Below are 144,179 nucleotides of genomic sequence, written 5' to 3' on the forward strand. Positions count from 1 at the left end.
GCGCTGCATCCTTTCCGCCTTGTGTTGATTTGGTAACAGGTCTGCCACTTTGTGCCTGTACCGAGGGTCTAGTGCCGTGGCCACCCAGTACAGGTCATTCCCCTTGAGTTTTTTGATACGGGGGTCCCTCAACAGGCTGGACAACATGAAAGAGGCCATCTGCACAAAGTCGGATCCAGACGTACTCTCCATCTCCTCTTGCTATTCCACAGTGAGGTCACGCAACTCCTCTTCCCACCCCCAGCCACGAACAATACCACGGGAACGTGGAGCAGCAGAAGCCCCCTGTGATGGCTGCTGCGGTTGTTCTTCTGCCGCTGCCGCCTCTTCTTCCTCCACAGAAACACCTTCCTCATAATCATCCGAGTCTGACTCCTCTCCTTCCCCACATGACTCCTCTTCTTCCTCCTCCTCCCCCCTCTGTGGTGCTGCAGGTGTTGAGGAAACCTGTGGTTCGGCTGAAAATTGGTCCCATGACTCCTCCTGCCGTAGCTGTTCCTGTTCCCGCTCCTCCACAGCTTCATCCACCACTCTACGCACGGCACGCTCCAGGAAGTAAGCGTAGGGAATCAAGTCGCTGATGGTGCCTTCAGCGCGACTCACCAGGTTGGTCACCTCCTCAAACGGCCGCATGGTCCTGCATGCATTTTGCATCAGTGTCCAGCTGTTGGGCCACAACATCCCCATCTTCCCAGATTGTGTCCTTCTACTGTAGTTGTACAGGTACTGGGTGATGGCTTTCTCCTGGTCTAGCAGGCGAGAGAACATGAGCAGGGTGGAATTCCAGCGAGTCGGGCTATCGCATATCAAGCGTCTCACCAGCAAGTTGTTTTTTTGCTGAATGTCCGCAAAGCGTGCCATGGCCGTATAAGACCGCCTGAAATGCCCACACAACTTCCTGGTCTGCTTCAGGACGTCCTGCGTCTCACCAGCAAGTTGTTTTTTTGCTGAATGTCCGCAAAGCGTGCCATGGCCGTATAAGACCGCCTGAAATGCCCACACAACTTCCTGGTCTGCTTCAGGACGTCCTCTAATCCTGGGTACTTTGAGACAAATCTTTGCACGACCAGATTCAGCACATGTGCCATGCAGGATACATGTGTCAGCTTTCCCAAATTCAAAGCGTGAAGGAGATTGCTGCCGTTGTCACACACCACGTTGCCGATCTCCAGCTGGTGCAGGGTCAGCCATTGCTCCACCTGTTTGTTAAGAGCAGCCAGGAGAGCTGCTCCAGTGTAACTCTCCGCTTTGAGGCAAGACATGTCAAGAATTGCGTGACACCGTCGTACCTGGCATGCAACGTAGGCTTTGGGGAGATGGGGCTGTGTAGCTGGAGAGGAAGAGGAGATGGCAGCACCGCTAGAGTTCAACTGACACTCAGCTGAGGAGGAGGAGGTTGACAGCGAAGAGGATGTAGCTGGAGGAGAAGGAGAGGAGGTGGCAGCAGGCCTGCCTGCAAGCCGTGGTGGTGTGACAAGTCGGTCCGCTGAACAGCCACGTACTCCCTGCTTGCTGCCATCGGTAACCAGGTTGAACCAATGGGCTGTGTACGTAATGTAGCGGCCCTGCCCATGCTTGGCAGACCAGGCATCCGTGGTCAGGTGGACCCTTGACCCAACGCTCTTCGCAATAGATTACACCACTTGCCTCTGAACTGCACGGTACAGTTTGGGTATGGCCTTTCGTGAAAAATAAGTGCGGCCTGGTATCTTCCTCTGCGGTGTCCCAATGGCCACAAATTTACGGAAAGCCTCTGACTCCACCAGCTTGCATGGTAATAGCTGGCGAGCTAATAGTTCCGCCACACCAGCTGTCAGACGCCGGGCAAGAGGGTGACTGGCCGAAATTGGCTTCTTCCGCTCAAAGACTTCCTTAACGGACACCTGGCTACTGCTGTGGGCAGAGGAGCAGGAACCGCTCAAGGGCAGAGGCGGTGTGAAGGAGGGTGGCTGTGAAGGTTCAAGGGAGAAAGCAGATGAAGACGATGCACCTGAAGGAGGAAGAGGAGAAGGAGGGTGGCTTGTCTTTTGAGGGGTGCTGCTTTTCCTCAGGTGTTCTTCCCATAGCTGTTTGTGCCTTCTCTCCAGGTGCCTTCGTAAGGCACTTGTCCCTACATGAGAGTTGGCCTTTCCACGGCTCAATTTTTGCTGGCAGAGACAACAGATGGCTTTGCTCCGATCGGAGACACACACGTTAAAAAATTTCCAAACCGCTGAGCCCCCCTGGGGTGATGCCGCTACGGTGGCATCAGCAGCTGACGTTGAAGGGCATGTTGACTGGCTTGCCATAGCTGGCGATACATGGCGCCGGACACTGCCCCCAGCTGTTTCTGAGGACGAGCTCCCTTTGCTTCTATCATGGAGTTGTCTCCTCCTACTCCTCTCTGGCTCCCCCTCTGAACTGTCCCCCTGGTCATCTCCTCTATTGGGAACATACGTGGCATCCATATAATCGTCATCATAATCCTCCTCCCCAGCTTTGCTTTCCTCAGACAACTCCACAACTGCACCAACTTCAGGTGGTTCATCATGCCCCTCCTCACACATTACGTCCATACTATCGCCACCTAACTCAGACGTATGAGGTGGTGTACCTGCGCCTTCTTCTTGTTGTTGCAGTAGTGGCTGTGAATCAGTGATTTCACCACCACCAAATAACTCCTGCAAAGTGTCAAATGCAGCGGATGTGGTGCTTGTACTAGCGCTGGTAGCACTGGCTGCGGGAGATGAGGTCTTCTGTGTTAAATACTCAAGCACGTCCTCACAATTTTGGGAAGTGATGGCACGTGCCTTCTTCTGAGCACTGTACTTTGGTCCAGGTCCGCACGAAATCACAGCAACACCACCTCGCACAGACCTGCCAGTGCCAGGTGGCCTTCCTCTGGGTCTTCCTCTACCTCTTCCTCTACCTGGTTTGTCCATTTTGTCCATCTCGGGGGGAAGCTAGGTATATGCAGTGAGGTGAGTTCACTCAACAGAAAAGGTAGATATGCAGTGAGGTGAGTTCACTCAACCCAAAGATAGCTATATATGCAGTGAGGTGAGTTCACTCAACCCAAAGGTAGCTATATATGCAGTGAGGTGAGTTCACTGAACACAACAGGTAGTTAGATGCAGTCAGCTGCGTTCACTCAACACAAAGGTAGTTATATGCAGTGAGGCGAGTTCACTCAACAGAAAAGGTAGATATGCAGTGAGGTGAGTTCACTCAACCCAAAGGTAGTTATATATGCAGTGAGGTGAGTTCACTCAACCCAAAGGTAGTTATATATGCAGGTTAACTAAACACAACAGGTACTAGTAGTAGGTAAATGCAGTACTGGGTAGGTAGTACAATGTGCAGCTCCCTGTCACACACACAGATGTCACTGAATGTGCTACTGAATGCTGGTGGGCTGCTGGCAGTGGGACACACACATTATGAATTAGCAATGCTGTCTAAGCAACACAAGTGTCTCACACACACAGGTAGCAGTCACTGAATGTGCTGCTGCTGCTGGCAGTGGGACACACAGTATGAATTAGCAATGCTGTCTAAAAAACACAAGTGTCTCACACACACAGGTAGTCACTGAATGTGCTGCTGCTGGCAGTGGGACACACAGTATGAATTAGCAATGCTGTCTAAAAAACACAAGTGTCAGTTTCAAACACAGAAAAAAAAAATTGATCATACGAGCAGGATGAGCTCTGAAGAGAGCTTTTCTGGGGCGCTATTATAGCAATAAGATTCAGCTAAGCAAGCTAAGAAGGCAAGAGCCTGACTAATCTGTCCCTAGGAGAACAAGTCTGCAGCAGCTGTCCCTATTCTGTCTCTAGCAGGCACACGAGTGAGGCTAATGGCTGCCGGAGCCTGCCTTGTATAAGGGGGGGTGGGGCTCCAGGGCTTAGTATAGCCGGATTGGCTACAATGCGCCTGCTGACTGTGATGCAGAGGGTCAAAGTTGACCCTTTTAGAGCATTATGGGGCGAATCGAACTTACGGGAAAGTTCGCCTTCGCCGGCGAAGGCGAACCACCCGAAGTTCGCCAGGAACCGTTCGCCGGCGAACCGTTCGGCCCATCTCTAGTGAGAGACCCAGCAGTGATCCGTCAAAGCAGAGATAGCAGAAACCTGCACTTTGAGAGTGCGAGCCAATTGTTTTTCTAGGCCAATCTGGAGGAAGCTAAGAATATGTTGTGCTGGTGGAGCCATTGGATCAAAATTATTTACCAGAGCAATTGTGAAAAAAATATTTTCCAGTTTGTGGTAGTTTTCCCTGCTTTTAGCAGTGTGTTTATCAATGATTCTGAGTTTACAAGGTCTCTAAGCTTCCTCCCACAATCCTTAAACCATTAAATTAAGGGATTGAGGAGACAGATGATAAATTGAGTCCTGGGACAGGGGGTTTGGTCTGACTGGAAGTGGAATAGGAGGTTCCAACTTCAGGCTCCAAATTCGAGGGACTCATGGCTGGCATGGCCAAAATGGACCCACCTCCAGGAGTACCACTTGTTCTAGGAGGAGTCTCCTCAGAATTTTGAAGGTAGGTGGAGTTGGAGGAAAAAAACAGAGACCATTCAGAAATTTCAGGTGTTGCCAGAGCACCCTGAGCCCTTGAATGTGGGGGCGAATCTCCTCGAGCTGGCATTTAGTTGATGTAGGTTGCCATCAGGACCACCTACCCAATGGTCACAGATCACTCTGGATATATTTTATTGAGTGGCCACAAGCTATTGCCTCAGTCCCCTTGATTGAGAAAATCTGCCGCAGAGTTCTGAGGCCCTATGAGATAAGACTGCCATGATGCTGCAGAGATTGCTCTCTGCACTGGAGATAATATTGCTGACCTCTAACATGAGGAACAGACTCCTTGTGTCCCTCTGCTACCTGATATCAAAGACGTCTCATCCCAGTGATGGCTGAAGGTCTGAAGCACCATGTAAGCCACCCTGAGTTTGAGTATATTTGCAGTGATCGATCAGCTTTGTTTTGACTATTTTACCTAGGCTAATACGACCTGTAGACATGTCAAACCATGCTTGCATATTTACGAGTTATGGGTGAACGATTGGTTAATAGTTGTTGAGCTTGTGTTTAGCCACCACCACAGACAGTCTCATCGTGGGATTGAGAAGGATGGTCTGAGAGTAACTCTGGTGGTTTCATTGATGGATAAACCCTAGTTGGAATGTGCCAGTGAACCCATTTGACCATCTGGATTGTAGATGACGAAGTGTCCAGGAGGTGTATACAACACCTTGATTAATGAATATAGTATGATAATCAGCACTCGCGAACTTTTGCCAGCAATTTTCTCATCTGGTTACTGCATTGGATATAGATTGGAATCTTGCTCCCGGAAAGATTAGGTCCTCAGAAGGAGTGAGGTGGCTTTCCTCCTTGTTTGTTAACCAGCCAAAGACAGACAGTGTTTGAAGAAGAATCTGTTGCTAACACTGTAGAGCCTTGGGATCTGAGGCTAGCAACAAAAGATTGTGTAAATAGTGATAAAGTCCTAACTTTGCTTTCTCAACTGAGCCACCAGACACACTAGTACCAAAAAAGGTTGTCATGGCTGTGATAATGTCGAGAAGGAGGATGGTTACTGGAGAAGAATGTTACCAACTGCATGGTGGAAAGAAGTTTGAAATAATGAATGTATCTGCCAAGTCTATTGAATATATTCAGTTCTGTAAGGGAATGGCTGGTCCATTCATTTGTTGTAACTCCATCTTGAATGTTTTCAGAAAGATGAAAATTTAGGAATTTCAGATCCAGTACTGAACGCAGATCACCTAACTTCTTTACAATGAAGAGAGGAGAGTAGACTTCCTGAAAGCGCTCCTCTTCTGGAACCAACATAACAGCCGTTTTCTGCAATGAGTCATGAATGTAAAAGAGCAGGTCTCTGTAGAGACAAAGTGACTGAGTGGTGGAGTGAACTCCTGTCTATAGCTGCTCGGTGATCTTATTCCCTGCCATCAGGATTGTGCGATATGCGTTTGCTATGCCATACGTAGTTTCTGTCATACTGTTTGCTCCTGCCATGTATTGCCTACAGGATATATAGAAAGTGCTTATACAGTGGCCTGATGAAGGGCATTTTACGCCCGAAACGAGCGGGTCGTTGCCAATTGATTTTTTACTGAAAGCCTTTTTCATTACAAAATATTGAAATTCCTGTGATTATTCTTGCAAATAAGGATCATCCTGCAGAGACCTCCTTTTTTTAAGAATTTTGTATTTGTGTCAATAAAGATTTTTGATATTTTTGTACCACAAGATTTGCAAGACTTTATACTTTATGTTCATTACACTATAGTCCTTTTTACTAATGTGGCGGAGTGAAATTGCACATCCAAGAAAAACCGAACCACTCTGTATCTGTTGCCCACTTGTCCTTTATTGTTTTTGTCCAGATAATATGGAACTGCTGAAGTCTTGCAGCTACTATCTGGACTTCAGAATTGTCAATAGGACTCTGCACTGACTGCTTTGTGAGCTTATGGAGATTAGCATGTGAAGTTTTCCAATTCCTCTGGTCTGGTCTTTCCTTCCGCAATGTCTTCTCTCCTTTGGTATAATACCAGCCTTGGTGACTGTTGGTTGCCAGATCCAACTTGTTACTAAAAAGATTTCTTCCATCAAACAGAATTTTAAACACATTTTGTTGGAAGCTGGGATCAGCAGACTAGATTTTTTTTTTTTAACAGGCCAATTCACTGTCATGCAAAAAGCCTGGCATATTAAGTGGACTGGACAAAATCTATAGCCGCTTCCCTAATAAACTTAGAGACAATATGAAAGTTCTCTAAGCTGCCAGGATAGAATCAGAATCCTTGTCCACTTCCGTGGCAACTGAAGATAGAGCCAGGGCTGGTTTACATGCCCCTCCAGTAGTGGTATACACCATCGTTAAATCTATATCAAGTTAATGGTCTAGGACATCTTAAAAAGTAATCAAGACTTAACCTTACATGGCATGCAAGACACATGACTGACATGTCCACCATGGAAGCGAACGCTAGGACTGGAGAATTTTCTTGAAGAAAAAGGATGATGTTTGGAAAGTCTGCTTTTTCAGGAAGGACTTTCTCCTTACCTTTTCCCATTCATCTTTATTTGATCTCTTCCAAGACAGGAAAGGAGAATGATAATTATTTCAGACGTTTCTTAGCCTGGAGAAGGGTTTCCTCTTCCCAGTGAATGGCTTCACAGATGGTTTGGATAAAGGAGAAATAGAAACCAGATATCTGTATGCTCACTCTCATTGGATTCCTGCTAAACCATAGATGATTGAGGATCTTCAGTATCTTCATTGATTTGCTGGGAGGATGCTTGGGGACCAAAGAGCCTACATAGGAGTCCATTGATTCCTGGACAGCCTGCTTTATCATTTTGGATGTCTGCATCTGGTGGAACTCTGGCTCTTTTCCCATCTGGTCGAAACAGATCTACTTTACTGATTTCCCTGGCATGGTTCTGTCACCACAAGCCCAGCAATCTGGGGGGCTATGGTGCCTTTAACTGGGACCTGATCCTCCAGTTCCCAGGCAGATTATTTACCTGCTCCTTGAGCAGGATCCTGAGCGATGATATAAAGATCTAAAGCAGGATCTCAAATGATGACAAAGAACTAATGTCCTAGAACTGTGGTGGGAACTTGCCCTCCTTTGTTCTCTTCTTCCTGGGCTTGTATATAAAAAAGTACAGCCCATTTATGGAAGGTGTGCTCTCTTTTTTTGTAGAAAAGCGGGGTCACTTACCTGTATGACTCTTACCTATTGACCTTAGAATTATCTGTTTCTGACACAGTGTGATCCAGAATGCAGTCCAACGGACCGCAAGAGATGAAATAAGTAAGATAAGATGTACATGAAACGTAGTAGAAAAATAAGAAATCAGATAATACTTTCATGCAAGGAATGCTATGTCATTTATATTGCACATAGTACACAATACTGTTCATATAACTGTTTATAATGAGAATGGCAGATGATAAAATATAGTACATAGTGCTACCAAGATACTTGGAATAACTTACCTCCTCCTGCAGCTTGAGAAGCATTACATCAGAGGGACAGCAAATAATAGTGCCTTTACCTTTAAGCCAGACATAGAGGGAGGTAGTGTTGCAGCCAGCACAGTCCTGTGTGTATCCAGCCTGGTGAGAGGAGGGGAGGAGAGCTCAGCTGTGAGGAGATCTCTGCTGTGTCCAGAGCAGGGATTGGAGAGCAGTTACTGCAAACACTTCCTGGTCTGATGGCTGTGCGTTCCAAGCTGGAATGCACTCTAAGCCATGTGCTTCAGAGCCTTTCACTGTGAGACAGGGGATGCAGGGAGATGCTGCAGGACCTGGAGAGGCTGAAGTATGCCTCACATCATGGAGCCTGAGCAGTCAGCAGACAGAGCAAGAGATACAGGTGAGAGGGATCACACTGAACACTCAGCAGCACCAAACACCCAGCAGGAGAAGCTGAACTATGCACCACTAACCTGTGCAACTGCAGACAGCAGAAAGGAAGAAAAAAAGGTGAGAAGGATCACACTGTGCTCTGCAATCGTATTTAAGTCATGCAAAGCAGCCATAAAGGGGGGGCAAAGATCATTTAGATCACGCTCCCACCATCACCCCAGATATAAGGTCCCTGAATAATTTGACATTTAGTCATGACAACAGGGCTGCGACCAGGAGAGGCTGAACCTGGCCGGAACGCCGCAGGAATGTCGGCGAGGTAAGAGTAAAATAAAAATAAATAGCGATGAAACACTAAGGAACCTGTTCGGAGGTGAGGACAAAAATGAGAATGCTGCTCGCTAGGGGTCACTTTCTTTTATAGCTAAGGTCCTGTTAATTGGTAGGGGTGGGGCTTAACCCATATGTATGCTGCCATGGAGGCATATGGAAAAAAAGAAAGGCTAGGTTCACAGTGATCAATTGCACAATGCATGTGTTATGAGTGTGAACTGCAATGTAGACTGGGCATAGACTTTAATACAAAGCCTGCAGTGAGTTAGAATAACATGACCAGTTACAACGCAGTACTGGGCAGTGAGTTGGTATGCAGAATTATTTTGCAATGTAACTGATTACTGTATATGGCCTAAGGGAGCAAATGACATCAGGATTGGCTTCGTCAGAGGTAATAATGATGGAAAATGCCTAAAACAATTTTCTCTTTATTTACTATAAAAAATTCGCTGAAATCAAAACATGGACAGTATAATAGATATAAGTATAACAAGTATTTGCATATATATCTGTTTTATTTTTCCCTGGGATAGCATGGGACAGGGACAGCCCTACTGCTTTAACCTCCTGAGCGTTACGCCGCTCAGGAGGTTTTGCAGCTTTAGAGTCCCCAGGATTAATCCAACAGATTGCACGGCTGCAAAAGGCTTAGCTAGCACTAGGCGAGCTAGTATAGGTGGCCAGCACCCCCTGATTGCCCTGATCCACCCGCTTATACATTACCCAGCCTGGCTACAGTGATCGGCGCTGCCTCCCTGCACAGCTCCGTGATTCTCTATGGGGAGGATCGTATATGACGTCTCCGCCGTCATGCACAGACCCGATACTTCCCATAGAGAGACCGGAGCTGTGCGTGGAGGCTGCGCCAATCGCTGTAACCAGGCTGGGTAATGTATAAGCGGGTGGATCAGGGCGATCGGGGGGGTGCTGGCCACCTATACTAGCTAGCCTAGTGCTAGCTAAGCCTTTTGCAGCCATGCAGTCTGTTGGATTAATCCTGGGGGATTCCTGAGGCGAGCGAGTGGTATGCCCGACACAATGTTGGGCATACTGCACAGGAGGTTAACCAAACTTAGGATATAGCTGTAGAGTAGCTGTTAAGTAGAAATCAAAACTATGGTAAGAGTATATGTAGAGGGTGTAGACCGGAACAAAGAACATCAATAGGGCCCTAGACAATCTAGCTGTGGGTACATCTAAAGCCTCATCTACACGGTACAATTTTCTGTAAGCTCAGATCTATTAGATAATTTCCAACCGGTCAAATCGGATTACGTTACATTTGGGGTACTTATCAAAGCAAAATGTAATGCAAAATTGACCTGAAACAATTTGGACGTCTACACACGATGCACTTCCTCATTAGATCTATCTAATAGATCCGTCTATCTGATGGAAAATTGTACTGTGTAGATGAGGCTTTAGAGTGATGTGCAGGTACTCTGTAGAGGAATGAGGGGATTCTTCTTCTGTTTCGTATTCTTCATGCATTAACTAAACAAGGTTTATGGGTGATAGACAACACCTATGGGTTCAAGCTCAACAATCTAAGTGGATTCGCAACAGCTCTGCAGTCGGGGGGGGATTGCATAGTATAGTATGTATAGTATAGTACCGCTGTGTAACTTGATTTGGGCTGTGGAGTGTCTTACAAAAAAAACACAGGAGACCGGTGCTAGCCTTCAAAAGGGCTGTTTGGGGTGTTTTCACAGCAAGTGAGGAACAAGAACATGGGCCTAGCTAATGCTTTCCCTACCTATCTGCATCAGGTCTGACCCTGCTCTCACCAACAGTCAGCAGAGAATGATTCCAATATCGCCACTGCAACTGCTTTTTGATAGGGGGGTGAGGGGTCCAGGAGGGGGTGTTAGCTGATTGGCTGCCATGTGTTGGCTGACTGTGAGGTAAGGGGTCAAAGTTTAGCTCGATGATGTATAGAGATGTCGCAAACCGCCGATTTTTGGTTCGCGAACCGGGTTTGCGAACTTCCGCGGAAGGTTCGGTTCGTGGAAAAGTTCGCGAACCGCAATAGACTTCAATGGGGAGGCGAACTTTGAAAAATAGAAAAAATTATGCTGGCCCCAAAAGTGATGGAAAAGATGTTTCAAGGGGTCTAACACCTGGAGGGGGGCATGGCGGAGTGGGATACATGCCAAAAGTCCCGGGGAAAAATCTGGATGTGACGCAAAGCAGCGTTTTAAGGGCAGAAATCACATTGAATGCTAAATTGCAGGCCTAACGTGCTTTAAAACATCTTGCATGTGTATACATCAATCAGGGAGTGTAATTAGAGTACTGCTTCACACTGACACACCAAACTCACTGTGTAACGCACCGCAAACAGCTGTTTGTGTAGTGATGGCCATGCTGGACTACTGCGCAACATGGTGAGATTGCTCTTCCTCACTCAGTGATGTCAGGTAATGTGTGACTTACTTCTCAACTTTCCATGGCATTGTTAAAAAGCTTACGTTTTGTTGCTGTGTACTTGTTCAGTACCGCTACAATGAGAATCCTATGGAGGCGGGCAAGTCTGGCATTGTGACCCCGGGTAATGGCCGGGGAATGAAGGTTGGATTCCGGCCCGAAGTGGGAGCCTGCTGAGACCTTCGAGGCCCTGCTGTGTATTTGAAATGAATGTACTTTAAATCCTTTAACGGGAATCCGTTATGGCGGGCAAAGATGACACCATATTCCTTTCACGAGAATCATATGGAGGCGGGCAAGTCTGCCATTTGTGACCCCGGGTAATGGCCGAGGAATGAGGGGTTTGAATCCGGTGTGGAGCCTGAGCAACGGCTACCACTGCATATCCAGGCAAGGAGGGCAGCAGGCAGGCATGCACGCCCGCCCTGAGGTAGTGACCAAAAATAACAATACAGGACTCAGGAGGACCTTTTGCGGCCCTAATTGTCATGAATCAACTTTAAATCCTTTAACGGGAATCCGTTATGGTGGGCAAAGATGACACCACATTCCTTTCACGAGAATCATATGGAGGCGGGCAAGTCTGCCATTTGTGAGTGACCCCGGGTAATGGCCCGGGGAATGAGGGGTTTGAATCCGGTGTGGAGCCTGAGCAACGGCTACCACTGCACATCCAAGGAGGGCAGCAGGCAAGCAGACAGGCCCTAACTGTAATGAATCAACTTTAAATCCTTTTAACGGGAATCCGTTATGGAGGGCAAGTCTGCCACTGTCACCGCGGGGAATGAAGGTTAATTTCCGGCCCGAAGTGGGAGCCTGCTGAGACCCATGCTGTAGCTGCCCTGACCGTGCTTTGCAGACCAGGCATCTGTGGTCAGATGGACCCTTGACCCAGCGGAAGACAAACCAAGTCGAAAGCATTTGCCAAGAATGTTTTACGGAGGGCAAGTTTTTTTGCCCTTTTTTTAAATTGTTTGAAAATGATAGATGGTTGTATTTTTAAATTGTTTGAAACTTTCGATGGTTGTATTTTTAAATTGTTTGAAAGTTTAGATGGTTGTATTTTTAAATTGTTTAAAAGTGTATCCATTCAAGTGCAAGTTATGCACTGACTGCCAGGTATAATGTGCAGTCACAGATGCAGTGAAAGGTATGCAGTGACTGCAAACAGCCGTTTGTGCAGTGACGGCCGTGCTGGACTGGTGCGCACCATGACGAAAGTGCAGGTGATGGTGGCTTTTCAGCCCATATGCTCGCCCGGCTGATGTAGCTGAATGACAGAACAGTGACTGTCCAGCTGATCAAATTTGGTCTGACCACAATGAAGCAACGACCTTATTATCTTTTGTGTGCCACCGCCACCCGAGACACTCAAATAGCCGGATGTCATTGCTTCATTGTGATGCGCAAGCCCCTTCACCGCGGCAAGGTAATGATCACGAAGGGGGATGGGCACATGTACACGCACCAGAAAAATTAGTGTAGAGGCTGCTGCTAGCAGCGGCCTTAAAAATTCAGGAATCCGCCTAGAGTCCTGGACCTAGAGATGAGCCGAAATTTTCGAAATTTCGAACTGCTTTTATTACGAATGCGAAATTTAACATTACGACCCAAATTCGTAATTTCGTAATTAATTTTCAAATCGTAATTTACAATTTCGTAATCGAAATTTCACTCCCGTAATGACGAATTTCGTGTCTCCAACCGAAATTTTACTTTTTCAGGTTTGTAAGGGTTTCTATCCCTCTAGATGCCTAAAATGAATAGCACAGCCAGCCAGCCAGCCCTCCTTCTCTCTCTCTCTCTCTCTCTCTCTCTCTCTCTCTCTCTCTCTCTCTCGAGATCTGTAGTATTTCAAAACCATACTCACATTCATGACATGTCCAGGGATCAAACCCAGGCCAACCACATGGAAGACAGCTATGCTCACCACCATACCACCAAACACACACTAAATAGACTGCTAACCTAAATCTTACTTGTAGACAGTCATATGAGACACATGCTGGGTGCAGGGCTTTGTGATTGGACCATGGACCATGCGATAGAGTGAGGTGCAAAAATGAAATCATGCCTAGCAGAGGATGGTTTCACAATGCTAAATGCTAGGCTGGCTGTGGTGCAATTGGTTAGTGCGTCTGGCTGGTAACAGCAAGGTTACAGGTTCGATTCCATATAGGCATGTCTTTTCCTTTTGCGTTCAACAGTTGTCCAAACAGAGCCAACAGAGCCCCAGATAGCCATGTAGAGTTAGGTCACAGCTAGCCTGGCTGTGGTGCAATTGGTTAGTGTGTCTGGCTGGTAACAGCAAGGTTACAGGTTCGATTCCATCCAGGCATGTCTTTTCCTTTTGCGTTCAACAGTTGTCCAAACACCGAGCACAAAGTTTTGCATGCGTAAAGTTTTACGCACGCAAAATACCCCATGGGGTTCAATGGCGCAGCGCGCGCACGCAAAAGGAAAAGACATGCCTGGATGGAATCAAACCTGTAACCTTGCTGTTACCAGCCAGACACACTAACCAATTGCACCACAGCCAGGCTAGCTGTGACCTAACTCTACATGGCTATCTGGGGCTCTGTTGGCTCTGTTTGGACAACTGTTGAACGCAAAAGGAAAAGACATGCCTGGATGGAATCGAACCTGTAACCTTGCTGTTACCAGCCAGACACACTAACCAATTGCACCACAGCCAGGCTAGCTGTGACCTAACTCTACGTGGCTATCTGGGGCTCTGTTGGCTCTGTTTGGACAACTGTTGAACGCAAAAGGAAAAGACATGCCTGGATGGAATCGAACCTGTAACCTTGCTGTTACCAGCCAGACACACTAACCAATTGCACCACAGCCAGGCTAGCTGTGACCTAACTCTACATGGCTATCTGGGGCTCTGTTGGCTCTGTTTGGACAACTGTTGAACGCAAAAGGAAAAGACATGCCTGGATGGAATCGAACCTGTAACCTTGCTGTTACCAGCCAGACGCACTAACCAATTGCACCACAGCCAGCCTAGCATTTAGCACTGTGAAACCATCCTCTGCTAGGCATGATTTCATTTTTGCACCTCACTCTATCGCATGGTCCAATCACAAAGCCCTGCACCCAGCATGTGTCTCATATGACTGTCTACAAGTAAGATTTAGGTTAGCAGTCTATTTAGTGTGTGTTTGGTGGTATGGTGGTGAGCATAGCTGTCTTCCATGTGGTTGGCCTGGGTTTGATCCCTGGACATGTCATGAATGTGAGTATGGTTTTGAAATACTACAGATCACACACAGAGAGAGAGAGAGAGAGCGGGAGAGGAGGAGGAGGAGGTTGGTTATTCATTTTAGGCATCTAGAGGGATAGAAACCTTTGCAAACTTTAAAATACTAAATTTCGTAATTACGAAAATTTGCGTAATTAGCGAAAATTACGAAATTTCGATTACTGCTAAAATCGTAATTGTAGTAATTTCGCGAAATTTCGAAAATTCGTAATTAGGTCATTACGCTCATCCCTACTGGACCCTGTTGGTGGTGGCGGAGAAGGCAGTCAAGCGGCCTGCAGGCAGAGATGCTGTGTGTGGGGACTGACTTAGTCTTCGATCGTGCAGTAGCCCTCCGTGATCCATTCCTCATTCATTTTGATAAAGGTCAGGTACTGAACACTGTCGTGACTTAGGCGACTTCTCTTCTCAGTAACTATGCCTCCAGCTGCACTGAAGGTCCTTTCTGACAGGACGCTTGCGGCAGGGCAAGAGAGAAGTTGTATGGCAAATTGGGACAGCTCTGGCTACAGGTCAAGCCTGCGCAACCAGTAGTCCAAGGGTTCATCGTCGCTTTTCACAGAGTCTACATCCACACTCAAGGCCAGGTAGTCGGCTACCTGCCGGTCCAGGCGTTGGTGGAGGGTGGATCCGGAAGGATTATGGCGAGGAGTTGGACTAAAGAACGTCCGCATGTCCGACATCACCCTGAGATTGCTGGAGCGTCCTGTCCTTGCCTGCGTGGACTTGGGAGGAGGAGGGTTACTGCCAGTGGTACCTTGATTGCGTTGTGCAGCCACATCACCCTTAAATGCATTGTAAAGCATCATCGACAGCTTGTTCTGCAAGTGCTGCATCCTTTCCGCCTTTTGTTGAGTTGGTAAGAGGTCCACCACTTTGTGCCTGTACCGAGGGTCTAGTAGCGTGGCCACCCAGTACAGTTCATTCGTCTTGAGTTTTTTGATACGGGGGTCCCTCAACAGGCTGCACAACATGAAAGAGGACATCTGCACAAAGCTGGATGCAGACGTACTCTCCATCTCCTCTTGCTCTTCCTCAGTGACGGGACGCATCTCCTCTTCCTCCCCCCAGCCACTAACAATACCACGGGAACGTGGAGCAGCAGAAGCCCCCTGTGATGGCTGCCGCGGTTGTTCTCTTTCTGCCGCCTCTTCCTCCTCCACAGAAACACCTTCCTCATCATCACCATCATCAGAGTCTGACTCCTCTCCTTCCCCACACGACTCCTCTTTCACTCAACACAACAGGTAGTAGGTATATGCAGTGAGCTGGGTTTACTCAACACAACAGGTAGTTATGTGCAGTGATGAGGTGGGTTAAGTAAAAACAACAGGTAGTAGGTATATGCAGTGAGCTGGGTTCACTGAACACAACAGGTAGTAGGTATATGCAGTGAGCTGGGTTCACTCAACACAACAGGTAGTAGGTATATGCAGTGAGCTGGGTTCACTCAACACAACAGGTAGTTATGTGCAGTGATGAGGTGGGTTAAGTAAACACAACAGGTAGTAGGATGCAGTGAGCTGGGTTCACTGAACAGTAAAGGTACTAGGATGCAGTGAGCTGGGTTCACTGAACAGTAAAGGTACTAGGATGCAGTGAGGTGGGTTCACTCAACACAACAGGTAGTAGGATGCAGTGAGCTGGGTTCACTAACAGTAAAGGTACTTGGATGCAGTGAGGTGGGTTCACTCAACACAACAGGTAGTAGGATGCAGTGAGCTGGGTTCACTGAACAGTAAAGGTACTAGGATGCAGTGAGGTGGGTTCACTCAACACAACAGGTAGTAGGATGCAGTGAGCTGGGTTCACTGAACAGTAAAGGTACTAGGATGCAGTGAGCTGGGTTCACTGAACAGTAAAGGTACTAGGATGCAGTGAGGTGGGTTCACTCAACACAACAGGTAGTAGGATGCAGTTAGAGTTGAGCCGAAATTTTCGTAATTTCGCATTACTATAATTACGCATGCGAAATTTGCGATTACGATGCGAAATTACGGTAGCGTAATTGCCATTAAAATCGTAATTGAAAATACCATAAGCGTAATTTTCAACGCGTAATTTCGCATTTCGTTCATGCCGTAATTTCGCATTAAACGCTACCGTAATTTCGCGTTAAACCGTAACGCTCCGTATAATATAAAAAAGCCGCCGACTTTAAGGGTTAATAGCCAAGCCCCCTTAAATGCTAAGAGCCTCAAATTTGGAGAATATATTAAGGAGATCAGGAGGAATAAGAGGAAAAAAATTTTTTCAAAAAGACCTTAAAGTTTTTGAGAAAATCGATGTTAAAATTTCAAAGTAAAAATGTATACATTTAAAAACCCGCCGACTTTAACGGTTAATAGCAAAGCCTGCTTAAAGTTTAGGAACACCAAATTCCTAGGGTATATTAAGGGGATCAGTGGGAATAAGAGGAAAAATTTTTTTTTCAAAAAGACCTTATAGTTTTTGAGAAAATCGATTTTTACGTTTCAACGGCAAAAATGTCTTTTAAATGCGGAAAATGTCAGTTTTTTTTGCACAGATAACAATAGTGTATTATTTTCATAGATTCCCCCAAGTGGGAAGAGTTTTACTTACTTCGTTCTGAGTGTGGGAAATATAAAAAAAAAACGACATGGGGTCCCCCCTCGCAGACCCCTTTAACCCCTTGTCCCCCATGCAGGCTGGGATAGCCAGAATGCGGAGCACCGGCCGCGTGGGGCTCCGCACCCTGACAATACCAGCCCGCATGGTCCATGGATTGGGGGGGTCTCGGAAGGGGAGGGGCAGCCAAGCTTTCCCCTCCCCCTCCGATCCCTTGTCCAATCCAAGGACAAGGGGCTCTTCTCCACCTCCGATGGGCGGTGGAGGTGGAGGCCGCGATTTCCTGGTTAGGGGGGGGGTTCATGGTGGAATCTGGGAGTCCCCTTTAAAAAGGGGTCCCCCAGATGCCCACCCCCCCTCCCAGGAGAAATGAGTATAGAGGTACTTGTACCCCTTACCCATTTCCTTTAAGAGTTAAAAGTAAATAAACACACAAACACTTAGAAAAAGTATTTTAATTGAACAAAAAACATAACCACGAAAAAAGTCCTTTAATATTCTTAATTAATTATTAATACTTACCTGTCCCTTTAAATAAATGATCCCTCGCAATATCCTCGGAAATGTTCTATCAGTTACAATGTAACAAAGTTATTACAATGTAACAACTTTGTTACATTGTAACTACGCCGCACCCGACGCCACTCGCCGCTCAGCCGCCGCATACGCGTCCGTGCTGCACGGACCCGACAGAGCTCTGAGCTATATAGCTCAGAGCTCTCTAAGCATCTTTGTATTTGGGCTCTAAGGAGCCCCATTGGTCCTTAGCAGACCAATGGGGTTCCTTCTGATTTGAAGGAACCCCATTGGTCTGCTAAGGACCAATGGGGCTCCTTGGAGCCCAAATACAAAGATGCTTAGAGAGCTCTGAGCTATATAGCTCAGAGCTCTGTCGGGTCCGGACTCCGTGCAGGACACTAAGTTCCGCCGGCTCCGCTGCCCTCCCCGCCTCTCCCACATGTCACCCACATGTCACTCACATGTGGGTGACATGTGGGTGACAGATGTGGGCGGGGTGGACAGCGGGGGCCGGCGGGGACTTAGCGTCCTGCACGGACGCGTAATGCTGCGGCGGCTGAGCGGCGAGTGACGTCGGGTGCGGCGTAGTTACAATGTAACAAAGTTGTTACATTGTAATAACTTTGTTACATTGTAACTGATAGAACATTTCCGAGAATATTGCGAGGGATCATTTATTTAAAGGGACAGGTAAGTATTATTGGTTAATTAAGAATATTAAAGGACTTTTTTCATGGTTATGTTTTTTGTTCAATTAAAATACTTTTTCTAAGTGTTTGTGTGTTTATTTACTTTTAACTCTTAAAAGAAATGGGTAAGGGGTACAAGTACCTCTATACTCATTTCTCCTGGGAAGGGGGGTTGGGCATCTGGGGGACCCCTTTTTAAAGGGGACTTCCAGATTCCACCATGAACCCCCCCCCCCCCCCCCCAGGAAATCGCGGCCTCCACCTCCACCGCCCATCGGAGGTGGAGAAGAGCCCCTTGTCCTTGGATTGGACAAGGGCTCGGAGGGGGAGGGGAAAGCTTGGCTGCCCCTCCCCTTCCGAGACCCCCCAATCCATGGACCATGCGGGCTGGTATAGTCAGGGTGCGGAGCCCCACGCGGCCGGTGCTCCGCATTCTGGCTATCCCAGCCTGCATGGGGGACAAGGGGTTAAAGAGGTCTGGGAGGGGGGACTCCACGTCGTTTTTTTTTTATATTTCCTACACTCAGAACGAAGTAAGTAAAACTCTTCCCACTTGGGGGAATCTATGAAAATAATACACTATTGTTACCTGTGCAAAAAAAACTGACATTTTCCGCATTTAAAAGACATTTTTGCCCTTGAAACTTAAAAATCGATTTTCTCAAAAACTATAAGGTCTTTTTGAAAAAAAATGTTTTCCTCTTATTCCCACTGATCCCCTTAATATACCCTAGGAATTTGGTGTTCCTAAACTTTAAGCAGGCTTTGCTATTAACCGTTAAAGTTGGCGGGTTTTTAACTGTATACATTTTTACTTTGAAACTTTAACATCGATTTTCTCAAAAACTATAAGGTCTTTTGAAAATTTTTTTTTCCTCTTATTCCTTCTGATCTCCTTAATATATTCTCCAAATTTGAGGCTCTTAGCATTTAACTTTGCTATTAACCCTTAAAGTCGGCGGCTACCTAACATTGATCCATGATCCGTCAACTTTTCCGCTTGGGAGCATGACCATACGTATTAATTTCGTAATACCCACAGTAATGCGAAAATTACGCGAAAAATTACGCTAACGCGAAATTTCACGAAATCCTTCTTCATTACGATTATGTACTTACGGCCATAATCGTAATTACACTAATTACGCGAAATTTCGCGAAATCGTAATTACGTCATTACGCTCATCTCTAGATGCAGTGAGCTGGGTTCACTGAACAGTAAAGCTACTTGGATGCAGTGAGGTGGGTTCACTCAACATAACAGGTAGTAGGATGCAGTGAGCCGGGTTCACTCAACACAACAGGTAGTAGGTATATGCAGTGAGCTGGGTTCACTCAACACAAAGCTAGGTATATGCAGTGATGACGAGGTGGGTAAAGTCAACACAACAGGTAGTAGGTATATGCAGTGAGCTGGGTTCACTCAACACAACAGGTAGTAGGTATATGCAGTGAGCTGGGTTTACTCAACACAACAGGTAGTTATGTGCAGTGATGAGGTGGGTTAAGTAAACACAACAGGTAGTAGGTATATGCAGTGAGCTGGGTTTACTCAACACAACAGGTAGTTATGTGCAGTGATGAGGTGGGTTAAGTAAACACAACAGGTAGTAGGTATATGCAGTGAGCTGGGTTTACTCAACACAACAGGTAGTTATGTGCAGTGATGAGGTGGGTTAAGTAAACACAACAGGTAGTAGGTATATGCAGTGAGCTGGGTTCACTCAACACAACAGGTAGCAGGTATATGCAGTGAGCTGGGTTTACTCAACACAACAGGTAGTTATGTGCAGTGATGAGGTGGGTTATGTAAAAACAACAGGTAGTAGGTATATGCAGTGAGCTGGGTTCACTCAACACAACAGGTAGTAGGTATATGCAGTGAGCTGGGTTCACTCAACACAACAGGTAGTAGGTATATGCAGTGAGCTGGGTTTACTCAACACAACAGGTAGTTATGTGCAGTGATGAGGTGGGTTAAGTAAACACAACAGGTAGTAGGTATATGCAGTGAGCTGGGTTCACTCAACACAACAGGTAGTAGGTATATGCAGTGAGCTGGGTTCACTTAACACAACAGGTAGTTATGTGCAGTGATGAGGTGGGTTAAGTAAACACAACAGGTAGTAGGTATATGCAGTGAGCTGGGTTCACTCAACACAACAGGTAGTAGGTATATGCAGTGAGCTGGGTTCACTCAACACAACAGGTAGTTATGTGCAGTGAGGAGGTGGGTTAAGTAAACACAACAGGTAGTAGGTATATGCAGTGAGCTGGGTTCACTCAACACTACAGGTAGTTATGTGCAGTGATGAGGTGGGTTAAGTAAACACAACAGGTAGTAGTAGGATGCAGTGAGCTGGGTTCACTCAACACAAAGCTAGGTATATGCAGTGATGAGGTGGGTTAAGTAAACACAACAGGTACTGGGTATATGCAGTACTGGGTAGTACAATGTGCAGCTCCCTGTCACACACACAGGTAGTCAGTCACTGAATGTGCTGGGCTGCTGGCAGTGGCACACACACACTATCAATTAGCAAGGCTGTGCATGCAACAAAAGTGTCAGTTTGACACACAGTAAAAAAATAAAGTACAGGATGAGCTCTGAAAAGAGCTAGGTTGCTATAAAAGCAATAACAATCAGCCAGGAGCAAACTAAGCAGCCAAGAACCTAACTAATCTGTCCCTAGAAGAACAAGTCTGCAGCAGCTTGCCCTAGTCTGTCTAATAGCAGGCACACGAGTGAGTGTAATGGCCGCCGGACCCTGCCTTATATAAGGGGGGTGGGGCTCCAGGGCTTACTGTAGCCTGAATGGCTACAATGTGCCTGCTGACTGTGATGCAGAGGGTCAAAGTTGACCCTCATAGTGCATTATGGGGCGAATCGAACTTCCGCAAAGGTTCGCCTGGCGCAGGCGAACGCAAACTCCCAATGTTCGCCTGGAACCGTTCGCCGTGAACCGTTTGCTACATCTCTAATGATGTATAGGGGGCGGGTCAAACACACCAAATGTTCGCCATGAAAGCGAACATTGGAAGTTTGCAGAATACTGTCTGCCGGCGAACAGTTTGAGCCATCTCTACATGGGGAGCTGGTGGGGTCTCTATGTCCTCCCACTTTTCAGCGGGCGAGGGGCAGGAACAGCGCTATTTTGTGTGCCCTTGCTCTGCCCCACAATACATGCACTCCAACAAAATATGTACAAAAAATAGCAGAAATTGTGGGTCCTAATCCCAGCCTTACAGTAAGGTCCATATATATTTGGGCACTTTGGACAATTTACATAATTTTATTTGTTTATCACCACAATGGAATTGAAACAACATTAATTTAATGAGTTGAACAATCATTCTAGAAAAAAATTGATACACAATATACTGTATAAAGGTTCAAATGTCAATAAGACATATTTTCATAACTTGAAAATAACATTTTCATTTTAAAGGGGCACTGTGAAGGATTGCGGAATGGCCACCGCATGCTCTGGCGGCATGGCGGCCGTTTGCGCGTCTGCTCCGGCGGTTTACACGCGGCGACATGTGTCTGATGCTTTGCAGCCTTCCTGTGCACATAGGCTGCGGAATACACGCGCGCACGCGGCAAGACAGAAGCTTTATGGGAAGCAGAGAGGGATCAGCTGACCCCGCCGGTCAGCTGATCCAAGGATGGATGCGGATTGGCTGGAAGGGACTGGGCGGCGCTGGCCAGCGCTGCACTACATAACCACTTGTCCCTCAGTCTCACATTGTCTGCCGTTGCAAATGCTTAACGTGTTAGCACACAGACCTCAGTCAGATCCTACAGTGTGGTTGAACCAGGACGGACCTGGGAATCCACACTGAGCTAGATTACCTTCCCATGTATGTTGTTCCATGTTATGCTTTAGACCAGTTCCAGGGTGTTGTGACTACGGACCTCACACCCAAGACTAGGATACTGTGTCAGTTCTATGTTATGCTTTAGACCAGTTCCAGGGTGTTGTGACTACGGACCTCACACCCAAGACTAGGATACTGTGTCAGTTCTATGTTATGCTTTAGACTAGTTCCGGGGTGCTGTAACTACGGACCACACACCCAAGACTAGCACTGTATACCTGTACTTCCTTGGTTTGCCACTAGGCTGTAGTGAGATAGGATCTCACAACCAGATAGGGCAAATCTGTTCATACTAGCAGCAGGGCTTCCTGCAACCAGGCCTAGGTCCCTCTCCTAGGGAGCCTTTGGCCTAAGGGAATTCACCCACGTCTAGGGGTGAATTTCCTTCTCCTCACTGCCTCCAGTCTTCCTGGCAGTTCCCTCTCAAAGTGTTACTGTGATACTGTACACTCACGTCTCAGGTGTCCAGAGGTTAGACATACCTGGATTATTGGTGATTCTGCAGATCATTCATAATCCGGTGTATATCTGGATTATTGGTGAGTCTGCAGCCCACCAATAATCAGATTCTCTCTGCGTGTTGACACCGATCGTTACAGAACGGCAGACCAAAGCAATATGGACACACTTGACAGTCGTCTGCTTGCACTCACCACCTGGGTGGAGAATTGCATTAGCGTGCTGGATAGTCATCAGACCCAGATTAATGCTTTGTCTGGGTCTATACAAGCTCTTCAGACGACTGTTAACTCAGTGCGATCCCCTCTTGTTACAGACTTACATATGCCTGTGCCTGAGAGGTTTTCTGGTCATAGATCTGACTTTCGAAACTTTAAAAATCGAGTGTTTTCTTACTTTGAGTTAAGACCTAATGCTTCAGGTACTGTGTCCCAGAGAATTACCTTTATTAAGACACTGTTGACTGGGGATTCCCAGACCTGGGCATATGGTCTTCCGCCAGGTGATGGGGCTCTGACCTCTGTGGAGGAATTTGTCAAAGCTACGGCCATAATTTACGATGATCCGGACTCTGCCTCGACCGCTGAGCGGAAGCTCAAGATGTTGCGGCAAGGCAGAGATTCGGTATGCAGCGGAGTTCAGGAAGTGGGCAGTGTCAGCTAGGTGGGGCTCATTTGCATTGTTGGATTGTTTTTTGTCAGGATTATCAGATGCAGTGTCTAATCTGATGTTAGGATATCCTGAACCTAAAACCATTGATGAAGCCATTTCACTAGCAATCAGAGTAGACCGTCGCTTACGGTATCAGAGACAAAGTCGGGGTAGGAGTAGTGTGAGATATGTTTCCTACACTTCCTCGCCACCTACCTCGCCTTCCCCTGAACCCATGCAGATTGGACGTTCAAAATTGTCCTGAGTCGAGCAGACTCGTAGAAAGAAGGAACAGCTCTGCTTGTACTGTGCAGAGGAGGGTCATAAAGCAGAGAACTGTCCCAAAAAGTCGGGAAACGCTGTCGCTTAGGAGTGGTCAGAGGTAACACCCTAAGCGCACAGAATTGACCTCTTAAAGACGATCGACTGCTCCTCCCATGCACCATCTCATGGGGAGACCAGACAGTTTCCACTGAAGCCTTTCTCGACTCCGGCTCGGCTGCCAATTTTATTGACTATGATTTTTCTAAAAGATTGGGAATTCCTATTGTCCCATTGAACCAAAAGGTGTTAGTTACTGCGGTGGATGACTCTCCTTTGCAGAGTAAATACCCTCTGTCTCAATCCCCAGAGTTGGGGGTCACCATAGGGGTTTTACATAGAGAGAGTCTGCAGTTTTTTGTGTTACGAATGGCAACTTCCACCATCATCCTTGGTCTGCCATGGTTGCGACTTCACGCTCCTCAGATTGATTGGGCCTCTGGTCAGCTAACGAGCTGGTCTACCCGCTGTTATCATCATTGTTTGGCAAAGGTAACCATGGATAACACCAGTATTCAGGTGGAAGGATTGCCAGAGCAGTATAAAGATTATGCTGATGTCTTTTGTCCAAAATCAGCAGACAGATTACCCCCTCACCGTCCCTTTGATTATCCAATTGACTTAAGATCTGGTTGTATGCCTCCTAGGGGTCACCTTTATAACCTGTCCGGGCCAGAGAAGTTGGCAATGCAGGAGTACATCAAAGAAAATTTAGCTAAGGGATTTATCCACCCCTCCTGGTCACCTGCGGGCGCTAGGTTCTTTTTTGTTAAAAAAAAGATGGAGGCCTCCGCCCCTGCATTGACTATCGGGGTCTAAATAAGATCACTGTGAAAAATCGTTACCCACTACCTCTGATTGACGATTTATTCTCCCAGATCACCAATGCTAAAATTTTCTCGAAATTGGACTTAAGGGGTGCATACAACCTGGTGCACATCAGGGACGGTGACGAGTGGAAGACGGCCTTTAATACACCCAATGGGCATTACGAGTACTTAGTGATGCCCTTCGGGTTGTGCAACGCCCCGGCCATCTTCCAAGAGCTAATTAACGAGGTTTTCAGACCAATTTTGGGTAAATTTGCATTGGTATATCTTGATGATATACTAGTCTTTGCAGCCACTCTTGCCGAACATCGGAGACATGTCAAGAATGTGCTGGAAAGACTAAGACAGAATCAATTGTACGCCAAACTGGAAAAGTGCATTTTTGAGGTGACCTCTGTAGCTTTTTTAGGGTATGTAATATCTACCTCGGGCCTCTCTATGGACCCTGGGAAAGTCTCTGCTGTACTGGACTCGCCACAGCCTGTGGGTCTGAAGGCCCTCCAGAGATTCCTGGGTTTTGCGAATTACTACAGGAGATTTATTAAGGGGTACTCTACAGTGGTTGCGCCCCTCACTAGTCTCACTAATAAAGGGGCTGATACTCACCACTGGTCTGAGGAAGCTCTCACGGCTTTTAGTACCCTAAAGAAACTGTTCTGTTCTGCTCCCATCCTGAGACACGTAGATGTCACCTTCCCGTTCATAATAGAAGTTGATGCCTCTGAGGTGGGGGTGGGGGCTGTGCTGTCTCAGCGTTCCGGTTTGCAGGGTAAACTTCACCTATGCGCCTACTTCTCCCGCAGGTTCTCCCCAGCGGAGAGAAACTACGATATAGGCAACCGAGAACTCCTGGCCATCAAGTTAGCCTTTGAGGAATGGCGACATTGGTTAGAAGGAGCAGAACATGTTATTACAGTTTACACAGATCACAAAAACTTGGAGTACATTGAAAACGCTAAGAGACTCAGTCCCCGACAGGCCCGATGGTCACTGTTCTTTTCCAGATTCTCTTTTGTAATTACGTATACCCCTGGTAGTAAAAACGTTAAGGCTGATGCCTTGTCCAGGTGTTTTGAACCCGAAACGGCACAGCCTTCGGCACCCGAGACTATTCTGCCTCGAAGGGTGGATTTGGCAGCCACAGAAACCTGGACGGTTTGGGCTGCCACCTTGGCCCCATATCTGCAGGATGTCCCAGAAGGGAAGCCCGAGGGAGTGTTATTTGTGCCTTTGCCCTTCCGCCTGCAGCTTCTGCAGCTGTTTCACTCCCATAAGAATGCTGGTCATCCAGGGGCCACCAGGACACAGGATCTCCTTGCCAGGTGTGCGTGGTGGCCATCTCTAGCTACGGACTGTAAGGAGTTTGTGAGGGAGTGTGCTGTGTGTGTTAGGAGCAAACCTTCCCGACAGGCTCCGGTGAGGACCTTGCAGCCCCTGCCAGTTCCAAGTGAACCGTGGACGCACCTGTCCATGGATTTTGTGGGTGAACTCCCCAGATCTGAAGGCATGACTGTCATCTGGGTGGTGGTAGATAGATTCAGCAAGATGGCCCATTTTATCCCTCTGAAGGGACTCTCCTCCGCTCAATAGCTGGCTAACCTCTTCATCCTGCACATTTTCCGGCTGCATGCATTCCGCAAAATGTAGTGTCAGATAGGGGAGTCCAATTCGTATCTAAGTTCTGGAGGGCATTTTGTCAGTCTATGGGCATGGATCTTTCATTTTCATCAGGCTACCACCCACAGACGAATGGCCAGACTGAGAGGGTCAACCAATCCATGGAACAGTTTCTCAGATGCTACGTGGCTGATGCACAAACTGACTGGGTAAAATTTTTACCTTTCGCAGAGTTTGCGCACAATAACCTGAAAAGTTCTTCCTCTGGGTTCTCCCCTTTTCAGGTGGTCTCGGGGAGGTCTCCTAAGTTTGCTCCTTTGCCAGTGGCATCTACTCCGTTCCCAGCATTGGAGGATTGGCAGCTGGCGTTGAAACAAATTTGGGCCTTGGTGAAAACAAATTTGGGAAAGGCTTTCAAGTCTCAGAAAAAGCAGGCCGACAAGAGACGCACTGCTGAATGGGACTTTTCACCAGGGGATTTGGTCTGGGTGTCTACGCGGCATCTGGCATTGAAACAACTGTCACCCAAATTAGGGCCTAAATTTGTGGGACCGTTTCCAGTCACCAAAAGAATTAATGCTGTCACCTATGCCGTTGATCTTCCTACCAGTATGCGTGGTGTAAGATCATTCCACGTGTCATTGCTCAAGCCAGCAGTGCAGGTGGATTCCACTCCCCCCCCCCCCCCTCCCGTATTGATTGATGATCAACCTGAGTATGAGGTTGAGAAGATTCTGGACTCCCGGCTGGTGCAAAATTCTGTGCAATATTTGGTACACTGGAAAGGTTATGGTGTGGAGGATAGAACTTGGGTACCAGAGTGCCGCATGCACGCAGAAGTTTCATGACTCACATCCTGGGAAGCCTGGTGGATAGTGTCCGGAGTCCACTCCTCGGGGGGGGGGGTTTACTGTGAAGGATTGCGGAATGGCCGCCACGTGCACTGGCGGCATGACGGCCGTTTCCGCATCTGCTCTGGCGGTTTGCACGCGGCGACATGTGTCTGATGCTATGCAGCCTTCCTGTGCACATAGGCTGCGGAATACACGCGCGCACGCGGCAAGACAGAAGCTTTATGGGAAGCAGGGAGGGATGAGCTGACCCCGCCGGTCAGCTGATCCGAGGATGGATGCGTATTGGCTGGAAGGGACTGGGCGGCGCTGCCCAAGGCTGCACTATATAACCACTTGTCCCTCAGTCTCACATCGTCTGCCGTTCAAATGCTTAACGTGTTAGCACACAGACCTCAGTCAGATCCTACAGTGTGCGGAGAAAAAGAAAATCGAGGCACTGTGATAGCAAAAATGAGGTACCTTTAATCCACGGTGTAACAGACAGCGGGGTACACAGTGGGGGTGAGGGGATGCTAGGCATCCCCTCACCCCCACTGTATACCCCGCTGTCTGTTACACCGTGGATTAAAGTTACCTAATTTTTGCTATCACAGTGCCTCGATTTTCTTTTTCTCCGCATGCAATGTATGTTTCTGAGAGCACGTTTTAGCATACTGTACAGGATCCGGTGCACCCAATGATTCTTGCCCACATCTAGTGCCAGTCTCCTCCTCTTCATATTAGATCCTACAGTGTGGTTGAACCAGGACGGACCTGGGAATCCACACTGAGCTAGATTACCTTCCCATGTATGTTGTTCCATGTTATGCTTTAGACCAGTTCCAGGGTGTTGTGACTACGGCCTCACACCCAAGACTAGGATACTATGTCAGTTCTATGTTATGCTTTAGACCAGTTCCAGGGTGTTGTGACTACGAACCTCACACCCAAGACTAGGATACTGTGTCAGTTCTATGTTATGCTTTAGACCAGTTCCAGGGTGTTGTGACTACGGACCTCACACCCAAGACTAGGATACTGTGTCAGTTCTATGTTATGCTTTAGACTAGTTCCAGGGTGCTGTAACTACGGACCACACATCCAAGACTAGCACTGTATACCTGTACTTCCTTGGTTCGCCACTAGGCTGTAGTGAGATAGGATCTCACAACCAGATAGGGCAAATCTGTTCATACTAGCAGCAGGGCTTCCTGCAACCAGGCCTGGGTCCCTCTCCTAGGGAGCCTTTGGCCTAAGGGAATTCACCCACGTCTAGGGGTGAATTTCCTTCTCCTCACTGCCTCCAGTCTTCCTGGCAGTTCCCTCTCAAAGTGTTACTGTGATACTGTACACTCACGTCTCAGGTGTCCAGAGGTTAGACATACCTGGATTATTGGTGATTCTGCAGATCATTCATAATCCGGTGTATATCTGGATTATTGGTGAGTCTGCAGCCCACCAATAATCAGATTCTCTCTGCGTGTTGACACCGATCGTTACAGGCACTACAGCGAAAAAGTGTAACATTCAAAATATGTGTAAACATATACAAATAAAAGCAAGAAGTTTTAAATCAGGATGATACCATTTATTGGCTAACTAAAAATGAATAAAAATAAGCAAGCTTTCGGCCTCGCAGCCTTCGTTGGGCTTATATCCTGTTAGTTTGCAAACTGGTGGTACAGACAGCTTTACATCAAAAGGGAAAACAGATATTTTTTTCAAGCATAAATACGGTACATGTCATTAAGATGCCTTAATTCAAACAGAACATCTAAATGGGGTTAGAGGTTGTTAGCTGAGATAAGGATCCTTGTTTACTCCATGCTCACAGACCTGGGATTAGGATTGACCCAGAGGTATCGTAAATTCTGAGTTCACAAGTTCAGCTATATAGGCTGAGAAAGTTCAAATATCATCAGCCTCAGAAGTACATTTTTTCCAGAGTAAAATGAGCCAAAAATTACTTTTCTCCTATGTTGCTGTCACTTACAGTAGGTTGTAGAAATCCTACAGAAGTGACAGGCTTTGGACTAGTCCATCTCTTTATTGGGGATTCTCAGGGATATATTTATTTTCAAAAGCACTTAGTGAATGGCAGTTGCTCTGTCCAACTGCCAAAAAACTGTGTAGGGAGCAGGAAAGCTGGCCAGCATCATTGTTTAAATCCTTTTAGGGAATATCTTTATAAAGAATAAAAGCCTTGCTGAGAATCCCCTATGAAGAGATGGACTAGTCCAAAACCTATCACTTCTGTCAGATTTCTACTGCCTACTGTAAGTGACAGCATTATAGGAGAAAAGTAATTTATGGCTCATTTTATTTTGGAAAAAACATACTTCTTATTTGTTTGTCTGCACATATTTTAAATTGTAACATTTTTCGCCATAGTGCCCCTTTAAGTAGTTAATGCAAAATGGACGTTTTAAACCGTCCTGCTTTTGCGCTTTTAGGTGCAAAACAGAGGTTTTAAAATTACTGTTTTGTATTAACTGACAATCGGAGTACACCCACAGCTGTGCGCGCCCACATTACGCTGCCAGTGGGCTGGAGTTAATTAGTTACTACTTTCGTTGAAAATCCTTTTCATGCAATAGCTGCCTGAGGTCTTCAACCAATGGGCATCACCAGACATTAGGTATCCTCCTCTGTAATGTTTTTCCAGGCCTTTACTGTAGAAGTTTTCAGCTGTTTGCAGGGCTTTCTGTCCAAAATTTGATCTTCATAAAGTGAACTGGGTGCCGCATTGGGTTAAGAGCAGGTGATTGACTAGGCCAGTGGAGAATATTCCATATCTGTGCTTTAATAAAATCTTGGATTGTTTTTGCTGTATGTTTTGGGTCAACGTCCAGTTGTGTTGAGAAGCACCACCCAAAGAATTTGAAATTGACCAGACTGTGGGCCCAGGCTGTGCAGTTCTCAAACTTGCTAGTAATAAGCGCTGGTGAGTTCTAAAACTAGGCGAGCAACACCTAATTCAATTCAATTTAGCTCAGAGCAGGTGAAAAGTCCTATTGCCTATGTACCGCTGGCAAAAAAGATCCCAGATGCAGAGGCGTATCTGGGTAATATGGCGCCTATGGCAAACACTGAAAGTGCGCCCCCCCCCCACCACACACACACACACACACACACACACACACACTGCTTTTTCCCATTAAGGTATGGCTAGGTTAGGATGCAGGGTGGGTGGCTATATGAAGGGTCCGACTAAAGGGTGGGTGCAGGGTGGCTGGGTCTGTGTGACTGGGTCCGGCTGCAGGGTGGGTCTGGGTGCAGGGTGGCTTGAGCAGGTTAAAGGGTGGCTGGGTCAGGGTGAGTCAGGGGGCAGGGTGAGTCAGGGGGCAGGGTGGCTGGGTCAGGGTGAGTCAGGGGGCAGGGTGGCTGGGTCAGGGTAAGTCAGGGGGCAGGGTGGCTGGGTCAGGGGGCAGGGTGGCTGAGTCAGGGTGCTGGGTGTCTGGGTCAGGGTGAGTCGGGGGGCAGGGTGGCTGGGTCGGGGGGCAGGGTGGCTGGGTCAGGGTGAATCTGAGAGCAGGGTGGCTGGGTCAGGGTGAGTCAGGGGGCTGGGTGGCTGGGTCTGGGGGCAGGGTGGCTGGGTCAGGGGGCAGGGTGGCTGGGTCAGAGTGGCTGGGTCAGGGTGAGGGAGGCTGGGTCAGGGTGAGTCTGGGTGCAGGGTGGCTGGGTCAGGGGGAGTCAGGGGGCAGGGTCAGGGTGAGTCTGGGTGCATGGTGGCTGGGTCAGGGTGGCTAGGTCAGGGTGAGTCAGGGGGCAGGGTGGCTGGGTCAGGGTGAGTCAGGGTGCAGGGTGGCTGGGTCAGGATGGCTAGGTCAGGGTGAGTCAGGGGGCAGGGTGGCTGGGTCAGGGTGAGTCAGGGGGCAGTGTGGCTGGGTCAGGGTAAGTCAGGGGGCAGGGTGGCTGGGTCAGGGTGATTCAGGGTGCAGGGTGGCTTGGGCAGGTTGAAGGGTGGCTGGGTTAGGGTGCAGGGTGGGCAGGTTGAAGGGTGGCTGGGTTAGGGTGCAGGGTGGGTAGATGAAGGGTGGCTAGGTTAGGGTGCAGGGTGGGCAGGTTGAAGGGTGGCTAGGTTAGGGTGCAGGATGGGTAGATGAATGGTGGCTGGGTTAGGGTGCAGGGTGGGTAGATTAAGGGTGGCTGGGTTAGGGTGTAGGGTGGGTAGATGGGTTAGGGTGTAGGGTGGGTAGATGAAGGGTGGCTGGGTTAGGGTGCAGGGTGGGTAGATGAAGGGTGGCTGGGTTAGGGTGCAGGGTGGGTAGATGAAGGGTGGCTGGGTTAGGGTGCAGGGTGGGTAGATGAAGGGTGGCTGGGTTAGGGTGCAGGGTGGGTAGATGAAGGGTGGCTGGGTTAGGGTGCAGGGTGGGTAGATGAAGGGTGGCTGGGTTAGGGTGCAGGGTGGGTAGATGAAGGGTTGCTTGGTTAGGGTGCAGGGTGGGTAGATGAAGGGTGGCTGGGTTAGGGTGCAGGGTGGGTAGATAAAGAAGGGTGGCTGGGTTAGGGTGTAGGGTGGGTAGATGAAGGGTGGCTGGGTTAGGGTGCAGGGTGGGTAGATGAAGGGTGGCTTGGTTAGGGTGCAGGGTGGGTAGATGAAGGGTGGCTGGGTTAGGGTGCAGGGTGGGTAGATGAAGGGTGGCTGGGTTAGGGTGCAGGGTGGGTAGATGAAGGGTGGCTGGGTTAGGGTGCAGGGTGGGTAGATGAAGGGTGGCTTGGTTATGGTGCAGGGTGGGTAGATGAAGGGTGGCTGGGTTAGGGTGCAGGGTGGGTAGATGAAGGGTGGCTGGGTTAGGGTGCAGGGTGGGTAGATGAAGGGTGGCTGGGTTAGGGTGCAGGGTGGGTAGATGAAGGGTGGCTGGGTTAGGGTGCAGGGTGGGTAGATGAAGGGTGGCTGGGTTAGGGTGCAGGGTGGGTAGATGAAGGGTGGCTTGGTTATGGTGCAGGGTGGATAGATGCAGGGTGGCTGGGTTAGGGTGCAGGGTGGGTAGATGAAGGGTGGCTGGGTTAGGGTGCAGGGTGGGTAGATGAAGGGTGGCTGGGTTAGGGTGCAGGGTAGGTAGATAAAGAAGGGTGGCTGGGTTAGGGTGTAGGGTGGGTAGATGAAGGGTGGCTGGGTTAGGGTGCAGGGTGGGTAGATGAAGGGTGCCTGGGTCTTCTAGGTTAAGGGTGGCTGCCTGGGGTGCAGAGCAGGATGGCTGGGCAGGGTGAATGGTGGCTGCGTGCAGGCTGTGTACTGTACCTGTATCCATGCTGTTCCCCCACCGCTGCCGTTGCTGCGTCCCTGCTGGCGCCATGGTAACAGACCACATGGTGAGATGAGATCAGCGTGACAGAGAGGATGCACGCGCTACCTGCTACCCGCCGCCCGCTGTGATCTAAATGCAGAAAGTGATGTCACTTCCGCATTTGTCGGCGGGTAGCTGGAGTGCCCTCTCTGTCGCGCTGATTTTATCTCACCATGTGTTCTGTTACCATGGCGCCAGCGGGGACGCCAGTGGAGACGCGGCAGGGGGGCGCAGCCAGGAGACGAAGCCGACAGTGCTGGAGCGGTGGCTGAGCCGCTGAGGGCAGCGGCAGGTGGGTTGGGGGGGCACAACCCAGCAGGGGAGGCAACAAAGTGGAGGAGAAGTGGCATGGGGCAGGCATGGCGCCCATCGTGCAGTAGCGCCCATGGCACTAGCCATGCCTGCACCCCTCTAGATCCGCCTCTGCCCAGATGCCTGTGATTTAAATAGGTAAAGGGAATCATTTCTTATTCCTTACCTATTTAACAGTTGTTGTTGTTTTTTTTTTAAATGTACACGTCCTGGTGGCAGGAATGGTTAATTAAACAGCGTGCAGGTATACAGGTACCCCCTTCCCTTCAGTTGTGTGTTGGATTGTTCAGCAATCAGTGCTGGTTCCTGGGCTGCATTATATAGCTAAATCTTATACTTAAATATATCAAATTTTATATTAGGACCCTCATATATTTTTGTCATATAAAGGCAGTACAGAGTAGAGGTTAGCACTCTCACTTTTCAGCACTAGGGTTCCTCGTTCAAATCTGCATGGAGTTTGTATGTTCTCATTGTATTTGCATGATTTTTTCCAGGTACTCCAGTTCCCTCCCACATCCTGAAAACATACAGATGGGTTAATTGGCTTCCCCTAGAATTGGCATAAGACTACAATAGGAACATAAGACAATGGGTTTGATTCATGATTACTAACATCCTGACACAGCACTAGTAATCTCATTTTCCGCATGCTAATAAGGTACAGACTAAACAGCAAGCTCATGGTGACCCAGAACTCATTGGAGTGTTTAAGGGACTACAATGGTCCTAAAAGCCCCCTTACTGAGATGTTAAGAAAAACAAAAGTTTCTTTCCTAAAACAGAAAGAATTTGCGATAATTCAGGTTGGAGTGAGCTTGAGATGTCTCCCAGAGCAACACTGATGAATATATGCAAATTAACCATTGTACCCTTTGAAGCTAAACACACCTCCAGAACCGCTGGAATGCAATGATGTGTCAGCTTGTTAATCTGTACAGAGCCATAATAATCCAACATGCATACAGACTGTTTCGGATTGTTTGATCCTCATCAGTGCATGGCATGGATTAATTTGGCTCTATGGATTAGGGCTTGTAAATCCAAGAGGTACAGACTAACCAGCAAGCTCATGGTGACCCAGAACTCATTGGAGTGTGTAAGGGACTACAATGGTCCTAAAAGCCCCCTTAATAAGATGTTAAGAAAAACAATGTTTGCTTTCCTAAAACAGAAAGAATTTGCGATAATTCAGGTTGGAGTGAGCTTGAGATGTCTCCCAGAGCAACACTGCTGAATATATGCAAATTAACCATTGTACCCTTAGAAGCTAAACACACCTCCAGAACCGCTGGAATGCAATGATGTGTCAGCTTGTTAATTTGTACAGAGCCATAATAATCTAACATTGTGAGAGAATGCGGAAAAGCCGCCGCGGGTGCTGATAGCAAGGCGGCTGATTCCGCGTCCAATGCGGCGGTTTGCACGCGGAAGCGTGCATCTGATAACATGGCAGAACGCGGAAAAGCCGCCGCATGTATTGACAGCAAGGCGGCTGGTTCCACGTCCAGCGCGGCGGTTTGCACGCAGCAGCGTGTGTCTGGTGTGGCTAAGTCTGTTAGTTCACACAGGTTTAGGAATACGCGCGCGCGCGCTGAGAGGCAGAACTTTTATGATGGGCAAGGGGGGATCAGCTGACCGAGCCGATCAGCTGACCCCAGAGCTGGTAACTATTGGTTGATCACTTAGGGGAGGCGCCAGAGAGCACTACTCCATATATAGTTACTGCTGCCCAGTCACAAGTTGTCTGCCGTTGCGAACACTACGTGGAAGCACTCAGACCTTAATCAGATCCAACAGTGTGTTTGAACCAGGAGGACCTGGGAATTCACACTGAGCCAGTTTACTTGTATTATTGCTCTGTTATATGTTAGACTAGTTCCAGGGTGTAGAGACCACGGACCTCACACCCAGACTAGGGAATTTGTGTTATCATTCTGGTATATGTTAGACTAGTTCCAGGGTGTAGAGACCACGGACCTCACACCCAGACTAGGGAACTTGTGTTATCATTCTGTTATACATCAGACTAGTTCCAGGGTGTAGAGACCATGGACCTCACACCAAGACTAGGGAACTTGTGTTATCATTCTGTTATACATCAGACTAGTTCCAGGGTGTAGAGACCACGGACCTCACACCCAGACTAGGGAACTTGTGTTATCATTCTGTTATACATCAGACTAGTTCCAGGGTGTAGAGACCACGGACCTCACACCCAGATTAGGGAACTTGTTATACATCAGACTAGTTCCAGGGTGTAGAGACCACGGACCTCACACCCAGACTAGGCATTGTTTGATATCTGTTATGACTTATTGCTTTCCTGACTATTCCTCTGATCACTGATTCGGTACCTTGCATATCTGATATTCCGTTGCCAAACCCTGCTTGCCTTGGATACCGAATCAGCTTTCTGTCTTTGTACTTTGTCTGTCCATGGGTTGCCGACCTGGCTTGCCCGACTTCGAGAGCTATCTCTCCCCTTAAGAGATAGTCTCCGGATCAGATAGTGACATCCACCTTCTGGTGTCACTCACCCTCTGGTCCTTCCTACCTCCAGCCTGACTCCACCCCTTGGAGAGTCTCAGGCTGCTGGAAGGTTCCTGTACTCTCTAAAGCAGTATTGCCTATACTGCCTAAGATCACCTGCTCATCAGGTGTGTTTCTCAAAGTATTACTGTTACACCAAATACTCTTATATACTTAGGTGTCCAGAGGTTAGTAATATACAGTGGTGTGAAAAACCATTTGCCCCCTTCCTGATTTCTTATTCTTTTGCATGTTTGTCACACTTAAATGTTTCTGTTCATCAAAAACCGTTAACTATTAGTCAAAGATAACATAATTGAACACAAAATGCAGTTTTAAATGGTTTTTATTATTTAGTGAGAAAAAAACTCCAAATCTACATGGCCCTGTGTGAAAAAGTGATTGCCCCCCTTGTTAAAAAATAACTTAACTGTGGTTTATCACACCTGAGTTCAATTTCTGTAGTCACCCCCAGGCCTGATTACTGCCACACCTGTTTCAATCAAGAAATCACTTAAATAGGAGCTATCTGACACAGAGAAGTAGACCAAAAGCACCTCAAAAGCTAGACATCATGCCAAGATCCAAAAAAATTCAGGAACAAATGAGAACAAAAGTACTGTAATTGAGATCTATCAGTCTGGTAAAGGTTATAAAGCCATTTCTAAAGCTTTGGGACTCCAGCAAACCACAGTGAGAGCCATTATCCACAAATGGCAAAAACATGGAACATTGATGAACCTTCCCAGGAGTGGCCGGCCGACCAAAATTACCCCAAGAGCGCAGAGAAAACTCATCCGAGAACCCACAAAAGACCCCAGGACAACATCTAAAGAACTGCAGACCTCACTTGCCTCAATTAAGGTCAATGTTCACGACTCCACCATAGGAAAGAGACTGGGCAAAAACGGCCTGCATGGCAGATATCCAAGGAGCAAACCACTTTTAAGCAAAAAGAACATTAAGGCTCGTTTCAATTTTGCTAAAAAACATCTCAATGATTGCCAAGACTTTTGGGAAAATACCTTGTGGACCGACGAGACAAAAGTTGAAATTTTTGGAAGGTGCGTGTCCCGTTACATCTGGCGTAGAAGTAACACAGCATTTCAGCAAAAGAACATCATGCCAACAGTAAAATATGGTGGTGGTAGTGTGATGGTCTGGGGTTGTTTTGCTGCTTCAGGACCTGGAAGGCTTGCTGTGATAAATGGAACCATGAATCCTACTGTCTTCCAAAAAATCCTGAAGGAGAATGTCCGGCCATCTGTTCGTCAACTCAAGCTGAAGCGATCTTGGGTGCTGCAGCAGGACAATGACCCAAAACACACCAGCAAATCAACCTCTGAATGGCGGAAGAAAAACAAAATGAAGACTTTGGAGTGGCCTAGTCAAAGTCCTGACCTGAATCCTATTGAGATGTTGTGGCATGACCTTAAAAAGGCGGTTCATGCTAGAAAACCCTCAAATAAAGCTGAATTACAACAATTCTGCAAAGATGAGTGGGCCAAAATTCCTCCAGAGCGCTGTAAAAGACTTGTTGCAAGTTATCGCAAACGCTTGATTGCAGTTATTGCTGCTAAGGGTGGCCCAACCAGTTATTAGGTTCAGGGGGCAATTTCTTTTTCACACAGGGCCATGTAGGTTTTGAGGTTTTTTTTTCTCACTAAATAATAAAAACCATCATTTAAAACTGCATTTTGTGTTCAATTATGTTATCTTTGACTAATAGTTAACGGTTTTTGATGAGCAGAAACATTTAAGTGTGAAAAACATGCAAAATAATAAGAAATCAGGAAGGGGGCAAATAGTTTTTCACACCACTGTATCTGTATTATCGGTGATTCTGCAGATCATCAATAATCGGGTATATCTCTGTATTCTTGGTGATACTGCAGATCACCAATAATCAGATTCTCTCTGCGTGCCGACACCGATCGTTACAAACATGCATACAGACTGTTTCGGATTGTTTGATTCTCATCAGTGCATGGCATGGATTCATTTGGCTCTATGGAGTAGGGCTTGTAAATCCAAGAGGTACAGACTAACCAGCAAGCTCATGGTGACCCAGAACTCATTGGAGTGTGTAAGGGACAACAATGGTCCTAAAAGCCCCCTTACTAAGATGTTAAAGAGGAGCTGTTAGGTATAGGGTCTCAGAGAAAAAAAACACATATATCAGTAGCTAAAGATTGGCTGTACTTACATTACATATGCATTTCACTGTCCACGTTTGGATTTCACAGAATTTTTATATAGTATTTGCAGAGAATGATGCTCCTGACAGCTCATGGCAGGTTCCATGTTTGTCTGTCTCCTATAAAGCCAAATGTGTCCTCATGTCCTTCCTGCTTCCTGATGATTCACTCACACAAAAGATCCATAATGAATAACACTACTGTGCAGTGAATATTGATTAGCCATGTGGCTAGGAACGATAGCGGACTCGTGCAGTGTACTCTGCCTGGAGATTTTTCACTGCTACACTGTTGTAACATGAGCCTGTACTTTCTCACTAGCAGCCGAGGGGAGGACCCAAGCAGCCCCAGAATGCTTTGCAGTATGGTATGCGTCCTTTCGTCCTTTTGAGAGCTTGGGTCTAACAGCTTTGCTGATAAGCACACAATAAAAGTAAGAGAGATTTTTAACTTCAGTATTGCCTTTTTGGCTTCCTTCTAAACTGTTTCACACAGGAGAATAGAGGTTTAAATTAGCTTTTGCAGCCTGACAGTTACTCTTTAAGAAAAACAAAAGTTTGCTTTCCTAAAACAGAAAGAATTTGCAATAATTCAGGTTGGAGTGAGCTTGAAATGTCTCCCAGAGCAACACTGATGAATATATGCAGATTAACCATTGTACCCTTAGAAGCTAAACACACCTCCAGAACCGCTGGAATGCAATGATGTGTCAGCTTGTTAATCTGTACAGAGCCATAATAATCCAACATGCATACAGACTGTTTCAGATTGTTTGATCCTCATCAGTACATGGCATGGATTAATTTGGCTCTATGGAGTGGGGCTTGTGAATCCGAGAGGCACAGACTAACCAGCAAGCTCATGGTGACCCAGAACTCATTGGAGTGTGTAAGGGACTACAATGGTCCTAAAAGCCCCCTTACTAAGATGTTAAGAAAAACAAAAGTTTGCTTTCCTAAAACAGAAAGAATTTGCGATAATTCAGGTTGGAGTGAGCTTGAGATGTCTCCCAGAGCAACACTGCTGAATATATGCAAATTAACCATTGTACCCTTAGAAGCTAAACACACCTCCAGAACCGCTGGAATGCAATGATGTGTCAGCTTGTTAATAAATTAGTGCATGCTAATAAATTAGTGCAACTTAAAGATCCCACCGGCACACTATACACACTAGTGACAGCGTAGCGTGTGTTTCTAAGCAACAGCCGATAGTTTTCAATATCTGCGGTAGTGACGTATCGCTACCCCGATACTTCACCAGCATGGCCGCTACTCGTGGTAGTGATACGTCAGTACCGCACGGCTATTGAACGTATCTGCTGTTGCTTAGGAATGCATGCTACACTGCAACTGACGTGCGTAGCGTGCCAGGAGGGATCATGAAGTCATGCTAATTTATTAGCGTGTGGAAGGGGAGATTACTCGTACTGTGTCAGCGCGTTAGTAATCATGAATTGACCCTAATTACTCATTATGGTAGGGAAAGGTTGTGAGCTCCTCTGAGGGACAGTTAGAGACATGATTATATACATGATGTAAAACACTGCAGAATATATCAGTACTATACAAATACACAATAATAATAACAATAATATCAGTATACGCAGGCGTAGGATGCCATTGTTCAAGCTCTTCACATAAGGATAATGCTGCCACTACTGTAGACTGACATAGTTTTGGTGTCAAATGAGATGCCAAGAATTCTACTCTAGTCACCCTAATCTAGAGGGCTGACTGGTTTTGCATGTAAAAGCTGTAATATGTCACCTGAAGCCAGCCTCTGGTTTAAATAACTCACCCTGTTGCCCCCTTCTCTGGGGAACTTTGCCGCCACACCATGCCCACAAGGGCAAGATAGTGGAATATTAAAAAAACCAAGAAAACTTTATTCATTAAGATGGACTCATTTGAGAAACATATTAGCAGCCCTGTGATTAATGATATGTACAATAATGAAGAATAATGCCTCTGCATCTAAACTCTGTAGGCCTGCCGGGCCACCGGCAGGGGTGCCCCTAGCCATTTTGTCACTCCAGGCGAGAAAACCTGTGGTGCCTACCCCCCTTCCCCCAAAATAATCTTCAGTCATGGGGTTTTGCCGCAGCAACTGTGAGGCGCACGTAAAGTAAGTACGCCGCACGCAGCCAATGCAAAATAAAGATTTTTTTTTTTTTTCCTGTTCACTGTTTCTTATAGCCAGGAGAAATACGGACTCAATAAATAACACAGATGCACAAAGAAAGCAGACGCAACTTGAAACAATGTTTTGATTGTCAGTGGGGAGAGGATTTCAACTCTATCCTGCACCAGGAAGGGCGCACCTGTGCTGGAAGCAGGCGCATGGGCCAGGCTCAGCTGCCGCCTGATTACATTTGCATAGCCGCGCCCACCGCCGGAACAGCTGGCACCCCTCCGCTGCAGTGCCTCCACGCTGAAAACAAAAGTAAAGTAGGCTTCCGGCTCCCTGCATTCCGGCACGGCGCTAGGAGAGAGTGTGGAGGACAGAGGAAGTCAAGTCTCTAGCCTGGCAGGCTTGCTCTGGCTGTTTGAAAACACAGTGCGTCGTTGTTCATCCTCCTTCCTCTTAATCGCGCTGTCTGGAGGACGTGCGTGGTGTGCCACAAGAGGGAGACACAGGCCATGGAGTGGAAAGCCAAAAAAGGAGAGACACACACAGTTACAGCCTCGCACTGATGGAGGCACCTGTGCATGCGCTGTAGGGATCAGGACAGGAGGACAACCGATGATGTCATAATGACCTGGGCAGAGGCTATATAAGCAGCAGCAGCCAGGGCTCTGCCTGCCAGTCCGCTGGCAGATCTGGAGGGGGGAGGAGCTGCTGCTGCTCCTCCTGCAGGGGACAAAGTACAACCATGAAGAAAAGTTGTCCAGTCATGGGGTTTTGCCGCAGCAACTGTGAGGCGCACGTAAAGTAAGTACACCGCACGCAGCCAATGCAAAATAAAGATTTTTTTTTTTTTTCCTGTTCACTGTTTCTTATAGCCAGGAGAAATACGGACTCAATAAATAACACAGATGCACAAAGAAAGCAGACGCAACTTGAAACAATGTTTTGAGGATTTCAACTCTATCCTGCACCCAGGGGTGCCCCTAGCCATTTTGTCACTCCAGGCGAGAAAACCTGTGGTGCCTACCCCCCTTCCCCCAAAATAATCTTAATGTAGCCGCATTTCACCAGAAAATACATGTATTGCAGAAGCGTTTCACCAGAAAATAATCATAATGTGGCAGTGTTTCACCAGAAATTACACTTATTGTGGCAGCATTTCAAAAGAAAAATGCATGTAAAGGCTGCAGCATTTCACCAGAAATACACAATGCAGGCAGTGCTTCATCAGAAAATACACATAGGCAGGGCTCCACTTTCATGAGGCACAAAGGGGAACAGAAGGAGGCACAGGGGGACAGAATAAGGCACACAGGATGATATAGGGAGGCACAGGGGGACAGAGGGAGGCATGAGGGTCGGAAGAAGTCACAAAGGAGGACAGAAGAAGGCACAAGGGAACAGAAGGAGGTACACAGGGGACACAAGGAGGCACAATGGGCAGCAAAAGGAGGCACAATGGGGGACAGAATGATACACAAAGGAGAACAGAAGAAGGTACACAGAGGGGAAGCGGGCGGTACAGGGGGACAGAAGAAGGCATGAGGGCCAGAAGGAGGCACAAAAAAGGACAGAAGGAGGCACAAAGTGGGGCAGAAGGAGGCACAATGGGTGAGACAGATTGAGGCACAATGGGGGACAGATTGAGGCACAAAGGGAGACAAAAGGAGGCACAGGAGGAAATAAGGAGGCACAAAGGGGGCAGAAGGAGGCACGATGGGGACAAAAAAAAGCACAGAGGGAGGCACAGGGAGACAGTAGGAGGCACAAAGGGGAAAGAAATGATGCACAAAGGGGGACAGAAGGGGGCACAAAAGGGTGACAGAAAAAGGCAGAGGGGGAAATAAGGAGGCACAGGGAGGCAGAAGGAGGCAGAGGGGGACAGACAAAGCCACAGGGAGACAGAAGAAGGAACAAAAGGGCACAGGAGGAGGCACAGGGCGACAGAGGAAGGTGCAGGAGGCAGAGGTAGCACATGGGGACTGAAGAGGCACATGGAGACAGAATGAGGCACAAAGGGAGACAGAAGGAGGCACATGAGGACAGAAGGAGGCAGTGTGGGACTGCAGGAGGAACAGGGGGGCAGTAGTAGCACAGGGGGAGAAAGAAAGGCACAAGGGGACATAAGGAGGCACAGGGGGACTGAAGGAGGCAGAGGTGGCACAGAGGGACTGAAGGAGGCACATTAAGATAGAAGGAGGCATAAAGAGAGACAAGAGGCATAAAGGGCGACAGAAGAACAAACAGGGGGTCAGACATGGCACAAGGGACTGAAGGAGGCACAAGGAGACACAAAAGGGACAGAAGGAGGCACAAAGGGGGGGAAAAGGATGTACAAGGCACAGAAGGACACAGTGGCAGCTGCCTGCAACTTATGCTAAGCAGATGCAGCAGAAGCAAGTAATAAAACACCCGCGGGGGTGGGACTTAGTCAGTGGGCATGGTTTCAATTAGGAGGCGTGGCTTAGGCCAGGGGCATGGCTTAATCCAGCAACATGGCGCCCCCAGGACCAATGGCACTCCAGGCAATGGCCTGTACTGCCTATGCCTAGAGGCTCCCCTGCCTGCACCCAACCAGCAGTAGCAGCACAGACATGGAGCACACAGCAGTGCGAGCGAGGGGACAAAACAGCACTTGCTGCCTGGTAAATTTAGCCACAGTATACACTTTGCAGAAGGTCATTTGATTTCTTCACTTCACTTGACTTCAAACTACCTTCTAAATGCAGCAGTGGCCCTGACAGCGATGAAACAGCACAGCCAGCCGCCGGCCGGCTAACACCGGGGCTACCGGGGGGGGCTTTCCCACTGCCTCCGCAGGCCTGCCGGGCCACCGGGATGGGCGCACCTGTGCTGGACGCCAGTAGTGTTCCTACCTAAGGGCGCAGGGGGGCGTGGCGCACCGGGTGCCAGACAGCCAGGGGGGTGTCGCCACGACCCCCCTACACCTGACTAAGGAGGGGAAGAGCAGCGCTAGGAGGAGGGGTGACAGCAGGGATAGCGGCGGGGAGGGGGGAAATATCCCCCCCCTCCCTCACCTGGGTCCCCCTCCTTCTGCCTCTCTTCTCCCCCCAAAAATGCGGGCAGCGGGCCGGGGGCAGTGGGCAGCGAGCAGGCTGGCGCGGAGAATACTCACGTTACTTCCGCGTATCAGCCTGGAATGCTGCGTCGCCATCACGTGCCTCTTCTGCGCCTCCAATCATTGGAGGCGCAGTAGAGGCACGTGACGGCGACGCAGCGTTCCAGGCTGATACGCGGAAGTAACGTGAGTATTCTCCGGCGCCAGCCTGCTCGCTGCCCACTGCCCCCGGCCCGTATTTTTTGGGGGAGAAGAGAGGCAGAAGGAGGGCACCCAGGTGAGGGAGGGGGGGATATTTCCCCCCTCCCCGCCGCTATCCCTGCTGTCACCCCTCCTTCTAGCTACACGGGGGGGGGGAGCACTATACTACCTAAACTGGGGGCCACTATACTACCTAAACTGGGGGCCACTATTCTACCTAAACTGAGGGCCACCATACTAGCTATACTGGGGGCCACTATACTGGGGGCAGCTAAACGGGGGGCTACTATACTAGCTACACTGGGGGCATCTATGGGTGCCACTATATTACCTATACTGGGGGGGGGGGCACCATACCAGCTACAATGGAGGCAACTATACTATCTAAACTGTGGGCCACTATACTAGCTATACTGGGGCAACTATGGGGGCCACTATGCTAGCTATACTGGAGGGCAGCTGTACGGGGGCCACTATACTAGCTACACTGGGGGCAGCAACACTACCTACATTGGGGACAGCAGCTATGCTACCTATCCTGGGGGCAACTATACTAGCTATATTGGGGCAACTATACTACCTTCACTGGGGGCAACTAGCTACCTATACTGGGGGCAACTGCTAGCTACCTATACTGGGGGCAGTGGCGGCACCGGGGGGGGGGGGGGGGGGTGCTTTGGGTGCTGAAGCACCCCTTAAAATTCTCCAAGCACCCCCCAGCGTGAACTGACTTTCGGCATCTAATAGATGCCGTATCAGTTCACCGCAGCGGCAGAGCAGGGCTATAGTAAAATGTCCGAAGCCCTGCTCTGGAGACTTTGGGAGTTGCTGGCTGCAGAGGATCGTGGGAGCTGCGCACTGGACGGAGGCCGGAACAGGAGCTCTGCTGCAGGTGAGTAAATGTTTTTGTTTTTTTTTAATTTATATTAGCAGCCAGGGGTAGCGTTTATGTTCTGGCCAGGTCTGCTACACGATTGAAGTGTTTTCTGGACAGGTCTGCCACACGATTGCATGTATTTTCTGGTCAAATCTGCTACATAATTGCATGTATTTTCTGGGCAAATCTGCCGACATGATTGCATGTATTTTCTGGGCAAATCTGCCGACATGATTGAACGTATTCTCTGGGCAAATCTGCAGACATGATTGCATGTATTTTCTGGGCAAATCTGCAGACATGATTGAACGTATTCTCTGGGCAAATCTGCAGACATGATTGAACGTATTCTCTGGGCAAATCTGCCGACATGATTGAACGTATTCTCTGGGCAAATCTGCACACATTACGTGTATTTTCTTGAGAAAACCTGCACAATTATGTGAATTTTCTGGGGAAAGGGTCATCAAAACTTGGGTCCACTGTCTTTGCGTTGCACTTTTAAAGGGAACCCGAGGTGAGAATAATATTGAGGCTGCCATATTTATCTCCTTTTAAGCAATACCAGTTGCCTGGCTGCCGTGCTGGTCCTCTGCCTCTAATTCTTTCAACCACAGACCCTGAACAAGCATGCTTGTTTCTGGTGTGATTCAGTTCACTACTGCAGCCAAATAGATCAGCAGGGCAACTAGTATTGTTTGAAAGAAAATAAATATGGCAGCCTCCATATCACTCTCACCCGGGTTCACGGCAAATTACAGTTAGCCCCGCCCTCATCTGGTCATGGCCACGCCCATTTTTGCCCCTTTACTTTTTTTGGGGGGGGGGTGTGTCTTATAATACCCAGCACTGGGTGTCAAATGCCCTAGGTACGCCACTGCTGGACGCAGACGCACGGGCCAGGCTCAGCTGCCGCCTAATTACATTTGCATGACCGCGCCCACCGACGGAACAGCTGGCACCCCTCCGCTGCCGTGCCTCCATGCTGAAAACAAAAGTAAAGTAGGCTTCCGGCTCCCTGCATTCTGGCACGGCGCTTGGAGATAGGGTGGCCACTTGCAGAACCCCAAAAAGGAGGACATCAGACCCTGAAAAAAGCAGTGGCTGGATGGTGTACTGGTTAAGGGCTCTGCCTCTGACATGGGAGACCTGGGTTCGAATCTCGGCTCTGCCTGTTCAGTAAGCCAGTAATTCAGTAAGGAGTTCATTGGGCAAGACTCCCTAACACTGCTACTGCCTACTGAGTGCGCTCTAGTGGCTGCCTCGCAAGCGCTTTGAGTCCGACAGGAGAAATGCGCTATACAAATACTGCCATTATTAAAAAGAGGACATCGTACTGAGCGTGCCAAAAGTTGGCATGGTCAAGCATAAAGTGGGCGTAGGCGTGGGTGGGGCCAAATATACATGACCTTAGCAGTGGTGTAAATGGCCTGCCGGGAATGTTCGAGCTCTGCTGTAGTGTAGCCCCCAAAAATAGATGTAATCTGACAGCATTTCACCAAAAATACGCGTAATCTGGTAGAAGTTCCTCCAAAATACAAATAATATGACAGTGGTTCCCCCAAAATAGACAATGTGGCAGCAGCAGTTCCCCCCAACATACACATAATCTGGAACCAGTTCCCCAAAATACGCGAAACCTGGCAGCGGATCACCAAAAATACACATAACACCCAAAATACATGTAATCTGGCAGCAGTGGTCCCCCAAACATACACAATCTGGCAGCAGTTCCCCAAAATACGCAAAATCTGGCAGCAGCCGTGCCCCTAACATACATAATCTGGCAGCGGTTCCCCAAAATACACTTCATGTGTTAACAGCGGTTCCCCATAAATACAGATAATCTGACAGCAGTTACCCCAAAATAGGTACCCCCAGCATAGGTAGCCAGGTCTATAGGTGTCCCCAGTATAAGTAGTCATGAGTATAGTTGTCCCTGGAATAGGTAGCCAGGTGTATAATGTCCCCAGAATAGGTAGCCAGGTCTTTGGGTGTCCCCAGAGTAGTTAGCCAGGTTTTGAGGTGTCCCCAGAATAGTTAGGCAATAGATAATCCAAGTACGGCTAGCACACCAATATAAATATTCCAGGAAGTTTATTCCTTATTGGTATGTCTGCACTGTATCTGATGAAGGGGACCCTCCGTGGCCCCGAAACAATTAAGATATGTTGCACATGCAATAAGGAATAAACTTCCTGGAATATTTATATTGGTGTGCTAGCCGTACTTGGATTATCTGTACGGAATGATGTCACTTTTTGCATTGAGGCTAAGGCATCTTTCACGGTAAGGTGGGCCTCTCTATTACCTAACATTGCACAGAATAGTTAGGCAGGTCTATAGGTGTCCCCAGTATATGTAGCCAGGTCTTTAGGTTCCCCCAGAATAGTTAGCCAAGTGTATAGGTGTTTTCAGTACAGATAGCCAGGTGTATAGTGTTCCCAGTATATATAGCCAGGTATATAGGTGTCCCCAGTATATTTAGCCAGGTCTATAGGTGCCCCAAGTATATGTAGCCAGGTCTGTAGGTGTCCCCAGAATAGTTAGCCAGGTGTCCCCCTGCAGGAGGGGCGAGCTCAGTGAAGGATGAGCGGTAGGTACAGCAGTGTGAAAGGGGGGACATCTCCCCCCCCACACACTTTCCTCACCTTTGGGCTCCCCCTTCCTCACTCTACCCTCTAGAACTAAAGGTTTGAGGTGGCTGGCAGCAGGGAACTTACCTCTGCCTCCTTCTAAGGCGAAGCAGTAGTGATGTCCAGTTCATGAGTCATTTGAGCCTGTTCTTTACTGTGAGTTTAATGATCCGACTCATCCACTGAACCGAATCAGTTCAGTGGATGAGACAGGAACTGCAGCTGCAGTTCCTGTCTCATCCACTGAATTGATTCGGTTCAGTGGATGAGTCAGATCATTAAATTCACAGGAAAGAACAGGCTCAAATGACTCATGAACTGGACATCACTACTGCTTCGCCTTGGAGCGAGGCAGAGGTAAGTCCCGCCTGCTGCCAGCCACCCCAAAACTTTAGTTCTAGAGGGTAGAGCGAGGAAGGGGGAGCCCAAAGGTTAGGAAAGGGGGGGGGGGGAGATGTCCCCCCTTTCCCACTGCTGTACCTACCGATCCCTCTTCTCTGCGCTCTCTCCCTCCACACAGCCCATCGTCCAAAAAGGAGGACATCTGGCTGTCCTTCCTGGCCTTGCGCCGGACGGAGGACAAGCAGTCCAAAATCCGGACTGTCCGGCCTAAATCAGTACGGATGGCCACCCTACTAGGAGAGAGTGTAGAGGGCAGAGAAAGTCAGGTCTCTAGCCTGGCAGGCTTGCTCTGGCTTTTTGAAAACACAGTGCATCGTCGTTCATCCTCCTTCCTCTTAATCGCTCTGTCTGGAGGACGTGTGGGTTGTGCCACAAGAGGGAGACACAGGCCGTGGAGTGGAAAGCCTAAAAAGGAGATGCCTTCCTTGCCTGCTACACACAGTCACAGCCTCGCACTGATGGAGGCACCTGTGCATGCGATGTAGGGGTCAGGAGTACAACCGATGATGTCATAATGACCTGGGCAGAGGCTATATAAGCAGCAGCAGGGGCTCTGCCTGCAAGTCCGCTGGCAGCTCTGGAGGGGGGAGGTGCTGGCACTGCTCCTCCTGCAGGGGACACAGTGCAACCATGAAGAAAAGTTGTCCGGCCATGGAGTTTTGCCGCAGCGCACGTAAAGTAAGTACGCTGCACGCAGCCAATGCAAAATAAAGATTATTTTTTTTCCTGTTCACTGTTTTTTATAGCCAGGAGAAATACGGACTCAATAAATGACACAGATGCACAAAGAAAGCAGACGCAACTTGAAACAATGTTTTTATTGCCAGTGGGGAGAGGATTTCAACTCTATCCTGCACCCAACCAGCAGTAGCAGCACAGACATAGAGCACACAGCAGAGCGAGCGAAGGGACAAAACTGCACTTGCTGCCACAGTATACACTTTGCAGGAGGTCACTTGATTTCTTCACTTCACTAGACTTCAAACTACCTTCTAAATGCAGCAGCGACGACGATGAAACAGCACAGCCAGCCGCCGGCCGGCTAACCCCGGGGCTACCGGCTGCCGGGGGGCCTTCCCACTGCCTCTGCAGGCCTGACGGGCCACCGGGATGGGCACACCTGTGCTGGATGCAGACACACGGGCCAGGCTCAGCTGCCGCCTGATTAGATTTGCATGGCCGCGCCCACTGCCGGAACTGCTGACACCCCTCCGCTGCAGTGCCTCCACGTTGAAAACAAAAGTAAAGTAGGCTTCCGGCTCCCTGCATTCCGGCATGGCGCTAGGAGAGAGTGTGGAGGGCAGAGAAAGTCAAGTCTCTAGCCTGGCAGGCTTGCTCTGGCTGTTTGAAAACACAGTGCGTCGTCGTTCATCCTCCTTCCTCTTAATCGCTCTGTCTGGAGGACGTACGTGGTGTGCCACAAGAGGGAGACACAGGCCATGGAGTGGAAAGCCAAAAGAAGAGATGCCTTCCTTGCCTACTACACACAGTCACAGCCTTGCACTGATGGAGGCACCTGTGCATGCGCTGTAGGGGTCAGGAGGACAACTGATGATGTCATAATGACCTGGGCAGAGGCTATATAAGCTGAAGCAGCCAGGGCTCTGCCTGCCAGTCCGCTGGCAGCTCTGGAGGGGGGAGGTGCTGCTGCTGCTCCTCCTGCAGGGGACAAAGTGCAACCATGAAGAAAAGTTGTCCGGTCACGGTCCCCCCTGGGATAATAGTACCTTCTAATATTTGGAAAGTATGCATTGTGCCCTTATAGGGAACCTGAAATGAGAGGGATATGGAGGCTGACATATTTACAATACCAGTTGCTTGGCAGTCCTGCTGATACCTCTCAAAATTTTAGCGATAGATCCTGAGCATGCAAATCAGATCTGACTAGATTAGCCCCACTCTTGTTTCAGGTGTGATTCAGACACTACTAATACCAAAATGATCAGGAGGGATGCCAAGAAACTGGTATTGTCTAAAATGAAATAAAGATGGCAGCCTCCATATACAGTGCTGCCCATAGTTATTCATACCCTTGGCAAATTTTGACTTAAAGTTACTTTTATTCAACCAGCAAGTATTTTTTTTGACAGGAAATTACATAGGTGTCTGCCAAAAGATAATAAGATGATGTACAATAGGCATTGTGGGAAAAAAAAACATTTCTCAGCTTTTATTTACATCTGAGCAAAAAGCGTATAGTCCAAAATTATTCATACCCTTCTCAATAATCAATAGAAAAGACTTTATTGGGTATTACAACATTTAAAGGCTTCCTATAAATGTAGACCAGCTTTTTTCATGTCTCCGCGGGTATTTTTGCCCATTTATCTTTAGCAATGAGCTCCAAATATTTCAGGTTGGAGCAGAGGCGTAGCTAGAGTTTTGAACGCCCGGGGACAAAGACAGTTTCTGTGCCCCCCAACTCCCCCCCCCCCCCGGAGAAAATGGGTGTGGCCATATACTAAAATGTGGGCATGGTCAAGGAGGCCGCCATGCATGTAGCCACAGAGCCCACCGTGTAGGTAGCCAGAAAGCCCCCCTTTAGGTAGAAAGACAACCTCTATTTTAGGTAGTTAGAAATCCCCTCCTTTAGGTAGCTAAAGAGTTCTACCATTTAGGTAGCCCATAAGGCCCTCCCCCCTTTTGGTCGACCAAGAGTAAGATAGCAGGTGGGGGGAGCGCACACAGCTGGAGCTGTTACACCCACCTCTCCGATCCATGTGCCGCATATACTCAGGGCAGATTTGTACTTTTCATTTCCCTAGCCCCAGCTTTACCAGCCACCCTCCAGAGACTAAATGTGCCTATCAATGATACAATCTTTATTATACAATCTTAACCTTTCTTTGTATGTGGAGGGACTATCTAATGTATCCATTCAATATATATACATTCAGTTACTCATTTACTATATAGAAGGCTAAGATTGTACAATCTACGGTAAATTGTATCAAAGATAGTCAACTTAACAGTGTGCACACGCTCCATAACTAATGCCCATAGGGAGTGGTGTCATGCTATCGCAGCTAGTGTTAGTGCTAGTGTTGGGATAATATAGAAACCATATCTTCCCATTTTTATGTCCACTGTGTATTCTGTCAGATGTGTATGTATGCCAGTCTGCCAGCAGGCTTCATGTGAGTTCCTGTATGTAAATGTAAATTAACGCTGCATTCATTGCATTCATTGTCCAGCAGGAGAAGCTACCATTGTCTGCTTCTAATTAGGAAACACTTAATCAGGCAGTTGCTTTGCAGCCTATACAGGTGATCTTCCCTTTGGTCTGGATAGGAGCAGGGAATGCTAAATGGATTTGCTAGCCTCTGGCAAGGAGATGGATAATTAGACAATAGCCAGTCAGATCCTTACCTTTGATCTGCTAGGAAATACTGTCACCATTGTGTTTGTCACCTGTAACTTGGAGTAGGAAAGTCTTTGATGTGTGTAAATATAATGTGGAGAGATGATAAATGTTTGGAAAGTTAATTAACACTAGGTTCTCCCCTTCCCAATGAAGTTGCAGCCTCCAGGCATATTTTCCAGTATAAAAAGCAGGGCCAGATGCCTAAAAATTATCTTCTCCTGAGGGTAGCACATCACTAGAGATGATCCCGATCGAATCGGAAATTTCGTGTCCCTCCACGGTTGGACCTTTGCGCTGGTAAAAGTTCAATTTCCGTTTATTCCCGTTTTGTTTTTAGGCAAATTGTCTTGTGTATCGTTGTAACTTTTACTTTGTAACTTTTACTTTGTTTTTGTAAATCTCTTGTCTATATTATTTTCTGCATTGTTCCACTTTTTCTGGAATATTAAATCGTTATTGTAACGATAGGTGTCAGCAACCAGAGAGAATCTGATTATTGGTGATCTGTAGTATCACCAAGAATACAGATCTATACCTGATTATGGATGATTTGCAGAATCACCAATAATACAGATATAGTACTAACCTCTAGACACCTGAAGCGTGTAAGTGTTTGGTGTAACAGTAGGAATTGAACCACCGGGGTAGCCGGTGGTCCAATTAGTAGAGAAGACTCTACTGAAGTCAAGGGCTCCAGGAGGGAGAGTCCCCAACTGGTTTTGCAGCAGGGCCCCCCTCTGAGGAGCAGGGGACCCCTGCAGGAGGACTGAGCACCCAAAGGTTGGGCGACAGCCAGAAGGGTCGGGCAGGCCGGGTCGGCAACACACAGGCAGATAAAGTACAGAGACAGGAGACAGATTCAATAACCAGGGACAGGCAGGGTCGGCAACAGTAGATCAGATGTGCGAAGGTACCGAATCAGAAAACAGAAGAGAAGTCAGGAGAGATACAATTCATAAACAGATATCCAATAATGCCTAGTCTTGGGTGTGAGGTCCGTGGTCTCACACCCTGGAACTGGTCTAAGGAATAACACAGATGATATACAATTCCTAGTCTGGGGTGTGAGGTCCGTGGTCTCTACACCCTGGAACTATGCTAGAGAATAACACAGATAATAATACAGTGAACTGGCTAAGTGTGGATTCCCAGGTCCTCCTGGTTCCACCACACTGAAGGATCTGAGTGCTAACACATAGGTATTCGCAACGCCAGACAACCAGCAACTGAACAGCAAGAGATATATATAGTAAAGCGCTCCACAGCGCCGCCCAGCTCCCTTCAACCAATCACCTGCTGAGCTGGGATCAGCTGACCGCCTTGATCAGCTGACCCATCTCCTATTGGCATAAAGAGCCTGTCTTGCGGAGCGCGCGCGCGTAGCTCTCCATCTGTGTGCACTACTAGGTCCAGACAAACCAGAAGCATGTTGCTGCGGGGAAACCGCCGCTCTGTGCGCGGATTCCGCCGCTCTGTGCGCGGATTCCACCGCCTCACTACCAGAACGCCACCCCCACCCGAGGAGTGGACTCCGGACACTCTCCACCAGGCTTCCCAGGATGTAAGTCATGGAACTCATTCTTTAATTCTTCCGCATGCATGCGACAATCTGGCACCCAAGATCTCTCCTCTATGCCATCTCCCTTCCAGTGGACCAAATACTGCACAGAATTCTGCACCAAGCGAGAATCCAGAATCTTTTCAATCTCATACTCTGGTTGGTCATCCACCAACACGGGGGGGGGGGGGGTGGAGTCCACCTGTACTGCTGGTTTTAACAGGGACACATGGAATGATCTCACACCTTTCATACTGGCTGGGAGATCAACAGCATACGTGACATTATTAATTTTCTTGGCCACTGGAAAAGGTCCTATAAACTTAGGGCCCAGCTTGGGTGACAATTGCTTTAAGGCCAAGTGACGAGTGGACACCCACACCAAATCTCCTGGAGAAAAACTCCACTCTATAGACCGATGTTTATCTGCTTGCTTCTTCTGGGTTTGGAAAGCTTTCCCTAGGTTCCTTTCAACCATTCCCCAAATCTCCTTCAGGGCCCCTTGCCAATCCTCCAGAGCTGGAAACGGAGTAGATGCGACCGGCAAGGGAGCAAACTTAGGTGATCTCCCTGACACCACCTGGAATGGGGAGAACCCAGAAGAAGAGCTCTTCAGGTTGTTGTGCGCAAACTCTGCAAATGGCAAGAACTTTACCCAATCGGTTTGCGCATCAGCAACATAACACCTGAGAAATTGTTACAGAGATTGATTAACTCTCTTGGTCTGACCGTTGGTCTGTGGGTGATAGCCTGATGAGAACGCGAGTTCCATGTCTAACTGATGGCAAAAGGCCCTCCAAAATTTTGAAACAAATTGGACTCCCCGATCTGACACTACATTTTCCGGAATGCCATGCAGCCAGAAGATGTGTTGGATGAAGAGGTCAGCCAATTCCTGGGTCGAGGGGAGTCCTTTCAGAGGGACAAAGTGTGCCATCTTACTGAAACGGTCCACTACCACCCAAATGACCGACTTGCCTTCAGACCGAGGGAGTTCACCCACAAAATCCATGGAAATATGAGTCCAGGGTTCATTGGGGACTGGCAAGGACTGTAAAGTGCCAACGGGGGCCTGACGAGAGGGCTCACATACCGCACACTCTCTTACAAACTCCTTACAATCTGTAGCCAAAGTAGGCCACCAGGCACATCTAGCTAATAGATCCTGAGTTCTGGTGGCTCCAGGATGACCAGCATTTTTGTGAGAATGAAAGAATTGTAGGATTTGTAAGCGGAAAGGCAGTGGCACAAACATGACCCCCTCAGGCTTCCCCTCTGGAACATCCTGTTGGTAGGGACTCAAAGTGGCTGTCCAATCTCCCCATGTCTCAGTGGCTGCCAAAACTACCTTTGGGGGTAGGATGGTCTCAGGGGCTGCAGGCTGCACTGACTCGGGCTCAAAACACCTGGAGAGAGCATCGGCCTTGACATTCTTACTTCCGGGAGTATACGTGATTACAAATCTAAATCTTGCAAAAAACAGGGACCACCGGGCCTGACGCGGGCTAAGTCTCTTAACCCCCTCAATGTACTCCAAATTTTTGTGATCTGTGTAAACTGTGATAATGTGTTCTGCACCCTCTAACCAGTGTCGCCATTCCTCAAAAGCTAATTTGATGGCCAAGAGCTCCCGGTTGCCGATGTCATAGTTTTTCTCGGCGGGTGAAAATCTGCAAGAAAAGTAGGCACATGGGTGCAGCTTGCCCTGCAAGCCTGACTTCTGAGACAACACAGCTCCCCCCCCACCTCTGAGGCATCAACCTCCACGATGAAGGGAAAGGCGACATCAACATGCCTCAGTATCGGGGCAGAACAAAACAGTTTTTTTAAGGTTGCAAAGGCCGCATGAGCCCCCGGTGACCAGTGATGAGTATCAGCCCCTTTTCTGGTGAGACTGGTGAGAGGGGAGATGATGGTAGAGTACCCCTTAATGAACCTTCTGTAGTAATTGGCAAACCCCAGGAATCTCTGAAGTGCCTTCAGCCCCACAGGCTGAGGCCACTCCAGGACAGCAGAAACTTTCCCTGGGTCCATCGAGAGACCAGAAGTGGAGATAATGTACCCCAAGAAGGCTACTGACTCTACCTCAAAGAGGCATTTCTCCAGTTTGGCATAAAGTTGATTCTGTCTTAACTTCTTTAATACCCATCTGACATGCTGGCGATGTTCAGATAGATTGGACGAAAAGATTAGTATATCGTCCAAGTAGACCAAAACAAACTTCCCCAACACTTCCCTGAACACCTCATTAATTAACTCCTGGAAGACGGCCGGTGCGTTGCACAACCCGAAGGGCATCACCAGGTACTTGTAATGCCCGTCGGGTGTGTTGAAGGCCGTCTTCCATTCGTCACCATCCCTGATGCGGACTAGATTGTATGCACTCCTGAGATCTAGCTTGTAAAAAAATCTTGGCGTTGGTCACCTGCGTGAACAAATCGTCAATCAATGGCAAAGGGTAGCGGTTTTTCACTGTGATCTTATTCAGGCCTCGGTAATCAATACAAGGACGGAGGCCTCCATCTTTTTTCTTTACAAAAAAGAAACCTGCCCCTGCTGGAGAACGAGAGGGATGAATGAACCCTTTCGCCAAATTTTCCCTGATGTATTCCTGCATAGCTAGTTTCTCCGGCCCAGACAGGTTATAAAGATGACCTCTGGGCGGCATACAACCAGATCTCAGATCGATGGGTCAATCGAAGGCACGATGGGGGGGAAGTTTGTCCGCTGACTTAGGACAGAAGACATCAGCGTATTGTCTCGGTACACCTTCAATCTGAATGTTGGTATTACCCAAGGTTACTTTCGCTAAACAATGATGATAACAATGAGATGACCAGCTTGTTAGCTGACCTGAAACCCAGTCTATCTGAGGTGAGTGAATTTGTAACCAGGGCATGCCAAGAATGATGGTAGAGGTTGCCATATGCAAAACCAGAAATTGCAGACTCTCCCCATGTAATACCCCCACACTGAGTTGCAAACTTGGAGTACGGGATAAGGGGTGTCTACTCTGCAGAGGAGAGTCATCTACAGCAGTGGCCAGGATCGGTTGATCCAAGGGGAGCATGGGTATTCCCAATTTTTTAGCAAACTCGTAATCTATAAAATTAGCTGCTGAACCGGAATCAATGAAAGCTTCAGTGGAGACAGTCAGATCTTCCCATGTGACAGAGCAGGGAAGTAGCAGACGATTGTTATGAAGAGGTAAAGACTGCGCGCCTAGGGTATTACCTCTGACTACTCCTAGGCGGCAGCGTTTCCCGACTTCCTGGGACAATTCTGCACTCTTTGACCCTCCTCTGCACAGTATAAACAGAGCTGTTCTGTCTTCCTGCGATTTCTCTCTGACCGCGTCAATTTAGACTGACCTATTTGCATTGGCTCAGGTGGCGGTGAGGCAGGCGGGGGAGTGGCATAGGAGACATATCTGATCCTGTCTTTACCACGGGTTTATTTTTGATAACGTACCCGACGATCAACCCGTACTGCCAAAGAGATTGCTTCCTCAATGGTTTTCGGTTCAGGGTATCCCAACATCAATTCAGAGACTGCGTCTGACAGTCCTGATAGAAAACAATCCAGCAACGCAAAAGCCCCCCACCTAGCCGACACCGACCACTTCCTGAACTCAGCTGCATAAACCTCCACTGGATCCTTGCCTTGACGCAAGGTTTTCAACTTCCATTCAGCGGTAGAGGCAATGTCTGGATCATCATAAATTATGGCCATGGACTTAAAAAACTCCTCAACTGACCTGAGTGCTTCATGTCCTGATGCTAAATTATACGCCCAGGTCTGAGCATCCCCTAAAGTAAGGTCTTGATAAAGATAATTCTCTGTGCCTCTGTTCCTGACAGGTTAGGCTTCAGTTCAAAATATGACATTACACGATTCTTAAAATTCTGAAAGTCAGATCTATGGCCAGAAAACTTGTCGGGTACAGACATTCTTAAGTCTGTGACTGGAGGGGATCGCACTGAATTTACAGTCGTCTGAAGGACTTGTAGTGACCCAGATAAAGCAGAGATCTGGGCCTGCTGACCGTCCATCACTCTGATTAGATTTTCCACCGAGGTGGTGAGTGTGTCAAGACGACTGCTAAGTGCGTCCATTTTGTTTTGGTCTGGCGTTCTGTAACGATAGGTGTCAGCAACCAGAGAGAATCTGATTATTGGTGATCTGCAGTATCACCAAGAATACAGATCTATACCTGATTATGGATGATCTGCAGAATCACCAATAATACAGATATAGTACTAACCTCTAGACACCTGAAGCGTGTAAGTGTTTGGTATAACAGTAGGAATTGAACCACCGGGGTAGCAGGTGGTCCAATTAGTAGAGAAGACTCTACTCCACTCAAGGGCTCCAGGAGGGAGAGTCCTCGACTGGTTTTGCAGCAGGGCCCCCCTCTGAGGAGCAGGGGACCCCTGCAGGAGGACTGAGCACCCAAAGGTTGGACGACAGCCAGAAGGGTCGGGTAGGCCGGGTCGGCAACACACAGGCAGATAAAGTACAGAGACAGGAGACAGATTCGGTAACCAGGGACAGGCAGGGTCGGCAACAGTAGATCAGATGTGCGAAGGTACCGAATCAGAAAACAGAAGAGAAGTCAGGAGAGATACAATTCATAAACAGATATCCAATAATGCCTAGTCTTGGGTGTGAGGTCCGTGGTCTCACACCCTGGAACTGGTCTAAGGAATAACACAGATGATATACAATTCCTAGTCTGGGGTGTGAGGTCCGTGGTCTCTACACCCTGGAACTGGTCTAAGGAATAACACAGATGATATACAATTCCTAGTCTGGGGTGTGAGGTCCATGGTCTCTACACCCTGGAACTATGCTAGAGACAGATAATAATACAGTGAACTGGCTAAGTGTGGATTCCCAGGTCCTCCTGGTTCCACCACACTGAAGGATCTGACTAAGGTCTGAGTGCTAACACATAAGTATTCGCAACACCAGACAACCAGCAACTGAACAGCAAGAGATATATATAGTAAAGCGCTCCACAGCGCCGCCCAGCTCCCATCAACCAATCACCTGCTGAGCTGGGATCAGCTGACCACCTTGATCAGCTGACCCTTCTCCTATTGGCATAAAGAGCCTGTCTTGCGGCGCGCGCGCGCATAGCTCTCCATCTGTGTGCACTACTAGGTCCAGACAAACCAGAAGCATGTTGCTGCGGGGAAACCGCCGCTCTGTGCGCGGATTCCGCCGCTCTGTGAGTGGATTCCGCCGCCTCACTACCAGAACGCGCGGCAGCTTCTCCGCAATACGTCACAGTTATTTAATAAGTTTGACTTCTGCTGTACTAAGCTAAAACTCATAGCCTAGAAGAGACTGCAGTTTAACTTGCGTTACAAGATTCAGTGCCTGATTGTGCCTTCCTACTGTACGATTGTACTGTGTGTGTGTGCATGGCGTTCTCGTATTCGGCCTAAAGCGAAAAGCTGACCCGAATATGAAAACGCGGATTGTGTGCAGATCACTCAACAGCAGAGTGGAAGTGTCTAGCGGCAGCTAGTGGTGGCAGTGAGAAGTGTTTAAGGGGTGACAGCCTTGATTTTAGCTTGAATAAGGCTGCTCCCCGCTTGATCTGGTCAAACCCACAGTTGGGAACCGTTGCTGCAGGCTTGCCGCGGGGCCGGTTCCTGACAAGTGGCACTAGAGATACAGTTCTGACTACACGCTCATATCAATGCATCACTTGGGGCAGAGGGAAGATGGAGCAGTGTAATATGCAATGGCTTACAGCAGGCGGGGTGAGACGGGATCCAATATGCTTAACTGTTGCTGAAAAATCAGACATTTGCAGTGTATGTAGTAATATGATAGGACATTACACCATGAAAACGGAATGACAAGATTGTGAGCTCCTCTGAGGACAGTCAGTGACATGACTAATGTACTCTGTACAGTGCTGCAGGAGATTTCAGTGCTATATAAATACCTAATAATCATATGGTAGGACATTAGACTATAACTCTGGTAGGATTCGATTGTGAGCTCCTCTGAGGACGGTCAGTGACATGACTATGTACTCTGTAAAGTGCTGCAGAAGATGTCAGTGCTATATAAATACATAATAATAATATGGTAGGACATTAGACTATGACTATGGTAGGATTAGATTGTGAGCTCCTCTGAGGACAGTCAGTGACGGAAACAGTAAATTCGGGCGCCTGAGGCTAGTGGACAAATCGGGCGCCGCCATTCACTTCTATAATAAATATCGTTTAATGGGCGCCCGGTAGGAAAAAAGGGCGCCGGAGAAAACTAACGTTTTAAAAGCGGCGCCCGGAGACTTAATGTTTTATTACTGTTTCTCATGATTACACATTATTTAATGATTTATACATGTTTAAATATTATTTTTAAACGAAAACCAGTACAATATTTTTCCCAAACATTATTTTTAAACGAAAAACATTACTTTTTTTTTACATTATTTTTAAACGAAAAAAATTACAGGGGGGTCTTAGGTTTAGGCACCAACAGGGGGGTCTTAGGTTTAGGCACCAACAGGGGGGTCTTAGGTTTAGGCACCAACAGGGGGTCTTAGGTTTAGGCACCAACAGGGGGATCTTAGGTTTAGGCACTAACAGGGGGGTCTTAGGTTTAGGCACCAACAGGGGGTCTTAGGTTTAGGCACCAACAGGGGGGTCTTAGGTTTAGGCACCAACAGGGGGGTCTTAGGTTTAGGCACTAACAGGGGGGTCTTAGGTTTAGGCACCAACAGGGGGGTCTTAGGTTTAGGCACTAACAGGGGGGTCTAGGGGTTAGGGGTAGGTACAGGGAGGGTTACTTAGGCACCAACAGGGGGGGTCTTAGGTTTAGGCATCAACAGGGGGGTCTAGGGGTTAGGGGTAGGTACAGGGAGGGTTACTTAGTAATTTTTTTTTTAAACGTTATTATGCGTTTCATTCTTTAAACGAAAGGTTAACGTTTTTACAATTGCCGATTTAATACATATTATTTAATGATTTATAACGTTTAAAAACATTACTTTTAAACGAAATACATTTTTAAACGTAATCCATGTTTATCGTTAAAAACCCGGCGCCCTTTTTTCACATCGCCCCTTTTTAACGTACGCGTCAGTGACATGACTATGGTTCTCTATAATGTGCTGCAGAAAATGTCAGTGCTATATAAATACATAATAATATGGTAGGACATTAGACTATGACTATGGTAGGATTAGATTGTGAGCTCCTCTAAGGACAGTCAGTGACATGACTATGTACTCTGTAAAGTGCTGCAGAAGATGTCAGTGCTATATAAATACATAATAATGTTAATATGGTAGGACTATAGACTATGACTATGGTGGAATTAGATTGTGCAGCGCGCCGCGGCGAAAAATGGGCGTGGCCATGACATTGTATGGGCGGAGCTAACGTAATGATGTAACAGCAAGGCATAAGAAAGTAGTGTTTACGCCATGATGTGGACAAACGAGACTTTGCATCATGGGTGTGCAGAAACTGTGTGATGCTAATAGTATACCGTAACCACAAAGCAGCAAACATAGCCATCTATGACCATTAAATAATAAATGCAGTAACAGTTACCCCGGACACCAGAAAATAAACGCAATGGGCAAACATGTCAGTACAAAATAAACGCAATGCGGGCAAACATGTCAGTACAAAATAAATGCAATGCGGGCAACATGTCAGTACAAAATAAACGCAATGCGGGCAAACGTCAGTACAAAATAAACGCAATACGGGCAAACATGTCAGTACAAAATAAACACAATGCGGGCAACATGTCAGTACAAAATAAACACAATGCGGGCAAACATTTCACCGGAAAATTAATGCAACGCGGGCAAACATTTCACCAGAAAATTACTGCAATGCGGGCAAACATTTCCCCAGAAAATTACTGCAATGCGGGCAAACATTTCCCCAGAAAAGAAACACAATGCGGGCAAACATTTCCCCAGAAAAGAAACGCAATGCGGGCAAACATTTCCCCAGAAAAGAAACGCATTGCGGGCAAACATTTCCCCAGAAAAGAAACGCACTGCGGGCAAACATTTCCCCAGAAAAGAAACGCACTGCGGGCAAACATTTCCCCAGTCAAGAAACGCACTGCGGGCAAACATTTCACCAGAAAAGAAATGCACTGCGGGCAAACATTTCCCCAGACAAGAAACGCACTGCGGGCAAACATTTCACCAGAGAAGAAACGCACTGCGGGCAAACATTTCCCCAGACAAGAAACGCACTGCGGGCAAACATTTCACCAGAAAAGAAACGCACTGTGGGCAAACATTTCCCCAGACAAGAAACGCACTGCGGGCAAACATTTCCCCAGAAAAGAAACGCACTGCGGGCAAACATTTCCCCAGACAAGAAACGCACTGCGGGCAAACATTTCACCAGAAAAGAAACGCAATGCGGGCAAACATTTCCCCAGAAAAGAAACGCACTGCGGGAAAACATTTCACCAGAGAAGAAACGCACTGCGGGCAAACATTTCACCAGAAAAGAAACGCACTGCGGGCAAACATTTCCCCAGAAAAGAAACGCACTGCGGGCAAACATTTCCCCAGAAAAGAAACGCACTGCGGGCAAACATTTCCCCAGACAAGAAACGCACTGCGGGCAAACATTTCCCCAGACAAGAAACGCACTGCGGGCAAACATTTCACCAGACAAGAAACGCAATGCACAGTTCACCTGGAAAAAAAGCATTTACTTACCTGGCAGAAGTCTCCGGCCTCTTGCACGCTGCTCCCGGGACCACCTTCTCCCTGCATAGCTCCCGCGCTGACAGGGCTACGGCAAGATGGCGCCCGAAGCCCTGTACTGGAGACACAAATAGTCTGCAGTACAGGGCTTCGGCAGCCATCTTGCCGTAGCCCTGCTCGCCTGCCGGTGTCGGAACAGACACCGGAGGAAGGAGGCTGGAGCGGGGCTGCGGGCAATGAACTGGCACGGCGTCTATAGACGCCGCTGCCAGTTCATGCGGAGAGAGTGACCAGAGTCCCGAGGCCGGGACGTCCCGCTGCTGAAAGCGGGACTTTTCCCCGGGACCTCATGCTGCCTGGGACAGCAGACCCCGAATCCGGGACGCGTCCCGGGCAATCCGGGACGTCTGGTCACCGTAATTTAGCTTGCTGTGTGATGTATGTATAGGATGAGAGGTACAGTACATTGCATTACTGTATATGCCAAAATAACAAAAGCTGTTCAGAACACTTATCAGTCTATATATTGTGTTTAGTGACTGTAAGAGAAGGGGGAGGGCTGTGCAGGGAAAGTGGATAGTTACTGCTGTTGGGCTGATAAGGAGGAGGGGCTGGGGGGACAGTAACAGTAAAGCTGGAGGCTCACAGGAATGCTGTTTGCTTAGCTAGAGCCATGCAGGACTGATCCAGGACTCCAAAGACAGGGGAGAGTGTAACAGCAGCATGATACTGAGGAATGCTGGCCTGGCAGCTGAGCTGAGGGTGAGCGAGGTACACACAAGCCAGAAGAAGAGCCTCTATACACACTGTGTGCAGCTACATATATGCTGCTACACAGATTCATCTCTGCACAGTCCCCTCTCCCGTATAGCTACCTGACCTTTTCCATCCACAGCTCCTGTCTAGAATTTCCCAGTCTACACTGCTCAGCCTTGCCCCTAGAGAGAGGAGGAGAGGGGAGGGGGTGCTCAAAGGAGATGCAGAGAGGCTGGAATAGTATGACTGTGCGGAGACAAATTACACAGTCCCTCCGCTCAGTCTGCTGCCAGCTCTGCATTCATCTGAAAGAGGAATATGCGCCCTTAGGGACCCAGCGCCCGGGGGAATGTGTCCTACCCCGCCCATCTCAAGCTACACCCCTGCGTTGGAGGGTCTTCTTGCCATCACTCTGATCTTTAGCTCCCTCCACAGATTCTCAATTGTATTCAAGTCAGGACTCTGGCTGGGCCACTCCAAAACATTAATGTTGTTGTCTGCTAACCACTTTTGCTGTGTGTTTTGGGTCTTTGACATGCTTAAATGTCCACTGGTGCACAAGTGCACAAGTTTATCTGCAGACTGCCTGATGTTGTCGTTGAGAATCCTCATGTATTTCCCTTTTTTCATGGTGTTGTTTAATGTGATTAGGTTCCCTGATCCATCGGCTGAACAACCCCAAAGCATTAGGTTCCCAACACCATGTTTGACAGTGGGGATGGTGTTCTTTGGGTTGAAGGCTTCTCCTTTTTTATGCCAAATGAAGGAAACATCATTGTGACCAAACAATTTAATTTTTGTTTCATCTGACTATAACAAAGAAGACCAGAAGTCTTCTTCTTTGTCCAAATGAGTATTTGCAAGGGCCAAGCGAGCTTTTGTGTGGCTTATCTGGAGAATTGGCATCCTCCTTTGTCTGCATCCGTGGAACCTAACAGTGTGCAGTGTCCATTGGATTGTCTGCCTTGAGACATTGCAAACAGAAGAGCCCAGATTCACTAGGATGGCCTTTGCACTGTAGCCACTGGAACTTGAAAATATTTAGAAATGGCCTTGTAGCCCTTTCCTGACTTGTGAGCAGCCACAATGCGCAGCCGCAGGTCCTCTCTGAGCTCCTTTTTGGTCCACAAACCAACTGCAGAGAGCTGCTGTTTTTCACCTGTTGAATTGATTAAAACAGCTGTTCCTAATTAATCAGGGTAATTAGGATGCTTTAGATGCTTTTGGAATGGTATAAAACTTTGGATTTTCCCACAGACTGACAGTTTGTGAAGGGTATGAATAATTTTGAACTGGACACTTTTTGCTCAAATGTAAATGAAAGCTGAGAATGTTTTTTTCACAATAATGCTTCTTGTACGTCGTCTTATTATCATTTGGGAGACACCTATGTCATTTCCCGTCCAAAAATTACTTTCTAGTTGAATAAAAGTAACTTTAAGTCAAAATTTGCCAGGGGTATGAATAACTATGGGCAGCACTGAAGATTTTAATATATAATAAAAAGCAGGTTAAAAAAAATGCAATGGCAGCTTTCGAAGCACAAAAACTGCACTTTTACTTGTGCACAAAAGCAAGTACGGTAACTGCATGGGTAATAAAAAGTAGGAAAACACATTTTTATTGAATGTTATGTCAGAGTTTCAGACCACTTTAAAGTAGAATGGTAGTGATATATCACATGATTTTGTAAAATTAACTATATTTACTGATATTTTCAATGAGACTGCCCTGGCCAGAAACGATGAGCATAATCAAGAGGGTCTTGTAAAGTTTTTTTTTGCATTTTTGTAGTGTATAGAAAGTACGAATAGTGGGACAATCATCCATTTTTATAAATTTAGAAGTCGAAGGCTCATCCAAGCAGTAATCTTAATCTGCTGCATGTGAGCAGTGCTCCTGCAAGTCTAAACAGACCCTAGAGTGGACACAGAAAGACACTCTCATGGAAGATAAAGGCGCTCCAGCAGCTGGAAACTTGAACTACGAGCAGTAGTTTAGCGTCGCGCTGAACAAGGAGATAAAAGACTTAGCCCAGGTGGGTGAGCTGGAAGATCCTGCTGACAACATAACATTACCACTGTTATTGAGGCACATAAAAAGAGGCGATAAAGGCTGAGATGGCAGACATTAAGCTGCAGTTAAAAGACTCTTGCTCCTGCAGTGCCAATAGACTGCCTAGAATTTTATAAGATAGCACTAGGCACAAAGAAGCCGGAGGCCCCTAGGGCAAGTCCGAGTGATCTGGAGGGTGATTATCTGTGTTTCAATGAAGACATGTTCTTCCTGAAGGGTGGACTTTAACCTCCTTAGCGGTATGCCCAACACTGTGTCGGGCATACCGCTCTGTGGCCCCAGGAGTCCCCCATAAATAAATAAATGTGCCAAATGGCTGTAAATCCTTTAGCTAGCACTAGGCTAGCTAGTTCTAGTGTCGGGCACCCGCCGCTCCTCTGCGATCCCCCCTGATCCCCCAGTTTATACAATACCCCTCCTGGATCCAGCGATCGCGCAGCCTCCTGGCACAGCTTCGGTCTCTCTATGGGGAGGATCGGGTTTGCGCATGACGTCGGCGACGTCATCTGCGATCCTCCCCATAGTGAAGACCGGAGCTGTGTGGGGAGGCTGCGCCGACCGCTGGATCCAGGCTGGGTAATGTATAAACGGGGGAGCGGCGGGGATCGGAGGGTGCCGGAGACTTCTTCTAGCTAGCCATTTAGCACATTTATTTAAAAATCGGACTAAAAGTAACAAAACGCTCAGGAGGTTAAAGTGAACCTGCGGACTAAAAATCTACTCAGCAGAACTGAAAAGGCTTGGTGTTTTTTTAACAGTTTCACAGCATCAGAACTTTGTTTTGCTTACCAAAGCATCATTTTTAGCTGCATTTTTAGCTAAGCTCCACCCATCAAAGAAAAAAAGCCCAGGTTTTTTTTCCCTGATGCTGTGCAGAGCATGATGGGATTTCCTATGTTGTTATTCACGTTGCCTAGCAACTGGGAGAGGTGCCCAGGGCACAGGACGGTTGGAACTGTGTATTATGCTCCCTGTCACCTCCTTTCACCCAAATAGATGGCTGCCATCATGGTATCAAACATTTGCCTGTTACTTTAAAACAGTGTGGGTAACTAATGTAACTTAATGACAGTATGTTTGTTTAGGCTGGAATTCTTCTTTAAGCAAAATTCTGATTCATTGTATTGTTTACAGTTGGACAAATATATTCGCCCTGCGTGTTACAACCAGGACTACAGGATATTATGTCCAAAGTAAATCAGTTCTTCAATGCCAGTGTCAGATACGGAAAGGAGGAAAGGTAGCATCCAGTGCAGCTCTCTCAGCGGTGGGATTTGACAAGTGTCGGTATCAGAAAAAGGAGAGAAAAGACAGCGTCTTTATGGTGCAATACCTTTAATTCAGTTTGCAAATTGCAAAAGAAATGCATGTACAAGATCGCATAAATTTGCAAGCATATCTCACAAACTCAATGTTCCACTCCTCGGACGTGGACCGTGGCCAGTGGGGCACATCAACAAGGGTCTGTCGAAACGCGTTGTCATTATAACCCGGTACACGGAGCTTGCCTGGACTCCAGACCTACCACAGACTCTTGTTGATGTCCCCCGCTGGCCGCTGGCCACGGTCGACGTCCGAGGAGTGAAACATTGAGCATGTAAGATATGCTTGCAAATTTATGCGATCTTGTAAGTGCATTTATTTTGCAATTTTCAAACTGAATTAAAGGTATTGAACCATAGAGGCGTTCTCTTCTCTCTCCTTTTTCTAATACTGTTTACAGTTGCCTGCTTGTTCTTATAAGCCTTTACCTCATTTGTATTATATCCATTTTTTCTTAAATAGGTCTATACAGTGGTTCCCGGCTTCTGGCCTACAGTCATCCTTTTCCTGAACATTTATAAGTCATACACAGTTATAAGTTTTCAAAGCCATTTGAATGTTGCTCTGCTACATGGGGGTTTGAAAGGCTTGCCTGGGACAACCGTACAGTTGGTACCACTATTGAGGATATCAAACAACCATTGTTTTGGATTCAGTAACTGCAAGTTAGCAAGAGGACATTATGGCCTCAATTCACTAAGCTTTATCAAACACTTTATCAAACGTTTGATAATTTACCTCATGGGTAAAATCTAATTTTGAATTCACTAAGGTGTTATAGATTTACTAGGCGACCCGCGGCATAGCATACGCCGCATAAGGGGGTAGCAGGCAGGAAGGGGATATTGGTTACAGCAGCTCCCCCTCCAGCTTAAGTTGAGCAGCAGCCGCCGCTCTCTTCTTCTATCTATCTATCTATCTATAGAAGTAGTGCCCTGCCCCCAGGGCCGGTCCTAAACTTTTTACCACCCCTCCGCCCCAGCCGTGGGTGGGGGTCCCCGAGCTAGAGGGGGGTAGCAGGCAGGAAGGGGGTATTGGTCAAAGCGGCGGGGGTTAGACCCCCCCGCTCCCTCACCGGGGTTACCCATCTGCGCTCCCCCTGAAGCTTAAGTTTAGCAGCAGCCGCCGCTATTAGTAAGAGGCATCGGGCGGGGATGACTCACCTCTTCTGCGTTCCAACGTGCGGTCCAATGTTGGGCGGCATTGCAGGAAGTGACGACATTGAAACGCACGATGGAACGCGGAAGAGGTGAGTCATCCCTGCCCAATGCCTCTTACTAATAGCAGCGGCTGCTGCTAAACTTAAGCTTGAGAGGGAGCGTAGATGGGGGACCCAGGTGAGGGAGGGGGGGGTCCAACCACCCTCCCCGCCGCTGTGACCAATACCCCGTTCCAGCCTGTTACTCCCTCTAGCTCGTAGATGCCCACCAGGACTGCTCAAATCCGAAACTGGGAGATATCCGGATAGTTCTATCCGGATATCTATCAGTAAACCTGTGCGGGGGGGGGGGTGTTTAATCTTACCTGACGTCTTCTTTGGTCCGTCCCTCGGCGCCTCCCACGATGCACTCCAAGCGGTGGTCACGTGATTAAAAACACTTCCTCCTTCCGGGTTGAAGGACGAAGTGTTTGTAATCACGTGACGCGCACGGAGCGCATCGTGGGAGGCGCCCAGGGACGACCAAAGAAGACGTCAGACAGGTAAGATTGATCCCCCCGCCCAGCATTACTGGGAGATATGCCTGCTACCCCCTTATGCGGCGTATGCTATGCCGCGGGTCGCCTAGTAAATCTATAACACCTTAGTGAATTCAAAATTAGATTTTACCCAACTATCCGGATGTCTCCCGGTTTCGGATTTGACCAGCCCTAATGCCCACCCGCGACTGGGGCGGGGGGCGTGGTGAAAAGTCTAAGACCGGCCCTAGGGGCAGGGCTCTACTTCTTCTTCTTGCTTCAAGGTTGAAGCACGTAGTGTATTATATATATGGATTGAACATTTTATCGATAAAACATTCGATAAATATATAACACCTTTGTGAATTCAAAATTAGATTTTACCCATGAGGTAAATTATCAAACGTTTGATACAGCGTTTGTTAAAGCTTAGTGAATTGAGGCCATAATGTCCTCTTGCTAACTTGAGTCAGGAGACTATTAGTTTTGTTTTCAGTCACTCAGGGATAACACAATAGAGCTGTGATAATTTTTGCATTTAAGATTGTGAATGTCTGTAGATTTTTATGAACGCTGAGCTGGTCAAGCCTTATTGTAAGTGGAATTCACATCTGTGCTCTACTGAATTATACTGACCTAAATTAAGAACTGCCGTCACTGGGCACCTTACACCCTTTTCCTAATGTTGGAAGTTTTATATTTTGCACGTGTCACTTATACTTAGTTCTGTTGATTTTTTTTTCTTAATCTACAGTTAAAGTGTATCCAAGGAGAAGCTCTTGTTCAAAAACACATACTTACCTAAGAAGAGGGAAGCCTCTGGATCCTACAGAAGCTTCCCACGCTGTCCTCTGGTCCCCTGTTGACAAGTGCGCCCCTCCAGACAAGGGCTTGTCGGAATAAACATCGGGCCGCGCTCCTCTTCAGATGTGAGTGTGGCCGGGCCTGCGCAGTAAGCTGGAGCTGCTCGTGAATGAGCGGCTCCGTGTAACTGTGCAGGCACAGCCGAGCTCTCATTAGGTATTTGGTTTTTTACATGAGGTTTACCTTAAGTTTGCTTTAACATCTAAAAGTTTTCTAGATTCTGCTGATAAGTTAACTTCTGGAAATTTAAATAAACAGCTTTGAAATACAAAGACTTACAAGATTATACAATTGGTTGAATTATACATTGCGCAAAAAGAAAAATTGTCAGTCACTTGACCACTTTATCTTTCTTTCCTCCCTGCCCTCTACATATGTAGCAAGCTCGTGGTGACCCAGAACTCATTGGAGTGTGTAAGGGACTACAATGGTCCTAAAAGCCCCCTTACTAAAATGCTAAGAAAAACAAAAGTTTGCTTTCTTAAAACAGAAAGAATTTGTGATAATTCAGGTTGGAGTGAGCTTGAGATGTCTCCCAGTGCATCACTGCTGAATATATGCAAATTAACAGTCTGTATGCATGTTGGATTATTATGGCTCTGTACAGATTAACAAATTGACACATCATTGCATTCCAGAGGTTCTGGAGGTGTGTTTAGCTTCTAAGGGAAACAATGGGTAATTTGCATATATTCAGCAGTGATGCAGTGGGAGACATCTCAAGCTCACTCCAACCTGAATTATCGCAAATTATTTCTGTTTTAAGAAAGCAAACTTTTGTTTTTCTCTACATATGTACATATAGATTAATAATAATAAATACAATCACTCTTTACCTAGCATTGCAGCCTGTTAAAAATGCATTGTTTTGTTATTAGTTGGAATTGAAGTTTATATTTTCCTTATGTGCCAGAGTTACAATTATTCTATGTTTAAACAAATAGTTTTACATGGAATATGTTTATACGATGCAATAACTTCCGCCAATAACTTCCCAAAACTTCCTGCACTTTCCGCCCACATCTTTGGCGTCATTTCCGTTGCATCCCAAAACGAGATGGCCTATGGTTTGCGTCTGTTGCGCGGAGTAATGACGTGACGGCTATAGAGCTGCCTTCGTCCTGATCTGAGCTACGTGTGATTACCCTGTCTTTCCAGCAACATGAGTACTATGTTTGCTGATACTGTGCTGATCGTCTTTATTTCGGTGTGCACCGCGCTGCTAGCTGAGGGTGAGTCATCTGTGGGGAGGTAGAAAGGATGACCGTGCTGTCCCAGCATGCTTGTGCAGCCTGGTTATAAATAAATCTATGCTGTGTCAGCTTGTGGTACTTCAGTAAGGGTTATGGGCATTCTGCTACTTGTGTAGAGACCCTGAGCTGTAAGAAGCCCACTAACTCAGGCTGCTTTCTGTAACAATTATTCTACTACTTATTAGAAGGCACTTGTAGATATGCAGAGCTTCGACGTGCAGGCATAATGCCTCAGGTTGTATTTTTCAGCCAAGCAATACAATATCGTCTATGTGTAGTGGAAGCTGCTTTTAAAGGACACATCCCAGGATTTTTTTTTTTTAATCTACTTACCCAGTGCTTCATCCAGCTCCTGGCAGCCGATATGTCCCTTGCCCGCAGCTCTGGAGTCCCAGGATCCCTTCCGTTGGAGATACCAACCTCGTCAGGTCGGCATCTTCTGCGCCTGCACGATCGTATTCACGTGACCTGGAGTGGCCCGCGCAGGCGTTCTGTGCGTGTGCAGAACGCTCTAGGCCAAGTGAGGGGCATCGCGAGCCACAGGCTCATGCAGAAGATGCCGAGCTGACAAGGTTGGCATCTCCAATGGAGAGCATCCTGGGACACCGGAGCTGCGGCGAGGGACATATCGGCTGTCAGGAGCTGGAGGAAGCCCCGGGTAAGTAGAAGGGTTTTTTTTTTTTTTTTTTATTTCTTTGGAACTTCCCTTCAAGACAAGTATGAGGAACATTGATGCAGAAGTTCTCCTTTTGGCACTAGTCTACTTTAGGGGGCCCAGCAGGAAACCTCAAAGAAATTCAGCTAACATGATTAGGTGGACGGCACCCTCTCAAACTGCTAGGTTTACAATAGGTTGTAGTAAACTATGCCCCTCACTATTTGGCAAGTCACAGCGGTTTGTGCTGTAAGAGGGTACTGTGATTGGAGGACTGTTCCCTATGAGGTTTCCTGCTGGGTCCCCTAAACTAAACTAGTGCTCTCCATTCTCCTTAGAACAGATCAGAGAGAGGTAAAATCCAGTGCTAGTCTATTCCTGATAAATGATCCCCATTGCAAATGTGACAACACGTGGGACAGTCTGATTGTTCAATAAAATGGACAAATGGATGTTTAGACAATTATGCTTGAATTAGTCATATGTTTATAACCTTTCTGTTCAGCATCAAGCGATTTTAGTTATTTGTTCTTATCAGAACATTTGGAGATTACAGTTGATCAATAAAAATGATCGTTTGTGGGTGCACTAGTATTTAGTTGTAATTTGATTGAATAAATTGTTTGATTATATTGTGTATCATTGGCAAGATATTGACTGATGGTCATCCCTCATGCAGGTAGAGCCTGCATTGATTACTGACTTCATACTTCTCTGCAGCTCATAGATTTAGGATAGAAAAATGGTTCCTGCCTTATGATACTTGCTCGTGATGAAGCAGTTAGAAGGAAGACGAGACACAGCAAAGAAGGGGAGCGAAAAAATCCTTTGGTACAAACAGGTTAAAAATGAGGTTACAGAGAGCATTACGCTGAGTGGAGGGAGATGACATAGAGTGACCTAGTGAGAAGATGTTGCATAGGAAGAAAGATGGGTTGTGGCAATAAGGGAAAAATAACAGAGAAGTATACAGAGGTGGGGAGGTTGGGACTGTCAAATCACTAAACAATTAGTGCAATTTCTTGTTAACTGACAATAGAAATATCACAGATTCTAGCTGCTGTCCTGGGCTCTGCCTCCTTTTTGAAGCTTGTAACGGGGGTAGTATTAGCTTGGCAGTGTTATTTATGAACAATTGTGCCTACTTATCACATTCTTATGTTCACTTTAGCACGTCATTTTTTTATGTATCTTAAAACCTCCTGGGCGTAACACCGCAGTGCACTGCTAAGGCCCTGGTAGGCCGATTTGCACATTTTTTTTCCAAACACACAGCTAGCACTTTGCTAGCTGCGTGTTTGTTGCGGCCGCGAAAGAGGCCCCCCCCCCCCCCCCCCCACAGACCCCTTGCGCAGCCTGGCCAATCACCGCCAGGCTGCTCTATGGGGTGGATCGGGACTCCCCCTGACGTGATGACGTCATCGCGATCCTCGCCATGGCGACGGGGGAAGCCCATACAGGAAATCCCGTTCAGAACGGGATTTCCTGCGATCGGAGGGGTGGGTGGGAAAGCGAAGGGAGGGGGGAAGCATGTAGCTAGGCTAGCTACATGTTAAAAAAAAAAAATAGCTTCAAAAAAACCCTCCCGCGGCCGTGCGCTGCAATAAAGCAGAAGGCCAGGGAGGTTAAGTTATTTTTATCAGCTAAAAGGTAACTAATCAAAGCGATCAGATACCCGAGATGAATACAATACTTGCATCACTGAGCAGCTACATTAGCAAATGTTATAGGGTGCGTACACACGTCCAACTTTACGCCTGATTGTCGTTTAAACTAGTCGTTTGAACGACTTGAAGCGCAAACTAAATGCTTTAAAGCAGTAGGATCAGCCATACTATGCCAGGGAAAAAAACACATATATAAGTAGATAAATACTTGATCTACTTACATAACACCTGTATTATACTGTCCACGGTTTGATTTCAGTGAATGTTATATAGTAAATTATGAGAATTCTGTTCCTGGTGGGGGCCATGTCTTTTGCCCACAGTTAAGGCTAACTCGTGATGTCATTTCTGCCCTTTACTTTTTTTCTTGTCTCCTCCAATCGCTGAGTCGCCTCAGCCTTGCTTGTAAACACAAGTGATTAGGGGATCAGGTTTCAGATAAGGAGCTGGCAGGGAAATAAAGGGAAGAGGAGGAATAGATTATAGATAAAAAGAACCCCCAGCATGCAATTCTTTGGCACGACTACTAAAGGGCCAGTGTTCCTTAAGTATGTGATAACTCCAAATCATAACAGCAGAAAAAGTTTTGCAAGTTTTGAATGCAGGATTAGCATCTTTATCACTTAATACACTCAGACCAGTTGCTGTTGAAATTTGATTTTTATGGTGACGATACCACTTTAAGATGTCTTGTACACACTGCCCAACAAAGCGGCTGATATCCTAATTTACATGTCATTTAACCAACTTGATAATGGACTGGATAGAACAATGGACTAGATTAAATGACTGATCAAACGACTGTATGTTTGAATGTCTATTAGTTAGACAAACGACTAAAAGTCGTTTGTACACACCTACAAACCTGACAGTCGTTTGAAAGACAGTTGGTCCAACTGATCAGCCAAGCGGATCAGGCAAACCAGCTGTTATCAGTCACTTGACTGTGCGTACACACGTCCAACTTGTCGTGCAAAATGACAAGTCGGGCGACAAATTGGGAAGAAAATCAGGACGTGTGTACGTACCTTTAGTAGTTGGAATGGAAGTTCCTCAGAAACTTTAGCTTTGGCTCCATGTACAGTAAGGAAGTGTCAGTGTTTTTTTTACTTTTAACTAACTTTATAATATGCTGTTTTATCTAGGTATAACATGGGTACTGGTTTACCGAACAGACAAGTACAAGCGATTAAAAGCTGAAGTGGAAAAACAAAGTAAAAAATGTGAGTTCTTTAACGTGTCTATTGTGACTTACTTTCTGTTGATATTTATCAAGGTTTATCTTCATTCTTTGGTTTTTAAAATAAAATATGAATCACATTTGTTATTATTTTCCTTTATACAATGCTGTACATTAAATACAATAAATTGCAATAATTTCAAATAAATTCCAAACGGACAAATATTTACACAGACAAAACACAGGACTGAAGAACTTACAGAGAAGGAAGGAATGATCAAAGGATAACTGTATAGAAAGAGACTCTGAAGTCTCATGTTTTCATCGTTTTTTTTTCATTCAATCTTGTTAAGCATTATATCCTAAGTGGAATTGCGGCAATCCCCTCGCAAAACGAGTGTCTTTTAATAGAGAAAAAGACCTGCAAAGTTCCACGACTTTGCAGGTTGCAGATCGTGCTGATCTGGAGAGGCAGAACTTTGCGCTGTAGCTCTGCCTCTCCGCAATCAATCTCCGCCGATCTCCTCCCCGCCCCTCAGTGAAAGAAGACTGAGAGGGGCGGGAGGAGGCGGCGATCGGTAGAGGATGACTGCGGAGGAGGCAGAGCTACAGCTCAAAGCTCTGCATCTTTAAGGAAGTAAAGCCATGCGAGCCCAGGAACTTTGCTGGGCTTTTTCTCTATTAAAAAACGCTCGTTTTGCTGCGGGATTGCGGCTATTCCACTTAGAATATAATGCTTAACAAGATTAAAAAAAAAAAAACGGGAAAAAAATCAGGGCTGTGGAGTCGGAGTGGGGGAAATTTTGGGCACCCGGAGTCAGAGTTGAAGTCGGAGTCGTTAATTTCATAAACTGAGGAGTCGGAGTTGGATGATTTTTGTACAAAATCCACAGCCCTGTTAAGTATTAGACTAAGGAGTCGGAGTCTAAGCTATTTTGGGCACTCGGAGTTGGAGTCGTGGTTTCATAAACTGAAGAGTCGGAGTCGTAACATTTTTTTACCAACTCCACAGCCCTGAAAAAAATTAGACTACAGAGTCTCTTTAAAGGGAATGTCCAAGCAAAATAAAAAAATGAGTTTCACTTATCTGGGGCTTCTACCAGCCCCATGCAGCCATCCTGTGCCCTCGTAGTCACTCACTGCTGCTCCGGTCCCCCGCTGGCAGCTTGCCGACCTCGGAGGTCGGCGGGACGCATTGCGTACATTTTTACGCATTCCTGCTAGTGCAGGAACATTAACGCATACATTTTTACGCATTACTGATTCAATGCGTAAATTTGTACGCAATGAACCAGTAATGCGTAAAAATGTATGTGTTAATGTTCCTGCACTAGCAGGAATGCGTAAAAATGTATGCAATGCGTCCCGCCGACCTCCGAGGTCGGCAAGCTGCCAGCGGGGGACCGGAGCAGCAGTGAGTGACTACAAGGGCACAGGATGGCTGCATGGGGCAGGTAGAAGCCCCAGGTAAGTGAAACTCATTTTTTTTTATTTTGATTGAACCTTCCCTTTAAAAAAAAAAAAGAAGTTATCCAAAATGCCCATTTTGCCTCATGAATGCCCTCAAACCATAGTACATGGTCCCACCTCATCTGCTACACCAGGCAGTTTGCGATGTGAAAAGCCAATACTTCTTTTACAGCCACCTCCACCAATCCCACAGACCACTTCTTGGAATTTATTAGAAACCAGACATCCTCTCTATTCATTTCAAAGGATAGTGGGCCAACTTTTCACTGCAAAGTAGACTAGTAGGTAGCAAGGATGAAGTGATAGCGCTGGATGAAAACAAAGAAAACCTGGCTCTTCAGATCTCACGGGCCCTAGAACCTGCAGGTACACCGTCTCAGGGAAAGCGTGTAGGTCACTAGACCGTCTTGTTACACGATTCACCGCAGACCACTGGTAACCAAAATGTTATGTAACTTGTATAAGAATAGCAGAATATCTTGTAACATGTTTGATGCAAAAGAAGATAATACATAACTTTCCCAGAACGTCATTTCGGACAGCACCCCTGGATGAGACTGGTCTCCCTCCCCACTGTGGACAGGAAACTGTTAAAAGAAGAATTTGCATAAGCAATAGGCAGCCACATATAAGATACTACACCTGCCACAGTACCTCAGTTTAGTTTCCTGTCCCGGACGGGATGCATGGGAGAGGTCTCCAGGAGTGCTATCCATGTCAGGCGGCAGGGGCAGCGTTTTCCAGGGCTCCAAGCAGCACTGTTCAGTGAACAGTCAGGAGCCCTGCAGCGTGGAGGAGGCTTCTCCATCGGAGGCAGCAACTTTATGCGCGCATGTGCGTGCATTGGAGAGAGTTCACTTCCGGTTGAACCGGAGGTAGTCACGCGCTGGCGTCCCGCGTGATCTGAAGTCTGAGCCGGGCGGCAGGGGCCGCGGCGGTGATTAGGAATCAGCATACAGCTGATTCCTTAAGGTAAGAAGCTGATTAAGCATATGCTTAGCCGGCAGGGGCCGCTTGCATAATTGGATCAGCTGCATCAAATCAGCAGCACAGGTATAAGTTTGTAGAGTCCATGATGCACTCTGGTTTGTGACTGAGATCATGGAGGACGCCTCTGGGTCAGCTCCTGCACAATCTGCTGAATCTGCCCAGGATCCCTCTCTGGCAAGTAGATGTGATTATGTTTCTTCTGCTTGCCTGGATGTATGTTATGTATAGAGGGATTTGTCTAATAGCTGGCTATCGTTTATTATGTTTTATACCCCATAAGACATAAGACTGAGAAGGTTGAAAAGTCTGAAAGATCTTCTACTCAGTCCAGTCAGCATGGATTGGCAACTCTGAATGGAAATTGTGCCAGTATTGTACAGAGAAGGTCCACAGCAATAGGAAATTAAAGATTCTGCTATTGCTTCTACCGCCTCAGCTGCTTCAGATGGGCCTGGGACTAGTACTGCTATGGCTTATCTACCTGTTATAGCTAATCCATCATCTCCTATGTTGTCTGCACCTCTAACTATGCCTCCTGCTTCCAAGAGACATAGGCCTCTATTTATTAAGCATTCCTGCATGCGGTAATGCTCAAAACAGCTGACTTTACCCACCATTTAGTAAAGTGTGCATTCATAAAACCTGTGTCCGCATGAAAATTTATAATTCCTGAGCAGGTGCCAGAAATTAACACCTTGTGCGGAGATTATCACAACACAGGTCACTGAAGGTTAATTAATAAGAATTAAAGCAGGCAAATGTGAGCAGGGAATACCCAGGCTGTGTTTTTAACCCCTTGGATACCTGTTTTCAGATAATTTTCACATCAGAAAGCCTGCATGTGTAACATTCTTGAAGTTCTTCTAAGCTGCAGCAATTAAATAGATTGTTTAAAAGAACTTGACTCGTTAAACTAATGGAAACTGCAGCAGCAATTTCCATTAGTGCAATCTGATTGCGATGCGATTTGGACAATGCACAATCGTCTTCCTCCTGCATTGTATGCAATTGAGCTGTACTATAAGTATAGTAGCGCAATCGCATAGTGGAAATTGAAGTGCGATTGGGATCGCAAATGCGGTTGCGATCGCATTTCATAGTAGAAAAAAGCCCTAACCGCAATGTTTTTTTCCTGAATTAATGAAAGACTTACTAATAGGTATTAAGTCTGAGCAGAAATCTTTGACGCCTTTGGTCAAATGTATGAGAGTTTGGCGGATCCTCATTCTCGGCTTATTCCAGTCCATTCTACTCTTAAGATTAGGATTAAGGAGTGGGATAATCTAGGAAAAGTTTGAAGTTAGATCCATATTTTTCAAGGGTATCAAACAAAGCTGACCTACCTTTTTTGAGGATTTCTGGGAAATTTTGAATGATTTCCCTAAAGTTTGGAATGCTTCCAATCATCTAGTGGACGCTTCAGATGATACGGTTAAACTTATGGCCAGAACTACGGCATTAGTCAATTCAGCCAGAAGAGGTGTATGGGTATAAACTTGGAAGGATGACAATTCTTCAAAATCAAGTTATGTGGTGTACCTTGTGAAGGGGGTCTGCTGTTTGAGTCAGTTAGACAACCCTCTAGACAGAACGGCAGACACATATAAAAAAAAAAAAAAAAAAAAAAAAAAAAAAAAAAAAAAAAAAGGTATTCCTGTTAAAGGAATTCTATCGATTCACATATTTTCAATTGACACAGGAATTGTTTGGGAAGTGTTGCTAAGTACTGGTATATACATTTTAGTAGCAACCTCTTTGTTTACTGTTATCAAAATGCTTTCAAACTTTACTGACAAAACTGACTCTGAGCCATGAGAAGAGGGGAAATTCCCCTCACACTTGATCAGATAACTCTGTGTAACTGTGTGTGACAGAGAGAACAGCTGCAGCTTCTGTGTCCTGTTTCGGACTGAAGTGTCTGTAGAGAGCAGAGGAAATGTAACTAATTGTTACAGCTTTTCATACTGTTTTTTGCTTTCAGAGTTTGTTTGATATTTGCTTCTGTAGTCCGATATGCAACTCTGGCTGTGCATTGAAGTAGACACCCCTTCTGCAATTGATTTGTCCCAATATGGCTAATCCTACCCTCAGTAAATTACAGCTTTTTCCTCTGATATTTAACATGAAAAGTAGGAAAATGTTTACACAGCAACTTAGACATTATTTGTACATTGTCATTTTAGAACACTTGGGTATCGATAGTATTCCTTAAGAAAGGACCTTTTCAAAGTAAACGGTCCTTTCGTCCCTCCTTCTAAGAATAAGTCAGATCCCTAGTCCTCTAGGGCAGGAGATGGGCTCTCTACAAGTCACAGAGGCCTAAGGGCCTGTTCAGACTGCACACGTTTCCAGCTGCGTTTTGGAAACGCGTGCAGAAGGCCAACACGCACGACATCAGACAGTGCATAGAGTGCGCTGTCTGATGTTCACACGGCATGCGTTCCGAACGCATGCTGCACGCAGATTTAGCAAAAACGCGCGGCTGTCCCATTTACTTTTCAGTGATGGGATCAGCCACGCAACGCATGCAGACGCGGATGGCGTGCGTTCGTACGCGTTGCGTTCCGCATGCGTGGCCGTCCGCGTTTGTAATGTAAACCGGCCCTAAGTCCAACTTCACTTTTACCAAGAAGTCAGATAAGCAATGACGCTAGTATTCCAGTGAGATGGAGAATTGCAAATTTCAAAACTTGGCAACTACAGTGCACAAAATATTGGTTATTTAGGCTTCTTTCACAGTGGGACGTTACAGGCGCAGGTTAGAGCAGCTTGTAACGCAGCCCAGCTCACAGTAATGAAAAATCAATGGGCTGTTCACAGTGCCCACGTTGTTACACTCTAACGCTGGACGTTTAAAGAAAGTGCATCATGCTGTGCGTTATACACGGTTTTAGCCGCATTAGACTGTTTGCATATGCTCAATAATGTGTGTTTTTGTTTTTTCTTGCAGGAGGAGAGTCCGCTGTTGTGGCCAGCCACATGACTAATTAATATGCACTGCAGTGTTAACTTCCTGGAGCGGCCGCTTATTGGCTGGCAGGTGATGCGGAGTTTTCCGATCATGTGCTCTCCACAGTCTTTTGCCGCATGCGCCGTTTTCGTCCGATAGTAAGCGTCAAAAAGTACGCATCACAGACCCATCAGGAGACGCATAACGTGGCTCTAAATAGCATCCAACTTCGAAGCTCACATGCGTTGCGTTGGGGGCACGTTATGTGACCTTAGCGTCGCATCTAACGCAACGTCTTAGTAGGAAAGAGCCTTTAAGGTGTTTTTTTGGAGGGTTACAGAATAGAGTTCAGCCAGCCTCCTTTTAAGAGCTTTTGCATTACTCCCCGTTTGCAGGACCAAATAAAGTTTTCAGCCCTACAATCGAAAGTCCTTTCCCTGTTTAGAAAAAAGGGTAATTCGAGAAAGTACCGAAATGTCAGAGGACAGGGATTCTATTACCCTGTGTTTTGTCTAGTAAAGGAGCTACAGGGAAATTATCAGTTCATACTAAATTTAAAGAGTCTAAACCAGAAGGTAAAATACAGAAAATTCAGGATGGATTTGATCTATTATTCATCTCTTACAGAAGGACGATTTCCAAGCCTTTCTAGACTGAAAAGATGCGTATCTTCAATTACCGATACATCTGGCTTCTCAATAATGCTTAAGGTTTGCCTTCCAGATGGAGGAAGAGGTAAGAATGTATCAGTTTAATGCTTTGCCCTTCGGATTATCCTCAGCTCCAGGGTTGTTTATGAAGGTAATGTCTGGGGTTCTAGCTATACTTAAACAGAGAAAGGTTAACATTTTGGGTTACCTTAAATTTCTGTTTTGGGGGACATCTCCCAATTCGGTAAGAGATCAGATTGTTACGACAATAGTCTTACTACAAGATTTAGGTTGGATCATTGATTGGGAAAAATCTTCCTTAATTAAATCCTACACAGATTATACATTTGTTTGGGCTATTTCATTAGCATATCAGACACAGGGGGAGCAATTCAATTCTATCATGGCTCATTCCACAAGAGGAATTTCGACTTCTTGGGCAGAGAGGGCAGGGACCTCTATAGATCAGATTTGCAGAGCTGCGACCTGGTCAAGTCACAATAAGTTTGTAAAGCACTATCGCCTTAATGTATCTGTCTGCAGGTTTATGCTTCAGAAGGAAAGTTTTGCAAGCTGTGGTCCCACCCTAAGGTTTTATCTCTTGTATATCGTCTCATCCAGGGGTGCTGTCCGAAATGACGTTCTGGGAAAGACCACTTTACTTACGGTAAAGTCTTTTCCGGTAGTCATGAGGACAGCACCCCTGCAACCCGCCCTTATTTGGGTAGGAGAGAGAAATAAGTTTGTGTAAGCATCATTAAATGTCCGTGTCATCTTTTTTATTAACTGAGGTACTGTGGCAGGTGTAGTATCTTATATGTGGCTGCCTATTGCTTATGCAAATTCTTCTTTTAACAGTTTCCTGTCCACAGTGGGGAGGGAGACCAGTCTCATCCAGGGGTGCTGTCCTCATGACTACCGGAAAAGACTTTACCGTAAGTAAAGTGGTCTTTTTATTGCATCTGTGAGAGTTTTTCTCCTCCTTTTTGTTTCCTCTAAAAATGGTAAACATCTTACAATATTTACTCTATAATTTCACGACTTGAAAGGTTTGCTCAATGATATGTAAATAATTCCAAGCAACTTACAAACAAATCAAATGGGGGCCTGTGGCATGTGATTTGTCAATTTTCAAGCTGCATAAATACTTAACCACTTAAGGACTGCAGTCATAAAACCCCTTAAAGGGAACCTAAACTGAGAAGGATATGGATGTTTCCTTTTAAACAATACCAGTTGCCTGGCTGTCCTGCTGATCTCTTTGCTGCAATAGTGGCTGAATCACACACCAGAAACAAGCATGCAGCTAATCCAGTCTGACTTCAGCCAGAGCACCTGATCTGCATGCTTGTTGAGGGGCTGTGGCTGAAAGTATTAGAGACACAGGATCAGCCGGAGAGTCAGGCAACTGGTATTATTTTAAAAGGAAAAATCCATATATTTCTCAGTTTAGGTTCCCTTTAAGGACCAGACACTTTTTCTCTGCAGCTTTAACGGTTTATTGCTCGGTCATACAACCTACCACCTAAATGAATTTTACCTCCTTTTCTTGTCCCTAATAAAGCTTTCTTTTGGTGCTATTTGATTGCTGCTGTGATTTTTAGTTTTTATTATAGTCTTTAAAAAAGACATGAATTTTGTCAAAAAAATGATTTTTTTTTTAACTTTCTGTTCTGACATTTTTCAAATAAAGTAACATTTCTATATACATTTGTGTCTAAATTTATTGTGCTACATGCCTTTTGATAAAAAAAAATCTAATAAGTGTATATTTATTGGTTGGGGTAAAAGTTATAGCGTTTACAAACTATGGTGCCAAAAGTGAATTTTCCCATTTTGAAGCATCTCTGACTTTTCTGAGCACCTGTCATGTTTCATGAGGTGCTAGAATTCCAGGATAGTATAAATACCCCCCAAATGACCCCATTTTGGAAAGACATCCCAAAGTATTCACTAAGAGGCATGAGTTCATAGATTTTATTTTTTGTCACAAGTTAGCGGAAAATTACACTTGGTGACAAAAAAATTAAAAAAAAGTTTCCATTTCTGCTAACTTGTGACAAAAAAAATGAAATCTGCCACGAACTCACCATGCCCCTCTCTGAATACTTTGGGGTGTCTACTTTCCAAAATGGGGTCATTTGTGGGGTGTTTACTGTCCTGGCATTTTGGGGGGTGCTAAATTGTAAGCACCCCTGTAAAGCCTAAAGGTGCTCATTGGACTATGGGCCCCTTAGCGCACCTAGGCTGCAAAAAAAGTGTCACATATGGTATCACCGTACTAAGGAGAAATTGTATAATGTGTTTCGGGGTGTATTTTTACACATACCCATGCTGGGTGGGAGAAATATCTCTGTAAATTAGATTATTTTTATTTTTTTTACACACAATTGTCCATTTACAGAAATAGGCAGTATAGAAACCCCACAAGTGGCCAGCGCGAGCACTCCGGCGGTAGCCCCGCCTACCGACGCGTTTCACCCCGCCCACCGACGCGTTTCGCCCCGCTCACAGGGCTTTTTCAAGGTAGCGAATAACGACATGTCGTTATTCGCTACCTTGAAAAAGCCCTGTGGGTGGGGCGAAACACGTCGGTAGGCGTGGCTACCGCCGGAGTGCTCGTGCTGGCCATCCACGTGTAACGCCGGCACGCTGAGCGATACTCCACCGAATACGCTTGGGATCCCTCTTGGTGTGTGGCTGCTGTGGACCCGCTGGACGGAGGTGACAATAGCGCTGCCGCGGAAGCGGTGAAGACAACATATCTGACCCAGTGCACTGATGGTCTGGCAGCAAAGTGAGCTGGAGCTCACCAACAAGTTTGCAAGTATTAAGCAATAAATGTGCCCGACGGAAATTCTTATAGCTACAGTCTAGCAAATGCCAGTGCCGCTTAATGGTATAAGTATATCTGCAGAGTGTCAGCAATTGTCCACCATCCGGCTCAAAGCCCCTGTTCTGCCAGGACTCCAATTGTGGGTCCAGAAGCGTTCTGTAATACCCATATCGGGTCGATGTCGCACAGTGTGTGTGGTGTATAGGTGGTGGCTGAGGACCATATTGATTGGTCTCTGCAGTTTTTCTGCGTAGGCTGAGGCTGGGCGATTTACTGCACAATTGAGCCAGTCAGGTCCCATTAGTAATAGCAAGCATTCCTGGCCAGGTAGTTGTTTTTATGTCTGTTTTTAACAATTGTGATACAACAAGATGCAGCCATGGCAATTAATAAAATATTCATAAGTGCATGAGACAGTGGATTTATTTTGGTGTTGCACGTTATTATAGAAACAACTCCGCTGGCTCCTCGCTATCGAGTGGCACGAATAATATAAGAAGTGGCTCTCCAGGTTTTTTTTTGGTAGTAGTGAGGTGATTGATGGGTGTCTTGGGGTGTGATTAAAGAGGGGAATAGATGCAAGCAATGCACTGGGGAAGTGATCAGGGGGGGGGGGGGGGGGTCTGAGGATGATCTGAGGGTGTGGGCGGGTAATTGGGTGCTTACAAGGGGCAGATTAGGGTCTGATCTGATGGGTAGCAGTGACAGGGGGTGATTGATGGGTGATTAGAGGGGAGAACAGATGTAAATAATGCACTGGGGTGGTGATAAGGGGGGTTCTGAGGGCAATCTGAGGGTGTGGGCGGGTGTTTGGGTGCCCGCAAGGGGCAGATTAGGATCTGATGGGTAGCAGTGACACGGGGTGACTTGGTGATTGATAGGTGATCAGGGTGTGATTAGAGGGGAGAATAGATGCAAGCAATGCACTGGCGAGGTGATTGGGGGGGGGGGGTCTCTGAGGGCGATCTGAGGGTGTGGGCGGGTAATTGGGTGCCCGCAAGGGGCATATTGGGGTCTGATCTGGGTGGCAGTGACAGGGGGTGAATGGTGGGTGATTGACAGGTGATCAGTGGGTGATTACAGGGTAGAATAGATCTATACAGTACACGGGGGGGGGGGGGGGGGTCTGGGGAGGATCTGAGGGTGTGGGGTATTATACGCTTACTATGCGGCAGATCAGGAGTTAACAACCCGCCGGCGCTTCTAAACAGCCGGCGGGTTGACGTTGCAGGTGAGCGGAGCCTAATGCCGGCGGATACGCGCGATCCCCGGCAATCCTGTCCCCTAGGAGCCGCTGCCGCCGCCGCCGATCGGCATAACGCGGCCCTGGGGGGTGCCACTTTGCCGCCGCCCATAGGTAGTGGGCGATCAGCAACTGGTTAAAGGGAAGGTACGTGGTGATTAAAAGACAAATAGACAAGACAAATAACATTTATATTGCGCTTTTCTCCTTGCGGACTCAAAGCGCCAGAGCAGAGCAGCAGCCACTAGGGCGCGCTCTATTGGCAGTAGCAGTGTAAGGGAGACTTGCCAAAGGTCTCCTACTGAATTAGTGCTGGCTTACTGAACAGGCAGAGCCGAGATTCGAACCCTGGTCTCCTGTGTCAGAGGTAGAGCCCTTCACCATTACACTATCCAGCCAGATGATGATTAAAAAATGACCTGGGGCTTTCTCCAGCCCCTGGCAGCCGTCCTGTGCCCTCACCACAGCTCCGCTCCCTGCCGGTGGTCCGGGGTCCCCTCCGGTACAAAAAGCCTCCTGCGCTTCAGCATGTGGTCTTAGAGTCACGCTGACATCATCCAAAATGTACTGCGCAGGTGCAGTTCTTCTGCACCTGCACCATACAGTCCGGATGACGTCAGTGCGACTCTGTGAGCCGCACGCTGAAGCGCAAGTAGATGCCGACCTGGCGAGGTCGGCATCTGCACCGGAGGGGACCAGGAGCCAATGGAACTGCAGCAAGGGCACAGGACGGCTGCCAGGGGCTGGAGGAAGTAGGTTTTTGCTATTTAATCATCTTGGACATTCAGTACTACAGACTTCCTGTAAAGACAGTCAGTCACAGAACTGTGAAACTGTATTGGAAGCCTCGGGCTGAATAAGGCATGATCTGGCTCCCTCAGGATACGTTTGTTCTCGGACTGAGCTTAAAGGACAATTGAAGTGAAAGGAACATGGAGGCTGCCATATTTATTTTCTTTTAAGCAATACCAGTTGCCTGGCTGTCCTCCTGATCTTCTGCCTCTAATGCTTTTAGCCACAGACCTTGAGCAAGCATGCAGCAGATCAGGTGTTTCTGACATTGTCAGATCTGACAAGGTTAGCTGCATGCTTGTTTCTAGTATTCTTCAGACACTACTGCTAATAAATTGATCAGCAGGGCTGCCACGCAACTGGAATTGTTTAAAAGGAAATGAATATGGCAGCCTCCATATTCTTCTCACTTCAGTTGTCCTTTACTGCCTGGTACACATTTTCTTTCCAATCAGATTTCGGGTTGAATATATAATTTCCAATTGATTGATATATAATTTCCGAATCTGATTTCTAATTGATTTTGTACAGAAGTGATTAGAAAATTGATCAGAAAAACAATTGGAAGTCAGATCGGACCTGTCTGAATTTATCGTTTGACCCGAAATTTGGCAGGAAATTGCATGATGTGTACTTGGCATTACGTATGCTTTAGTTGACTATGTTTACAAGAATTATTGTGTAAAGCATTGTAGTGATTGAGTGGTGGTGAATGGCAGCTCAAATGTTAGACCTGTAATCTTTCTGTATCTTTATCCATATAGTGGAAAAGAAAAAGGAAGCCATAACTGAATCCGCTGGACGTACACAAAAGAAGAAAATAGGTAATTTTTATGCCAAGTATTGCTTTTGAAAAAAACATTTTTGTTGTGGCTAGACAACACATCAGATGCTTGCACAGTTTGCTCATGTAGTTTTAGATTTCCCAGTCTAGGTCCAAGACAACTGAGCATCAGCTATACATATATTTTTTTTTAATATTGTGAACCTCTTCACAAGGGAGGTTTGTAATGTAGTGTGCTGTTGGGAGGACAGGGGTTGGAGTGAGCAGCATTACTTATCTACAGGGTGTTGGTGCTCCTCTGGCCCCTCCATCTGTAAGGGAGAAGACCACAGCTGCTGGATTTTCAACTTCCCGGCAGTGCCTTGTGTGCCACAATACATGCCAGGAAGTTAAAAATCGAGAATCTGCGACCTCTCCTTTTAAAGAGGATCTGTAACGTTAAAAAAAATTCCCCTGCGGGGTACTCGCCGCAGGAGGAGGAAACCTCTGGATTCTATTGAGGCTCCCTCTGTCCTCCTGTGTCCCACGGTGGTCTTGCTGCAGCCCACTGAACAGCGGGCATGTAAATATTTACCTTCCCGGCTCCAGCGCAGGCGCAGTAGTGGCTCTTGGTTTGGAAATAGGTGGAAATAGCCAATCCCAATCGGGTCCACTCTACTGCTCAGGCGCAAGTATCCTGTGCCAACGCAGTAGAGCGGACCCGACTGAGATTGACTATTTGCGAGCAGAGAGCCGCAACAGCGCCCCCTGCTGGAACAGGGAAAGGTAAATATTGCACAGCCTGACAAATAGTCGGCTGTGCATTCAGTGGGCTGCAGTGGGACCACCGTGGGACGGAGGACGACTGGGAAAGCCTCGATGGGATCCAAAGGCTTCCCCCTACCGAGGTGAGTACCTCCCAGGGGACCTTTTTGTTTTTATTACGGAGTCTCTTTAAGAAGATGGTCGATCCCATACGGACTGAGGGCCAGAGAAGTAGCACCCTGTAAGTAAGTAATGCTGCTCACTCCACCTCTCCAGCAGAGCCCCCCTAACACTCTCCATTATCAACCTCACTTGCCTTTTAAAACTATGTGAAACCGCCTGATAAAATATGATCTAGCTACTTTGTTACCTTATTACCTCTGCTGTCTGATAGTTAAAGCTATTCTCTGAAGCTTTGTGGCCATCTTCATGCAGTTGTTTTGTGAAAAAAAAAGTTTCTTAAAGGACATGCATGCATTGCAAACATCATTGCAGTCATTCTTCTTTTTTTTAATTTTTGAGCATTTGACTCAGGTAGAGGCAGGGACATGGCTAACTTCCACAGCTACTGAGTAGTTATACCAGGAAGTGTCTACACAGAAACTTGCAAAAGGATGGACCAGAGAATCCAAGGACCAAAAAAACACAAAGGAAAACACACAAAAAAGGAGTTAATAGTGCAGTATGTCACCGTATTGTTAATAAAAAACACTGCGCCACAGTTCCAGAGTGGTTATGAAAGTTAATTGCTCACCAATCCCTGGGATCGCTGCAGAAAGTCCAATTTAGGATGTTGTAATACAAAGAAACTGCTGCGCTCTCCAGACCTGAAACAAAATCAGACTCCACATAGGGTATGTCACCGTATTGGTAAACAGTCAAGGCAACAAAGCTTACTAGCACTTTCCTGCGTTCAACCAAATACAATCACCAGAGTGATTCTTGCCACTGCTCGATTTTTGAGGATACTCACCGGTTGCACTCTTGGTTCTAAAGTAGGACCCCTATGGGGACACCGGAAAAGAAAACAACCTCCCAGCAGAGATTTAAGCAGTAAAACTGAAGGTAGAGGCGCTCAAAAATGTATAAAACAAAATCAGTTTAAAAAAGGAGAGGTAATAATTGGCTTACCTCTCCTGAAGAATATGACTTTTGAACATTCAAAAAATTTTCGTGCAATATTCGATTTGAATGTTGAAAAGTTGTATTAGCTACTATTTTTAAAGGGACTCCGAGCAGTGCAGAAACTATGGAAAGATGCATATCATTTTAAAGCTCTCTTTCTCCTCTTTCCAATGATATATAAACCGCCACCCTACGCCTTTTAGTTTTCGCTATTTTTGCGATTGAAATTGCAGCGGCCGCGATTTCAATCGCAAAAATAGAGAAAACTAAAAGGCATAGGGTGACGATTTAGGTGTTGTCAGAGAGAGGAGAAAGAGAGCTTTAAAATGATATCCATCTTTCCATAGTTACATTGTATTACACAGGACGACACTTTTCCCAGTGTCAGCAGCTCCATTCAGCAGAATGGAGCTGCTGACTAGGAAAAAGTCACCCTGTGTAATACAAGTAACTATGGAAAGATGGATATCATTTTAAAGCGCTCTTTCTCCTCTTTCTGACGACCCCTAAATCGTCGCCCTACGCCTTTTAGTTTTCTCTAGTTTCGCGATCGAAATCGCAGCCGTGGCAATTTTAATCGCAAAAATAGTGAAAACTAAAAGGCGTAGGGCGGTGGTTTATATATCATTGGAAAGAGGAGAAAAAGAGCTTTAAAATGATATGCATCTTTCCATAGTTTCTGCACTGCTCGGAGTCCCTTTAAGGAGAGTTAAGCCAGTGCGCCTTTTTTAAACTGGTTTTGTTTTATACATTTTTGGGCATCTCCACCTTTCAGTTTTAAAAACAGACATTTCACAACAAAAAGTAAATTCAGATGTGCACAGTACCTATCCATATAAATTGAACACTGACTGTAAAAAAATATAACTATGAATTTTGCAGCTGTAAGAATTTTGCAGCTGTACGAATAGATTTGAACTTCTTCCTTTTTTTTTTTTTTTTTTTTTGTACATATGGTGTACTGTTAACGACAGCTGCAAGGACACATGCACTGAATTTTTTGGCGTGTCTGGAAAGTCGTAGCTGGCTGCAGTTTGAAATAAGTCTTATATATACTTGACTGGCATACTATGTGGTTGAAAAGATGCTTCCTAATATAAAAGCCCAAAACGTATAAAATTAGCACTATGGTGAAAATGATATTGATATTATACCTGTTATCAGTTATGTAAGGAGGAGAGTATACCTCTCTGTAGAGTTTATATTAGGGCCCGTTTCCAAAAGCCGCCGCACGTCACGTAGATGGCACTTACTGTTCGAGTACGCAGCCGAATCCCGGAAGCCGCGCCATGCACCGCTATGGGATTTGCTGCCACTCACTTGGAAAAATGCTGCAATTTCATCTGAATCGCTATGGCAAGTGATTCGGGTGACTGCAGGATCATCCCCTATGAGTACTTTCCCCACGCAATTTGCCTGTGGGGAAACTGTGGATTTGGCCCGATTTCTGCACGAGTGGAAACGCCCTTAAAGAGAACCTGTACTGAGTAAAATTATTTAAAATAAACACATGAGGTAACTTCTTTTTTTTTTTTTTTTTAATTCTTTTTATTTGAATTTTTAGACAAGGTAAACATACAGACACAGGCGCCTCTACCAACACGCACAAGTGGGAGGGCGCCTGTAACACAGAAAGGACATTACACATTACGGGACCAACCAGTCCCAACAGCAGCTGACCAACACCACCCCCACTCCCCCCACCCCAAGCCACCACCCCCCACCCACCTATGTCAATGAGGTAACTTCAAATGAACATTACATAGTTACCTTGCCATCAGTTACTCTCAGAAGCTCATCATTTTCTTCTGACAATAATCCCTTCCAGTTCTGACAACATTTTGTCAGAACTGAAATATTTCAGTTGCTGTCAGTTATATATCGGTTGCTGTCAGTTACAGCTGAGAGGAGAACTGATGTGTCCATGTTTCCCTATGGCTCAAGTGGGCGATATTACAGTTTAATTGTGTGCTGACCAGAAAGCTGTTATGGAGTAATGGCCATATTCAAAATGGAGGACGGAGAATTCCGTTGATCACAGTGGACAAACAGGACACAGGAGAGGAGAAAGAGATTGAGGAGTAGACTACACAGGAGGTAAGTATGACTTGTGTATGGTTATTTTGACTTTTAATTTTCAGTACAGGTTTTCTTTAAGAAAAAAAAAACTAAAAATACCATTTTACAGCATCTGACAGCTGCTCTCTCATCAGTAACTGCTGTTTTGTCATGACCGTTGCAACAGTTCTGTTATGTCCTTTGCAGCACTAGGTTCTGTTATGTGAGTGCAGCGCTAGGTTGTGCACAATAATTCTGGACAAAAATCGAGCATGTCCTATATAGCAGCGCTAAATTTGACATGTCCAGTACAATACATGTCCAATACAAATATGAATCAATATATCTGTTAAAACGCGAGCAGTGTCAATTGCAGTTCACATGATCGTGCTTTATGCAACACCCAAAAAAAGTAGGGGAAAAAAAGCATTGGGAGGGAGAAGCATCTGGATCCTAATGAAGCTTCCCCATCTCCATCTGCCAGTCCAATCCAGCACTGGCAGCCCCGATTGCAAAGCCATAATGATATTTACATTGCCTACCTTGGCCAGGCGCACTAGTGGCTCTCCACTCAGCGCAGACGGCTCGCACCTGTGCAGTAGAGCAGACCTGATCAAGCTTGGCTTTTTTGCCAAAGCCCGAGCGTAGAGCCGAGGCACCAGACCAGCGGATCTTCATGGTCCCAGCGCTGGATCCCCTCTGCTGGGGAGGAAGGGGAAAGTCTCTATGATCCAGAGGCTTCCCCCTCCTGAGGTAAGTATTGCCTAGGAGCACTTTCTTGAACTACAGTTATAATACTGCCTCCCTGGCAGTATTGGCGGATATACATGTCAATACAAAATATGCTGTGAACAGTATTGACGAGCATACACGTCAATACTCTCCTGCACTGTGTACTAGACCCTTGCTTGACACATTTTGGCAAGTTGCAGGAAAAAAAGTTATGAAAATTAATTAAATCACTTTTTGCACAGAAATCCTGGGGAAATTGAACGCCAGGGAGGTTTAGGGTCTACTTAGACATACTTTCCATTTAGTAATAAACTTTAACAGCTTTGCTAAGTTATATACTAGTATCAATAATCACTCAATTCAAAATCTGCCTATTTCCAATGATCAAAAAGATGACTTTTGTGAAAGATATATATTTTTGGTGCATATGTTAAATGTTACTTGTGTGTTGATTACAGAGCGTCAGGAGGAGAAGCTAAAAAATAATAATCGAGATCTGTCTATGGTAAGTTGTGTGATATTACTATGGAGCAACACAAGGGGTAATTTACTTAGCTGAGGGGCTTTGCATCACAATCCCTTGGTTAAGTGCTGCCTAAACTGCATTAGTTGCAGATGACACTATGGAGAAACGGAGAGCTACCGTTCTTTTCTATATAGCAGGAGCCGTGTTCAGCTTCTTTTGCAGCTGCATTCCCATGTCTGTTTTCCTATTTATGCCAGTCATTGCACTGCTCAGAGGGTTGTCCACTTGCACATTTATCAAAAAAAATAGATCCAGTGGCGGTGCATTGCAGTGGCCAGTAATGCCATGTTTGGCAGCGCTATGGATGATGAGCTTGTATTTGACAAGCCTGACTGGTTTTCTGAGACTGACATTTTAGAAAATACAAAATGGTTGACTTTTTTAAATACAAAACAATGTCTGAAAATCTGAATTATAAAATGTTGATATCCAGTGCTTAATTGAACCTGAAGTGAGAGGCATGTGGAGGCTATCATATTAATTTCTTTATAAACAGTACCAGTTGCCTGGCGTTCTGCTGATCATTCTGGCTTCAGTAGTGTCTGAATCATACCTGAAATAAGCATGTGACTAATCATGTCCATTTTTTGTCCTAGACATCTGATCTGCATGCTTGTTTAGGGTCTAGGGCTAAAAGTATTAGACACTGAAGATCAGCAGGTAAGCCAGGCAATGTACATTGTTTGAAAGGAAATAAAAATGTCAGCCCCCATAACACTCTCACTTTAGGTGTCCTTTAATGGAGTTCTTCTTTCAGTTCAGATGGAACATGTTGACCTTTGTTACACCCCAACTCCTTTCTTGTGTTCTCAGAAATCTTTTACAAATCCGAGGTTTCTACTTCTGACATGGAGATCTGGCTCGCTAGCATCCTGCCATCTACAAACTGAGAGCCTCGTAAACTCTTTCTGGGAACACACAAGTGGATTTGAGGAAAAATAAAAAATACATTTACAGAATAGGTCCACTCTCATATTTCAATTTGTCCTTCAAAGTAGCTTTGGCACAATAGATATATCAGCCACAGGCCCCACCCTCTTATGATAATGACCACCAATTTGTCTCCTTACCTCTTGTAATCATCCCTGTCCTCAAATTGGTTATCCTGTATCACCTAATTTGACCAAATACGGACCAACGTAGTTTAAATCTACGTCGGGCGGGTGGCGCTGCGGTTCTGACCGGACGTAAACTCTGCGTCCCATTCACTGCACGTTCCCGCCGCTCTCGCCGCTTTCTACCCACCGTAATGTGCTGCCCTGTCGCCTCTGACGGCAGAGCACTGTGAGCCAGGCAGGAGCCGTTTTCATTGGCTCCTGGCCCTGTCATTACTGTAAGCCAATCCCATTGGCTTACATAAAGTGACCGGGTCAGGAGCCAATGAAAGTGGCTTCTGACCGGCGCACAGCGCTCTGCCGTCATAGAGATGGCAGAGAGAGCAGCCTGCGGCGGGGACAGAGCAGCGTGACCGGCGGGATGCGCTTTGAGTCCTATGGGAGAAAAGCGCTTAACAAATGTTATTGTATTGTATTATTGCGGCAATTCGTAGGAATGCGGCGTTTTAGCGTACCAGCAGCCTCTGGTCCTTCAGGGGGCAGAGGCTGCTGGTACCGAAGTGGTTAAAGAGACTAGTTCCCCCCCCCCACACACACACACACACCTACCTTCTAACGCACCTTTTTCTGTAGTTTCAAGATTTAACCACCACCCCTCAGTGTGGGAAAATCTTACATAAATAAAAGTACCAGCCTGTTTGTTGTCTTCTCCTAGCCCCCTCTGTGACATTTTCGCCGCTCCCCGCTGTTTTCTTGGTGATAAAATCACTGTTCATTGTTTTTGTAAACCATGAAGATGGCCAATCAGGAAATACATCATCAGAGCAGGTGTCTGTTTACAGAGGCTCCTCTCAAATGTGACTTGACTGCTGGAATGTTTCTCCCACTTGTTGCCTTAGCTGCTTGTCTGAGCTTTGAACTGATCTTCCTGCATAAACAGCTGTTCACAAGGTCACAGACAGGCTGGCTGTGAGCAGAGACTTTGCATGTGACTTATACACACAGCACACACACAGAGCCTGCAGGGGGCATGGAGGGGGTGCATAACTTCTCCCTATCACAGCAGAAGCAGTGCCTTCCTCCCTGGCTCAACAAGGCTTGACAAAGAAATGAAGATAAGATATATATTACAGAGACAGTGCAACTAGAAAAGGCTGCAGTAAGCCAGATCACATTAGAACAGGTATAGGAATTTATAGGATAGAAGAAAAGCGTCTTAAATTTTGTTAGTCTCTTTAATAATCACAGAAGAATATAATGCACGTACCTGTAAACTGACACAGGTATTGTGTAAGCATTTGTGCTCTACTTTGAATAATGCATTTCACTGCAATCGATCAGTAAGCACATATCTGTTATTGTTATATAATAGGAATACTGCAATGACAAGTTTCTTAAGTTTGCTTTCTTCGTGTGCTTTTTAAAAGTTCTTCAATATTTCCAGTTAAATGTATTAGTTTTAAACTTTTAGTTTATTCTTTTAGGAACTCCCTTTGTTTATAAGTTGCACACTGACACGCCACATGTTTTCAGTGATAGGTGCTCTCCCTATTCTGAGGAGATGACCAGCAATTAAGAATTCTTGGCTATCGCCTATATAGTACATCCTCTGCTCTGTCAGATTCTGCATTCATATTAGGTGAAATGCAACTCCATGGTACAGTGAAGTCCTTATTGCAGTAAAAACTTTGATCACTTGTAATGCATCAATGTTTATGTAGCAGAACTTTGCAATGAAAAATATAGTAAATGGCGGCATATTTTTAACGAACTATACATTAGGCCCGTTCGTTTTATCAATTTTTAATGCATGCATGCCCACCCTTGTGCGCCTGTCCTCAGCCCCCACCACAATCTGGCTCTCTGCTGCTCTGCGCAGTACAGCTTTTAGCACACACGGACGCAGACACCTGCAGTTTTATAAGGTATGATTTATAAATATGCTCCTTAGTAGGAGAGGCGCTCATGCTTGCTACACAGCCATAGCAGTTAAGGCACCTGTTTTTTTTTCACTGACCTGAAGAAGTGGGCAAGTACCTGCGAAACGCGTTGTCAATTTTATGTGCTTGAATAAAAGACCTTTTTTCAATAAACTGGTCCAAATTCTTCAAGAGAGGTAAAATTCCCTCTCTGTTTATAAGATTAATGGCTTCTTAGCTAATGTTTTATGCATTGGGCGCCTCCACCCCTGTTTCAAGTGTCCTTAGTAAGGTGTTAGGTGTAGAGTGCTGCTAGTGCCCAATCTGAATGGGTTAATCCTCCCTTTTCAATATCTGAAATAGTCTCAGAGTTTTATGTTTAGATTTTAGTGTGTAATACTTAATGTTTTTTTTCTGTAATATTAATGCTGCACTCTACTTATCTCAGAGGGAGCTGAAGTGTTTTAATACTTTGTGTTTCAATAGGTTCGCATGAAGTCCATGTTTGCCATTGGTTTTTGTTTTACTGCTTTGATGGGCATGTTCAATTCTATGTAAGTACACTAGTGCATTTTATCTTTTGCTTGTATGTTATGGAGTCCTGTAATTATGTTTCATAGCATTGAGCTGGGCACAATAGTCCAGGTGTGAAATCCAGTAATGCAATCCCTGCCAATACAACCAACTTAGAACTTTCTAAATAGTATTAAAAATTAATATGCCTATTTTATGTGGAATGTTTGTAAAATATTGTGCTAATTTCATTGTTAAAAATGAACTTTACAAAGTGGTGTCCGTTTTAAACATACCATATACACTGCAGCGTTAAAAGGAACCTGAACTGAGTAAAATTATTTATTTTAAAATAAACACATGATGTAGCTGCAAATTAATATTACATACTTACCTCGCCGTCAGTTCCTTTCAGGAGCTCACCATTTTCTTCTTACAGTGATCCCTTCCAGTTCTGACAATATTTTGTCAAAACTGAAATATACCAGTTGCTGTCAGTTACAACTGAATGTGCAAGGTAATGTCCATTTTTCCCTATAGCTCAAGTGGGCGATATTATAGTTTAACAGTGTGCTGACCAGGAATCTGTTATGGGGTAATGGTCATTTTCAAAATGAAGGCCAGAGACTTCCATTAATCACAGGGTACAAACAGGACTCCGGAGAGGAGAAATAGATTGCTGAGTAGACTGCGGGAGGTTAGTATGACGCGTTTGTTTATTTTGACTTTTAATTTTCAGTTCAGGTTCTCTTTAAGTATAATATGGCTGCTAAACAAGCATCAGTTAATCCACTGAGTAATTTTCCTTGCATACATGCTTAGTTACAGTATAATCTTATAACTGGACAGCACGGTGGCATAGTGGTTAGTGTTCTCGCCTTGCAGCGCTGGGTCCCTGGTTCGAATTCCAGCCAGGTCAACATCAGCAAGGAGTTTGTATTTTCTCCCCATGTCTGCGTGGGTTTCCTCCGGGCACTCCGGTTTCCTCCCATATCCCAAAAAACATACAGATAAGTTCAAATTGATTCCCCCCAAATTGGCCCTAGACTATGATACATGCACTACACGATACATACACAGACCTATAACTATGGTAGGGACTAGATTGTGAGCCCCTCTGAGGGACAGTTAGTGACAAGACAATATACTTTGTACAGCGCTGCGTAATATGTTGGCGCTATATAAATGGCTAGAAATCTTGGATCCTACAACATAATTTTGATGGGACTTCAAGGCCTAGGCGCATGATCAATAATACATTCCAGTGCATGCTTGCACACAAATGTACTGTGCATAGTCTGGATAAATACTGTGCAAGCCAAATGAGAAAATCCAGTCTAGCCAATTTCTATCTCCCCAGAGGCTTGTCATCTTCAAGAGGTTAGTCAGGGTTTGGGAGACCTATCGACCACTGTTCGAACGGTAGCACCTATGACCTTTTGGGTGTGGGGTGGTATGGGGGACCACTCCCCCTGCCTCCCTCCTTTCTGAGTAGTGCAGAGAGCAGTGTAGTATTTACTGGCTCCAGCTATATGTTGGGCTTCCCCTTCTTCCTAGCAGCTGCACGCTCTATGCTCCGTTTTCTGATGCATGTCATGTGATTGGCAGCGTGAGCAGGTATATATTAAACAGCTCCATGATAACTTTCCTTGGCTGCCTGGGGGCTTTTATGTCCCAGCTCTGACTTATGTTTGTCACTAGTCTGTTAAAGAATGGTTCTGAATTTTTTTTTTTTATGTTGAATTTCTGTCTGTACATACCTTAAAGCCCTAGTTCGCCCTCCTAGATTTTTCATTTGTAAAGATGCATAGGGGAGTATGCTGTTGCACAATTTCGATATTTACTACATCAGAAGTTTACTATATCAGAATTGGTCATACATTGTATATTGATACAAGACGTAGTTGCTGGGACCTCAGGACTGAGTTAACGGTATCCAGAGGTTTACTATAACAAGATTCTATTGTATTATGAAATGAGGGGAGGAATATTGATAGTTCATGGTCTGCATTTTACTCCATAAAAGGATTAGGCTGTCAGGGAGTCAACATTGCAAACTTGGCCAGCTCGGTGATAAATAAGAATACAAAAACTATAATAATAATAATAATAATAATACATGAAAAAAGTTTTATGTGCATTGCAAATCACACTATATTCCAGACAATGTGCTTTAAAGTGCGAGGAGGAAAAAAATAAAATCGACTTACCTAGGAGTTCCACCAGCCCCTGGCAGCCTATGTGTCCCTCACCGCAGCTCCGGAGTCCTGGGATCCCCTCCGTTGAAGAAGCTGACCTCGCCAGGTCGGAATTCTCTGCGCCTGCGCACAGCCGCACCGCTCGTGATCACGCAGTACTTCTGCTCCTGCGCAGAATGCTCCAAGCCACGTGAGCATGATCACGAGCTAGCATGACCACGCGCTCATGCAGGCGCAGAAAATGCCGACAATGTGGCGAGGGACACATAGGATGTCGGGCTGGGGGAAGCCCCAGGTAAATAGATCTTATATATTTTTTTCCCGTACCTTCACTTTAAAGGACAACGGAAGCGATTGGGATATGGAGGCTGACACATTTATTTCCTTTTAAAAGGAGCCCGAGGTTTGAGACCTATGGAAGCTGCCATATTTATTTTCTTTTAAACAATACCAGTTGCCTGGCAGCCTTGCTGCTCTTTGGCTGCAGTAGTGTCATAATCACACACCTGAAACAAGCTTGCAGCTAATCCATTCAGATTTGTCAGACCTCTGATCTGCATGCTTGTTCAGGGTCTATACCTTAACGTATTAGAGGCACAGAATCAGCAGGATAGCCAGGCAACTGGTATAGCTTAAATGGAATATCTGAGCTATTTAAAAAAAAAAATACACTACTTACCTGGGTCTACCGCCAGCCCTCTGGACAATGTGGACTTGATTGACAGCTACACTAGCGCAGGCACCGTTGAGGACGACCTCGCGAGGTTGGCCTCTGCATTGGCGGGGACCATGGGCCGGTGGCGGTGCGGTGTGGGAAAACTTTGTGGGAAAAACTATAAAAACATTTTTCAAGGTAATCTGTATTATTGGTTCCAAAAAATACAGAGACACAATTTTATTTGCATAATTGAACTGTAACTATTAACCAGCAACATGTAAAACACAAGTGTAGGTTTATCCCAGCTTTCAGAACACAACAGATACATAGTTATCCTGAAGTGATTATCTGCTTTTGACATCTTACGATCCTTGTGCATTTGCACTTCTCAGTTCAGAGCCCCTTTTTAACCACTTGAGGACTGCAGTGTTAAAACCCCCTAAAGACCAGGGCATTTTTCCTGAAATTGGCCACTGCAGTTTTAAGGACAAGCTGCAGGGCTGAACAACTCAGCACACAAGTGATCCCCCCCCCTTCCTTTTTTTCCCCCCACCAACAGAGCTTCCTGTTGGTGGGGTCTACAAATATTTAAAAAAAAAATTTTCAATTAATATATTTTGCTATTTTTCCTTCTAAAACCCCTCCCTCCCCCCAGCCGGCCAATCCTGTTGATCGGTTGTCATAGGCTTCTGCCTATGAGAGCCGATCGCTCTCTTGTGCCCCAGGGGGACAGCCGTGTCACACGACTGGCCCCTGTACAGCGCTCCTGCACATCGCAGCACTGTACTTAGTCAAAAGACTGCGATTTCGCCGTCTAACAGTCTCCTGAGGGACTGAAGGTGGGACGGAACTCTTCCTCCAGCCCCCAAACCCCCCCCCCCCCCCCCCCGAGCAGGAGATGCGCGCGCAGCCTGCGCGTGATCTCCTGCAGTAGCCGGCCCCAGGACTTGATGCCAATTGGCGTTAGGCGGTCCTGGGGCTGACACCGCGGTCACACCCATTGGCGTGACGTGGTTGTTAGGTAGTTAAACTTAAAAGATCTACCATATTTTTCGGACCATAAGACGCACCAGGCCATAAGATGCACCTAGGATTTGAGCACGGAAATCAGGAAGCGAATACAACTAAACCTAGGTGCGTGTATGTTGCAGGGGCATCTTATGGACTGTTTAACCCCTCCAAAGCTGTCTCTAAGATACACTGCACTACAGTACGCACTAGACAATACACTACACTGCACTACACACTAGACCAGGCATGGGCAAACTTGGCCCTCCAGCTGTTAAGGAACTACAAGTCCCACAATGCATTGCAGGAGTCTTACAGCCACAGTCATGACTCAAAGGCAAATGCATTGTGGGACTTGTAGTTCCTTAACAGCTGGAGGGCCAAGTTTGCCCATGCCTGCACTAGACTATACACTACACTAAGCCTCTCCTGCCCTCCTAATTAAGCTACATAATGCTGGAAATACACTGTTCGTTTTGTAGCTGATTAGATGGTTCGATAGATAATTTCCGACATGTCCAATATCCCTTTCGATTCTTTTGCCGCTCGATTTCTGATAGAAGTGAATGGATAAAGATAAGAAAAACGAGAGGAAGATAAGAATCGAGAGCTAAAATCGAGTGGCAAAAACAATCGAGAGCAGACACGTACGGCAGAAACTAACCGTGTATTCCCAGCATAACAGTACCTAACAGTTCAACTGACACCTGATCCTGCCGCTGCGCTCCTCTCCCCTCACTCTGGCTTGTCTATGTGTCCCTCTTCTCCTCGGGCATCTTCTTAGGTGTCCCTCTTTTTCTCCAGTGTGGATGGCGTCCTCTGATATTGCTGTACACAGCGACTGCCTGCCGCTGTACAGCTCTGTATCCCCCGTCCGCATGACCTTTGTCTTCTTTCCATCGGCATCTTCTGACTATACATGGTGGCCGCCTGCTGCTGTACAGCTTCGGGTGCTCCGTCCGCATGGCCTTCGTCTTCTTCTACTGTTATATGAGCGGCACACAAGCGCTGGGGTCACACTGACGTCAGCGTGACCCCGGTGCACGTGCGTCACTCATGTAACCATAGCTACCCAGATCGATGTGGAAGAAGACAGTGGCCACACGGACGGGGGACTTGCTGCTGTACAGCGGCAGGCAGCTGCTGTGTACAGTCAGAAGATTCCGTGTCCTTCTCCTTGGGCATCTTCTTAGACGTCTCCCGCCCGTATGGCCACTGTCTTCTTCCACGTTGATCCCAGTGGCTACTGTTACATGACCATAAGACGCACCCAATTTCCCCCCATGTTTTGTAAGGGAAAGGTGCCTTTTATGGTCCGAAAAATATATGGTATGTAAATTCAGGTCAAGATAAAGTAGTATAGAAGATCAAGAAATAACCCGAAAAGATAGGGATGAAAAGTCAAGTTAGATTCAATAAATAAAATAAAATAAAGCCTTAGGAGAGTTGGTTGTCTAGATTTTGTAGCAAATAAAACCCAAAAAATGAGCACCAAGCTCATACAGTGGCTTGCAAAAGTATTCGGCCCCCTTGAAGTTTTTCACATTTTGTCACATTACTGCCACAAACCTGAATCAATTTTATTGGAATTTCACGTGAAAGACCAATACAAAGTGGTGTACACGTGAGAAGTGGAACGAAAATCATACATGATTCCAAACATTTTTTACAAATCAATAACTGCAAAGTCGGGTGTGCGTAATTATTCAGCCTCTTTTGGTCTGAATTCAGTCAGTTGCCCATAGACAGTGCCTGATGAGTGCTAATGACTAAATAGAGTGCACCTGTGTGTAATCTAATGTCAGTACAAATACAGCTGCTCTGTGACAGCCTCGGAGGTTGTCTAAGAGAATCTTGGGAGCAAAAACACCATGAAGTCCAAAGAACACACCAGACAGGTCAGGGATAAAGTTATTGAGAAATGTAAAGCAGGCTTAGGCTACAAAAAGATTTCCAAATCCTTGAACATCCCACGGAGCACTGTTCAAGCGATCATTCAGAAATGGAAGGAGTATGGCACAGCTGTAAACCCACCAAGACAAAGCCGTCCACCCAAACTCACAGGCCGAACAAGGAGAGCGCTAATCAGAAATGCAGTCAAGAATCCGATGGTGACTCTGGACGAGCTGCAGAGATCTACAGGTCAGGTGGGGGAATCTGTCCATAGGACAACTATTAGTCATGCACTGCACAAAGTTAGCTCTTATGGAAGAGTTACAAGATGAAAGCCATTGTTAACAGGAAAGCATAAGAAGTCCCGTTTGCAGTTTGCCACAAGACATGTGGGGGACACAGCAAACGTGGAAGAAGGTGCTGTGGTCGGATGAGACCAAAATGGAAATTTTTGGCCAAAATGCAAAACGCTGTGTGGCAGAAAACTAACACTGCACATCACTCAGAACACACCATCCCGACTGTCAAATATGGTGGTAGCAGCATCATGCTCTGGGGTTGCTTCTCTTCAGCAGGGACAGGGAAGCTGATCAAAGTTAAAAGGAAGATGAATAAAGCCAAATACAGGGAAATCTTGGAAGAAAACCTCTTGGAGTCTGCAAAAGACTTGAGACTGGGGCGGAGGTTCACCTTCCAGCAGGACAACAACCCTAAACATAAAGCCAGGGCAACAATGGAATGGTTTATAACAAAACCTATCCATGTGTTAGAATGGCCCAGTCAAAGTCCACATCTAAATCCAATCGAGAATCTGTGGCAAGATCTGAAAACTGCTGTTCACAAACGCTGTCCATCTAATCTGACTGAGCTGGAGCTGTTTTGCAAAGAAGAATGGGCAAGGATTTCAGTCTCTAGATGTGCAAAGCTGGTAGAGCCATACCCTAAAAGACTGGCAGCTGTAATTGCAGCAAAAGGTGGTTCTACAAAGTATGGACTCAGGGGGCTGAATACTTACGCACACCCCACTTTGCAGTTACATAGTTATTTTGGTTGAAAAAAGACATACGTCCATCGAGTTCAACCAGTATAAAGTACAACACCAGCCTGCTCCCTCACATATCCCTGTTGATCCAGAGGAAGGCGAAAAAACCCTTACAAGGCATGGTCCAATTAGCCCCTAAAGGGAAAAATTCCTTCCCGACTCCAGATGGCAATCAGATAAAATCCCTGGATCAACATCATTAGGCATTACCTAGTAATTGTAGCCATGGATGTCTTTCAACACAAGGAAAGCATCTAAGCCCCCTTTAAATGCAGGTATAGAGTTTGCCATAACGACTTCCTGTGGCAATGCATTCCACATCTTAATCACTCTTACTGTAAAGAACCCTTTCCTAAATGGCTAAAACGTTTTTCCTCCATGCGCAGATCATGTCCTCTAGTCCTTAGAGAAGGCCTAGGGACAAAAAGCTCATCCGCCAAGCTATTATATTGCCCTCTGATGTATTTTTACATGTTAATTAGATCCCCTCTAAGGCGTCTTTTCTCTAGACTAAATAAACCCATTTTATCTAACCTTTCTTGATAAGTGAGACCTTCCATCCCACGTATCAATTTTGTTGCTCGTCTCTGCACTTGCTCTAAAACTGCAATATCTTTTTTGTAATGTGGTGCCCAGAACTGAATTCCATATTCCAGATGTGGCCTTACTAGAGAGTTAAACAGGGGCAATATTATGCTAGCATCTCGAGTTTTTATTTCCCTTTTAATGCATCCCAAAATTTTGTTAGCTTTAGCTACAGCGGCTTGGCATTGAGTACGATTATTTAACTTGTTGTCAATGAGTACTCCTAAGTCCTTCTCCAAGTTTGATGTCCCCAACTGTATCCCATTTATTTTGTATGGTGCTAGACCATTAGTACGTCCAAAATGCATGACTTTACATTTGTCAACATTGAATTTCATCTGCCATGTATGTGCCCATATAGCCATCCTATCCAGATCCTGTTGCAATATGACACTATCTTCCTGAGAGTTGATGATTCTGCACAATTTTGTATCATCTGCAAAAATAGCAACATTGCTCACTACTGCATCTACTAGGTCATTAATAAATAAATTGAAGAGCACTGGACCCAGAACAGACCCCTGTGGGACCCCACTCTAACAGTCTCCCATTTTGAGTACGATCCATTGACCACAACTCTTTGCTTTCTGTCCATTAGCCAGTTCCCTATCCATGAACACAGACTCTTCCCCAGTCCTTGCATCCTCAACTTTTGCACCCGACTTTTGTGGGGAACAGTGTCGAAGGCCTTTGCAAAGTCCAAGTATATCACATCTACAGCATTCCCAATATCCATATTAGCATTCACTACCTCATAAAAGCTGAGCATGTTAGTCAAACAGGACCTGTCTTTAGTAAACCCATGTTGATGCTTAGAAATAAGATTATTTTCTACTATGAAGTCATGTATAGTATCTCTTAGTAACCCCTCAAATAGTTTGCATACAACTGATGTTAAGCTTATAATTTCCTGGATCTGATTTTTTGCCCTTCTTAAATAATGGGAAAACGTGGGCTGTACGCCAATCCACTGGGACTCTGCCAGTTGCAAGAGAGTCACAAAAGATAAGATAAAGGGGTTTATCTATAACTGAACTTAATTCCCTTAGGACCCGAGGATGCATGCCATCCGGGCCAGGTGCCTTGTCTATTTTTAATTTATTTAGTCTTGCCTTCACTTCTTCCTGCGTTAAAGCGGACCCAAACCAAACATTTTTTTAATTTAAAAATATTTATTTGCACCACTCTGACACATACAAAAATAAATAAACACTCCTTCAAACCTATGATCATTTCAGTGCATGCTTTTCACCCTTCTCTTTTCATAGCTAGGGTTATACTGGGGGCAGCCATTAGCAATTCCTCCATTGCCAGACACCATCTACTCCACCAGTTTGCCGGAAAAATCCCGGCAATATGAAAGGAAGGGAGGGGTTCCTCCAATAAATGTAAAATATTTTATATTTGTCATCATGCAGCTGAAAAAAAGGCTGCTATTTATTATTATAATTTAGAAAATAGATTTCATTTCTGAAATCTTGTATTTTTAATTTGGGTCCACTGTAAGTATTTAATATTACAGTTAGAAGATTAAGGCCCATATGCAATTCACTTTTTCACCTGAGTTATCTCCAAGTTGACATTTTCACACCTTGTCATAAAATCCCTTTTAAGCCACCAGCAAACAAGAAAATACTCAAAATAATTTTGATAGTACTTTTTCTTTACTTTTTGGTACTTTTTAGCTTACAAAATGCTGAAAAGTTATTTTAAAAAGAAGTTGAAAAATTATCTCCTGGGAGAAAACTCAGGTGAAAAAGTTAATTGCATGTGGGCCTGAGACTCTTCCCCCTCTGTAGTTTGCAACAGTGCGGTTTCTTTTGTGAAGACAGAAGCAAAGAAAGCATTTAATAACTCTGCCTTACCTTGGTCATCCACCATTGAGTTCCCACCCTCATCCTTTAGGAGTCCTATACAGTCAACCTTTCTTTTTTTTAGAGTTAATGTACTTGTAAAACTTTTTTGGGTTAGATTTGATCTCCTTAGCGATTTGTTTTTCAGCTTCAATCTTTGCCTGCCTAATTTCTTTTTTTACAATTTTTATTGCACTCCTTATAATTGCTTAGTGCAGCCTTGGTCCCCTCTTGTTTTAAGACCTTATAGGCATTCTTTTTCCTCTTCATTTTATCTTTAACCTTTCTATTCATCCATAGAGGCCTTTTTTTTATTCCTAGATATTTTGTTTCCATATGGGATATACATACTACAATATTGATTGAGTATAAGTTTAAAAGCTTGCCATTTCCCTTCAGTGTCTTCCCCTTGTAGTACATTATCCCAGTTCACCAAACGTAGTGCCTGCCTAATTTGATTGAACTTTGCTTTTCTAAAATTCATAGTTTTAGTGGTCCCGCTGCCCCGTGGCCTATCAGTCACCAGATCAAATGTTATCATGTTGTGATCACTATTTCCCAAATGTTCTTGAACCTGCACATTTGATACATTATCTGGTCTATTAGAAATTATCAGATCCAGTAACGCATTCCCCCTAGTTGGTTCAGTTACCATTTGAGTCAAGTAATTGTCCTGTAGTGCTGCCAGAAATCTGCTGCTTTTACCAGAATGGGTAGCCTCAATACTCCAGTCAATGTCTGGAAAGTTGAAGTCGCCCGTTATTGATTTGTAAAAAATGTTTGGAATCATGTATGATTTTCGTGCCACTTCTCACGTGTACACCACTTTGTATTGGTCTTTCACATGAAATTCCAATAAAATTGATCCATGTTTGTGGCAGTAATGTGACAAAATGTGGTAAACTTCAAGGGAGCCGAATACTTTTGCAAGCCACTGTATATGATGGACTACGGTTGAGTTTAAATCTGCTCATTGATAGGATGAGTAAAAAATGTTAAAATCTGTTTGGAAACAGTGGCCTGGTTTTTGAAGCGATCCGCATACCGCTTCCGCCTTTGAAAACGCTTGGCTAATGTATTTCAATGGGATGGTGCACACCGGCGGTTTTTGGTTTTTAGCAAACCGCAAACGTGGGTCCTGCAGCATATAGGAAAAGCTCAAACCACTCTGGAAAACACTAGATCAGAGCGGTTTTCCAGGCGTTTTTGTTACAGAAGCTGTTCAGTAACAGCTTTTACTGTAACGATATTTGTAATCTGCTACACAAAAATGCTCCCAAAAAACCGCTAGGCATGTTTAGAAAACATCTCTAAACATGCCGAGAATCGCTCTGAAATCTGCTCCAAAAACCTCTAGCGTTTTCAGGATCTGCTAGCGGTTTTTGTGTGCACTGAGCCTGACTTCGCAATCTAACATGCTAAAATGTTTACCTTAACTATTAGCTTTAAGGTATTTGAAATAGAATAGGTTGAAAAACCTTTAAACGCAGACACAATATTCCATGAGTTTGAAGTATTTTTGTACATTTTCAATCAATTGATATGTGAGGGTACAGTACAGTGTTGCACAAATTATTTGTTTTCTTTCTGACTGAACCTGGACGGATGTCTTTTTTTTTTTTTTTTTTTCTTAACAATGTAAAATTAATTTTTGTAACATTTTAATTTTTTCTTTCTTCAGTTTTGATGGCCGTGTGGTAGCGAAGTTGCCTTTTGTTCCCCTTTCCTATATTCAAGGACTATCCCACAGAAACTTATTGGGGGATGATTATACGGACTGCTCTTTTATATTTCTGTACATACTCTGTACTATGTCTATTCGACAGGTAAGTAAACCGTTCTCAGAAATGTACTGCTTCTTTAAGACTTCAACACTGCAAGAATGACAGCTGGGGCTTTGGGAAAACATATTCTCAACCCATACAGAACTCCTTCTGGAATGTTTCTTAAAGATAACTTGAGTGACTATAGACAAAGACCAGCAACAACACAGGAATTTGCCTTCTGTGGAGAATCCTCCAGATTGTCCGAGACACAGCAGAGAAACATTTTAGGCCTGGTTTACTAGGAAATCTTTTGGATGCCAATCATTGAAGAATACAAATGATTGTAAACTAGAACTGGATTTAGTGAAAGTTTGTCTATAAGGTTAAAAAAAGTTTGCAACTCCTGTTTGGGTAACATCTGACCATAGTAGGGCTTGCTATAATGGTGGTAAATAATGGTTGTATTAATACAAGGAATTAATTTGCATAATGTGATGCATGCAGTGTGGTACCGCATAACGCGCGCACTAAAGCGGCAGTTAAGCATACGTTGTACATTTCAATTTATGTACCCCCAGTGTAATGCAGCCTCCTTCCAGTTTAGATGTGCCCCAAGTATTAGGAATCCCCCTACCCAAGTTAGATAGCCAGATGAGCCCCCCAGTATTAGGTAGCCCCCAGCCTAGTTTAGAAAGCCAGATGAGCCTTCACTATTTGGTAGCCCCCTCCCCAAGTTAGATAGCCAGATTTCCACCCTCACCCGTATTAGGCAGCCCCCTAACATGCAGAGTTGTGACCGGAGCACTGTAGAAGTGCTTCTCACTTCAGGATCTTCAGCCTGTCGCAGACTTGCAGCATCTCTGGTGCCTCTCTATCCTCTGCCTTGGCCTAGCCCTGAATGCAACACCCCAGTATGAAAGTGACCTTAAAGGGAAGGTTCAGGGACACTAAAAAAATAATAAAAATCGAAATCCACTTACCTGGGGCTTCCTCCAGCCCGTGGCAGGCAGGAGGTGCCCTCAGCGCCGCTCCGCAGGCTTCCGGTGGCCGACCCGACCTGGCCAGGCCGGCGGCCAAGTCGGGCTTCTTCTGCGCTCCATTATACGTGTCACGCCGCGCGCTGACGTCATCGGACGTCCTCCAGGCTGTACTGCGCAGGCTCAGAACTCCCTTTGAGGAAATCACACGTCAGGTGACTTGGCAGAATCAAATGAAAATCTGTGCTGCCAAGAGCATGACGATGCAACCAATTTCAGGCTGGAATTTGTTGCATGTATTGATCAGACATGCTGAAAGATGGGCCGACATGCTTGATACGGTGCATGGCAGTAACGGCATGCGATATTAGGACGAGCGATAAATGTGACAGAACCCCCGGTGCTGACACTGCCCCTCCCCATGTTTAAAATGTGCCCCGTGCAGGAATACTTTACCTGTCCATGTCCTCTGCTGTCTCCATCCTCTTTCTCACATACACATGCCCCACTTGGTTGCCGATGTATTGCACATGGATGCTTGTTTGATGTCACACACACACACACACCCATGTGCAGTATGTTGGCAACCACATGGGATGTGTGTATGTGAGGAAGAGGATGGAGGCAGCAGCGGGCACCGACAGGTAATGTGTTCATTCATGGACGTCGGGGACACATTTTACACTGGAGAGGACAGCGTCGGGAATCTTCCTGCGGTTTATGGCGACCCAACAGATCTCTCTCCGATCAGAGTGAGATACTTCTTGTGGTTTATCTTTCCATACATCATCTGATTTATGGGCTCCTTTTAGTGTTCTGCAGAAAAGATGAGAGCAGCAGAGCCTGGTAATCAATCAATGAATTCCATTTTGTAATGTTGGAAATGTGCTTGCTGCAATGGGGAAGAGGAGTAGGAAAATAGTTTAGTACTATGTTAGCAGAGTGAATAGGATGATCTTGGCTCACACACACACCACACACACACACACTTTAGAATGTTCTGTATGTCTTTATTTGGCAAATAAGGGTCTTGAATAGTTCCAAGCTAATTCCTCTCTCCAATGTATTCTATACTGAATTCTAGAGCTTTGAGCACACTCCAGGCATTAAAAAGCCATGCTGACAGCTTAGAAGTGTCTTCACGGTTTGTCTCTTTCTCCCCTTAAGTTACATGATTTGAGGTGTAATTGATACTAGTTGTTGATCTATCAGAGGTCTAGTGCCCTTTTTGGACATGTTTCAAGATGAGTGCTAAAGTGACACAGTACAAGATACACAGGCATTCTAACAAAAGTCAATGAAAATATCTCAGGTAGGCTGCATGCACTGCCCCTCCCCTCCTCCCACAAAGTACAAAGAGCCTGTGTGCAATGCATCCGGGCTCCCCCACCCAGCCCTCCAAAAAAAGTGCCGGTAGCTTTTACGTGCTTTCCTCACAGAAGCACAAACCCAACTCTGTTGTAACCCCCCAGAACTGGAACACGTCCTCATTCTACTCTTCAGTGCAGCCATGCTCTGTACTTCTGTATTTCTTTGCAGCTCTAGTCTCTGCATGTCATGTGACTTGCATTGGGAGCCACAAAGAGGACGCCAGTGTGGAGCAGAGTTGCATTAAAAAGAGGGGTGAGTACCAGTCCCGTCAGTGGAAGTAGGTAAAAAAAAATATCAGCCGTCGCTGTTTCTAAGTCGCCACAGGAGTGGACTCCCTTAGTCTCCAGGCCCTCTCCTTAACATGCAGGGGCTATTGTTGCACCACTGATCCCAAGTGCGCTGAACTCAAAGGACCACTATTGCGTACAATTTAAAATGTAAACACATTCAAATCAGAAGTACATTTCTTCCAGAGTAAAATGAGCCATAAATAACTTTTCTCTTATGTTGCTGTCACTTACAGTAGGCAATAGAAAACTGACAGCTTTTGGAGTAGTCCATCCCCTCATGGGGGTTTCTCAGGGTTTTCTTTATTTTGATCCGTCCATTAATTGATCCGTCCATCTGCCAAAAAAAGTGTAGCGAGCAGGGAGGCTGGCCAGCATCTTTGAGTAAATCCTGTTCAGTGAGTGTCTTTATAAAGAATAAAGGCCATGCTGAGAATCCCCCATGAAGAGATGGACTAGCCCAAAACCTGTCGGTTCTGTCAGATTTCTACTACATACTTTGACCACAACATAGGAGAAAAGTAATTTATGGCTTATTTTACTCTGGAAAAAATGTACTTATTTGTATGTGTTTACATGTACTTTAAATATTACGTTTTTTGCGATAGGGGTCCTTTAAAGGACAACTGAAGTGAGAGGGATATGGAGGCTGCCATATTTATTTCCTTTTAAACAATATTATTTGCCTGGCAGCCCTGCTGGTCTACTTGACTACAGTAGTGTATGAATCACACCAGAAGCAAGCGTGCAGCTAATCTTGTCAGATCTGTCGATAATTATGTCACCTGATCTGCATATGCTTGCTCAGGGCTTCTGCCAGCCCCCTGCAGCCAGCCTGTGCATGCGCCATCATGGAACGATCCTCTGGTCCCCCACAGTGGCTCAGTTTTTATTCTACCAGTCGATGGCCACTGCATCTACGTTGCCCTGGCAGCACGCGTCCTTGTTCGCGCTCCCTTTGCCTGGGAGTGTCCTGCGCAGGTGCAGTATGAGACAACATTGTACTGCGCCTGCACAAGACGTTCCCGCAAACGAGGACAGGCATAGGTGCAGTGGCCATCAACTTGCAAGTTGGCAGAATCGAAACTGAGCCATGGCGGGGGACCGGAGGGTTGTTCCGTGATGGCGCGGGCACAGGGCAGTTGCAGGGAGCTGGAAGAAGCCCCAGGTAAGTGAAACTTTTTAAAGTTACTTCAGGTTCCTTTTAAAGATAACCTGAGGTGGTTCCTTAGGGGGGCATATGGGACACAGAGGCGTGTTCTCTGCCTCATGACATGCCTCTATGTCCCCACACTGCTGTTCTCAACACCCCCCCCCCCCCCCCCTCCCGCCACACTATATCTTCCTGTAATTTAGCATAATTATTTGTCACCATCTCGGAGGGTAAATAGAGGAGAGGAATTCCCTGTTCAAAATGCCCACTTAGGGGCGTTCCTACAGGCTTTCCTCCATAGCTGCAATTGGCCAGCTCTCTCCCTGGCTACACCCCCTGACGCTCCCCTACCTCCCTGCACACTGGGGGAGAGAGATCTCTTTCCTTGCAGCGTCGTGACCCACAAAAGTGAAAGTGGCCCACAGGAGCGGCGGAGAGCAGCGGTTTTGGCGGCTACCTGATCCGCTCAGCCGCCTGGATCAGGTATCATAATATTTTTTTTTTCAGTGTATGAGCCCACCTCAGGCTCTCTTTAAGATAATGCCTTTCCACCTTCATACATTTTCTGTCTTGCTCTGCACTGATTGCAACGTTTTCTCTTGTACCTTCTGCATTTCTTCTTTTGTATGATCGACATAATTTGCGTCCTTTATTTTTATTTTTTGCATGATTGTAAAAATCTTTTTTAGTAGGACGTTTTGTATGACGAGTCCTTCATAAATAGTTTTAATTCTTAGTTTAAATAGTTTTAATTCTTAAAAAAAAAGGAAATAAAGATGTACACGTTAACTATTTTGCCCCTTTTTGTAAATCCGTCTTGTGATATTCTTACTATATGACATGCATTTACCACACTCACCAGACACTGGCCTCACATTCCTAACATATTTTTGGTGTTTAGCAAGTCTAAATATTGTTAAATTTACTCACAGCAGTTTTTGCACACAGCTGAAATTCCTGAGACGTCTCATCTGCGTTAAAGGGAAGGTCCGAGATAAATAAAAAAAAAACAAAAATCTACTTACCCGGGGCTTCCTCCAGCCCCTGGCAGCTGTCCTGTGCCTTTGCCACAGCTCCGCTCACCAGGGGTGCTTCTAGCCATTTTGTCACTCCAGGCAAGAAAACCCGTGGCGCCCCGCCCCCCCCCCCCCCCCAAAAAAAAATAATCGTAATGCGGCAGTGTCACCAGAAAATACACGTATTGCAGCAGCGTTTCACCAGAAAATAATCGTATTGCAGCAGCGTTTCACCCAAAAATAATCACATTGCAGCAGCGGTTCACCCGAAAATAATCATAATGCGGCAATGTTTCACCAGAAAATAATCATAATGCGGCAGTGTTTCACCAGAAATTACACAATGCGGGCAGTGTTTCACCAGAAAATACACATAGGCAGGGCTCCACTTTCATGAGGCACAAAGGGGGACAGAAAGAGGCACAGGGGGACTGAATATGGCACACAGGGCGACATAGGGAGGCACAGGGGGAAAGGAGGAGATATGAGGGTCAGAAGAAGTCACAAAGGAGGACATAAGGAGGCACATGGGCAACAAAAGGAGGCACAAAGGAGGACAGAATGAGACACAAAGGAGGACAGGAGGAGGCACAGGAGGACAGAAAGAGGTACACAGGGGGACAGAAGAAGGCATGAGGGCCAGAAGTAGGCACACAAAAGGACAGAAGGAGGCACAGGGGGAGTGAAGGAGGCACACGGGGACAGAAGGAGGCACAAAGGGGGACAGATTAAGGCACAAAGGGAGAAAAAAGGAGACACAGGAGGAAATAAGGAGGCACAAAAAGCGGCAGAAGGAGGCACGGTGGGGGACAGAAAAAAAACACAAAGGGGGAGGCACAGGGAGACAGTAGGAGGCACAAAGGGGAACAGAAGGAAGCACAAAGGGGGACAGAAGGAGGCACAAAAGGGTGACAGAAAAAGGCAGAGGGGGGTGTATGGGGGCACAGGGAGGCAAAAGGAGGCAGAGGGGGACAGACAAAGCCACAGGGAGACAGAAGAAGGCACACAGGGGCACAGAAGGACAGAGGAAGGCGCAGGGGGCAGAGGTAGCACATGGGGACTGAAGAGGCACATGGAGACAGAATTAGGCACAAAGGGAGACAGAAGGAGGCACATGAGGACAGAAGGAGGCAGAGTGGGACTGAAGGAGGAACGGGGGCAGAGGTAGCAGGGGGACAAAAAAAGGCACAAGGGGACATAAAGAGGCACAGGGGGACAGAAAAAGGCAGAGGTGGCACAGGGGGACTGAATGAGGCACATAAAGACAGAAGGAGGCACAAAGGGAGACAGGAGGCATAAAGGGAGACAGAAAGACAAACGGGTCAGGCATGGCACAAGGGACTGAAGGAGGCACAAGGAGACAGAAGAAGGAGACACAAAGGACAGAAGGAGGCACAAAGGGGGGGGGGGGGCACAAAGTGGGAGGGGGGAGGATGTACAAGGCACAGAAGGACAGTGGCAGCTGCCTGCAACTTGCTCTAAGCAGAACACCCATGGGGGTGGGGCTTAGTCAGGGGCGGGGCTTCTGTCGGGGGGGGCAGCTTAATCCAGCAACATGGCGCCCTCAGGCCCAATAGCACTCCAGGCAATGGTCTGTACTGCCTATGCCTAGAGGCTCCCCTGCCGCTCACAGCCAGTGGCCCGGGGTCTCTCGCGCAGTGGAGGCACCGGAGGGGATCTCCGTGCCACTGGCTGGGAGCGGAGCTGCGGTGAGGGCACAGGATGGCTGCTAGGGGCTGGAGGAAGCCACGGGTAAGTAGAGGTTTGTTTTTTATTTTGCTTGCATCTTTCTTTTAACCTGCCTGGCGTTCTATTAAGATCGCCAGGCAGGCTGCGGGAGGGTTTTTTTTTAATAAAAAAAAAACTATTTCATGCAGCCAACTGAAAGTTGGCTGCATGAAAGCCCACTAGAGGGCGCTCCGGAGGCGATCTTCCGATCGCCTCCGGCGCCCAGAATAAACAAGGAAGGCCGCAATGAGCGGCCTTCCTTGTTTTGCTTATATCGTCGCCATAGCGACGAGCGGAGTGACGTCATCGACGTCAGCCGACGTCGTGACGTCAGCCGCCTCCGATCCAGCCCTTAGCGCTGGCCGGAACTTTTTGTTCCGGCTGCGCAGGGCTCAGGCGGCTAGGGGGGCCCTCTTTCGCCGCTGCTCGCGGCGAATCGCCGCAGAGCGGCGGCGATCAGGCAGCACACGCGGCTGGCAAAGTGCCGGCTGCGTGTGCTGCTTTTTATTTCAGCCAAATCGGCCCAGCAGGGCCTGAGCGGCAGCCTCCGGCGGTACTGGACGAGCTGTGCTCGTCCAGACCGCCCAGCAGGTTAAGGGCTCTGCCTCTAACACAGGAGACCTGAGTTCGAATCTTGGCTCTTCCTGTGCAATAAGCCAGCACCTATTCAGTTTGGGCAAGACTCCCCTAACACTGCTACTGCCTATAGAGTGTGCTTTAGTGGCTGTAGCTCTGCCGCTTTGAGTCCGCCAGGAAAAAAGAGCAATATAAATGTTCTGTGTCTTGTCTTGTTTATCAGCCTGCTGAATAAACTACTATTTCTTTGCAACATTTGGCATGATGAGTGCAGGAGCACAGAGAGATTATGCTGCTAGTTAAACCCTGTTTAACTGCACCCCATGAAATTTGGAACCGGTAGTTCTGTGGGTAACCTCAGGTCTGCCCTCAGGTCTTTAACCCAATTAGACGTGCGTAAAAACTTACTTGATAAAGGGTATTTTGGATTATATTTGAGAACATTTAGGCTTCAAAACATTTTTGCACAGAAATGTATGTTCTATTCTTCCACACAAAGGAAACTTTTAGTATAATAGGCTTTTGTTCAAGGAAATTAATACTGTGTGCCTTGATTAGTAAGAAATGTTCTGTTTTTTTTTCCTTCAGAACATCCAGAAAATGTTGGGACTTGCTCCATCCCGAGCTGCCACCAAACAGGCCGGAGGGTTCTTAGGACCTCCTCCACAAGCTGGGAAATTCTCATAGGATCAATATGGAAGATTGCTGCTAACTTCTTTCAGCTGTGTTGCTAAAATCCAAGGGATTGTATGGACCTACTTCATAAAGACACAATTTAATTGCGTTAGGATGTGCATCATTTTTACAGCAATTTTTTACCTGAAAAGCTTAACACCTTATTTAAAATATGTTATCCTATCTTGAAAATAAATCCTGCTGGAAATTACTTTATAAAGAACAGTCTATACAAGCTAGAAAATTTAAAGTAAACAAGGACTCCTGGCATTGCTGATCAAAAGATTCCCAGAAGGTCTGCTTGATTGTAGCCTACCACTGAGAAGTATTTAGGGCACACACAGTGTATTTCTCTAATCTGCAACATAGAAGTCATTCCTTGTCACCAAGTTTACACATTCTGAAAATGTCCATGGCCCATATGCAATTCACTTTTTCACCTTAATTTTCTCCTAGGTGATATTTTTCGAACTTGTAAATAAAATACTATTTAAATTACCAGCAAGCACATACAAAAAATAATTTTGATAGTCGTTTAACTAATTTTTGATACTCTTTCAAATGCAAAATGCTGAAAAGTTATGTTAAATAAAGATGAAAAAGTATCTCCTAGGAGAAAACTTAGGAGAAAAGGTTAATTGCATATGGGCCCATATATCATCAATTCTGGTAGACTTCAGTGATTTCTGAGCTGCTGCAATAGGTTTTGTGCTCAGTTGGAAAATGTGATAATTGTGACGTAGAATGTTTTTTTTCAAGCAGATACAACATTTATTACATGAAGTTACCCTGCTTCTTATCACAATAGATAAGTGTAACATGAATGCTAGTGCAATTTGAACATTAATCTGCAGTATCCAGTCTTCTATTGAATAGAAAGATGGAGTATTTAATTGAAAAGGAGTTTAAATTAATGTTTTATTGGGATGTGGTTAAATAGTGTGTATAACATCCCAAAGACCTACAATAAGTTAATTATCACCCCCAAATCCCTTCCCATCCACAAAAAAAAATAAAAAATAAAATTAGCCTCGACTTATAATAGAGATATTAGACTATGATTATCATATATTAGATTGTGAGCTCCTCCGAGGAACAGATTGTGGCATTACTATAACTCTGTAAAGTGCTGTAGAAGATATCAGTGCTATAGAAGTACAAAAGGATGATAATGCTTGAATATGAAGGTTATGTGATCTGTTTGTTACATGATATCATCTCTAGATATGCTGATCATAAGGATGCTATTTAGCTTTCTGTGCTAATAGTGGTTACATATGAAGCTATATTGAGACTTGAGATTTACTTAACTAGCTTGATATTCGTAGTTAACCCAATTTATGGATAACTGGTTAGTCCCCATGCAACTTTTACTGATGCACTCAGAGAACAGAGGTAAACAATAGTGGCATCACTTTGGCTCCACTGCACTATTTTGGCAGCAGTGTAATGGGGAGGGCTGGACTTGTTTTCTGTACCGACTGCCTGTTGAATAAAGAACTGCACATCCCATGTTCCATAGAAGTGCCTGTTAACAGAGAATACCTAGCTGGAAATACTGTCTGTACGGTGATCGTAGGCACTTTGTGACCTGAAACAATGAATTCATGTTTGTTTTGGGGGTTAACTGTTAACATTTTGTACAAGACTTTAATCTCCATTAAACCCATTTTTGCTGTTGATACATTCATTATGCATGTATTTAGAGTAGTAAGTATTGGTATTGTATTTCTTTGGGAATTACATTTTCAAATTGAATTTAAAAATCTGTTTTATAGCTGACAATCTCTTTTGCATAGAGTTGAATGTGGATACGGTGGCCAGTGAGTTAAAGGATACCAGAGTCAAAGTATATAGGAGAAACTGGGGGAGTAGGCATGTATGGTGAGCCGTCCTGATGCCCACCGCTTCCCTCGTTCTACCTCCCTCTAGGTGAGGTAGATTGAGAACAATCTACCTCTCAATTGCCTTACATAGAAAGGTGTTAAGGCACCCTTAGATAAAATCAAGATAGATATTGCACCAGTCCCAGATGGCATCCACCCCTGAATATTAAGGTGGCTGATTTCAGTTATCGATAGGCCACCTTACCTTATTTTCTACAATTTTCTCTTTCATGCTGGCCAGTTCCCCATGACTGGTGTAAAGCTGATGGTTTCCCCTTATTTAAAGTGGTCTGAAACTCAGCATTTCTTGTATTGCTCTAAAAAAAGATTACTTACAGAATTAAACCTACTATCACAGAAAAAAAATTGAAGCAGAACAGCATTCAAACAGTTAAACACAGCTTTGCAATGTAAAGCTCCTTCAGCTTATGCTCCACATCCAAAGAAGTGATCACATCTTTCATATACATTCCTCTGTTTGCTACATTCCTAGCTGTGATGAAAAGGAGCTCTCTATGCTTTTAGCATGCATACAGCTCAGAAGAGTTCACTAGAAGATTTTATGATATAATTTTTAGCAGCTATGAATAAAATGCAATGGCAGCTTTCAGAGCTGATAAACTCTAATTTGGGAACTTGTAATTTGTAAATGGACAATATTCCTTGTGCACAAAAGCAAATATAATTATATGGGTGATAAAGAGTTGAAAAAAATGAATTTTTATTGAATGTTATGTCAGAATTTTATTCCACTTTAAGGGAAGGGAAAAAGACCAGAACCAGGAAGCTACAGACCTGTAAGCTTAACATCAGTTGTGTGTAAACTGAAGGTATTCTAAGAGATGCTATACAAAGTTATATAGCACAGAGTAATCTCATTTTAGCTAATCATCATGTGTTTACTAAAGGGAGATCTTATCTCACCAACATGCTCAGCTTTTATGAAGTGATGAATGCACATTTAGGTCTTAGGAACGCTATAAATGTAGTGTACTTGGACTTTGCAAAGACCTTTGACACTGTTCCCCACAATAGCCTGGTGCAGAATCTAAGGATACAGGGACCAGGAGAAAATGTGTGTTTGTGGATAGAAAACTGGTTAAGGGACAAAAGGCAAAGGGTGGTAAATGGGCCATATTCAAAAAGGGAAACGGTTAACAGTGGGTCCTGCAAGAGTTAGTACTAGGTCCAATCCTTTTCAATCTACAGTAGTCTCCATTATCCAGCACTGACGGGGATCGGCTGATGCTGGATAAGTGTGTGTTCTGGTTGGATGATGCTTGGTTCACAGTGGTCAGTTGCATAACTCACGCGTTATGAGTGTGAACTGCAATGGAGACTGGCCATAGACTTATAATACAAAGCCTGCATGCAGCGAGTATAATCACGTGATCCGTTACTGTGAACAGGCCCATAGAATTGTATGGGCAGTGAGTTGAAATGCAAAATTATTCCGCAACGCAACTGACCACTATAAACAGGGCCTCAGTCTCTCTATTAAATATAAACCTAGCTAATACAGTACTATACTCTCATTATACAGGATCTTCTCAAAAAATTAGCATATTATGATAAAGTTCATTATTTTCTGTAATGTACTGATAAACATTAGACTTTCATATATTTTAGATTCATTACACACAACTGAAGTAGTTCAAGCCTTTTATTGTTTTAATATTGATGATTTTGGCATACAGCTCATGAAAACCCAAATTTCCTATCTCAAAAAATTAGCATTAACACCTGAGCAGTGCCACAGGATGATTGCCTCCATGCCACGCCGCATTGAAGCAGTCATTTCTGCAAAAGGATTCACGACCAAGTATTGAGTGCATAACTGAACATAATTATTTGAAGGTTGACTTTTTTTGCTTTAAAAACACTTTTCTTTTATTGGTTGGATGAAAAATGCTAATTTTTTGAGATAGGAAATTTGGGTTTTCATGAGCTGTATGCCAAAATCATCAATATTAAAACAATAAAAGGCTTGAACTACTTCAGTTGTGTGTAATGAATCTAAAATATATGAAAGTCTAATGTCATTCCCCGCTGCTGGCACCGGGCATTATTCGTCTGTCAAAGCTGAATAATGTGCGCTGCCGTTCGCATCATCGGAAGCTTACTGTGCAGGCGCAGTATGAAGTTTTCTTGTATTGCGCCGTAAGCTTCTGATGACATGGGCGGGAGCGAGCACGGCCGCGCAGCCGCAGTTGGACGGCGAGCCGCGCTAGACCGGGAACGGCAGATCAGAGGAGGACGGCGTGGGACATTACTGCTACAGGGGGCTGATAGAAGCCCCAGGTAAGTGGTGGTTTTTATTCATAGCAAGCCCCCACAGAACCCCTTTAAAATACTCTAATTGAAAATATGGAATACAGAGTAATTGTTACACTTGGTGGTACATTCTCCACGGTCAGCACACAATGCGGATTCTGACGTGAAGGAGGTACACACACTAGCACAAGGTACCAGGAAATTCCCAGTTTAGTGGAGGAGAGGACTGACTCCAACAGGAGATGTGGCGCACAGAGCAGGCGTAGATCCGAACAGCCACAAACAATCCTTCCACTGTAGTGGGTCAGCGCAAGGTAGCGCTGAGCGCATAAACCAGAACTCAGAAGATCAGGACAGGTAACAGAATGAACATTTGCTTAACTAGTCACTGCTTAAGTGACAGCAAACGTCCAAGACAAGACAGACTGGAATGAGGCAGCCAATGCGATTGCAGTGGTGGCGTGCCTCACAAGGACAGGACAGAATAGTCGGGAAATAGTCAAAGAAGGCAGACGTAATCCACACAAATATACAATAGGTATTATTTCCTAGCGTATTACGGTTACAGCTATCGATGAACTACAAACGACTAACTGACATATGTATATATCGGCGATAAACCGATATATGACATAAGCAAGGAACACTAACTAAGAACTGGAGCACGACTAGGAACAGGACTGACATAGCTAAGCACGGGTGATCACGATACGCGCAACCTACCAAAACGTGCTGGAAACTGACTGAACACAGGATATAAACAGTTTGAGTACGTATATATCAGCAACACTGATGTATTAACGTAACATGAATACAAAGAAAATAACAAACGTGCTAGTATGCGTATATATTTGCGATGAACTGATGTATGACGCAAGACAAGCAAAGTAACAACTTCTGATAACGAGCAAAACTAGGAGGACTCGCTGACTCCTTCGCAGGAGTCAGTGCAGTCCACACGGACTAGGAACGAGGTGGGGGCCGGACAGAGTAACAGACAGAATCTGAGACTATGATAGCCCATGGAACACTGCAGGAAGCAGTCCTTTATACTGAGGTCATCCAATGGGAGCAGACATGCAGATTCCCACACAGGTGAATGGTAATCAATCACAGGCTGACAGCAGGAAAGGGCAGACAATGATATGCAACCTGCAAGAAAGGGATTGCAGCTCCATTGTAACAGACAATGTTTGTTTTCACAAAAGCATATTAATCTGTCATTAACTTCAGAGTGACTGCAGATGGAATCAACGCTCAATGTAAGAGCACGCAAAACTATGCGAGCAAATGCACGTAAAGAAATCAAAAACTGCTTGTCTTCAGTAAAACTGCAGCCAGCAGTACATGCTGCAGAAGTGATCATAACAGTAATGTAGGCATCTTTGCAGATAATACAAAATTATGCAGAATTAGAAACACTAAGCAGGATAGTAACATTTTAAACAGGATTTTAATGTGTACCTGAGGTGACATGTAACATGAGGTAAGTATGTTTATGTACAGTGCAAACATAGTAACCTCCCTGGTAGTTCATTTCTGTCTGGATATATGGGTCTAAAAGTAGTACATTTTTTGTTCAAGAATTTTAGGCCTCCAATTCTTAAGTCCTAACTCGCCAAAATATGTCAGAATAAAGGTCACAAGACATCCTGCATATAATAAAAGGCTATGTTAGCTCGATTTCATTGGAGGCAGCTACAAGATGATTTAGCAGATCCCAGATCTGCAACCCAGGTTAAAGTTCTCCCCTGATCCAAGTGAATACCCTCTCTCCAGCTGGGAGATACAGAACCACAAACACTTAAATTGGTGGAACAGCATCTGAAATCTTTATTTACAGGTCAATCTTATATACACCCTGATGTTAGGGAAAAACCAGATTAGACCGGAGTGCACATAGAAAATATTTGAAACAATAGCATAGACATGGTACAGACAGCAGAGACAATAGGATTTGTTATTCTGTAAACAACTGGCAGAGATAGACTTTGTTACATGTGTTAATTTCTCAATAGACCAGGTTTTTTAACAACAATGCATGAATAGGTCTGAGTCTTCAGATCTCTGTCACAGTGGCTTGTATGGTAATATACCAACTGGGTATTGAAATACAGGTTTTGTATTCAGGTGCCTGGAACTTCTAGAGTGTTAATTATTAATGTATCTGTAAAGCACTGTCTGGAGGAATGTGCTGCTGACTAGTTGAAGCAATGATGTCATTTTTAAGAAATTGTGATGTGCTGTATATATTTTAATATCGGGGTGATTTAAGCAGCACATTATTACAACCTTTCAACCCAACCTTTGATCCCAACCTTTTCTAAAGGAAAGGGCGGGATCACTTAGATACTATGCACAGCTCTATGTATGTTAGAGATCAATGAGTTAGTGTTGTCATTGGTACACAAATACAATATACAGTTTAAAGGGTTACACAACTACACGATGAATTAACAGTAGTTAGCTTTGCTAGTATATCATCCTAATCTAGCCCTGCATAACTTAATGGAAAACTGAATGTGGTAAACTTTAACAGGTTGCCTAAAGCCACACCTCACCCATAAGGTTAGAACTCCTTAATGCATTTTGAAAAAAAAATGATCCTCGAGTGGGTCCAGGAAATGTCAGTTCATTAGTGCAGAGTAGAATATTGTTCATCTGAAGGGTGAAGGAGGACGGTGAATTCATCACCACAAGCCCTCATGATGAATGCAGATGTTTTTCTGCCAAGCTCTCGCTGTCTCGGGGCAAACAGACAGTGGTGGTTGAGAGCTGGCCGTGTAATCACCGTGGCTACACCCAGTGCCTTTTTGTTAGCAGTTTCATTGTATGGCATTGGGCACCCACAAAATAAATGGAAACAGATTTATAACAAGGATGTAGCAATTGCAGCCAGGTTGTAAAAGGCAGGGAAGGGCAGACTCAACTTCTCATCCCAGTTGAGAAACCTCACATCACAGTTGCAACAGCAGAGGCGGAGTTCTTCCCAAAGGATGACACAAAAGAAAGGCTTGAAGCAGCCATTACCAACACAGGAGGAGGGCAGGTGCAGGAAGGGCTCATCCTTACAGCAGAGGGTCATCCTTCTAGGGCTGCATCAGTGCAGGAGAATCATATCAGATGATCTCCAAAGTATTCCATAATCAGGTGATATCACAGGTAGGTCTCCAAGTGAACAGGTAATAAAGAACACTTGTGCAGGCAAATTAGTAAAGATGAATCAGACAAGAGTTCAAGGTTTGTCAAACTGCATGAGCCAAGTAATTGATAGCTCAGTCTCAATCAAAGCAGTTATGTAGAGGTCCTCAATGGTAATAAGAAGTTAAACAGCTTAATGGGTGTGTGCAACCTATTTACCACATGTGTAGCTATGTAACAATATTTTGGACAAAGGTTACTCTCTCTATTCTCGTCTCTATTCAAATTTCTTCTACTAACATCATACTGTCTGTAAATCCTAGTACTATAGAGTTCTGACACTTACAACACATTTCTCTGACCTTGCTTTATACAGCACAGTATTAATACAAACAGACATATGGAGACAATTACAATCAAATCAACCAATAAGTATTTTACATGACATATTTGTCTCCACCCTCTCCAGGCATGTTAGAACACTGATGTGGGCCGGGTTATGAGGCTGTGTGATTCAGCCACTTGCAGGTTTAGTTGGCCCCCCATCTCACCCTGTGCACAGTGGGTGGTACAGGGAGTCAACGTCTGCTGTTCAAAAACCTCCCCAAATGCACCAACACCAGGGTTTGTTTCCCACACCCCTCAGATTGTAACCAGATACAGACCAGAAACCAACAAAGAAATTGCTGTAAAAGCATTTGTTACAATTTTACACAATTACAAGTGAAAAAATATAAGTATGTCACTTTGCTTAAGGGACTCATCACCACTAATTGCATACAAGTACCCAAACATTCACACAATTGTTTGCATTATTCTTGGCAATGTGAACGGAAAACCTGGAATGAGCATAACTTCTAGTGATTTGAGCAAGATGATTTTGGACACAATCTCTCTACATTACATTCATATCGGCATGAGTGCAAGCTCAAGCTAAAATGATTACGTTTCATTCAAAGCAACTTAATTCCTACTTGAATATTTACAAACCTAATTAACCTATTGACAGCAAAACTGTTGTGTGCTTATATGCAAAATACCCGGCAACCAAAACACAAACTCCAGATTGAACATGCCTTATCATCCGTTAATTTGACAATACTGACCTTACATTACAAATGTTAGGCATTTTAAATCTGGTTTCCCTTAAATAAATTGTTACCTTTTTCAAAGATTAAAATTAAAAATCATTGTAATGGCCAGCAACTTTGTGCATGGGTAATTAATTATATGAGGTGAAAACCAATTACACATTCAATCTCACCTGCCTTGCCTCAAGACAATTTACAAACCTTCTCCTACAGTAACAAAGAAAGGCTACACATGCACATTTACATAACCACAGTCAGCATACCTTAGACTCCAACAATAATTTAGCTTTTGACTTTTCTGACTGTAGAAAAAAAAACGATCAATTAAATTAAGAGGTTTATTCCTAACTCTAAAAAAAATATTTGGATACTCTCTGTGCACAGACACATACACAAACAGACAAACAACAAATAGCTGGGATCTCCTCTCGTTTCTGTTTCCTGCCACTCTCCTCATTGCCCCCAGTCTTTTCAGGGAAGAGGAAAGAGAAAAAACAAAAGCATTAACACAAGTATCTCCCAATACATGGAGGGAGGGGGTGGAAACCTGCAACAACTCTGAGCAGATGTCCAGAGATGCATATGTAAAGTACAACCTAGCTGAAAAAGTGCAACCAGTCATACACAAGCAATTTAAATCACAGTTCCACAGAAACTACAGTGAGAGGAGATAGACAAACACATTTATAGTAATTAGAAGAAAAGGCTCAGAAACATCTAGTAGCCAGGCCAGAACATTTTGGAGGGACTGATAAAAAAAGTTATCCTGCGGCCGCAATGCCCATTCAAAATGTCCTGGTCCAGAGAGACACCTGCAACTGCTGAGTGTCTCCGAGAAAAAAAATGAAACTCCTAAATAGAGTTAGTCAGAAATAAGATTCAAAGCAAATTGTGGAACATGATTCTTTCTAAAACTTACAAATCTATATATCCGCATTAAACAGCATCACAGAATATGATACATCATAAATCAAAAATAACCCTTGGGAGTCCCCTTACCTTTGAGACTTTCCCATTATGCTAAGCTAAAAAAAAAATAGAGTGAGATTAGCTGAGTTTGAAGGTTTATCTAGGGATGGTGACGTCAGTATTAGACTTTACTGGCAAACCTGGTCTCCAGCTTATGTGATTCTTCTATAGTTTCTAATCAGGTTTATCTACACCCGATTTATGGTTTGAATTTTAACTATCCTCTGTGGACAAGTTTATACCTTCAATCTCAGCTTAACCTCACATACAATCTACACAAATCTATACAGTAACATGCAATCTTATATAACTAAAATTCACTTAAGCGACTATACAACAATATACAAGGTTTAGAGAGAATATTCACTTAGACACACAGTACTGCTTTCTTACTTTAGGAATATCAGATTCCTGGGAGTGGCGCTACAGAAGCGCTTTCCTTCCGGGTTCTATTAATCCGCTCTGACAGTATAGGGTGGTAATCAAAAAATAGAATTACTCACCCAATACTGTATATGGCGGATCCAACTTCTCGACACCAAACTGTTAGCTCGATTTCATTGGAGGCAGCTACAAGATGATTTAGCAGATCCCAGATCTGCAACCCAGGTTAAAGTTCTCCCCTGATCCAAGTGAATACCCTCTCTCCAGCTGGGAGATACAGAACCACAAACACTTAAATTGGTGGAACAGCATCTGAAATCTTTATTTACAGGTCAATCTTATATACACCCTGATGTTAGGGAAAAACCAGATTAGACCGGAGTGCACATAGAAAATATTTGAAACAATAGCATAGACATGGTACAGACAGCAGAGACAATAGGATTTGTTATTCTGTAAACAACTGGCAGAGATAGACTTTGTTACATGTGTTAATTTCTCAATAGACCAGGTTTTTAACACCAATGCATGAATAGGTCTGAGTCTTCAGATCTCTGTCACAGTGGCTTGTATGGTAATATACCAACTGGGTATTGAAATACAGGTTTTGTATTCAGGTGCCTGGAACTTCTAGAGTGTTAATTATTAATGTATCTGTAAAGCACTGTCTGGAGGAATGTGCTGCTGACTAGTTGAAGCAATGATGTCATTTTTAAGAAATTGTGATGTGCTGTATATATTTTAATATCGGGGTGATTTAAGCAGCACATTATTACAACCTTTCAGGCTAGAACACAACATTGCTGAAATAATTAAATTTATGAATAAACTTAAAAAAATAGTAAAGGGGCCCATACACCTAACGATTTTCCCGCCGATATACAGCCGTTTTGATCACAGTGATCGAAACGGCTGTGAAATCGCCGCGCACACCGCTGACAGAACGATCGATTTCCGTCCGAAATCAATCATTCCCGTCGCCCCATCTGTGCGGAAGATTTTTCTCGGTCGCCGGCGGGTCGGGAGTGCGTCGTTAGCGGCGTTTGAAAGCCCGACGACTGACGCAATACAGCGGGTATACATTACCTGCTCCAGCCGGCGTGAGTCCCCTGGTCTTCTTCTCCGCTTCGGGCTCCAGACCTTTTCTTCTCCGCTTCGGGCTCCAGAGCTACACAGAACTTCCTGTTCCGGCAGGAAGTTTAAACAGTAGAGCGCCCTCTACTGTTTAAACTTCCCCTGGACAGGAAGTTCAGTAGCCGGAGCGGAGAAGAAGACAGCGGGGACTCGTGCCGGCCGGAGCAGGTAATGTATGCGCGGGGGGGCGCCACCAGCGTCAGCTCCACAGATTGTGATCGGTTTCAGGCTGAAATCGATTCACAATCTGTTTGCAGTAAAGGTGGCCATACGATCCCTCTCTGATCAGATTCGATCAGAGAGGTACCTATCTGTTGGTCGAATCTGATGGCAAATCGACCAGTGTATGGCCACCTTAAAACTGTTACAAATAAGGCACCAGACTATACAGTATGTTCATACTGTATTGTGCCCATAATTATTCATACCCCTGGCAAATTTTGACCTAGTTACTTTTATTCAACCGGCAAGTAATTTTTTGACGAGAAATTACATAGGTGTCGCACAAAAGATAAGACGATGCACAAGAGGCATTATTGTGGGGGAAAAAAACATTTCTCAGCTTTTATTTACATTTGAACAAAAAGTGTCCATTCCAAAATTACTTGAAGTTTTCCACATTTTGTCATATTACTGCCACAAACCTGAATCAATTTTATTGGAATTCCACGTGAAAGACCAATACAGAGTGGTGTCCACGTGAGAAGTGGAATGAAAATCATACATGATTCCAAACATTTGTTAAAAAAAAAGTGATGTGCAGTGTTAGTTTTCCGCCACACATAGCGTTTTGCATTTTGGCCAAAAAGTTCCATTTTAGTCTCATCTGACCAGAGCACCTTCTTCCACGGTTGTTGTGTCCCCCACATGGCTTGTGGCAAACTGCAAACGGGACTTCTTATGCTTTTCTGTTAACAATGGCTTTCTTCTTGCCACTCTTCCATAAAGGCCAACTTTGTGCAGTGCAGGACTAATAATTCCCCCACCTGAGCTGTAGATCTCTGCAGCTCGTCCAGAGTCACCATGGGCCTCTTGACTGCATTTCTGATCAGCACTCTCTTTGTTTGGCCTGTGAGTTTAGGTGGACGGCCTTGTCTGGGTAGGTTTACAGTTGTGCCATACTCCTTCCATTTCTAAATGATCGCTTGAACAGTGCTCCGTGGGATGTTCAAAGCTTTGGAAATATTTTTGTAGCCTAAACCTGCTTTAAATTTCTCAATAACTTTATCCCTGACCTGTGTGGTGTGTTCTTTGGACTTCATGGTGATGATGCTCCCAATATTCTCTTAGGGCCCGTGCGAATTGGCATGGGCAATACAAGTGGATGGGACTGTTTCCACTTGTCAGAATTTCTGAGCGTTTTTCTGTGCAGAAAAAATCTGCACGGCAGAGGCATCAGAATTTGCATAACCCTATGCGATTCACATACAATGTATTTAATAGGAAATTTGCATGCAGTTTTGAATGCAAATTTTCATGCACATTCGCATACGATTTTGCATAGAAACAATGGAAAAGCACACAGGCACTGCCATGGTTAAATTTGCATACAGTCATCCATACGAAATCGCATGAAAATTTGCATGCAAAATTTACATGCAAATGTTTTCCGTGGCGATTCCCACCGCACGAGTAGAAACGGGCCCTTAGGCAACCTCTGAGGTCGTCACAGAGCAGCTGTATTTGTACTGACATTAGATTACACCCAGGTGCACTCTATTTAGTCATTAGCACTCATACAGCCATGTCTATGGGCAACTGACTGCACTCAGACCAAAGGGGGCTGAATAATTGCGCACACCCCACTTTGCGATTATTTATTTGTAAAAATGTTTGGAATCATGTATGATTTTCGTTCCACTTCTCACGAGTACACCACTTTGTATTGGTCTTTCATGTGGAATTCCGATAAAATTGATTTATGTGTGTGGCAGTAAGATGACAAAATGTGGAAAACTTCAAGGGGGCCGAATACTTTTGCAAACCACTGTACAGCAATCAAATGCTTCCTATAATTGCAAACCAGCTTTTTGCATGTCTCCAAAAGTATTTTTGCCCATTCATCTTTAGCAATGAGCTCCAGATCTTTCAGGTTGTATGGCTTCTTGCCATCACTCTGATCTTTAGCTACCTCCACAGATTCTGAATTGGATTCAAGTCAGGACTGTGGCTGGGACCCTCCAAAACGTTAATGTTGTTCTCTGCTAACCATTTCTTCACGACTTTTGTTGTATGTTTTGGGTTATTGTCATACTGAAATTTCCACTGGTACCCAAGGCCAATTTTCTCTGCAGACTGCCTGATGTTGTCATTGAGAATCCTTGTGTATTGCTCATTTTCAAGGTGATGTTTACTGTGATTAGGTTTCTTGGGCCATTGGCTGAATAAACATCCCCAAAGCATTAGGTTCCCACCACCATGTTTGACAGTGGGGATGGTGTTCAAGGATTCTCCTTTTTTACACCAAATGAAGGAAAAGTCATTGCGACTTTTCAATTCAATTTTTATTTCATCTGACCATAACACAAAAGACCAGAAGTACCGTAGTCTTCTTTGTCCAGGCGAGCTTTTGTGTGCCTTATCTAGAGAAGTGGCGTCCTCCTTGGTCTGCATCCATGGAACCCAGCAGTGTGCAGTGTCTATTGGATTGTCTGCCTTGAGACAATGCCACCAGCAGAGCCCAGATTCACAGGGATGGGCTTGGTTGTGATCTTTGGATTCTTTTTCACCTCTCTCACTATCCTCCTGGCCAGCACAGGTGTCACTTTTGGCTTCCGACCACGTCCTCTGAGATTTTCCACAATGTGGAACGTCTTGTATTTTTTAATAATACTTTGCACCATAGCCACTGGAACTTGAAAACATTTAGAAATGGCCTTGTAGCCCTTTCCTGACTTGTGAGCAGCCACAATGTGCAGCTGCAGGTCCTCACTGAGCTCCTTTGTCTTAGCAATGACTGCCCACAAACCAACTGCAGAGAGCTGCTGTTTTTCACCTGTTGAGTTGATTAAAACAGCTGTTCCCAATTAATTAGGATAATTAGGATGCTTAACCTATTTTGGTTTCTGGATGTAGAAACTATGTCCAGAAACCATGTGCGCTACCGCGCGCCCCCGCGGCCGATCGCGCGCGTGCACGCGCACTCCCGGCCGCGGATTCGGTAGTCAGGGAATCAATGTATCGGACTATGAAGTCCGATCACTGATTCCTCTCCCCCGCTGAAAAAGCGACAGCTTCTCTCGGAAGCTGCGCCTTTTCTGGCCATTCACTTCCTGATGCGCCACTCTAAGCGTATGTTACGCTTAGAGTGACGTCATGTAAACAAACTCATGGCCGCCATCTTGTGGCCAAAAAGTAATACTACACCTGAAAATAGAAATGAATTAAAATCAACACACATTTACATTATAAATCTATTGTTTACCCCCCACCCTCCCAAAACTACCCAAATAAAATGTTTACTATAAATAAAAAAAACCATTACAATAAAAAAAAAAAACATGTAAATATTTACCTAAGGGTCTAAACTTTTTAAATATCAATGTAAAGATGAAATATTTCTATATTTTTTTTATTTTAAACTTGTTAATAGTGATGTATGCAAAATGGAAAAAATGCACCTTTATTTCCAAATAAAATATTGTCGCCATACATTGTGATAGGGACATAATTTTAACGGTGTAATAACCGGGACATATGGGCATATACAATACGTGAGTTTTAATTATGGAGGCATGTATTATTTTAAAACTATAATGGCTGAAAACTGAGAAATAATGAATTTTTCCATTTTTTCTTATTCTTCCTGTTAAAATGCGTTTACAGTAAAGTGGCTCTTAGCAAAATGTACCCCCCAAAGAAAGCCTAATTGGTGGCGGAAAAAACAAGATATAGATCAGTTCATTGTGATAAGTAGTGATAAAGTTATAGGCTAATGAATGGGAGGTGAACATTTCTCTCGTGAAAACCACGGAACCTGAATGGGTTAAGAACAGCTTGGACTATTTGGAATGGTATAGAACTTTGGATTTTCCCACAGGCTGTGACAGTTTGGAAAGGTATGAATAATTTTGGACTAGACATCTTTTGCTCAAATGTAAATAAAAGCTGAGAAATGTTTTTTATTTCCACAATAATGTCTCTTGTACATCGTCGTCTTATCTTTTGGGAGACATCTACAGTGATGTGAAAAACTATTTGCCCCCTTTCTTATTTCTTATTCTTTTGCATGTTTGTTACACTTAAATGTTTCTGCTCATCAAAAACCGTTAACTATTAGTCAAAGATAACATAATTGAACACAAAATGCAGTTTTAAATGATAGTTTTTATTATTTAGTGAGAAAAAAAACTCAAAATCTACATGGTCCTGTGTGGAAAAAGTGATTGCCCCCTTGTTAAAAAATAACTGTGGTTTATCACACCTGAGTTCAATTTCTGTAGTCACCCCCAGGCCTGATTGCTGCCACACCTGAATCAATCAAGAAATCACTTAAATAGGAGCTATCTGACACAGAGAAGTAGACCAAAAACACCTCAAAAGCTAGACAGATCCAAAGAAATTCAGGAACAAATGAGAACAAAAGTAATTGAGATCTATCCGTCTGGTAAAGGTTATAAAGCCATTTCTAAAGCTTTGGGACTCCAGCGAACCACAGTGAGAGCCATTATCCACAAATGGCAAAACATGGAACAGTGATGAACCTTCCCAGGAGTGGCCGGCCGGCCGACCAAAATTACCCCAAGAGCGCAGAGAAAACTCATCCGAGAGGCCACAAAAGACCCCAGGACAACATCTAAAGAATTGCAGGCCTCGTGAGAAAACGCGGAAAAGCCGCCGCGAGTACTCAAAGTAAGGCGGCTGATTCCGCGTTCAACATGGCAGCTTGCACGCATGGGCCTGCATCCACTAGCCTGACGGAGCGCGGAGAAACCGCCGCATGCCCAGTGAACAAGGCGGCGGATTCCGCATCCGACGCGGCGGTTTGCACGCATGGGCTTACCACTAGCAGTATGGCTGAACGCGGGGAAACCGCCCCATGCTCTGACAGCGGTGCGGCTGGTCCCGCGTTCAAACCAACAGATGCATTACAACACATGTCTGGTGTGGCTGGGACTGATAGTCCACACAGGTTCAGAAGGACGCGCGCGCTGAGAGGCAGAGCCTTTATGGCACTCAGAAGAGTGTCAGCTGATCCAGCCGATCAGCTGACAATTCTATCAGGTTTCATTGGTCCAGGACTTAGGGGAGGCGCTGGAGAGCGCTTGTGTATATATACTGGGTGCTGGTCATTTCTCTGGTGTCTGGCGTTGCGATCACTACGTTGTAGCACTCAGACCTTGTCAGTATCTGTGATATTATCTGTGTTATTATCTAGACCAGTTCCTAGGTGTTGATGATCAAGGACCTCACACCTCAGTCTAAGGAAAACTGTGTATTATCTGTGTTATTATTTAGACCAGTTCCTAGGTGTTGATGACCAGGGACCTCACACCTCAGACTAGGAATTAGCCTTACCATCTAGTTATACTCAGACCAGTTCCAGGGTGTTGATGATCAAGGAGCTCACACCCAAGATTAGGCATTGTTGATTATTTGTTATGACCTTCTGCTTTCCTGACTACTCTTCTGATCGCTGATTAGGTACTTCGTTATATCTGATACTCTGTTGCCGTACTCTGTTTGTCTTAGGATTCCGCATCTGTCTCCTGTCTTTGTCCCTGATCTGTCTGTCTGTTGCCGACCTGGCTTGTCCGACCTCGAGAGCTATCTCCTCAGTCAAGAGATAGCTCACAGACCTGTGGGTGACACCCCTCCTGGTGTCACTCACACTTGTCCTTCCTACTCCTAGCCTGACCCCTCCCTCGGGAGAGTCTCAGGCTTACGGAAGGAACGTGTTACTGTGCAGTACTCCTTACTGCTGTGCGCCTGCTCCACAGGTGCAGTCCTCAAAGTATTTCTGTTGCACTAAACACTCTTATTACCCAGGTGTCCAGAGGTTAGAGATATATCTGATTATCGGTGATACTGCAGATCATCAATAATCGGGTATATATCTGTATTCTCGGTGATACTGCAGATCACCGGTAATCAGACCCTCTCTGTGTTACACCGATCGTTACAGAACGCCAGACCGAAAAATGCAAATGGCCGCACACACCGACCGTCTGGGCGCACTTACCACTTCGGTGGATACCATCAACCAAGTGCTGGGTAATCACCGGGCGTTAATTAACGCTTTGTCCGGGTCTTTACAAACCCTCCAGCCGGCTGTGGATGAAGTGCGATCTCCTCCTAGCTCAGACATACGCATGCCTGTACCTGAAAAATGTTCTGGTCATAGATCTGATTTCCGAAATTTTAGGAGTAGAGTGTTATCATACTTTGAGTTGAGACCTAGATCTTCAGGAACTATGGCCCAAAGGGTCACATTTATTAAGACTTTGTTATCAGGCAATTCTCAGACCTGGGCGTACAGTCTACCCGCTGGAGACTTAGCCCTAACCTCTGTAGATTAATTTTTTAAAGCCATGGCAATAATTTACAATGATCCAGACATTGCCTCGATTTCTGAGCGGAAGCTCAAGTTGTTACGTCAAGGCAAGAGTCCGGTTGAGGAGTATGCTGCTGAATTCAGAAGGTGGTCAGTATCAGCCAGGTGGGACACCTTTGCCCTGTTAGACTGTTTCTTATCAGGGTTATCAGATGAGGTCTCTGATCTTATGTTAAGTCAGTCTGAACCTAAGACCATTGATGAGGCCATTTCATCGGTCATCAGGATCAACCGTAGGCTACGCTATCAGAGACAGACCCGGGGTAGAAATCATGTAAAGTTGGTGTCCTACGCTGCGCCTCCTGTGACTCCACCTCCTCCCATTTCACCTCCACCCGAACCAATGCAGATTGGTCGGTCAAAGTTGTCTCAAGTAGAGCGGAGACGCAGGATTTCAGAGCAGTTATGTCTTTATTGTGCAGAGGGGGGTCATAGAGTACAGAATTGCCCGAAGAAATCGGGAAACGCTACTGCCTAGGAGTAGTTGGGGGTAATACCCTAGGCGTACAACTTTTACCCCTAGGTGATAAAAGGTTGCTTCTTCCTTGTACGGTTACATGAGAAGATAAATCTGAAGTCACTGAGGCCTTCGTTGATTCGGGCTCAGCGGCTAATTTTATGGATTACGAATTTGCTAAGAAATTGGGTATTCCACTCACCCCGGTAACACCACCTATCCAAGTTACGGCAGTGGATGATTCCCCCCTGCAACGTAACCATCCTCTGTCTCAGACACCAGAGGTGGGAGTCACTATAGGGGTGTTGCATAGGGAGAAGTTGTTTTTTTTGTGTTACACATAACAACCTCCACTATCATCCTTGGCATGCCTTGGTTGCACCTTCACTCCCCTCAGATTAATTGGGCCACTGGTCAGCTAACAAGCTGGTCAGCCCATTGCTTTCATCATTGTTTAGTGGGGGTGACCTTGGGTCAGACCAGGATTCATGTGGAGGGAGTACCAGAACAATATTCTGAATTTGCAGATGTGTTTTGTCCCAAAGCTGCAGAGAAACTACCTCCACATCGTCCTTTTGATTGCCCCATCGATCTCCGATCTGGTTGTATGCCCCCTAGAGGTCATCTCTACAATTTGTCTGGGCCAGAAAAAGTGGCCATGCGAGAGTACATCCATGAAAACTTAGCTAAGGGTTTCATTCGCCCTTCCCGGTCGCCTGCCGGAGCAGGTTTCTTTTTTGTAAAGAAAAAAGACGGAGGCCTTCGGCCATGCATTGATTACCCGGGCCTGAATAAAATCACAGTAAAAAATCGTTATCCATTGCCTTTGATAGACGATTTATTCACTCAGGTCACCAATGCTAAGATTTTCTCGAAATTGGATTTGCGGGGTGCATACAACCTGGTGCGGATCAGAGAGGGCGATGCGTGGAAGACGGCCTTTAACACACCCGATGGGCATTACGAGTACCTGGTGATGCCCTTCGGGTTGTGTAACGCCCGGCCGTCTTTCAGGAACTCATTAATGAAGTATTCAGGGAGGTGTTGGGTAAATTTGTTCTGATATATCTGGATGATATACTAATCTTCTCAGATAACCTCTCTGAGCACAGGGCTCATGTCAAATTTGTGCTGCACAAGTTAAGACAGAACATGCTTTATGCTGAATTGGAGAAATGCATTTTTGAGGTAACATCTGTCACTTTTCTGGGGTACATAATTTCCACCTCGGGCCTTTCTATGGATCCTGCCAAAGTCTCTGCTGTCCTGGAATGGCCCCAGCCAGTGGGACTAAAATCTCTCCAGAGATTTTTAGGATTCGCTAATTACTATAGAAGGTTCATAAAGGGGTACTCCACAGTCATAGCACCCCTCACCAGTCTCACAAAGAAAGGGGCAGATACCAACCACTGGTCACCCGAAGCTCTGGCTGCTTTCTCCACTTTGAAAGAATTGTTTTGCTCTGCACCCATTTTGAGACACGTCAACACCTCCTATCCCTTTATTGTGGAGGTGGACGCCTCGGAGGTCGGGGTAGGGGCTGTGCTGTCTCGGCGTTCTGGGTTGCAGGGAAGATTACACCCGTGTGCCTATTTCTCTCGTAGGTTTTCACCAGCAGAGAGAAACTACGATATAGGCAACAGGGAGCTCCTAGCCATTAAATTGGCCCTCGAAGAATGGCGTCACTGGCTAGAAGGAGCAGAACATACGATTACCGTTTACACTGATCACAAAAATTTGGAATACATTGAGGGGGCTAAGAGATTGAGTCCCCGTCAGGCTCGGTGGTCACTGTTTTTCTCGAGATTCAGATTTGTAATTACGTACACTCCGGGTAGTAAAAACATTAAAGCGGATGCTTTGTCCAGATGCTTTGAGCCAGAGACAGCACAGCCCTCAGACCCAGAGACTATTATCCCACAGAGAGTAGTGTTGGCAGCCACAGAGACCTGGAAAAACTGGATGGAGACTTTAAGTCCCTTCCAGCAGGATGTCCCTGAAGGAAAGCCTGAGGGGGTGATGTTTGTACCACTGCCATTTTGTCTCCAGATATTGCAGATATTCCACTCCCACAAAAATGCTGGACATCCTGGGGCCACCAGAACATAGGACCTTGTTGCTAGGTGTGCTTGGTGGCCTTCACTGGCAACTGACTGCAAGGAGTATGTTAGAGAGTGTGCAGTATGTGCAAAAAGCAAACCCTCCCGTCTGGCACCTGTGGGAACGTTGCAGCTTTTGCCCACCCCGAGTGAACCATGGACCCATTTGTCCATGGATTTTGTGGGTGAGCTTCCGAGGTCTGAGGGCATGTCGGTCATTTGGGTGGTAGTTGACCGTTTCAGTAAAATGGCCCATTTTGTGCCCCTGAAAGGACTCCCCTCGGCCCAGGAGTTGGCCGATCTTTTCATCATCCACATTTTCCGGCTACATGGCATTTCTGGAAAACGTTGTGTCAGATCGGGAAGTCCAATTTGTTTCTAAATTTTGGAGGGCATTTTGTCATCAAATGGGCATGGAACTGTCATTTTCGTCGGGCTACCACCCACAGACCAATGGTCAGACTGAGAGAATTAATCAGTCATTGGAACAGTTTCTAAGGTGTTATCCAGAAGCATCGGTTGCAGCGGTGTACACACCACACTTCTCTTCTAAGGTGTTATGTTGCGGATGCGCAAAATGATTGGGTCAAGTTCTTGCCATTTGCAGAATTTGCGCACAATAATTTGAAGAGCTCTTCCTCAGGATTTTCTCAGTTTCAGGTGGTAACTGGAAAGTTGCCTAAGTTCTCCCCACTGCCAGTAGCTTTCACTCCGTTTCCAGCTTTGGAGGCTTGGCAAAAGTCATTTAAGAACATTTGGGGGATCGTGAAAAATAATTTGGAGACGGCTTGTCAAAGTCAGAAAGGTCAAGCTGACAAAAAACGCTCCTTAGAGTGGAAGTTACGGCCAGGAGACTTGGTCTGGGTGTCCACACGTCATTTGACCTTGAAACAGCCCTCGCCCAAGTTAGGACCCAGATTTGTGGGCCCTTTTCCAGTGACCAGGAAGATCAACAATGTTACTTATGCCATTGATCTCCCTGCCAGCATGCGTGGTGTAAGATCCTTTCATGTGTCCCTGCTTAAGCCAGCAGTTCATGTAGGTTCCACTCCTCCTCCTTTTGTGATGGTAGATGGCCAACCTGAGTACGAAGTAGAAAAGATTTTAGACTCACGTGATGTACAAAACTCAGTGCAGTATCTAGTTCACTGGAAAGGGTATGGTATTGAGGAGAGAACATGGGTACCTGAGTGTCGCATGCATGCGGATAAATTAAGGAGGGAGTTCCACGCTTTATATCCTGAGAAACCGGGTAGGAGCTGTCCGGAGTCCACTCCTCGGGGGGGTACTGTGAGAAAACGCGGAAAAGCCGCCACAAATACTCAAAGTAAGGCGGCTGATTCCGCGTTCAACATGGCAGCTTGCACGCATGGGCCTGCATCCACTAGCCTGACGGAGCGTGGAGAAACCGCCGCATGCCCAGTGAACAAGGCGGCGGATTCCGCGTCCGACGCGGTGGTTTGCACGCATGGGCTTACCACTAGCAGTATGGCTGAACGCGGGGAAACTGCCGCATGCTCTGACAGCGGTGCGGCTGGCCCCGTGTTCAAACCAACAGATGCATTACAACACATGTCTGGTGTGGCTGGGACTGATAGTCCACACAGGTTCAGAAGGACGCGCGCGCTGAGAGGCAGAGCCTTTATGGCAGTCAGAAGGGTGTCAGCTGATCCAGCCGATCAGCTGACAATTCTATCAGGTTTCATTGGTCCAGCACTTAGGGGAGGCGCTGGAGAGCGCTTGTGTATATATACTGGGTACTGGTCATTTCTCTGGTGTCTGGCGTTGCGATCACTACGTGGTAGCACTCAGACCTTGTCAGTATCTGTGATATTATCTGTGTTATTATCTAGACCAGTTCCTAGGTGTTGATGATCAAGCACCTCAGTCTAGGGAAAACTGTATATTATCTGTGTTATTATTTAGACCAGTTCCTAGGTGTTGATGACCAGGGACCTCACACCTCAGACTAGGAATTAGCCTTACCATCTAGTTATACTCAGACCAGTTCCAGGGTGTTGATGATCAAGGAGCTCACACCCAAGATTAGGCATTGTTGATTATTTGTTATGACCTTCTGCTTTCCTGACTACTCTTCTGATCTCTGATTAGGTACTTCGCTATATCTGATACTCTGTTGCCGTACTCTGTTTGTCTTAGGATTCCGCATCTGTCTCCTGTCTTTGTCCCTGATCTGTCTGTCTGTTGCCGACCTGGCTTGTCCGACCTCGAGAGCTATCTCCTCAGTCAAGAGATAGCTCACAGACCTGTGGGAGACACCCCTCTTGGTGTCTCTCACACTTGTCCTTCCTACTCCTAGCCTGACCCCTCCCTCGGGAGAGTCTCAGGCTTACGGAAGGAACGTGTTACTGTGCAGTACTCCTTACTGCTGTGCGCCTGCTCCACAGGTGCAGTCCTCAAAGTATTTCTGTTGCACTAAACACTCTTATTACCCAGGTGTCCAGAGGTTAGAGATATATCTGATTATCTGTGATACTGCAGATCATCAATAATCGGGTATATATCTGTATTCTCGGTGATACTGCAGATCGCCGGTAATCAGACCCTCTCTGTGTTACACCGATCGTTACACCTCACTTGCCTCAATTAAGGTCTGTGTTCACGACTCCACCATAAGAAAGAGACTGGGCAAAATCGGCCTGCATGGCAGATATCCAAGGCGCAAACCACTTTTAAGCAAAAAAGAACATTAAGGCTTGTCTCAATTTTGCTAAAAAAAATCTCAATGATTGCCAAGACTTTTGGGAAAATACCTTGTGGACCGATAAGACAAAAGTTGAACTTTTTGGAAGGTGCATGTGTCACGGAACAGCCGTGAGAAACGAGAACGCAATCGGTTTATTGCGCCGATTGCCATTGATTGTAGTCGGGCAAGCAATCAGAGACTGACATTCCTGGTTTTTAAAAAGGCAGATTTTTTCCCACCTTTACCAGCTGGCAGTAAACCTGGCCCTGTGACTTGCTAATTAAGCCAGAGGTGTAACACTCAGATGTTAATTAACAAACCAGGAGTCTTTTCAGAGCCAAGGAAGCTAATCCCAGCAGGAGGCAGATTTAGCGGAACCATTCAGCCAGAATAGGGAAACATAGAGTAAAGGTAGCCATACACTGGTCGATTTGCCATTAGATCGACCAGCTGACAGATCCCTATCTGATCGAATCTGATCAGAGAGGGATTGTATGGCTGCCTTTACTGCAAACAGTAAATGCAACAATCTGTTGAGCTGCTCCTGCCGCCTGTCCCCCCATCCCCGTATACATTACCTAAAGCTGGCTCCGGGTCCTCTTCTCCGCGCTGCACCCCGCACCGCATCCCAGCGTACACTGTGTCACTCCGTGACCAGGAAGTTCAAATAGAGCGCCCTTTATTTGAACTTCCTGGTCACTGCAGTGACACAGGAAGTTAATGTACGCTGGGATGGAAGCAGGAACAGAGCGGTGCAGCGCGGAGAAGATGCCCGGGAGCCAGCGTCAGGTAATGTATACCTGATCGAATCGGCCGCCGCTTGCGACACGCTCCCTACCCGCGGGCGATCGACGGTATTTTTCCGCACGGCGCGATCGACGGACCGATCCGATTTTGGGAGGAAATCGGATCGGCGGGTGCGTTTAGCGTGAACGATTGGCAGCAGATTCGATCCCAGTGATCGAATCTGCTGTCGAAACGGCCGCAAATTGGGCCAGTGTATGGCCAGCTTTATGATCTTTACGCATGTTTTAGAAGTACCATACATTGGAGAGCTGTGGAAGTTATCTCATTCTGTTGGTCCGGATCTTGTGAGTATTTTGATATTAAATTGGGGCCACTGGCATAACCAGAACTCGGGAGATTCCACTGTTTTAACCGGGCATGCAAACATGCCCAAGTTTGGTATCATATGAACTGGCCTAGTCTGAAAAATATGAATATGTGATGGTCATGTGTGTGCGGAAAGCGGAAGCCGAGATATGACAGATGTCATATTTGGTGGGCATAGAGCACCCCTCCAGGGAGCTCACCGCCCCTGTCCAACCCCTGGGCTGTACTTGAGGCTCCACCCAAAGATGGTCATTGTTCAAACGTGGTTGCGAGGGACTCCTCCCTCAGTCCTCCAAATTCCACCTTCACAAGAGCACACTGCCAGCCAGGGGACCATGTGGTTGGCGGGCATCTTGTCTGAACTGAAACAAAGGACATTTTCCATTTTGCTTCGATTTTAAATTGAGCTGAAACAAAGGATTTTACCAAGGACTTTATGATTTTTCCCACAAAAGGACATCTTTCCATGAAACTAAGTATTTTTTTCTCCCTTTCTTTTATTTTTCATACTGGCTATCAATGTTTCAATAACTGTTGATTTTAAAAATTGTCTGTATATATTAATTATTTATATTGCCCGTGAGTAAAAGACTTTATCAAAGTAATTCACTGTTCCGCTACCCTGCTTCTCAGCCACACAAACTGAACCAGACTTCTGAAGAGACACTACTATTGTTGATATCTAGACCGAATAGAGTGTGTTTAACTGTTTTTATTCACAGGACCAGTCAGTCAGTCGGGTCCACTGGCCCATACCAGTGGTGGTGGCAGATACCCTGAAATCGTGTGTAAGTTGTAATTACCGTACCTCACAGGCTCCCTTCTGGTCGGGCTGCTGCCCAATTTCTGTCGGTTTCTGCGCAAAGATCGCGACCAAAGCTTGCATGGTCAGTGTGCTGAAACCGATTGGAAGGCAATTTGCGGTCTGACCACTAGGGCTCCTGTGACAGCGTGTCCCATTACATCTGACGTAGAAGTAACACAGCATTTCAGCAAAAGAACATCATACCAACAGTGAAATATGGTGGTGGTAGTGTGATGGTCAGGGGTTGTTTTGCTGCTTCAGGACCTGGAAGGCTTGCTGTGATAGATGGAACCATGAATTCTACTGTCTACCAAAAAATCCTAAAGGAGAATGTCCGGCCATCTGTTCGTCAACTCAAGTTGAAGCGATCTTGGGTGCTGCAGCATGACAATGACCCAAAACACACCAGCAAATCCACCTCTAAATGGCTGAAGAAAAACAAAATGAAGACTTTGGAGTGGCCTAGTCAAAGTCCTGACCTGAATCCTATTGAGATGTTGTGGCATGACCGTAAAAAGGCGGTTCATGCTAGAAAACCTTCAAATAAAGCTGATTTACAACAGTTCTGCAAAGATGATGAGTGGGCCAAAATTCCTCCAGAGCGCTGTAAAAGACTTGTTGCAAGTTATCGCAAACGCTTGATTGCAGTTATTGCTGCTAAGGGTGGCCCAACCAGTTATTAGGTTCAGGGGGCAATTTCTTTTTCACACAGGGCCATGTAGGTTTTGAGGTTTTTTTCTCACTAAATAATAAAAACCATCATTTAAAACTGCATTTTGTGTTCAATTATGTTATCTTTGACTAATAGTTAACGGTTTTTGATGAGCAGAAACATTTAAGTGTGACAAACATGCAAAAGAATAAGAAATCAGGAAGGGGGCAAATAGTTTTTCACATCACTGTATGTAATTTCCCGTCAAAAAAATACTTGCTGGTTGAATATAAGTAACTAAGTCAAAATTTGCCAGGGGTATGAATAATTATGAGCAGCACTGTACCTAATACACCTCCCTCATGCGGTATATTTTGAAACCGGGAATGGCTCAGAGGGCGACATCACAATCGGGCAGTAGAAGCGTGATTTCTTTTTGGACTTTTTTACCTTTGCTATCAAGCTTAACCACTTCCCGACCGCCGTATGTACAATTGGCGGCCGGGAAGTGCACCCCGCAAGGACCGCCGTATTGACAATTGGCGGCGGTCCTTGTAGGGGCATGGGCGGAGCGATCGCGTCATCAGTGACGCGATCCTCCGCCTCCGCCTGGCGCCGCTCACCCGCCGCAACATCCCGCCGGCTATACGGAAGCGCCGGCGGGATGTTAACCCCGCGATCGCCGCATACAAAGTGTATAATACACTTTGTAATGTTTACAAAGTGTATTATACAGGCTGCCTCCTGCCCTGGTGGTCCCAGTGTCCGAGGGACCACCAGGGCAGGCTGCAGCCACCCTAGTCTGCACCAAGCACACTGATTTTTCCCCCCCCCTGCCCCAGATCGCCCACAGCACCCATCAGACCCCCCCCTGCCCACCCCCCAGACCCCTGTTTGCACCCAATCACCCCCCTAATCACCCATCAATCACTCCCTGTCACTATCTGTCAACGCTATTTTTTTTTTATCCCCCACCCTGCTCCCTGCCCCCTCCTGATCACCCCCCACCCCTCAGATTCTCCCCAGACCCCCCCCCCAGACCACCCCCCCTGTTTACTGTATGCATCTATCCCCCTGATCACCTGTCAATCACCTGTCAATCACCTGTCAATCACCTGTCAATCACCCATCAATCACCCGTCAATCACCCCCTGTCACTGCCACCCATCAGCCAGCCCCTAACCTGCCCCTTGCGGGCAATCTGATCACCCCCCCACACCAATAGATCGCCCGCAGATCCGACATCAGATCACCTCCCAAATCCATTGTTTACATCTATTCTCTCCTCTAAACACCCACTAATTACCCATCAATCACCCATCAATCACCCCCTATCACCACCTGTCACTTTTACCTATCAGATCAGACCCTAATCTGCCCCTTGCGGGCACCCAATCACCCGCCCACACGCTCAGATTGCCCTCTGACCCCCCCTTATCAATTCACCAGTGCATTAATTACATCTGTTCTTCCCTGTAATAACCCACTGATCACCTGTCAATCACCTGCCAATCACCTATCACCCATCAATCACCCCCTGTCACCCCCTGTCACTGCCACCCATCAATCAGCCCCTAACCTGCCCCTTGCGGGCAATCTGATCACCCACCCACACCATTAGATCGCCCGCAAACCCGCCGTCAGATTACCTCCCAAATGTATTGTTTACATCTGTTATCTTCTCTAAACACCCACCAATTACCCATCAATCACCCATCAATCACCCCCTATCACCACCTGTCACTGTTACCTATCAGATCAGACCCTAATCTGCCCCTTGCGGGCACCCAATCACCCGCCCACACGCTCAGATTGCCCTCAGACCCCCCCCCCCTTATCAATTCGCCAGTGCATTAATTACATCTGTCCTTCCCTGTAATAACCCACTGATCACCTGTCAATCACCTGCCAATCACCTATCACCCATCAATCACCCCGTCACTGCCACCCAACAATCAGCCCCTAACCTGCCCCTTGCGGGCAATCTGATCACCCACCCACACCAATAGATCGCCCGCAGATCCGACATCAGATCACCACCCAAGCGCAGCGTTTACATCTATTCTCTCCTCTAAACACCCACTAATTACCCATCAATCACCCCCTATCACCACCTATCACCACCTGTCACTGTTACCCATCAGATCAGACCCTAATCTGCCCCTTGCGGGCACCCAATCGCCCGCCTACACGCTCAGATTGCCCTCAGACCCCCCCTTATCAATTCGCCAGTGCAATATTTACATCTGTTCTCCCCTGTAATAACCCACTGATTACCTGTCAATCACCTATCAATCACCCATCAATCACCCCCTGTCACTGCCACCCATCAATCACCCCCTGTCACTTCCACCCATCAATCACCCGCTGTCACTGCCACCCATCAATCAGCCCCTAACCTGCCCCTTGCGGGCAAACTGATCACCCACCCACACCAATAGATCGCCCGCAGATCCGACATCAGATCACCACCCAAGCGCAGTGTTTCCATCTATTCTCTACCCTAAACACCCACTAATTACCCATCAATCACCCCCTGTCACTGCTACCTATCAGATTAGACCCCTATCTGCCCCTAGGGCACTCAATCACCCGCCCACACCCTCAGAATGCCCTCAGACCCCAGCCCTGATCACCTCGCCAGTGCATTGCTTGCATCTATTCCCCCCTCTAATCACACCTTGAGACACCCATCAATCACCTCCTGTCACCCCCTAGCACACCTACCCATCAGATCAGGCCCCAATTTGCCCCGTGTGGGCTCCTGATCACTCGGCCAATCCCTCAGATCCCCCTCAGACCCCCTTCCGATCACCTCCCCAGTGCATTGATTGCATCTATTTTCCCCTCTAACCACCCCCTGAGACACCCATCAATCACCTCCTGTCACCCCCCTAGCACTCCTATCCATCAGATCAGGCCCAATACAACCTGTCATCTAAAAGGCCACCCTGCTTATGACCGGTTCCACAAAATTCGCCCCCTCATAGACCACCTGTCATCAAAATTTGCAGATGCTTATACCCCTGAACAGTCATTTTGAGACATTTGGTTTCCAGACTACTCACGGTTTTGGGCCTGTAAAATGCCAGGGCGGTATAGGAACCCCACAAGTGACCCCATTTTAGAAAAAAAGACACCCCAAGGTATTCTGTTAGGTGTATGACGAGTTCATAGAAGATTTTATTTTTTGTCAAAAGTTAGCGGAAATTAATTTTTATTGGTTTTTTTTCACAAAGTGTCATTTTTCACTAACTTGTGACAAAAAATAAAATCTTCTATGAACTCGCCATACACCTAACGGAATACCTTGGGGTGTCTTCTTTCTAAAATGGGGTCACTTGTGGGGTTCCTATACTGCCCTGGCATTTTAGGGGCCCTAAACCGCGAGGAGTAGTCTAGAAAACAAATGCTTCAAAATGACCTGTGAATAGGACGTTGGGCCCCTTAGCGCACCTAGGCTGCAAAAAATTGTCACACATGTGGTACCGCTGTACTCAGGAAAAGTAGTATAATGTGTTTTGGGGTGTATTTTTACACATACCCATGCTGGATGGGAGAAATTTCTATGTAAATGGACAATTGTGTGTAAAAAAATCAAACAATTGTCATTTACAGAGATATTTCTCCCACTTAGCATGGGTATGTGTAAAAATACACCCCAAAACGCATTATACTACTTCTCCTGAGTACGGCGGTACCACATGTGTGACACTTTTTTACACCCTAAGTACGCTAAGGGGCCCAAAGTCCAATGAGTACCTTTAGGATTTCACAGGTCATTTTGCGACATTTGGTTTCAAGACTACTCCTCACGGTTTAGGGCCCCTAAAATGCCAGGGCAGTATAGGAACCCCACAAATGACCCCATTCTAGAAAGAAGACACCCAAAGGTATTCCGTACGGAGTATGGTGAGTTCATAGAAGATTTTATTTTTTGTCACAAGTTAGCGGAAAATGACACTTTGTGAAAAAAAACGATTAAAATCAATTTCCGCTAACTTGTGACAAAAAAATAAAAACTTCTATGAACTCACCATACTCCTAACGGAATACCTTGGGGTGTCTTCTTTCTAAAATGGGGTCATTAGTGGGGTTCCTATACTGCCCTGGCATTTTAGGGGCCCTAAACCGTGAGGAGTAGTCTTGAAACAAAAATGACCTGTGAAATCCTAAAGGTACTCATTGGACTTTGGGCCCCTTAGTGCAGTTAGGGTGCAAAAAAGTGCCACACATGTGGTATCGCCGTACTCGGGAGAAGTAGTATAATGTGTTTTGGGGTGTATTTTTACACATACCCATGCTGGGTGGGAGAAATACCTCTGTAAATGACAATCTTTTGATTTTTTTACACACAATTGTCCATTTACAGAGGTATTTCTCCCACCCAGCATGGGTATGTGTAAAAATACACCCCAAAACACATTGTACTACTTCTCCCGAGTACGGCGATACCACATGTGTGGCACTTTTTTGCACCCTAACTGCGCTAAAGGGCCCAAAGTCCAATGAGTACCTTTAGAATTTCACAGGTCATTTTGAGAAATTTCGTTTCAAGACTACTCCTCACGGTTTAGGGCCCCTAAAATGCCAGGGCAGTATAGGAACCCCACAAATGACCCCATTTTAGAAAGAAGACACCCCAAGGTATTCCGTTAGGAGTATGGTGAGTTCATAGAAGATTTTATTTTTTGTCAAAAGTTAGCGGAAAATGACACTTTGTGAAAAAACACAATTAAAATCAATTTCCGCTAACTTTTGACAAAAAAATAAAATCTTCTATGAACTCACCATACTCCTAACGGAATACCTTGGGGTGTCTTCTTTCTAAAATGGGGTCATTTGTGGGGTTCCTATACTGCCCTGGCATTTTAGGGGCCCTAAACCGTGAGGAGTAGTCTTGAAACGAAATTTCTCAAAATGACCTGTGAAATTCTAAAGGTACTCATTGGACTTTGGGCCCTTTAGCGCAGTTAGGGTGCAAAAAAGTGCCACACATGTGGTATCGCCGTACTCAGGAGAAGTAGTATAATGTGTTTTGTGGTGTATTTTTACACATACCCATGCTGAGTGGGAGAAAGATCTCTGTAAATGGACAATTGTGTGTAAAAAAAATTAACAAATTGTCATTTACAGAGATATTTCTCCCACCCAGCATGGGTATGTGTAAAAATACACCCCAAAACACATTATACTACTTCTCCTGAGTACGGCAATACCACATGTGTGGCACTTTTTTGCACCCTAACTGCGCTAAGGGGTCCAAAGTCCAATGAGCACCTTCAGGCTTTACAGGGGTGCTTACAATTTAGCACCCCCCAAAATGTCAGGACAGTAAACACACCCCACAAATGACCCCATTTTGGAAAGTAGACACTTCAAGGTATTCAGAGAGGAGCATGGTGAGTCCGTGGCAGATTTCATTTTTTTTTGTCGCAAGTTAGAAGAAATGGAAACTTTTTTTTTTTTTTTTTTGTCACAAAGTGTCATTTTCCGCTTACTTGTGACAAAAAATAATATCTTCTATGAACTCACTATGCCTCTCAGTGAATACTTTGGGATGTCTTCTTTCCAAAATGGGGTCATTTGGGGGGTATTTATACTATCCTGGAATTCTAGCCCCTCATGAAACATGACAGAGGGTCAGAAAAGTCAGAGATGCTTGAAAATGGGAAAATTCACTTTTTGCACCATAGTTTGTAAACGCTATAACTTTTACCCAAACCAATAAATATACACTGAATGGGTTTTTTTTTTATCAAAAACATGTTTGTCCACATTTTTCGCGCTGCATGTATACAGAAATTTTACTTTATTTGAAAACTGTCAGCACAGAAAGTTAAAAAAATCATTTTTTTGCCAAAATTCATGTCTTTTTTGCTGAATATAATAAAAAGTAAAAATCGCAGGAGCAATCAAATAGCACTAAAAGAAAGCTTTATTAGTGACAAGAAAAGGAGCCAAAATTCATTTAGGTGGTAGGTTGTATGAGCGAGCAATAAACCGTGAAAGCTGCAGTGGTCTGAATGGAAAAAAAGTGGCCGGTCCTTAACCACTTTACCCCCGCGCGTACGTATTTCTCCGCCCCTTTTTCCATCCTTTAAAAACCAGGGACGGAGAAACACGTACTTTCCGCGTTCCCGACGCTGCCCGCGCTCCCGCTCGTAAACACGCCGCCCGCCGCTAGTAAAACCGCCGCCGCCCGCTCGCCCAGAGATCAATGAACGGGAAAATCCATTCCCGTTCGTTGATCTAAGCCCCGCAATGATCAGCTGCTCTCCTATGGGCAGCGCGATCATTGTGAGAAAAAACTCACGTGTCCATGCTCATTATACTTCCTCCAAGCTTCCGGAAGGAAGCTTGGAGGTCGCATTAAAACAAAAAGTTACTGTGGCCATCTTGTGGCCAAATAGTAAACTACACCCTACACATTTTTCACATACAAATAAATGACTTTTACACATAAAATTAACTCATTACCTCCCACACTCCCCATTTTTTTTTTTTTGTAATTAAAAAAAAATTAAAAAATTTACAATTAAAAAAAATACATAAATAGTTACCTTAGGGACTGAACTTTTTAAATATTTATGTCAAGAGGGTATAACACTGTTACTTTATAAACTATGGGCTTGTAATTAGGGATGGACGCAAAACTGAAAAAAATGCACCTTTATTTCCAAATAAAATATTGGCGCCAAACATTGTGATAGGGACATAATTTAAATGGTTTTATAACCGGGACAAAAGGGCAAATACGTTTCATGGGTTTTAATTACAGTAGCATGCATTATTTAAAAACTATAATGGCCGAAAACTGAAAAATAATTATTTTTTTCCCCACATTTTTCCTATTTTCCCATTAAAACACATTTAGAAAAAAATAATTCTTGGCATAATGTCCCACCTAAAGAAAGCCTAATTGGTGGCGAAAAAAACAAGATATAGTTCATTTCATTGCGATAAGTAATAATAAAGTTATAGACGAATGAATGGAAGGAGCGCTGAAAGGTGAAAATTGCTCTGGTGCTCAGGGGGTAAAACCCCTCAGTGGTGAAGTGGTTAAGGGGTAGAAAGCCCTAGGTCCTCAAGTGGTTAAGCGGCAGGCAGAGAGTAGTCAAAATCCATGCAGAGGTCGGTGCAGGTGGAAGGCAGAGAGTAGTCAAAATCCAGGCAGAGGTCGGTGCAGGCAGCAGGCAGAGAGTAGTCAAAACCCTGGCAAAAATCAGTAAGGCCCCATTCACACTAAAGCGTTTTGCCAGCGATTTCGGCAAAACACTCAAGCGCTAGCGCTTTTTAAAGCGCTAGTGCAATACCTGTTCTCACTTGGGCGATTTGCGTTAATCGCTGGCGATTAATGTAAATCGCTCAAAACAAATTTGTATCCTGCACCATTTTCAGGCGATTTCCCGGTGATCGCGTTTAGTGCTATAGAAGCGCTAGTCCCGATCGCCAGGAAATCGCCCCAAGTGTGAATGGCGTTAATCGCCAAAAAACGCCAGAGCAAAAGCGCTAGCGTTTTGCATTTTGTAAGTGTGAATTGGGCCTAACACAGTAAGGCAGATCAGAAGAAGCACTTAGCTCAGAAGCAGTTGGGGACGAAATGGCTATATTGACATCCTGTGCTTTCAAATGTGCTCATCTGTGTCATGTGACACGGGAGAAATGAAATTACAACTTCTGATTCAATGATAGTGACAAATGAGGAGTAATTTGATAGGCTAAACTCTCTACATACATGCAGCATTTCTCTGTTTACCTTCTGATCCGTGCAAGAGTTCAGGTCCAGATGGGGGATTAGGTAGGCTAAACTCTCTACAAACATACATGCAGTATTTCTCTCTGTTTACCTTCTGTTCTGTGCCATAGATTGGATCCAGATGTTGAGGGATTATATACACTAAACTCTCCTCGTAAATCCTGCAGGCGGCAGCATTTCCATTTTTCCTTCCGTTCCGTGCAAAAGTTCAGGTCCACTTTAATTTCCTGCTCCTTCCCCCCAATCCACCGTTACACTGATCTGATTGGCTGCTGGGACCGCGGAAGAAGAGCAGGGTCATGGGGAACCCGGTGGCCTTGGAGAGAAGGCTGGAGTCTCACTGTGCAATGCTGATCGTGTGCGGGACTCCAAACGGTAAAAAAACAGGTATTTAACTACCCCTAGCTCAGGATTACC

General features: G+C 45.6%; 1 protein-coding gene across 2 annotated transcripts; it reads left to right on the forward strand.

Moving 5' to 3' along the window:
* Positions 1–8,192: 8,192 nt before the first annotated feature.
* TMCO1 (transmembrane and coiled-coil domains 1) lies at positions 8,193–112,428 on the forward strand. 2 transcript variants are annotated; one of them, XM_068240171.1, is made up of 7 exons: positions 8,193–8,404; positions 71,531–71,608; positions 83,261–83,320; positions 88,398–88,444; positions 91,926–91,993; positions 102,871–103,015; positions 110,652–112,428. In XM_068240171.1, the coding sequence occupies exons 1-7, from the start codon at positions 8,353–8,355 to the stop codon at positions 110,748–110,750; spliced, it is 549 nt and encodes a 182-aa protein (XP_068096272.1). In that variant the 5' UTR covers positions 8,193–8,352; the 3' UTR covers positions 110,751–112,428. The 2 variants fall into 2 exon arrangements, with proteins under 2 accessions (XP_068096272.1, XP_068096271.1); XM_068240170.1 differs by lacking the exon at positions 8,193–8,404 and adding an exon at positions 67,862–68,042.
* The last annotated feature ends 31,751 nt before the right edge of the window (positions 112,429–144,179 follow it).

Source organism: Hyperolius riggenbachi, chromosome 6 (genome assembly GCF_040937935.1).
Source record: "Hyperolius riggenbachi isolate aHypRig1 chromosome 6, aHypRig1.pri, whole genome shotgun sequence".
Taxonomy (NCBI): Eukaryota; Metazoa; Chordata; class Amphibia; order Anura; family Hyperoliidae; genus Hyperolius; species Hyperolius riggenbachi.

What these genes read in the sequence shown, in the direction of transcription:
- TMCO1 (XM_068240170.1), top strand. Translation starts at nt 67,973, where the DNA reads ATGAGTACTATGTTTGCTGATACTGTGCTGATCGTCTTTATTTCGGTG. An exon ending in GGAAAAACAAAGTAAAAAAT is followed by an intron (nt 71,609 to 83,260) that starts GTGAGTTCTTTA and finishes TTATCCATATAG; the next exon opens with TGGAAAAGAAAAAGGAAGCC. An exon ending in GTACTATGTCTATTCGACAG is followed by an intron (nt 103,016 to 110,651) that starts GTAAGTAAACCG and finishes TTTTTCCTTCAG; the next exon opens with AACATCCAGAAAATGTTGGG.